Raw genomic sequence first — 144,179 nt, 5'->3', positions numbered from 1 at the left:
ATCTATCTATCTATCTATCTATCTATCTATCTATCTATCTATCTATCTATCTATCTATCTATCTATCTATCTATCTATCTATCTATCTATCTACCTACCTACCTACCTACCTACCTACCTACCTATCTATCTATCTATCTATCTATCTATCTATCTATCTATCTATCTATCTATCTAGTTTATAAACAACTCAGGGCAGTGAACATACTGAATATGTTTTTCTCCTATTTTCCCCACAACAATCCTGTGAGGCCAGTTGGGCTGACAGAGAGAGACTGGTCCAAAAGCACCCAGCTGGCTTTCATGCCCAAGGCAGGACTAGAACTCAGGGCCTTAGCCACTAGACCAGACTAGCTCCAACTGGTTTTCAGAATGTTATGAAATACTCCTTTCTTTTCTTAGTACCTTCTCCGTGCCTCCCAGTCACAAATCCCAGAGTTGAATCACTTTTAAGAGGATGGGGCGGGGGAATTGGGAAGCCATCCTTGGGATGTCTTTCCTACTGTGTATAAAATAAGCAGAATTAATTTTATTTCCCTTATTTTTTAGATTTTTTAATCCCACCTTTATTACTTTAAAAGTAACCCAATGCTTCAAAAACACCTGATATTCCTTCCTCATCCTACTTTCCCCACAACAACAATCCTATGAGGTGGGCTGGGCTGAGAGATAGTGACTACCAGAAGTCACCCAACTGGCTTCCCTATGTATCATTTCTTAAATATTTATGATATGCTTTTTAATTGTAACTTAAAAAGAATCTTTGGATGTTTCATTTCCAGTGATAGTGCTTTTTTTGCGTAAAGAGAGAAGAAGTTCTAACTTTTTTTCTAAAGGTTTGTTTGAATCGTTAGTGATAAGGTTCTTATATGGGGGATTGCAAATCCTTGCAACAGAAGAGAACAGAACATATTAGCAGGTTATTTTTTTCTAAAGGGCCATGCCTTTTTTCTAAGCTGGCATGGCCACTTTGGATACTGTTTTAGTGGGCTTTTTATTCTGAAGGAAAACGTTCCGGGAGTAACAGTTAGAAGCAGCTTCCAAGGTAACTGTGCTAACTCCAAAAAAAGACACAGCTGCTTTAACAATTTGGAAAAAAGATCCTTTGTATACGCTCAGGCGTGTAACTATGTATTTTGCACAGTGCCTTTACACTTAGGAATTCTAAAGTTTTCATTTTCTTTTGGAATCATGTATACGTTAATTTACTTAAGCAGAGATGTGATCTGCCAGGAGCAGAAATCCGACATAGCTTTTTTTTTTTAAAGGATTATTGATTGTTCCATATTGGTTCTGAAGTCTTTCAGCTTTCCCTAAGGTAACTGTTGGTTGCATTAAAAATAATGGTGCTTTTCTTTTTTGAGTACTCATGTGTAAGCTTGTACTGCAGGCTTCTGAAGAAGTCAGGAGGACTTGCAAAGAGTGACTATCGGAAATCTATTATAACATTAATTTAGGGGCTTTTAATAATTAATGCAGAGATTCTGGTATGGTCATAATTTGCTTCAAGAACTCCTGCTTGAAAAAACAACAACAACATGATACCAGCACTTCTTTTCTTCTTCAGACCTGTACTAACTTAAACAAGAGATACGGTACATAGTTATGCAAATTGCAGGGTTGTTGTTGTTGTTGTTGTTGTTTGAAAAATATAAATATGGCCGTAATTTCTATGGGCCTTGCACCCCAGTTGACATCTTTTCATTCCATTCAAGCAGAAATGCTGACTGAAAAGAAGGCTTCGGCTGGGTGGAGCAGTGACCTGCAAGGCAGCGGTTGTTACCACAGCCAGGGTGAGAAGCAAGAGGTCAGTAGCAACAAAAGACGGAATGCAATCTTGCACAAGCCTTCAATCCATACAGATGTAAGCACAAAGGCCTCTGAATGGTAGCACAGATTTCAGGAAGCTCAATAAGGCAGCTTGTCTGACATAGGGATGGGCCTCTTCCTTACCACATCAGTCCCTAATCATGCATTCAGCCTATCTTTCCGCAGTTTGATGATGCCATACTCTTTTAATTTATTTGCTCGGGCGAGGGGGGGAGAACCAGTTTCAAATATTATGCCAAACATATTTAAAGAGCAAAGCTTGAATGTTTCAAAGGATGAGCTTCCAGCCCTCTGCCTAGTGCCAGGAATGGGGGTGGAAATATCCCAATGGTGTCTCATTACTAATCCCATAATCCCTGATTGATGATTACTGGGTCTCTGCACTCCATACCATCTCCTCTGCTTTCCAATTCTACACGTCATCTTCACTGCAGCATACTTTACTCTCAGAAATGGTAAGGGTTCACTTGCAAGAGAAGAGCTACTCTGCACCCCAATTACCTATAAATGCTGCGATGAATAAATTAAAAAAATGAATAAAATATGTAGTATATCTAGATGGTTTTCTCAAGCATCGTAACATATGTTTAAGTGTCTGAGTAAGAGGACTTAAGGCAAAATTGAAATAAATTGATCATGGTGGAAGGGAAAGATTGGTATATAATTTACCTGGCATATCAATTGAGAAAGAGAAGGCTATATCTAGATTCTCAATGCCCTTTTGATATTTATTTTCCCTGAAGAGCGAATACGGTGGTGAATTTTCTATTTATGTTTCTTCAATTTCTGGCACTGTTTTTTTTTTTCTAATAAAAAGAGGATTGTAGCCAACCAAAATAGAAACTTGGTGAGCTCCAGCAATCAAATGAGAACAGCTTACACACGTACAAATAGAGCGGCTGTCTGGTTAATTTTACTCGTAGAGACAAGCTCCTCTACTGTATTGGAGGTTTACACCTTAGCAAGAAAACTCAGAACAATCAAAATGAAAAGAAAGTCTTCACGTTAAAGCTGTGGGCAAACTTTTCAATCTGTATTGCTATTATTTGATTTTGTTATGGTTTATAACTAGACATTTGAAAATACTGTGGATTTACAGTCCGGTGAATACATTCCACTTAATAGCAATAGCACTTAGACTTGTATACAGCTTCATTGTGCTTTTACAGCCCTCTCTAAGCGGTTTGGCAAGGTAAAATACACATTAAAATGCTTCATACAAATACTGTCAGTTTTTGCACCTCCTATGGGCACTGCTGTCTAATTCATATGACGTATCAGCAACACTAGTTAGTCTGGGCAGGTGAAAATGCTTCTGATACTTAATAAAATTGGAACCTGTGGTCTAAGTTGCATCTGTTTCCTTCTCCTTAAGGCAGATTTTTCCCAGCCTCCTTTACCCCAGGCTATCTACAATGTTATGGGGACAGCTTAATGAAAAACTTTCTATTGCTCTATATTTCTTCCCAAATCTGTTCTAGATAGAAAATAAATTTGAAGTACAGACATTAGGGGCAAAGGGACAAATTGAATCACCTGATGATTCTATCAGTAGGTAGCTTCATCTGGATTTGTTTTTACCCAGATAGATGGAATCTAAAACCATTTATATTTCTGCGTGGGGAGACTTTATTCTGAGAGTATAGTCTCAAATGATCACTACAAGTGAATGGCATGGGAGCTTTATAGCACAATCCTATGTGTATCTCTACTCAAGCATAAGTGCACACAATGTCACGAGACTTAACTTCTGACAAAAAAAAAAAAATCTCCAAAATTGCAGCCTCTGGCTTTTTCACATTTGAAATACCTGTACAGCTCATGGAAGATTTCCCCCCTTAAGAAGCAAGAAGCATAACTTGTCTGCTATAATATATTTCAATTCATCATTTGAAGTTGCTCAAGTTGCTTGTTCTTGAGTTTTGTTCAGTACTTTGGAGCCCTCTGCTGTTGCTCTTCTTTTTTGTTTTTTTTGTTTTATTGCTGCAGTTTTTCTGGCATTCTGTTCATGCTAAGGTTGTGATAAGCAAGCATACTACTACAAACAATTAGCTGTGGTATTTATTTTACACAGAGTAAATGGAGATTATGGCTAATACCAGCTGCAAGGTTTTGTTGGAAGAAATATCCATCTGGGTTCAGTTCCAAGTGGGGACAAAGACACTGGAAACATGGAGGCTGCTTGGAAAGATGGTTTAATTGTGGTCAGGATCACATGGCTTGAGTTCCTGAACAGAAAAGGCCTGAGATCCTGTGTGCTCCCTGGCTTTATGCTTTTTCTGAGCTTTGAACTTTCTGGGGCACAGGAAGAGTATCCTGATTGGTTTTCAGACTCCCAGGGGGTGGGGGTCTTAGCTAGCCTTGCTGGCTGATGTAATCTTCCCAGGTGCCATGTGGTGAGTTTCAGTTGCTAGATGGGTTCTATTATGTTGCAGATGATGATGGCCCATTGACAAAGGGGAGGGGGAGGGGGGTGGCAGGAAGTTGCAGGGAGCTGCTTTGTCTTTAAAACATGTTTCTCCATTTCTCATCCAGGGAAATATATTTTGCCTTTTTAAATATTTTCTAAAATATTTCATTCTTCTAGGAGGGGGGTGGGTGCTAAATTCCTACAGTTTGAAGCAGTGAAATACTTCTTAATATTTTCAATTTAGTTTGGAATAGTCAAGAACTTTGACTCGGGATGATTTCTCCTCTAATCTGTCACAATCATTTTCTTACATTGTTTTTCTTCTAAATCTAAACCAACTTCTTTTGAGAAAATGGTTCCACAGTTGTGAACTTTGGTGGGGTCCTTTTTTTTTAAAATTCTTTCTTTTAATTATTTCCTTGCACTTCAGATACAACTTTCCTTTTATGCATCACTTTCATCTTGAATATATTTTACAGAAGTTTAAGTACTGTTCTGAGAATATATAAATGCAGTCCTACGTATTGTAAAACTGAACTGGGGGAAAAGGCCAGGCCAGGAAAATCTGGGGTGGGGGGGGAGAATGGTGTAGCATTATCTCTCCCCTAACTTTATCCAATTCCAGTTGCTGTATTTGTTTACTTTCCCAGATATTTTCCAAGCCGCAAATCTATTTTCCGCCTCTTTGTCAGTTTTGCCTGATAGGCCCTGTCTTCACTTTTTAAATATTAACAGCCTTCTTTTGCGTGGGATCAAGTGACTTGCCCTGTTCTCTTCACCTGTGAAATTTCAAAACTGACATGAAAAGAGCCATTGTTTCTGAGGAATGTCAGGCCTATCTTAGGAAAAGAAAGTTTTCATTTTTAGCAGGAATTTAGAGTCTGTGTGAGAAACTTCTCCTAAGTGAAGCCAATGGCATTTCTGGGCTAAACCTGGGTGTTAACAGACAGCCGTCTTGGGCTGTTGTTGTTGGTTTCTCCCCCCACCCCTCCCCTTCTTTTTTCACTTCCCCTGCTGAGTGGGCTGGAAAGAGATGGAAGGTTAACTGTGGCTTGACTATGATTCAGTCATCAAGACACAAGTTCCTCTGTTCTTCTGTTTTGCACATTGATGGTACTTGTGGGCACTTATGTGAATAAGTTCCTATGTTTAGCAAGCGTTTTGAAATAGGCTCAAGCTTTCAAGGTGGGATACAAAGCAATGATACAATGTGCGAATTGAAGTTTGATAGAAGATGTCTATTTCCAGCAAAAATTTCTGAGGTTAAAAAAATTTGGGAGAGAGGTAGGTAGGCAAAACCTGCTTATGGCATTTTTTTGATGCTTAAGTTGACACGGCAAACACAGCTATACCTTGTAAGACACAGCCACGTCCTGTAAGCCTTTGCTTATATTAACCACAGGGTGGGCTTTAAAAAAAAAAGTTTTGCTGTTTGTTCAGAGGCTTAGTTTTCTTTAGAGCTTTCACTTTAGAACTGAATAATGAGCAACTTTTGCCAGACTCTGTAAGAGGCATTTTTCACCTACCCTACTCTGCCTGTGCTTTAAAAATTAATTTATATTAGATAATCTATGAAAAAAAAAAGTTGCTGTGTATGCTTTAATGAATCACAACCAGGGGCCATCTACAGATGGGATCAAAAAAGTCACAATATCCAACATGACCATGTGATCAAATCTCTGTTCCTTTTAATGTGCATTATATATAAGTGTTGTGACCGAGGCCCAAGTAGTGATTACCAAACATAATTAGTCCTGAATAAACTTATTTTATTAAAACAGCTGAGAATTAATCCATTCTCAGCTTAGTCTAAAGCAAAGTCTTCATAAACAGTCCTTCGGCCTTATCACCAACCTTTATTGTCTTTGGCAACCTGTCAAAGGCTTTTCTTGGCAACCCCCCCTGCAAAGTTCAAGAGACACTGACCAGAAGCAACGAAATCAACATTGCTTTTCTACAAAGAATCCAATGGCTCATTGCTGTTCTTTTAATGATTGAGTGGCCAATCATCTTCTGGCCTTACTTCCGAGTCATCCTTTTTGCTTCAGCTGCTCTTGCCTTCTGGCAGTTTTTCTCATGCGTGCACTGGGAACAGGCTCCTCCTGTTCCTTTGCCTCTCTGCTGTCTGCTTCTGAAGGCTCCGGAATCCACACATCGCTCCCAGATGGCCCTGGCCCCATCTCTGCCTCTGACGCAGAGCCCTCATCTGGGCTTTCCCCTGACTCCAGGACTGGCCCATCATCCACCCCAGCCTCCTCACTGTCTGACTCTGCTGCCAGGTCCGCAGGCTGCTGGTGGACCACAACAATGAGGTGCATGTAAAAATAGGTGACACTGTGCAACCTTATGGTTAAGGTTCTCTGGCCCCTTCTCTGCCTCCAATGCAGAGCCCTTATCTGAGCCTTCCTAAGACTCCAGGACTGGCCCATGTTCCTCCCCAACCTCCTCACTGTCCAATTCTGCTGCCAGCTCTACAGGCTGCCGGCGGACCACAACAAAGAAAAAGAAGCCATCACTGCCCAGGCCTAGGAAAAGACACTTTACATGAACTCCAAATTTCCTTTCCCCTTCCAATTGCTGGATAATTCTACCATTTAGTAAGACTTACATTGAAAACTGTAGTGGAATCACATCTGGAATACTACAGGTAGTCCTTGTCTTATAACAATTCATTTACTGACTGTCCAAAGTCACAACAGCATTGAAAAAAGTGAGTTATTACCATTTTTTACACTTATGGTCATTGCAGCATTGCCACGGTCACCTGATCAAAATTCAGCTGCTTGGCAACCAGTTCATATTTATGACCCCAGTGCCTTGGGTCATGTGATCAGCTTTTTCAGCCTTTTGAAAAGCAAAGTTAATGGGGAAGCCAGATTCACGGAATAATCATGTTATTAACTTAACAAATGCAATGTTTCACTTAACAACGGTGGCAAGAAAAGTCGAAAAACAGGGCAAACTCACTTAACAGATGTTTCACTTAGCAACATAAATTTTGGGCTCAATTGCGGTTGTAACTCAAGGACTACTTCTATACACAGCTCTGGTCACTACATCTGAAAAAAAAAAAATTGTAAAGCTAGAAAAGGTACAATAAAAAAGAGAAAACAGGCGTGTTAGGGGATATTACAGGTTACAGCACATTTTGGTTAGGACCAAAGGTGTAGAAAGGGAGTTATGATCGATATGGGTCATAGGAAATCCATTGGCTTTGCTCATCTCTGTCTCTTAGCCGAGGGAGTCAGTGTTGTCCAAAGATGCTTCCATGGTCATGTGGCCAGCCCGATTATATGCTGAGGGTGCCCAGACTGCTGTTACCTTCCTACTGAAGTGGCACCTATTTATCTACTTGCATTTGTAAATTTTTGAATTGAGTAGTGCGGTGGTTTAGAGGTGGAGCTCTCGCCTCACAATCAGGAGTCTGTGAATTCGATCCTAGTTAGAGGCAGATATTTCTCTCTCTGGGCACACTCAGATTATATCTGCTACTACGCATTGGCGACAGGAAGGCCAGCCAGCCAGTAAATACTCAGCTCCATTCAGTTACCCTGCAAGGGATTATGGGGTCATTAAAAGAAGATGATGATGATTTGCAAGTTTTTGAATTGTTAAGTGAGCTAGGATGAATAATGCAATCACACCCCTTTGTGTCTCGAACCCGGGCTGTCAGTTTTCCAGCTAACAAGCTCAGTGTAACCGCTGAGCCATCACACCCCCAATGACTAAGTTTTTGTGTTAAATGTCCAGTAAACTGAAAGAGAACAAAAGTAGAATGTTGTAGAAGAGAGTATTATGTCAGCCTTCATAAGCTTAGCATTTAGTGTCAGCATATTGCCCCCAACAATCTGGGTCCTCATTTTACTGACCTTGGAAGGATGGAAGACTTAGTCAACCTAGTCAGGATCGAACTCTTGGCAGTGGGCAGTAAGCCTGCAATACTGCATTCTAACCACAGTACCAATATGGAGCATATGCTGACATTGTAAACTGCTCAGAGAGTACTGTAAATCATTATGGGACAGTATATAAGTCTAAATGCTATTGCTATTGCTATTATTTCCCATATGAAATGATGGGAATTGAAGACCTGGAACGTACTAGTTAACAATACTACTTTATGGAACACATAATTCCCACATAATACCTCCATATATGTCAATTACTTAGCAAAAAATAAAAAATATAAATATAAAGAATCTGTCAAGTTCAACTCTGGCCCTGAAAAGCATACTCATGTGCAACTTTTCTATGGAGTCACAGAAATGGATTCCCATTGCCTTCTTTCAGATATATATATTTTTTCAACTGCCTGGGCTGATCTTCAACTTCATAATAGCAAAAATACCTCGTCTTTCATTAAACCAAATATAACCTGAAATAACCTGAAATTAAATCAATTATGAAATAACAACAGCAATGAATGAATGAATAGGATCAGGTTCACAAAATTGGGAAGGCAGAAATTTCCCTCATAAAGATCTTATTCAAGCTACAGGAAGGATGAGATATTAACTGAAGAAAAGGCACAATGAAAAGGCTTACTTCCTCAGGCACAACACATAATGTCTACTTCTGAATATTTCTGTAGCTGAATCAACGTTTGTTTTTTTAATGTGCTGGAGAGCTTTTCAAAGATCTGGGACAGTGTATTTTGTGTTTAAACATCTGAAGCAATATAGCCTCAAAAATGAAGATACTTATCTTGAACTTCTATTACGTCTATTAAAATTGCTTCTTATTCATTAGTCAATTGAGTAAAATGTTATGCTAGCTTTCCCTAGCCTGACATTATCCAGACTGAACAGTGGCATACAGAGGTGGGGGCTGATGAGGGAGGGAGGTAAAACTGCCAAAATGGCAGAAGAAGCATTGTGAATGTATCTGTTGTGTTGAGGCATGGATGAAAAGGCTTGCATTAAAATTGCCTGGTTTTTTTTCACCAGCTTGCCGAATTTGGCACTTCCCTTACAGGTGCCACTGGGACTCCAGAGCTCAGAATTCCTGCCTAGCATGGCTGACTGTATTAGCTGATTGCGTTTTACATTCTTATTGGATGCAATCATCTGTCTCTTCATCTTACATGATATATACATGACTGTAACTTTGTTGCTTGTATCCTTACGATTTATATTGATATTGTTTCCTGATTGCATATTTGTACCCTATGACTATCATTAAGTGTTGTACCTTATGATCCTCGATGAACCCATCTTTTCTTTTATGTACACTGAGAACATATGCACCAAGACAAATTCCTTGTGTGTCCAATCACACTTGGCCAATAAAGAATTCTATTCTATTCTATTCTATTCTATTCTATTCTATTCTATTCTGTTCTGTTCTGTTCTATTCTATTCTATTCTATTCGTGTTAAAAAACCACAGGATTTTTGATTACCTGATCAATAATAATAATGTAAATTTACAGGCCAAATAGGGAAGTCATCCTTCTCCATAGGAAGATTTAAAAAGAGAAAAGATTTAAAAAGAGAAAGCAAATTAAGGAGCCTAAAAATGAGAGCATTCAGCAGAACAGCTGCTCTTTTTAATCAGAAACATTAATTTTATTTGATAGGATTTTGTTCTTGTTTATGTTTGAACTTACTGGTTGAAGATAGCCGGAAGTTGATAAATGGTTCAGCATGGCTTTTGAATCTGTGCATAGTTGCTCACAAAATGAAACAAGTTAATGCAACTTGAGGCATCCAGTCTGTTATGACTAAGTATCATGTGTCATATGATGTGTTGATAACACATCAACAAAAGAAACATAATATACACAGATAAAAGCAAACATCATACAAAATGAAGGTTGCTTTAATCAGATTGGATTAAGCCACAATGACTTGGTTCACATTATACTCTCAATCAAACATAAGCAAATTACATTTGTATTCATGTAATGTTTGAATCCAGCCGTAATGACAGATATGTGTTTATATTTAATGTGTGCAGCTTAAAAAAAAACGGGGAAAAAAGTGCTGAGATTTCAACCACCAAGAGGATGAATTTTAATTTTGTTTTCTTCCTTCTCCACCACAGCCTGATTAAAAGAATGTTCTAGAGAGAAAATCCCTCTCGTCTCATGGAAATGGGTCCTTTAGCCTAGCCCCATTCACCGTGGCAGCGTACCCCATTCATACTTGGCATCAGTGGTGGGTTGCTCCCGGTTCGGTCTGGTTCTTGTGAACCGGTAGTAATGGCGGTGGGAGGCTCCGCCCACTTGCCCCGACAACATTACTGACAATCTGTGCATGTGCAGAAGCGTGCACACTCCCTTGCGAACCGGTAGAAAAGGTAAATGGAAACCACCCCTGCTTGGCATCATATTTTGGTATTCAAAGCACAATACCCTGTCTTAAGCTATAGCTTTTCCTTGGAAGAGCTACATAAAGTATGCATGAAAACAAACTAGAAACATTTGATAGATAATTTATAATTTGTTTTAAATCTTTACAACTGAATAAAAGGAGGTTGCACATTTAAATCTTTTGCCTTTTGTTTAGCTCCCCAGCTGTTTTTTTTTTTTTTTAAAGAAAGGTAGATTAAGACGAAGTGTGCAGAAACGGTTCCCAGCAGGGATGAAATCGACTTACCTTCCTTACCGGCTCGGAAGTCCACACACCGCATGAGCGTGCATGCTTTGTGCTTCATGCGCATCACATGTGCGCACAGACCTTCTGCGCACGCACAAAATGCATGCACAGAAGGTAAAAACACGCTATGATGAGTGATCGCTATGGGATCGCTGAACCACCGGTCACGATCGCTACTGGATCGCGAGATGCTGTCAGAACCGGGAGCCTTTCACCCCTGGTTCCCAGGCGTTGGTTTATGATGCATTCAGATTATGATCACCAGCCACAAAATGTGACAAAATTTTAATCAAGTAACCTCAATGTATTTAAAAATGTATGTAAAAGGTGGTTCAAGGAGGAAAAGAAAGACCAAAGTTGTTCAGGCTAAGATTCAGTCTGACTCATTGGTTTTTAATGTCTAGGAAGAAGCAAGTGACAATGCACTAAATAGTGTAACTTTTGAATAGATTGTTTTCTTTATGTGCATGAAGGATTATTTTCCAGCATTATTTTCCAACAATTTTAAAACACGTATTTATTTATTTAATTTTTTAGACTACAGATCTCCAGCAAATCTTCAGGTGGTTTAAAGCAATTCCATTTTAAATAACAAAGCCAGTACATAAACAATAGCAAATAAAATCCTATTGCTTAATGATCGCAATCCTGGCAGATCCCATTACCATTGTTAACTAAATTCCATTTATCTTTAGACTAGGTTCCACCCTGATCTAAGCCATTCTTGGCTTGATCTCTCTCAGCTCCAAATCAGTGGTGGGTTTCAATTTTTTTTTACTACCGGTTCTGTGAGTGTGGCATGGCTTGGTGGGGTGTGGCATGGCTTGGTGGGCGTGGCAGGGGAAGGATACTATAAAATCTCCATTCCCTCCCCAATCCAGGGGAAGGATACTGTAAAATCCCCATTTCACCCCGATCACCTGGGATTTGGGAGGCAGAGAATAGATGGTGGCGGGGCCAGTCAGAATTTTTACTACCGGTTCTCCGAACTACTCAAAATTTCCGCTACCTGTTCTCCAGAACTGGTCAGAACCCACTGAAACCCACCTTTCTTCCAGATCTCAGTATGGTAAGGGACTGTCTCCTCTTCAGCTCCCCCAATTTGCCTATCTACGCCCACCTTGCCCTTTTGGCTGCTCTCATCCCTTTCACAGACTGTTCAATATAATGTATACAGTTTTCTTTTTCAATTAAGCCCCACATAAGGGTAAATGAAATGGTATATTGCTCACTATTTGAAAAAACACACACCAGTAATTTCACATTCTTCATCTCATTACCATGATTTGTTTAACATATTCAAGACATGGTATGCTTTCAGCTGAGCTTCTAAAGTAACTGCCACACATTAAGAGTTGGCAACAATTTCTGTAATGGTAGTCATAATATGGAATTACAGCTAATTGCCATACCTTGGACACAATACTATCAATTAAAGGAGAACATTTTTAGCTCAGGTTTGAAAGAACGCCAAGGACCCCTCACATTACTATTGACTGTTCATATATGGTGGTAAGTCATGCTTTATTTTTGTTGCACAATAGGCAATAGTGGATTAATTCATATGCTAAGCCAAAGGCTGTAGTTTATATATTATGCCAAGCAAACAGCAGGCATTTTAATTATGACATACTTAAGATCCATTTCCAAAATGGCACCATGCAAGGATGTCAGGAGATGTCACAGGTAGTCTTTGTGACAACTTGTACCTCCAAAAAGGAACTGTGCACATGGCTATTGCAACCTCCACAGATGGTAATACTGACATACATAACCCCCATGGCAATTCACAAAACACTAGTTCACATAACCTGGTGTTGGCATATCCCTATATACCATAACAGTATCAGAATCTCTGAAAAGTTTTTCCATTACTTTATCTTGTCATCAGAACAAGTTGGCAACAATTTCTGGAGAACCAAACTCATCCTCAGCTGAGCCTCCATTCATGCTCAAAGCAACTTAGGAGTTTTTCTGTTCTGCTTCAAAATTGCATACTATGTCTCCTTGAATGATATTGTCTATTTGGGCTGGGACCAGGGGTGAAATCCAGCAGGTTCTGACAGGTTCTGGAGAACCAGTAGCGGAAATTTTGAGTAGTTCGGAGAACTGACAAATACCACCTTGGCTGGTCCCAGAGTGGGGTGGGAATGGAGATTTTTGCAGTATCCTTCCCCTGCCATGCCCACCAAACCATACCCACCAAGCCACACCACGCCCACCAAGCCACACCCACAGAACCGATAGTAAAAAAAAAAATTGGATTTTACCACTGGCTGGAACACTCCAATTAGCTGGAGTGTTCAGCAGTTCATTGGCTACTTGTAAAGGATTTAGATATAGTCCTGAGAAGGAAGAAGGCAAAACTGTTAGTCAGCCCTGGGAAAAATAGAAAACATGTGAAATTCTTAACAGATCCTGCCTTGATCCTTTGGTTCTTAAAAGGAGCAGTGAAACTTCTGAATAGACTTTCAAGATTCTGTTAATATTCTCTGCAACATATAAAGTACGATTCCAACAATCCATGTGGAATCTGTTTCTTGACCTGGCCAGCTCTAGTTTCTATAACAAAATGAACACCTTTCAATTGAGCCAGTGCTTGCGATACATTTGAATGTTTCTATAGGTACCTCATTTAGCTATCAGAATTGGGATTGTCAACTCAGTCATTAAGCAAAGTGACTGCTAAGTAAAACCACTGACTTATTATCCTACTTTGCTTTACAAACCTGCAAAGGCCATAAATGATTTATATTGATATATTGACCATCAATTGTGTTGTAAAAGTTGTACCTTGATGAATGTATCTTTTCTTTTATGTACACTGAGAGCATATGCACCAAGACAAATTCCTTGTGTGTCCAATCACACTTGGCCAATAAAAATTCTATTCTATTCTATAAAAATGCAAAGATTGGTCGCAAACTTACTTTTTTATCACCATCGTAACTGCAAATGTCAGTCAGTCATTAAACAAAGGCTATCTTATTTTATTAGCATTAATGAAATAGCATGGAATTCAAAACGCTTGCTTAGAATAGAGAAGATTACCAGTTCAAACAGGGCAGAAACTTTCTGTTTTGTTTTAAATCTCGATTTTTATTTTCTTGAATAGATTTTCTTGGGGGAAAAAAATGGCACAGGGCTGCAGCTTAGTGATTTGTTTGTCTGCCCACCTACAAAACCCCTACAAAATAAAGCAAAGGTAAAATAGTATGCTAAGACAGGCTGGAGGTTTTAATGGGAGTAGCCTCACCAATTTGCCTTTTGACGCCCCTACCATGGGAGATATTTTGTGAAGGCTCACCCCTAGCACATGTTTAGTATTCCAAATGTGTCCTAAGTGTCCCCCAAAGATGAGGAATAACTATTATATGCCCCCTTACCCCTTACAAGGGGCCTCACGGTTTTTTCATCTAATATTACCATCAGCAATTATATGCAGATCATTAAAATTGCCTCAAGACTAACATAACGCTAAGATCTTTCTTATTTATAAAAATGTACAGTCTTGACAGCTGCATCCCAGGTGGTCATGACAGAGAAAATTACTCACAGAAGTCATGTCAGCATTTCTGGAAAGAAATCTACCATACAGGAAAGCCTTATAAATGATCTCCCTTGCTACAGTAAGTTCTTTATAAATGCTTACAGGGGTGGGGGTGGGGGTGCGGGACCAGAAAGAGTTGAGTATATTTAGAGCTGAAACTTTGTGGTTGAAGTGTTAGGAGCAAGTTGCCTCCCAAAAAGCAATCCAAAATAAAATAATTCATGTGTTAACAGACACCAGAACACTTGTTAAAATAAAGTTTGGCAAAGTGTACATGTTTCAAGAACTTTATGTAGAAAGGTTGCATCTTGAATCAATTCTTAGTCATAATACCAGTCTTTCAGTGGTCCTATCTTTTCTGAAACAAACTACCACATTCTTCCGTTGAAATATGACACGCTGTGGAGGGACCTAATGAAATAGAATTGTGACTAGTTTTTAACATTCAATCACTTTCCAGTTTCTTTGCTAACTCTGTTAGATAATTTCTATTTTTATTTCACAAGGGGACTGGATTGAAGATAGGACCTGAGTTCATAGCTAATGCAAAGTTACAATAAAGGTTACTTCAGTTTGCTTGACGTAATCCATGATTCCAGAAATTATGCACCAAACTGAAGTTTATGGCTTAATACGATATGGAAACCCAGACATTTATGCCATCAAACTTGTTTTACTAATAATGTTGTCCCCAGTTTATGATCACTATAATTTCTTTTACAATTATTAACTATTTCTTCCTTTTGTAGGTCTCATGCCTACAACTGGAAACAGACTAAATGAAGAACAGAGCAGCTTGCCTCAGGATGCATATGAATCAAGTCTTCCAAGTATAATTTGTCTACTTTATAATTTGTTCCCTTTTATGTTCGTGCTACTAGTGGTCTTCCCAGAAATCTTTTTCCTATGATCCAGCTGCAGGGAAAGGCATCTCACCAGATGTACAGGAAGGAGTGGGCAGCTTCACAAAGGAATGATGTGGTGTGCACACTTTCCTTAATGAACATGGAATTGGGGAATAACTCTGCTTCCTAAATAAATTTTTCAACAATGTGATCAGGGATGAAGGGATTAAGAGGAAGTAAAAAGGTCATCTGACCCAACCGTAAATTTTTTAGGCAATAGCGTTATTTCAATTACCAAGTGCCGGGGTGAAGTACAGGTCTAGGAGCTCTCGGTTGCATCATATTCTGTGAATCCACATATATGACTCCCAGTTTAGTTCAACATTTTGCATCAGATGCTGCTGCTATTTTTATGATTAGTTGTACAATCAACCAGATGTTTACACTGTATTTGGCATTTTTATCCACTTATTGGTGGCTCCTTCCCAAAGACCTAGGATACACAGATACGTTTTTCCTTTTAAAAGGTTGTTATAAAAGTTATCATTGTGCACTGAATTTGATCCCTATGTCTTAGCAAATGCAAAGGAAATACCTTGCCAAATTCTGAATTGTACTTCTGAACTTGCAGAAGGTTCAAGGTTCTATCTTTTCTAGATTAGGATAAAAATAAACACTATGTAAAGAAAGGGGCTGCGGTGTTCTGTAATCAGAATCCTGATTGATTTAATGTTTTATTCACCTTGTAACTTATCAACGTTTCTGTTGCAAAAACACCAGCAAAATGTTCTACTGTTTTAAACAGTAAAACCCATGTACATCCATGAGCGAGCATGAAGACAACTATTTCAGATAGCTTGGCTTTCCTTGTCAAATGAGCTCTAGTTCAGGATAAATGTACACAAATAAAGTTTGCAGCAGCTGGCAAGAACTCAATATAACCTACAGGGTCAGTCTTATCGTTAGGCAGACTAAGGCAACCACTGTGTTTTTCAAAAGATAGCAAATTCTCATTCAATTTGTGCTTTTGGGATTCCTGTTTCAAGTGCCTAGTTGGCACTTGGCAAAAAGTTGACTGGAGAGGTGCCATCTGTTGATTTGCCTCAGGCAACAAAATGTCGCAGCCCAACATAGATAATCCATCCACTCTCAAACTCTCTATTTGGGGGTATCATAGTAGATTTACTATCAGGATTTAGCAAGTCCTGAGCTGTATGGGTAAAAAAAAAAGTAGTGTTATATAAAATGGAAACATAATAAAATTGTTTCATTGATGTAGAATAGAAGAAAGATTTCAGTGTATTATTTTCCATCTCTATTCTGATGTGACACGAATGTGTTAAAAAACTGGAATAAACAAAGACTCAGATTTTCCACACTAATTATCTACAATATAATGCCTTGATGATTTTGAATATATTAGGATGGAGAGAGAGAGAGAGAGACAGAGACAGAGAGAGAGAGAGAGACAGAGAGAGAGAGAGAGGCAGGCAGGCAGGCAGGCAGGCAGGCAAGCAGATATTGTAGATAGATACTGAAGATGGATAGATAGATGATATTATATCCTCTGCCTCTTTTATCTCTAGTCTGTTGTTCATGTTTCTCTCTCTTTATCTCTGCTATGAAGGGCTTTTGCCCTACTTTCCTACTTAACTGTTTTTTTTTAATGTTTGTTGATGATTAAACATCAAGAAATATTTGCTACCTGTACTCAGTAGCACGTGCACTTACTCTGATTAAAACAAAATACAACCGACAAATCAAAACCATAAAACTGCAACATAAAATCCTGCAATTCTAGTTGCAATCCTCCCCCCCTCAAAAAAACCCCAAACAAACACAAAAAACAGGCCATTGGTGTAGAAGTACAAGCATCTCATTTAACATCCCCAGTCTTGTTCGAACAGCCAGGTCTGTAGATTTTCTAAATGCCAACTGAGCGAGGGCCATTCAAATGTCTGGGGGAAGCTGTTCTGACAGAGGGGAGCAGCAATAGGAATGGCATGCTCCCATGGTTCCTAGAGAGGGCACTTTCTGAGCAAGTAGCGTTCAGAGAGACTATCCTATTTGTCAGGCAGATGTTATTGAGACAAGATAGTCCTGAAAATCCCTAGAACCTGAATCAAGCAGGACCTTGAAAGTGACAAAACAAACCAACCTTAATCCATACAGCTCCTGAAGTAGTAGCAGCATCTATAGAGAACGTATTTTTTTTAATTAAAAAGTTTTTATTTATTTTAACAGAAAAAAAAACCAATATCAAATCAATCAAAACAATTTACAACGTGCTGCATGGGTGTTAACATATCTTCTTGTGCATTCACATAATAAACATCTCTTTCATCTTATATTATCTTTTCTAACATATCTTTCCATCTAACCAATGGTTAGATCCCATATTTTATAGTATTGCTTGTCTTCTTGCTCTCTAATTTCAAATGTTAATTTACTCATCTCTGCACATTCCATCATTTTTCTAATTATTTCGTCTTGCGAAGGTAACTTCTCATTTTTCCAATTTTTAGTAAACACAATCCTGGCTGCTGTAATAATATTCACAATCAAATATTTAACGTCTCTAGTGTATATCTCAGGAATAATTTCCAACAGAAAGACTTCTGGCTTAAAGTCAATATGTTTTTTAATCATTTTTTCCAACCACGTGTGTATTTTAGTCCAGTTATCTTTTAGCTTCCACACATGTCCACCACTTATGGTAGCATGATCCAGGCATCTGATGACACTTCTAACATTTTTCAGATTTGTCCTTGAACATTCTAGCAATTCTTGTCGGGGGTAAATGCCACCTGTAAAACATCTTATACAAATTCTCTTTAAATGTTGTAGACATTGTCATTTTATAACTATACACCCACAATTTCTGCTAAGCCTCTAAGTCTATCCCATGTCCAGAATTCTTCCCCCAAGCAATCATTGTCTCTTTTACTTCTTCTTCCTCCAATTTCACCTCTAATAAATATCCATACAATTTCTTAATCAAATTGTCATCAGAGCCTGTTAAGATCTCATCAAAACTAGTTATATTATTGTAAAAGCCTTCTGTTTTTACATATTTATTACATCTGGATTGTATTTGCAAATATGAAAACCAATTCATTATTATACCATCTGCCTCTTTATTTAATTTAGATTTAAACTCACCCTTTTCATTCACCAATTCATTATATCTGACAATATGCTCCTTTTTAAATGTTATTGGACATGAGAATGCCTCTATAGGTGATACCCAGGTTGGAATCTTTAAAAAGTGACTTTTCTTTATCTTCTCCCAATTCGACAACGCTTATAGAGAACATATTGACACCCCCTCCACACACGCACACATACATTGTCTTCATAGCAACTGTTTCACCACAATTCTTTCTTGCCACAATTGTTAAGTGAATCACTACAGTTGTTAAATTAATAACACAATTGTTAAGTGAATGTGGCTTCCCCATTGACTATGGTCAGAAGGTCAGAAAATGTGATCATATGACCCCAGGACATTGCAACTGTTCATAAATATGAACCAATTGCCAGGTGTCTGAATTTTGATCACATGACCATTGGGAGGCTGCAACAGTGGTAAGTCTGTAAAATGGCCATGTCACTTTCAGTGCCGTTGTAACTTCAAGCAGTCACTAACTGAACTGTTGTAAGTTGAGGACTACCTGTACTTTTGTGTCTTTCTACTGACATTGCTCTGCCATCTTATTTTTTTTTTTACATTTTTAATCCCACCCTTTCTTTATAAATAACTCAAGGCAACAAGCACACCTAATACTCCTCTCTCCTCCTATTTTCCCCATAACAATCTAGTGAAGTGGTTTGGGCCGACACAGTGACCTGCTCGAGATCACCCAGAATTATTATATCTCAGTAAAGTGTCTGTAAATGTCTCTAACAAATCAACTACAACAAACTATTATTTAGCAATCGGGAGATTTGGCATAAATCTGATTTTAAGACCATTGTGTAAAAGCCACCATTTTTTATTCTAAGTAACAGATCAGATCTTTTAATTAGACTGGAGATTCTACCCCTCCCAATTCCTGCATAGCAGCCATTCAAGCACTTGATTCAGGATATCATGAAAATCCAGAAAACCGAAGCTTTTAGTCAAGTAAGGGCAAGGAGAATGGAAACAAGTTTAATAAAGGCATAGGCCTTCTAGACAAACAGATAGAACAGACCATAGTTAATTGGGTGAATGGAGTTACGTTTCTAAGGGGTCTCAATGCAGTCTATTGAGTTAAACTGTTGTTACTCTATTTTTTTTTTTTTATGGTCAGAGTCCTTTTAGTAGATGGACAGCTATATAAATTGAAGAAAGTAAGAAAGGGAAGGCATGATTTCTCTAACCAATGTCCATGTTTCTACCCTGCCTGCAACTAGTTTCATAAGATCAGTTTTTTCTCCATTGATTGAATGGAAAGCAGCCAACCCAGGATCTCTGCATGCAGTCCGAAATCATTCAGGCTTCTTGTCATCAAGGTATGCAGGTTCGCTTTCAGGTCACAGACGCAACTGGGTGCCTTCATAATCAACAAGACCTGCTGTTTCTTATCGATATTACGCTTTACAAATTGGATCAGATAGCTTTTGGAACAAAACCAAAGTGAAACCATTTCCCATAAATGTCTATGGAGATTCTCAGTCACCCAGGTCATGGTTGTGCTTTTTCAAGAGGCAACTGGACTTCGTTTTTTTTTTCTTCGAAGACTTTTCGCTTCTCATTCAAGAATCTTCTTCAGTTTTGACTGGATGGTGGGGAATGGAAGGATTTATACTCCTTGCAGACAGCTGGTCATTTGCATTCTTTTAGCGAGTCATTAAGGTCACCTGGAAGTTTATCTGTGTCATCAGGGTCACCTGCGTGATGTAAATGTGTGTGGAGCCTTCTTGGAACTGTTGAAATATGAAACAGTTTCCCATGTTTTTGGGAAGATCCTGATGGTCCATAAACTTGTTTTTTTTCCCATTGGGGAAATTTTTTCATGTAGATCTCGAGATAGGAGAATAAAGCAGTAATGAGTTCAATTGTATCCTTACGATTTATACTGATATTGTTTCCTGATTGCTTAATTGTAGCCTATGACTATCATTCAGTGTTGTACCTTGATGAAGGTATCTTTTCTTTTATGTACACTGAGAAAATCTTGAGTCTCCAAAGACCTATGCAAGGGTCCTTTTTGTAGATTTTAGTTCAGCATTCAATACCATCATTCCAGACATTCTTCTAACTAAGCTAAACCAGCTACAGGTACCGGAACAGACCTGTAAATGGATCACAAGCTTCCTAACAAACAGGAAGCAGCAGGTGAAGCTAAGCAAGATCACATCAAATACCTGTACAATTAGCACAGGGGCCCCCCAAGGCTGTGTGCTCTCCCCACTTCTCTTCTCTCTGTATACCAATGACTGCATCTCCAATGATCCATCTGTTAAGCTACTGAAGTTCGCAGATGACACAACAGTGATTGGTCTCATTCGAGACAATGACGAATCCGCATATAGACGAGAGGTCGAACGACTAGCCTTGTGGTGCAACCAAAACAATCTGGAACTGAACACACTCCAAACCGTAGAAATGGTGGTAGACTTTAGGATATTGGAAGAAATATCCATCTGGGTTCAGTTCCAAGTGGGGACAAAGACACTGGAAACATGGAGGCTGCTTGGAAAGATGGTTTAATGGTGGTCAGGATCACATGGCTTGAGATCCTGAACAGAAAAGGGCTGAGATCCTGTGCACTCCCTGGTTTTATGCTTTTTCTGAGCTTTGAACTTTCTGGGGCACAGGAAGAGTACCCTGATTGGCTGTCAGACTCCCAGGGGGTGGGGGTCTTAGCTAGCCTTGTAGGTTGTCCCTCAAGCTTGCCTGAGCCTTGCCATGTGGTGAGTTTCAGTTCTATTGTGTTGCAAATGATGGGGGAATTGAGTGAGCTTGGCTGAAGCCTTAATTGCCCATTGACAAAGGTGGGAGAATGAGTGAGCTTGGCTGAGGCCTTAATGGCCCATTGACAAAGGTGGGGGAGTCAGGAAGTTGCTTTGTCTTTAAAACATGTTTCTCCATTTCTCATCCAGGAAATATATTCTGCCTTTTAAATATTTTCTAAAATATTTCATTCTTCTAGGAGGGGTGGTGCTAAATTCCTACAATCCCTACTTTTTTTTTTTCAAAACGTGAGTTTTGAAACATGCTCTTGGCAAAAATTAAAATTGATCAAATCAGTGGGTGCTTTTAATTTTCCTGATGCAAAGGAAGCCATTGATAGAGACAACAGAAAAAAAGATTCCTTCAGTGGCTCCCAAAAGCTTTCAACCATGAAGGTCTAGCAGCCAGGGGAAAAGTTCTGGTAAGAATTTTACAGTATCCAATTTTCTATGCCAATTAATTTCAGCTGTTAGATATCACTTTCTGAGAGCTTCCAGTCAGGTTTCAAGCAAGCACACATCCCAAAATTTTCACAGCCATGGTTTTCCTTTAAATTACAGGCTGCCCATTTCCAAGGGTTGGTTACTGAACCTGCCCTAGCTCTTACTTTAGTCTATCCAAGATTTTTTCCAGTCCAAATTGAGGTTAATCAGTGTGCAATCCAAGCTTTTTTTTTTTTAATTACACACAATGAGCCCTGGGACTTCTACTCATGAGACCACCACTGCAACATATCTTGCTTTACTGGGCAACTGGGCAGCATCATTTGTGAGTCATGGTCAGGGCTTGGGTTTTGGATATCACTTTTTCTGCTATCTCTTCAAGAGAGGAATTGCCTGAGGGGGATGCCCCTCCCCCATGGAATTAGCAGGAGATCTGACTCCTTGGGCTTTTAGTGCCACAGAGCAAAATCAACCTAAAAGTCTTGTGTGGAGGTAAGTGAAGGAATAGTTTCAGTCTAATTCTGAATGGTGTCTCTCTGTGTGCCTGTGTATGCAGCTACTTTTACAATTCAGGCAATACAAACAATACAAACATGCTGGACAAATTTCCCTACCATTAGACAGAAATCTCAGGTGTTCAGAACTAACTGTGGCAGCCACTCAAATACAATCCTTACATGAGTACTTTAGACTGATTACAATGTAAATGAGACAAGAAAGAAAACCTTACAATGAATTTTCCACCCTCCCGCCATAGTCTTTCCAGTTGTCTTCTGGGAATTGAAAAGAGTCTTTTAGTCTTTACTTGTACAACTCAGGGTCCTTTTTTTCATGTCTGCTGGGTAGCATGCTTGGTAATAAGGCTGGTTAGTCAGGCTTGGAAAGGTCTGCTCCAATCTGGTTGCTGTGATGACTTTCAGTGGGGGCTGGATTCAAACTCAATTCCTGGCTCCAACAAATGGAAGGTCTCCTCTGGGGGCAGCATCTGGAACCATGTGCTCTGCTTCCACAGTTGCAGAGTCATCTTTTCAGGGCTGAAAGACATTAGAACAGGATCTCCTCCCCACTTTTGTGGGTAATCTTCTCAGGAAAGGCATTGTAACAGGATTAGAGATGGGGGTGGGTGGGTAGATATCTTGCAGGCAGAGTTTGAAAAGATACAACACATCAATATTGCAGTTACTAAAAGGTAATGCAGTTTCAACAAAATGGAGACACAACTGATGAAAAAGAAAAACTGGATTCGCATGCTTCAGGAATGAACAGGTAAAATCATTTAAACACACAGTAAATGCAAGACTGAATTTTTTTTCCTCTTGTAAGTGAACTTAAAACGTTTCCTCATAAACTTGAGTTGTTACTTTAAGATAAAGAGAGAGAAGGAGACAAAAGCAGAAATGAAAAGTTCTTTGTACCCAGTTTCCGGTGGCCACATGAAAACAGGGTAAAGGCTCTTTCTTTCTTTTCTCTCTCTCTCTCTTTTCACCATTTTCATTGCTTCAACCTTTTGTTTTTCTTTTTTCCTAACAATTTAAAATTCTTGTCTCTAGAGATCAGATACATTTTACAGTTACAATTACCTCAAGGGCCCACAAAGACAGACATACACACATAAAAAACAAGGAGGACAAAGAGAGGAAAACAAAACTCTGAGATTTACACACACACTGATCATTCCCGCCATAAATCTCAGTTAAATTAGGGAAGGCACAAATCTTAACAGACAGACCACGTGGTTCAATAGAAGACAGAGAAAGAGACAAACAAGCAAACAAAACAAACAAAAACCCAAACATTCCTATTTATATATTTTCCTTTTCTTTTAAGTACCTTTATTTAGCCAAATTTGTTTCCCCTGGTGTTATCTCTTAGCAAAGCCCATTTTTTTTACACAATTTCCTCAATTTCTATTCTCGCATGCCAGTCAACACTGGCACCTGCCTGGCGTCCCAGGCCCCAAGCATGTCTCTCAGGGGATTTCCCTCTACCCTCGAGCTTACGCTTCCCATGATCCTCGGAATGTGAGGCTCACTTTGTCATAGCCGGGTACTCCCGCAGTTTCAGAAAAAAAGGTATCCGCGAAGGACTCCGACTCCCTTCTGTCGAAGTATGGGCCCCTTCCTTAAGGGAACTCTTATTTGAAGATCACCAATAAAAAAAATAGTGATCCCGGAGGACCTTGCTGCCCCTACAGCAGGTACGAGCACCTCCTCTCACTCCACATGCACCACTTTAGGCTTTGCTTTCCTTTTTAGATACACCGATAGTTCCTATATATTTCTTTTTTCCCCCTACACACTTCTTTTCCTTTTGCTCGGCTTCCGTTCCTTGAAAACACAAAGTTCCACATTTGGCTTCCCCCCCTTGCTTTCTCTAGCCTACCGGTCATGGCTTGGTGGAGCTAGCAGTAGGTAGAGGTGCGGCTAGAGGTTGCTCAAAGAGGTGGAATCAGACTGTTTCCTCAAGTGGAATGCCACACACACACTTCCTCCTTCCCTAACAGAAGGTCCTGTGCTCTGGCAAAACCCCCATGCTCTCCAGACTTTTGGTCTTTCTGCGGTTAGGAAATGCACAGAGGAAGCAAGATCCAGCTATGATTGGGAGAAGGGCTCTCTCATTCACACACATGCAGGCATACACATATTTCCCATGCTTTTCCATGCTTTAACATTAACATTTAGAGGTACTCACCTTCTTTCCAAGCAGCCTTTGAGCTCAACACTCAAAACCCCTTTAAAACCTAGTTCCAAATGGCCAAGGTCCAGGAAAACTTACCCACAGACTCAATGGGTCTGCTGCTAGCAAGGGAGGCTTACCTGGGCCAGGTCCATTGGTTAGGTTAGCTTGGAGTCCCATCTGTGGGTGCCAATTGTTGGAAGAAATATCCATCTGGGTTCAGTTCCAAGTGGGGACAAAGACACTGGAAACATGGAGGCTGCTTGGAAAGATGGTTTAATGGTGGTCAGGATCACATGGCTTGAGATCCTGAACAGAAAAGGGCTGAGATCCAGTTTTATGCTTTTTCTGAGCTTTGAACTTTCTGGGGCACAGGAAGAGTACCCTGATTGGCTGTCAGACTCCCAGGGGGTGGGGGTCTTAGCTAGCCTTGTAGGTTGTCCCTCAAGCTTGCCTGAGCCTTGCCATGTGGTGAGTTTCAGTTCTATTGTGTTGCAAATGATGGGGGGATTGAGTGAGCTTGGCTGAAGCCTTAATTGCCCATTGACAAAGGTGGGGGGGGAATGAGTGAGCTTGGCTAAGGCTTTAATGGCCCATTGACAAAGGTGGGGGGTGGCAGGAAGTTGCTTTGACTTTAAAACATGTTTCTCCATTTCTCATCCAGGGAAATATATTCTGCCTTTTAAATATTTTCTAAAATATTTTCATTCTTCTAGGAGGGGGTGGGTGCTAAATTCCTACAAGGAGAAACCCTTCCATACTTCCACCTCTCACAATACTTGACAACACAGTATCAACAGTAGAAACCTTCAAATTTCTAGGTTCTATCATATCGCAAGATCTCAAATGGACAGCTAACATCAAAAACATCATTAAAAAAGGACAACAAAGAATGTTCTTTCTGCGCCAACTCAGTAAGCTCAAACTGCCCAAGGAGCTGCTGATCCAATTCTACAGAGGAATTATTGAGTCTGTCATTTGCACCTCTATAACTGTCTGGTTCGGTTCTGCAACCCAACAAGAAAAACACAGACTTCAGAGGATAATTAGAACTGCAGAAAAAATAATTGCTACCAACCTGCCTTCCATTGAGGACCTGTATACTGCACGAATCAAGAAGAGGGCCGTGAAAATATTTACAGACCCCTCACATCCTGGACATAAACTGTTTCAACTCCTACCCTCAAAACGACGCTATAGAGCACTGCACACCAGAACAACTAGACACAAGAACAGTTTTTTCCCGAAGGCCATCACTCTGCTAAACAAATAATTCCCTCAACACTGTCAGACTATTTACTGAATCTGCACTACTATTAATCGTTTCATAGTTCCCATCGCCAATCTCTTTCCACTTATGACTGTATGACTATAACTTGTTGCTGGCAATCCTTATGATTTATATTGATATATTGACCATCAATTGTGTTGTAAATGTCTTATCTTGATGAACGTATCTTTTCTTTTATGTACACTGAGAGCATATGCACCAAGACAAATTCCTTGTGTATCCAATCACACTTGGCCAATTAAAAAAAAAATCTATTCTATTCTATTTGAGGAAGCTCGCTACAAAAGAGAACAGCATCCCTGTGCGGATATTGCTGTCATATAAAAAGCAACTCACAGCTAGACATTCTCTATTACTCCACTCCATATTCAAACTTTCCTGGCCACTCTTCTTAGTTTTGAGAACAGACTGTGTAACTCTTTGGGCCGAGAGGCTATTTCCCCATAGGGTGTTCCAATTCTCGCGAGACTCCTAGGTCCTCCGCGTTTTGCGTTTCGCTCTACGAGATGACGATCCCAAGCGGGTCCTTGCAAAACGGAGGCGCATGCGCAACGTCAACCTCTCCGCCATTGGGTGGAAAAATATGGCGGTGCCCAGTTCGGAGATGGGTGGTCGGCAGCTGCGACCGGGAAAAAGCAATCGGATCCTGTTGGTGCGGCATTTGCCCGCCGTACTGACGGCCTCGGAGAAGGAAGAGTTGCTGAGGCACTTCGGGGCTTCGTCAGTGCGGATCCTTTCGGACTACGGCAGGCTGGTAGGGAAGAGGCACCTGGGGGCACGCAGGGTTGTTTAATATCTTAAAAAGCGTTGTCTAGTTTTCAGTAGCGTAAGTCACAGGATGGCATCTCCTGGATTGGATGGGTGTCATCTCTCCTCTGCCTGAAGTAAAATATATTTATTTTAACGCCGTTTTTTTTGCATTCCAGCCAGAGTCGCGCCTGTGAGATGGGCGGCAACATAAATTTGATAGGTAAATGCCTCCTATAAGTGCCAGGGATAAAACTGGCCCGAAGCTAACCAGTAGTCAGACAAAAGCAACAAATTTGATTGAAAGAGAGAGAGAGCGCGCAAAAGAACAAGGCTGGGATTCTAAAGCAGGGGTCTCGAACCTTGTCAACTTTAAGACTTGTGGACTTCAACTCCCAGAATTCCTCAGCCAGCTTTGCTGGCTGAGGAACTCTGGGAGTTGAAGTCCACAAGTCTTAAAGTTGACAAGGTTCGAGACCCCTGATCTAGAGGGTCACCGATACAAATATATTCAGAAAAGTATGGTGAATCCGATCACGATTCTATAGATGATTTGAAAAAAGGGAATAAAACAACCTGCATTTTGGTTGTGGCAGGTTGTAGTGCATAGAATAGAATAGAATTTTTTTATTGGCCAAGTGTGACACAAGGAATTTGTCTTGGTGCATATGCTCTCAGTGTACATATGTGAAAAGATACCTTCATCAAGGTACAATACTTACAACACTTAATGATAGCCATAGGGTACAAATTTAACACTTAATGATACAACACTTAATGTTGTAGTGCCTAAAACATGTTTTCTCTTTGTACAAAAGGCAAACTTGGGTCTGGTTTATTTTTCAGAAACATACAGCTTTTGCAACTTTTCCCAATGAAAACGCAGCTACTCAGGTGTGTATTGAGCTTTTAAACTATTTTACCCCGTTGATTTCATACTTGTATAGCACTGTGTGTCCATATAGCAGGTTCAGGTGCCCTGCTGCGTTCCTACAGCGATGCTTATACGTAAAATGTAATGTGAAAAATGATTGCTTGACTTGTGAAGTCATATGTAAATGCAGGCAGATGCTGGATATGCCTTCCAGATGTTACTGAATTTTAGAAGTTAGCTGTCATAGCCAGCTATGGGATATTGGAAGAGCTATTAATTACTTATTGTAATGTAATCATATACAGGTAGTTCTTGGCTTATGTTCATTTAGTCAGTGATCATTCATATTTATAATGGGCTGAAAAGATGGTCTGGGGACCAGTCCTTGAAGTTCCAGTTGTCCCATCCCCACAATCACATGATCTCTATCCAGGCATTCGGTGCCTGGCTTACGATTATAACATCAGAGTAAACTGCATCAGGTGAATGCTATCTGCAACTTTCCCTACCAGTTTCCCAAAGTTAGTAGGAAAACTTTCAGGGAAGACACAAGTTGCTTCAACCACTCCAAGGATCCTGCCTGCAGCAACTCCCTGCCTTCCCTTGGCTTCCAGTGATCCTCCCATGGCCCCTGTTGACCTACCCATGCTTCCTAACATTCAGTCTCAGCACCCTCCCAACTATCAACTATTTGGACTCCCACCTGTTCCCACTTAATGACCTGCACATTGTGGGGTTACTGTGTTCACATGGACTGCCGGGATTGCCTTCACTAAAGTGATAGAGTCATGTGTGGTCACACTTTACAATTCCATCACTTAGCATCAGCAATCCTAGTTCCAGTTGCTGTCATAACCCAAGACTACCTATATTCCATATTTTTCTGATTTAAGAGTGCACAGTAGTACTAATCAGGATATCGTTTTTCTTCTACTCATCCCTGATCCAGCTTTATTCACGTGTGGCCAAAAATATTGGTACCCTTCAACTTTTCCCCAAGTTATCTCAACGAGTTATGAAATAAGATGAAACTGACACAGGCAAATGACATTCACCAATCTTTACTCCATATTGTAGTTATTGCTTCAAAAAGGTGTGCTATGAAATCTTAGGTATAGTAGTACCAATAGTCCATGCTACTTTCATTTGCTCCATTATTTACACAAATATATTAAGTCATATATCAAAAGTAAAGTGTCTGTTCCATGGACTATGGAGCAAAAAATGTGGAAGTCATTTACTTGTGTCAGTTTCAACATATTTCAGAGCAAATTAGAATTAGAAAGTGGAGGAGTACCATTCTTTTCTCTACAGTGTTTTTCGCTACAGTGCTCAGTTCTAGGCAAATTAGAAGAGGGGAAAAAATGAAAAGCTTGAAAAACCATTGATCTTTTTCTTTTAAAATAATATTGGTTCATTTAGCTTATTGTTGTATTCTGTTTATTTAAGGCTTTATCAAAACTACATCAGCTCAATCTTCTAGGCCACACTCTTGTAGTTGAATATGCAAAGGAGCAAGAGAGTGGTCTTGCAATTAGCCAGCCTTCTGAAAAAGACAAAAGGTATGTGAACATTTTAAGCTCAGTAGATGTATAACAGCTTGAAAACTAAATACTGCAGATAGTTAATAACATATCCCTTAACACACACACACACACACACACACACACACACACACGATTCATGTGATTAATATGGAAGGATCCATACTGTTTATCCAAATCGTATTTGCATTACTGCTAATAATAATATAAAGTAAGGAAGTTAAGATTGTCCTTTTTTCAGTTAGTGTTTTTATCGCTGATCTTAGAGTCATGATACCTGTAAACATTCAAAAGCCACTTATATTTACAGGAATATTTTGCATTATTGATGAATTTAAATATTTGCGCATAAATTTAAATACTGATTTGGATATTTGATTAATGTCTGTGAGTCCTCCTCAACTAATAATTTCATAGAAATAGCATAAGTTACTGTTCTATATGTATTTTTCCAGCATTGTTGTTTCTTGGATGCGTTTCTTTGCAGGAAAAAAAAAATCAGGCAGACTGGAATAACATGAATGAGCAATTTAGAAATTTTGCTTGTTGAATGAATATTAGATTAAATTCAGCCTGCCACATAATGTTTTGATGTATTCATTGTTTATTGCTATAATTATTTAGCCTTGAAGAACCTGTCAAAGAAGAGAAGGGGCAAAAAGACCTAACCTGTCTCAGAATTGAAAGTGGAGTTGCTCCTAGCCATGGGTTAGTACCTGGTTGTGATCGTGTGATCAGATTACCACATTGTAACCTCAAATTACTTGCATACATGTAAACAAATTCAAAATCAATGAAGGAACCTTATTAGCTTTGCAGATCAACCACTTTCCCTTATACCCTTAGAACTACAATATTTTCCAGAATAATTCTACCTTAACATTTACATAGGATGAAGAGTTTCCCCCTATTTCTTTGGATAAAACTTGTATTAGATCTAAACCTGGAAAGCAGCAGATCCCGTACTTTCTGAAAACATCACTGCACCCCACCATTACTTGATATGGTATTCTAATTCCCCCAAATTTAATTTCGGCAAAGATGTGTTAGAGTTTGCTGATTCCTGATTTTCCCCCCAATATGTTTCCTTTTTGGTATTGCCATTTTAAATGCTTTGAGGTCTAACTTTCCAGTGTTTGTGTACATCAGCACTAGAACATACCAAATGAAATATTATATATTGAACAACATGGAGCAGCGTTTTAGGTTCTGAAATTATTCTTCATTAGAAAAGTAGTTTCCATGTGGTATTAGAAAGACAAACACAATGTCCCCAAAACTAACAATACAACCTATAATGTTTCTTTTAAGTATGTTAGTAGGCTATTGGCTGTGCATTTTAACAGGATCACATAGAAAATTAGTAAAGTTGCAATAGAGAGAGAACAGCATCAATGAAGCAGATAAATAAATCCAAAACTATATGGGGCTAGACTGATCTTTGAGAATTTCTCAGCATCTGTACAAATGTATAACCTTGAATACTTAATGTGCTTAATCAAGCTAAGACACCAGTCTAGAAAGGAAGAGACTGTGAGTTCAAGTCCTATATTAGTCATGAAACCAACTGGGTGACCTTAGGCCAGTCATTCTCTGTCAACCCAATTCACCTCGCAGGGTTGTTGTGGGGAAAATAAAAGGAGGAAAGTGTTGGATATGTTTTCTACCTTGAGTTATTTGTAAAAATAGTAAGGCTGGATATAAATAAACATCTCATTGTTTTCTACAGGTTAACATTCCCTATAAATTCGTGCCTCAAGTATTTGTATCCCCCACCGTCCAGTACAATCTTAGCCAACATAGCAAATGCTTTGGCAAGTGTTCCTAAATTCTATGTACAGGTAAGTATGTATAGCTTCTTTTATTTGAATATAATATTCAACAGTTCTAACCCTGCTTATTCTTAAGTGTGACAAAAATATTACTTCTGGGTATTAACTGCTTCAGTGTTAGTTATTAATGAATTATTTAAGGGACAAATTCAATTGGTAGAAAAACTTTCGGTGAATGTGTATCTTCAGTATTTGATAGAATTGACACACCTATTTTCTTTTGGAACGAAGTAGAGATCACTGTATTCCTTCTATGCCTTTGTATTCCTGCTGTCTTTGGTCTTTCAAAATGAAGGTTTCACAGTTGGCTGTAATATTATCACTCACACAAATTCCTTTTCAGACCCAAAGGAATCTTTCAAAGCATGTTTCTGATCTACAGTCTTTATCTCTGTTTCTATTTATTAGTTGATGCTTCCTAATTTATTGAGTATAGGTTTGTCCATATTTACTCAAAAGGGAGATGAATCTGAATTTAAAAAGATCCCTTCCAAAAACAAAGAGTAGTCACCCTCTCTCCCAATAATACATATAGAGAAAAAAAGTTCTCTGTTACCCAGCTTCTCTGTTCTGTCAAGCTAAGATTACCCAGGCTAACTGAATCCAATCCTTGCAGTTCCTTACTCCCTAAAAACGTAAGCATGTTTATGAGGCCAGAAGAAGAAATAACTGGTCATAGAATGAAACACCCCTTTTAGGCCTTACAGAGAAGTTTAAAATTCAGTAGGAAGCAACCCCTTTCATACATCATCTGTGAAAGCATTAAAAAGTCATATTGTCTTTTGGTATAGTTGCATTTTAACAGAAGTACTTGTAATTGTTTAAAATTATATAAACTTTCAAGCATCACCATAAGTAGCTGTAATATTGAGCAATAGTATTTTGTTTTTCAAGTTCTTTATTATAAAATATGACTTTTAGGCAATTATTATTATAGTTCTTTAATAATCCTGTTTTGACTATTTTAAAATTGCAAATTTATAATAATTATTTTTAGAAGCTTGGAAGCATCCTAGGCACATTTTCTTTTTTTCTTTTTTTTTTTTTATTCAAAAAGTTTTACAAAAAAAATTTTTTTTCCCCCCAACCCCTCTCCCTTCACAAACCCCCTCCCCCCTCCCTCCCTGGCTTCCCGGAACAAACACAAGGTATAGTTAAAAATAAAACAAACATATGCTAAAAAAATTTTTTTCCCAAAACTATTATACCAATTCTCCCTCTCTAACTCTGACTTCCTCCTTACATAACCAAATCCTTCAAAAAATTAACAATAAACAGTAATAAAATATATAAATCAGTAGAACAAATTAATCCTAAAATATTTAAAACCAGCTAAAGCATAAAAATCCAATCCAGTTCAGAGAATAGCTCCCTTATAGCTTCTATAACCATATAACCATATAATTCCCCCCCCCAAGTCCTTCTTACATAAGATCTTTCAAGAATATTCTATTTAAAATTCAATACAACAGATTATAAAATTTATAAAATTTCAATAGAGAAAATTACAATATTATTTAATTAATTATAATATCTATTCAACTTTAGTCCTTCCTCATCAAAGTCCAATATATCCAAATATCTAGTCTCTTATAATCACAAATTGCCTTTCGGGGACACTAATATTTTTGTCTATTAATATTTTAAAAAAACCTTGTTTCAAAAATAATACTTTTGTCTCTTGCCATTTTTTTTGGTGCATTAATCTCTGTCTTTCCTTCGTTGCTCCTTTTAAAAAGTCAATCACAATATTTCCTAGTAATTCCTTATGTCCAGAAATCCAAAAATTACTGCCGTATATTCCATCAGTCCAAAAAGAGAAATCTTGGGAAACATTAAGCTTGTGAGTCTTTTCCATTTGAGGAACAATCTCCTGTAGCACAAATTCAGGCAGCTCATCCAAACTATTTAAAGAAAACTTCTTTAGATCACCTTGTTTCTTCACGATCAAATCTTCATATTTATCCACTTTTATTTGTATGTCCTCCATTCCATTTTCCGAATAATTGCACTGGTTAATTTGCTCCAAACTCTCATCCAAAACGTCCCCATTTTTTATCAATTCATATTTTTGAATAATTAAATACATACTTTCTGTGTAGTCCTGTATAAAGTCACGAATCCATTCTTCTGAAAGAACCTCCATAACAAAATTCCTGCTGAGAATCCCCTTGTAAAGTACTTAAACAGCGTAATATAATCCAACAGTCCACAGTCAAACACAATAAGATAAAATCTCCATTCAGTTTCGATTCAACAGCAAAGCTCCCTTTGATGTATCGCTCTGCTTTCAGTTTCTCTAAAACGAAACTGAAGGGGGGGCGGAAGTCAGAAAATCAAAAATACTTGCAAACCAATAATTGTTCCTCACACTCGTTCCGCCTGCTTTTCGTATCCACAAAAAGAAATCAATTGTTAGCAGAAGTGGACACCTTCCTCTTTTCCTGCTTTTTCAGGAGCGCAGAGAATACTGGAGGTGGGGGAGGGGTAAATAAGGGGATTCGACCGTTCAGGGCTTTGTATTACAAAAACAAAGCCCCTAGGAGAATCTACCCAAATCCTCCCCCTTGCTCTGTCTCTCTCTTTCAACCAGAGAGAGAAATGAAGCCGGGATCAGTTGTTAAATCCGGCTTTTACCATATTCAATGCGGAGTGCCATAAATTAGCACCCAACGAGAAGGGTGGCGCCACCGAGAAGCCCTCCTAGGCACATTTTCTTGTGTGATCAAACCATTAATTTGCTTCATTTTGCGCCATTGTTTTTGGAATGATAATAATTGGAACTTACTGCCTTCTTCCTGAATTACTGCATTATATTAAGAGATCATTGTGCTTTAAAATATGTCTCTATAAATCTTCCTTTGAAAGATGCTTAAATTAGGTAATTTAATATTCACACGAAGAATCTTCCCCTACCTTTTTCCCCCAAGTCCGGAACTTGCTCCTCAAATGCAAATTTCTACTTAGCTGTGCAGTGTGAAATAGTTGTACAAATCTGTAATATGTGTGTGTATGTATACCTACACACACACACACACACACACACAGTGCTTGAAATAATATGGCAAGCTTTTGTTCCAAAGATCATTGGCATAATTATGTAAAACTCTTGGAATATTTTTAAGAATTACCATTTGAATATTATGCTACTATTCCATTTCAGGTTCTGCATCTTATGAACAAAATGAATCTTCCACCTCCTTTTGGGCCAATTACTGCACGGCCACCCATGGTAAGGAACTTCGCTGTTCACAATAATGGGAATAAAAGCAATTGTGCATATAGAATTTACATTTTCTCCCTAAGGTCAGAAACCAGAGTACCTCTAGCTTTTAACTTTTTCTTAAAGTATTTTTACAGTATTGTGAAAACCTATTTCAGTAGGTAAAAGATTTGGCCCAGACCCTAAAATGGAAAAGGCTGTGTTTCAGCCTAGCTCAAATTTGCAGTATCTTGTTGAGTTTTCTACCACTTTTTTAGTCTTTATTTCTTTTGCTCTTCCCCATGGTGGAGCAATAGATGGAACTACTCAGCCCACTGTGGAGCATCTCTCGAACAACACGAGCAATTTTGATAGTCTTCAAATATTAGGCTATGTATCGTTAATCTGAATAATCCAGAATAAATGAAGAATATGAAATTGCAGTTTGTACTTCCTGTTCCAACTTCTCATTGCAGTCAAATAGTTTTTTAAAAAGTTGCATACACAGAAGAATGTTTTGCTTAGTCCCCTTTTGGGCTTCTCTCTGGTTTAATTGTTGACTTTCCATTTGGGAATGTATTGCAATTGTGATGCAGAAACTTTGGTCTTTGTCTTTATGATTGCATGTGATGTAATTTGTGATAGGGAATATGACTCGATAGATCATAGTGTGATATTGTATAAGTGTGTATGTTTATGTGTGCATAAGAATTCTTGCATTTAAATGATTACTTGAGAGATTAGGTAATGAGAAATTCTATGTTTTACTTTGTTTAGTATGAAGAGTATATCCCCTTGCCACCTCCTATTCCTCCTTTACCTCCTGAGGATCCTCCATTGCCTGAAGACGACGACAGCCAAGACTCAAATAAAGATGAGTCTGAATATGAAAGTGCCGATGAAGAAGAAAAAGAAAGGTTGATAAGACTTCAGCAAAGTACTATCTTTTGGGTGCAAGTTTTAGTTTCTTTTAGCCTATAGATAGTAAAATTTGGAGTTGCGCTCTTTTATTGAAATGTTTGCAGTATATGCCCGGACAACATTCTACAACCTTGAAAGCAGTAAAATCAACTTGTTTCAAATATATGCATAGAACTGCAGTTCAGTATTTGCCTTCGGCTACAATGAACTTAAGTCATATGATTTGTGCTTTCTTTGCACCTCTTCTAGAGCATGGTAACATAGGAACCCAATCCTGCTACTTAAATACCAGCTTTGGTTTATTATACAGACTTCATAACTATTGAGGCATTCTGTTTCTTTTGGGACCCTGCACTGAACTGAATCATGTGATTCAGAAAAGGAATTGCAAATGAAAAAGGATAGGCTCCATACTTAAGAATCCTTTTCGTAGATTTTCTGCTATCTTGGGCTTTCAATCATGGGATAGACAAGCCCATAAATAAACATAAAGCTATAATTAACCATTTTAATTTCTGTGCTATAGCTCTCTATTGCAGTATTGGATCTCTTAGAAAGACATTAACATTTTACACAAGAATCAACCCTCTTACTTCTTCTCCTTCTCCAAAATGTTAATATCTATCTAAGAAGACATTAGAAAAATTCATTTTGCTGTACAGATACAAAAAGTTAACTATATATTCAATTTTTAGATTTACAAAATTGATGGAACTAGCAACCCTTCAGCCAAAACGACCGATGCCAACAAAGCAGCGTCACACAAGAAAAAAACGGAAGATAAAGGACTTATTAAATGTTTCCCTAGTTGCTCCACCCAGGTATGACACAAAAGTTAATGCATAATATTGCCAATTAACAGTAAACCACATTGTACCCTTGTGGATGCCTTGAATGAAAGACTAATTGCTTGTTGACTTTCACACAGCACATTAAGCCAGTTTTGCCTGCTTATATTATAGATCATGTTTGGGGAATATAATGTGCCTTATATTTCTATATAGAAAATAGCAATAGCACTTAGACTTATATACCGCTTTACAGCCCTCTCTGCGGTTTACAGAGTCAGTATATTGCCCCCAACAATATTACCCACTTCGGAAGTATGGAAGGCTGAGTCAACTTTGAGCCTGGTGAGATCTGAACTGCCAAATTGCAGGCAGCCGGCAGGCAGCAGAAGTAACCTGCAGTACTGCACTCTAACCACTGCACCACCATGGCTCATATATTTATCCTAGGATATGTACGTTAAATGATTAAGAAAGCTGCTTTGTTGAATGTCTGTCTAGTCATATTATTCTGTAGCCAATAATTGGCCTGAAAGTCTAAGGCAAGCCGTGTGTATGTGGATCATGAAATCGAAATCCATCATAGTGTATGTGTAGTGGATCATAAGGAATATACATTATTTTCTGTTTCCTGGGTTTTGACTCACTGGGAATTGAAAATATCACCTTAAGCTGGTTTTGAAAAAAATAAATAAATATGGATTTTTTAAAATAATAGCGATAATTATAGCATGCATAAAGTCCATGTTTAATATGAGGTTGTAGCTCACAGTTTTGTAGAAAGGATTTGAAGTTTAATTTAGCAGACAGTGGCTTCCGTTGGGACAGAAATACCTTAACTAGAATTGCTCGTGAAAAACGATGAGTTGAGGTTTGACTTCTTTCCCAGTATTAAACTTCTGCCTGTGTGGCCTGTAGATGCACAGGGGAACTATAACCGAGTTAAATTAGTTCTCTAGTCCAGCGGTCACCAACTGGTGGTCCGTGGACCACTGGTGCTCTGCGAGAAAATTTTGGTGGTCCACAGAAAAATTATTTGCATTTTTTTATATTGCACTAAATCAGGGGTCCTCAAACTATGGCCCCTGGGACAGATACGTGCAATGAATGTTTATGTTACTGCAGAGAGTCTCCCCCTTCGGGATCTTTTTGTGTGGGTCAGAGGGGGGCAGAAATTCCGACTTGGGGTCTGCTTCGGCCTCCTGGTGTGGGGCTTTGGGTAAAGGCTGAAGGGAAGTGCCGCTGAGCGAAGAGCTGAAGGACCTTGTTCCAGTGGGACTGCATCATGGCCTGGAACTGGCTGACCATCTCAGCCCACTGAGCCTCCAGGAGCCTGTACCTGGCTTTGCACTCCTGCAGGTTTTCCCTCTGCTTGGAAAGCCTATGCTCCTAGTCCTCAGTGAGATGTTTCTACTGAGCCTCCTTCTCAGTCAGATCCAATTGGACCTGAGCTGTTTTGCCAACTCTTTCTCTTAGCTCCTGCTTCCTGTTGGGGCCCTAAGAAGCCCAGGTGGGGAGGGGAGAGGTGAATAGAGGCTAACAAGGCACCCCCTCGATGTGAGTGACATTGAGTTGGCCACACCCACCCAGTCACATAACTACCTAGCCACGCCCACCCATTAGGCAGATTGTATTAATTGTCCATGGGATTTAAAATTATGAATTTAGTGGTCCCTGGGGTCCAAAAAGTTGGTGACCCCTGCTCTAGTCCACCTGCTTGTCCCTGGATTATTTTCCAGGTCTACTAGCTCCAAGCACTGTATGTATAGAATATTTATTCAGATTCTTGATTTGCTGAATCAAGCAAATATTTAATCATAAGTTTTTCTACAGGAGTACACAGAGATGGCAATTCCATCTTTTCTGAGGAACAACTTTATTTACAGGTTTTAGGATACCTGAGAGCAGGGGTGAAATCCAGCAGATTCTGACAGGTTCTGGAGAACCAGTAGCGGAAATTTTGAGCAGTTTGGAGAACCGGCAAATACCATCTCTGGCTGACCCCAGAGAGAGGTGGGAATGGAGATTTTGCAATATCCTTCCCACAGGAGTGGGGAGGGAATGGAGATTTTGCAGTATCCTCCCCCTGGCATGCCCACCAAGCCATGCCCACAGAACCGCTAGTAAAAAAATTTGGATTTCACCACTGCCTGAGAGCCTGTCGGACTTTTGTCTCAGGAATTAATAAAATTACTCTAATGTTAGAATAGTTTTTTTCCCCCACAAGCATGTATTTCTGAACTACTCTGAATATTCAGAAGAGTGATCAAAATATGTTTTCTTAATAAAAAGGTGAGTATGGAGATTCTCAGTCATCCAAGTCATGGTTATCCCAAAGGTGCTGTGTTCTGGCTGAACTGATGGAACTTCTTAGATGAGAAGTGAAACATTTTCAAGGAAGAAAACCAAGAAAGTTCAGTTGTCTTCTGAACAGCACTTTTGAGTTAATAAAAAAGTGAAGTTGTTTCAATATTACACCCAATGATTAAAAATTGAAGATGCATTTTGATCTGCACTATTGCTAAAGAGTCATTTTGTGAGTGAGATAGACAGTCTCTAAATATGATTGATAAATAATTACAAGTAAGTCCTTGCTTAATTACCAGTCACTTAAGAATTTACAACCAAAATTAATTTTTCAAATTACATTGTTCCAAATGATCACACAAAGCTAGTTAAGAAAGGAATGTCTGCTGAAAGATACTAGATTGCTTAATTGCCTGCTATTGTATAAAAGGTCAAAGTGCTTTCAAAGAAATGTAAAATGGTTAGGAGATGTGGGGAAATATTGTTTAGCAATTTTTTTTTTTAAATGAACATGTTGTGTTTTGAACAGCAATTTGCACCCAGCACTGACACCTTCAGATGTGTTTGAGCAGCCACAAACCATAGGCATCAAGAAGATTGAATTTAACATTTCTTCAGAGACGCCTACTATTCTTCAGAAAAGCCTGGAAAAGGAGCACAATGATGGTATGAAATGAGTGTTTGCTTACTGACAATTTACAGCTTAGATTTCTTGTATTTGTGCACTAGTGTGTGAGGAATGAGTCAAATTACTAATCTCTGTGATCTTTTCTCTGAGGAACTAGCTAGTTGAGCTTAGGCAAACTACTTTCTTAACTTCTAGTAAACAAATAATACCAATAGTGATTGCTAAAGTTCTGCAAGATACTGCTTTTAAGCATTCTAAAATATGATGTGAGAATTAAACTTACAGTCCTCGCTTACTGACCATTCAGCAATCACTCTAAGTCACATTGGCACCGAATAAGGAGACTTATGATTGCGGCTTAAAGTTGAGCCGTTGCAGCATCCCCGCAGTCATGTGACTGATTGCTATTCGGGTGCTTGGCAACCTGTGTGCATTTACGACAGTTACAATGTCATGTCGTCATGCAGTTGTCATTTGCGACCTTCACAGTTGGCTCCCAACAAGCAAGGTCAGTCACCAACCAGCAGGAGGTCACAAGTTATGGTCACATAACATCACGATTAATTGTGGATGATTTGATTAACCATTTCAGCCAAAACTCAATGAGATGCCATTATAAACTGGGTGTGGTCACACGATTATTCACTTTATGATTGTATTGCTTAGAATTGCCAATCCCAATTGTGGTCAGTAAATTAGGACTACCTGCATTTATGTGGAGGTAGCACAAATGGTCTGAATTGTTTAGGTATTACCATAGCATTTTCAGACATCATGTCTGCTGTGAATTTCTGCTCTAGTAGTTACTATTTATGATGATGATGGCGGCATCAATCCGGAATACTTTTAAGCTTTTTGAATTCACTGAGATTAAGGATGCTGAAATTTACTGATGCTGATGCTGTTAAATTGTTCATTCAACTCTTGTGACTGGATTAAACAACATTTAAACATTTTGCATCTTTTTTGAAAAAAAAAATTAGACTCTTACTCGGAAACTGATGATATAGCTAATGAAGGATTTGGAAAAATTTTCCCGGCTCCCAGTTCTAATCATAAAGAGGACACAGAAGATGAGGAGGATGAAATTCCTTCAGAATTTGTTTCTAAAAGAGAGTTAGAAAAACGCAGAATCTCAAAAAAAGGTGAGTATAATTTTTTTAAACATTTTATAGCATACAGTGGAAATACTGAATTTTATTATATCTCCATGTGATATTAACTTTTTAATTTCGATCTGTCACTTATAATCAGTTTTAAATATTTAATCAAGCAAGTAACCCCAATATCCAAACTGTAAATAATATTCTGAATTTTGTGTATGTTTCAGAAATGGAAACATTTTCTGTGTTCAAAAATTATGACCCCGGAGATCCAAACTGCCGAATTTATGTGAAGAATTTATCGAAACAAGTTCAAGAAAAGGTAACTGGAAGTGGAGCAGAATGTTTTGGCTCTTTGATTATGGTTACTAACTTTTTTTGTTATGCTTTTATTTCAATCCCAGGATTTGAAATTTATTTTTGGAAGATACATTGACTTTTCATCAGAAACTGAACGAATAATGTAAGTGCTTGGATATATCAAACAATAATATTATTATCTTTAGATTTAGATGTGTGTGTGTACACGTATACCTTAACAAGCAATCTGAACTATGTATATTTCCAGGAGAAGACTTTTTATCCCCCCCCTCTAGTAATTTAAGAATATAGATCGGGTAATGGATGGGAAAGAGACTATAGAACTGAGAGAAGGTGGAAAGGTTCGGGGACAAATATTACTAAAAAAACAGTTATGGCAATGGACAAGAAAAAACAAAAGGCAAGCTATTTAGATATGGACATCTTGAGTAAAAGAACACGGCAGATAAAGCATATCTTAATGTTTTAAGAAGGTGCTGTTTTATATACATTGATAGATTGTAAAAAATGGGGTCTATAGAGTAGATAATTTTTAAAAATACTAATGGGAATTAGTTGCAGACATAGATGCTATAAATTGGGGATGCTAGCAAAAAGCAACCTGGCAGATATATTTTAACTACTATATATCAAAATAAGCCAAGGTTAATAGGGGAAATTCAAGGCTTCAGAAAAAACTCCTTACTTTTATTCTAAGCTTTGTAAGAACCTGGTTTAAGTGGCAATTTTTGTATAGAATATCATCTTACCAAAAAAAAAGCTGTGTTGGGCTTTTTGAAGAGATAGTTAAATGAACGGTATATGATCTGAAACAGTTATTAAATTGTAGGAATGGTCCACTCTGTTGGATAGTGAGCAAATCAAAAAATAATAAAATGCTTTCTCTTGGCATTCACTAGGTTTGATATACGCTTAATGAAAGAAGGCCGCATGAAAGGACAAGCTTTTATTGGCCTTCCTAATGAAAAAGCAGCTGCGAAAGCTTTAAAAGAAACAAATGGATATCTCTTATTCGATAAGCCGATGGTGGTTGTATCCTTCATTTTAAAAGTTCTGTTTCATTTTAGTTAACTGGGCAGTCTCAGAATCCTCCATTTAGCAATGTATTATATTTGAACACAAGTAAGCCTTGCTTATTTTCACCTACAACTCAGATAAATTCAAATATTAGTGTTTGGAAGTATAAAGTCATACTAGGCTTTTATCCTGTGGGAGTATCTCTTTGAGGTTCAGGTGTGAGGATCATGGATTACACATTGTGTCTACAGATACTTCTTGATTTAGAATTGGTCCTTTAATTGACTGCTTGAAGTTACAGTTGATTCCTTGACCATTTGAAGTTACAACTGACACTCCCCCGCCCCAAAAAAAATGGTTCTTACAACTTGGATTCAGAATTCTGACTGCTGCGCTCCCCCTCTACGCTCATGGTCACATGATTGCATTTTGGGTGTTCGGCAACTGTCCTGCATTTACAGCTATTTGCAGCGTTCTCATAGTCACATAACTATGATTTATGTTTGTTTTTTCCTGGAAACTGGCATTTACTTCCAATTTCTAGCAAAAAAAAATACCAATTGCTGACAGTGAGCTTGCTTTGTTCACTTAGTGACTGTGGTGTTTGCCTAACGGCTGCTGCCAAAAAAAAAAAAGTTGTAAAAGGATGCATGGTCACATGGTGATCCATTTAAAGAGCAGTCCAACGTACAACTGTAATTCTGGGCTCAATTATGCTCATATGTCAAGGACCACCTGTATTTAAAATGTGGGCTTTTTTTGTGTGGCTTGCTACAATGTGTGAATGCAGCCATTATAGTTTCTAATCAAGATAAATGACTTAGCATTTGAACTTTATTTCTATTTTGAAATAGAAATAGAAATTTCTATATGAATTTCTATTTTGCTAAGTTTTAGATCACTGGTTAAAGTAGTATACCGTATTTTTCGGAGTATAAGACGCACCGTAATATAAGATGCAGCTTAGTTTTTGGTGAGGAAAATTGAGGGGGGGGATCTGCCTACTAGGTATTTATCTGGCTAGCGTCCTTAGTTCAGTCAGCACATCAGTTTGCTGGTTTTGTGCGTGCGTGCTTTTTATCCCCTGCTTGGGGATAAAAAACAGCTAAAGCACAGCTGAGAGGGAGCAGCAATGAGAAAAGCAGGCAAAGCACAGAGATCACTTCACTCACCTTGTTAGTGCTGAAAAAAGCTTCTAAAACACAGTTGAGAGTTGAAGGGAGCAGGCAAAGCCTGCAGAAGACCGCTTCACTTGCTAGAGCCTCCTTAGGGCTGAAAAAAAAGCTTCAAAAAAGCAACATTCAGAGTATAAGACACCCCCAAATTTTCAGCCTCTTTTAGGGGGGAAAAGGTGTGTCTTATACTCTGTAAAATACAGTAATTCTTTGAAGAGTTTAAAGAACATTTATCTCCACTATACCTAGTAGGTATGAAGGGGGGAAAATGTCCATTCTGTGCTTATCTTTTTTATAACTCCCAAATAATCCTGAAACAGACTGAAAGCTTTCTAATTGAATGAGCAGCTGCCTAATTACTGAACTTCATTGGGGCCATTTGTGACTGTTTTGTTAGCTTCATCATCACTTCGCCATGAGATTAAAATTACTTGCAACGGTTACAAATAAAATGTGGCAGAATCAGAATGTATTTGGATTATTTGTTAATAAAACCATTGACGATTATTTTTAATTAATTCTTCATGCCCTGTTGTATTATAACATTTTAGTTTGCTTGTCTTTATTATCTGAACATTTTCTGTGTTAATTGGTTGCTTTTGCTAAGACTCGCAATTAGTTTTTTGTTCCTTAATAAATACCTAGCAATTCGCTCGATCAGCAAGACCAAAGCCAGATTCCAAAGACAAGAGAAAAGATAGAGGGAAAAAAACCTGAAAGTAAGTTACATTCTCACAACCCATTTTGTGTATGAAAACATTTATATAAAATAGTTTATAAGTTTAATTGCTGTTCTATTTTTCTTAAAATTCACAGCTACATTTTAGGAAAAAAGCTGATTGGACTTTTTCTATTGGTAAATTTAATTTTCTATGCACGGGTAGCTTCCCCCCCTTCCAATAAAGGAACATTATGAATGTTACCTGCTGAGCAGTTGTATACAAAACTCCTTGTCCCAGGAACAGGAAGTGAGTTCTCACTGAGAAAATACATGAATGGTGGATTGGTGCACTTTGGAATATTGGAGTATTTTGTCCTAGGAAATGAGTTTTGCATATATCTGCTGTAGAATTTGAAGCGATAGCCCAGACACAGGTTATCCAAAGTGATACTTAAGCTACAATCTTAAATTTTGTTTAAATAATATTGATTTCTGGTGAATCAATACATTTTTCCATTTGTTGGGTATTTATTTGCAAACTTTTACAGTGTTTTTTTTTTAAAGTGACATATTTCACTAACGAAAATCAGCCTTGAATGAATCCATTTGCAATTTGTGATTTTGACTAGTCTTCCTGAACTGTGAAATATCTAGCTCCGTTCTCAATTAAATGGTAGAGGAACTCCTTTAGAATTTTCTCACAGAAAGGTTAATCTGATTTTTCATTACTAGGCAAAGTCCTTTAATACCTTTGTATTTGTTTAAAAACTTAAAATGGTTTGGTGTTTCATTTATATTGTTTATATTTGCAACAATCCTGAAATCCTGGATACCGAATCTATAGTCATCCAATCACATCAAATGGCACATCTAGCTACATTGGGTATGCATTTATTTATCAGATTTTGTAAATCCCACCTTTATTACTTTGTAAATAATTGAAGGCAGCAAATACACACAATACTCCTTCCTCCTATTTTTCCCATAGCTACCTTTGAGGGGTTGGTGGCTAAGAGAGAGTGACTGGCCCAAATGCATCAGACCATCTGGACCATGTTGGCGAACCTTTTCGGCACCGAGCACTGAAACGGGAGAGCGCACGTTGGGGAGCACCAGAAATCAGAACAGCAGCTCCCTGGTGCGCAGGAGCGCCGGAAACCAGAAGAACAGTTCTCCAGCACGGATGCATGCACCAGGAAGCTGAGCTTCATGTTTCCGGTGCGCACATGTACGCTGGTCACCTGGTCTTCTGGTTCCCGGAAGAGCAACAGGTGACAGCTGGCATACCCAGAGAGATAGCTCTGTGTGCCACTTCTGGCATGGGTGCCATAGGTTCGCCATCAAGGATCTAGATGCATATCAGCAAGCAGAAGGCTGTCTTACTAATTTGCTTATTAATTAAGCTTATTAATTGTCTTGGATTAGAACACTAGTCATTTTTTATCGTTAAATTTAAGATTTATTGAATTTGATAGCAAATGTTTCAGCATCAGATACTGTCACATGATATTGTACTACGATGTGGATACCTAAACATAACTAATAAGCATTTAAAAAATCTCATGCAATTTCAACACTCATTTCTTAATGTTCATGTTTTTATTATTCCTGAACTTGCGACCATTTCTCTTTAACGTTTTTAATATCCTTAATGCTAAGATTTCACAGATAATGAGAAATGATGTCAGAGCCCAGAGTTTTTTTTTCCAGTTGGCTTGACTTGACTGTTTTCATCCTTAAAGTAGCTAGTAATATTTTAAATAAATATTTTAAATATGTCTTAGCTAATTAAAATTCTGGTAACATTTTTTTAAAACTTCTGTTCAAAAATTTTAGGATGAATTATTTTTACAGATATCAAAATAATGATTAGAAAAGAGGGCCAGATTTTTCTTTTCATCTCAGACAGGGTGGAACACTTCTTTAAATCCACTGTATCTCAAAATTGCCTGAGGCCAAATTTAAAAGTTTTGTTCCTGATAAACCCTTTTTGTAAGCACACACAATCATTGATGTTCAGGTACTGCTTGCTCTTTAAAGTGGTTAAGATGCTCACCTAGCATCAATGAAACCCAGCTTTCAAGTCCATACTCAGTCATGGAAGTTCATCAGGTGATCAGTCACTTCTATTCTCAGATTGATTATAAGCAATTTGTGGGAAAATTGGAGGAGGGAATGCTTTGTATGCCACTTGGAACATACTTGATAGTGAAATAGAAAACTGACAATAAAATAATAGGCATTTTGCTTGTTGCTACTCAATTGTTTCTCAAATTATGAATAAATGTTCAGAATACAAAGATTAAACCAGCTTTCTCCAGCTTCTCTACTGCCAGATTATTTACGTTAACAGCTGAGCAGTGATAAAGGAAGCTCCTTCAACAACTTGGTCAGCTCTATAAGTCTGCAGAAAAAACAGCATTACCGTATTTTTCAGAGTATAAGACACTCCGGACTGTAAGACGCACCTACCTTTTTTGGTGAGGAAAACAAGAAAAAGAAATCTGCCTCTGCCTCCCAGCATTTTTTCCTTGTTGCAGCAAACAGCAAATAGTCTTTACTTTCATTTTCGTTTTCAGCAAAGCTTGATTAGCACAAGAAAAAAAAATCTGCTCACAGCAATTTACCTCCTTGCAGCAAGCAGCAGAGGCCCGCACAGCAATAGGCAGTGGCAATCCCTGCAGCCTGAAACAGCTGAGAGTCAGGAGGTCTATCCACAGGACAATCAACTTGTGCTAATTAGGCTGTGCTGAAGCTGAAATGGGCTGTTTCTTCTTGCTGCAAGGAGGTAAATTGCTGAGAGGCAGGGCCCAGAGGGTGGGCGGGGCTACATTCAGTATATAAGACGCACTCAAATTTTCACCCCTTTTTTGGGGGGGCAGGAAGGTGCGTCTTATACTCTGAAAAATACGGTATGTCCTTTAGTTCCGTTTCAAAAAGACAGAAACTAACCCAGCCCTGCAGGAAAAAAAGCCAAGCTTGATGACTGAAGCCATTTATAAATTCATAGGTTAGGGCAGTGCTCGAAGGAACCACGTAGCACACAAACCTTCATTAGTTATTCATTGTAAGGTATAAATATGCGTGTGTGCCATTCTCATGAGATCATCTGGTCTCGAGATTCAAGTAATCTTCCATTAATTTCATAAACTTAGAACCATATTTTGTAGCTGTTGAGATTTAGTGCTTATTGCCAGCCTCACCCCTTTGTTTGATAGAAAAGGCTACACCCTTACGGTCTGCTTAGAAGTTCCAAACTTCTAAAGTTCTAAAACTTCCAAGGTCCTCCACCATAACAGAACTCTTAGTTCTGTTTCTTAGCTCCAAACCTCTCCTTTTCCATGGCTGAGAGTTAAATCAAGGAGAATTCTTGTCTCTATTCATACTTCCTATTCTATTCCAGATTTCACTACTAAAATAATCCTTATAGGTAACCTTAATGAACACGTTTCTTCATTGTGCCTGCATGTGGTGCTATCTTATAGTGTCTGGAGCAAATTCAGAAGGTATACCTTGAACTGCAGAGTCAAGGAAAACGTATATTATGAAAATGGCACTTTCACCCCCAATTTTATCTCTGGGTTTATGCTGAAGAAGCACAGAGTAATTTACTAACAATGTTGTGACAAGAGTGGCTTCCTGCTGTGTGATTTTAGTGAATATATTTTAAACAAATATATTTAATGTAGTTGTGTAAGCAGCATTTAGATTGGATGATAGTTATGTGTTCTAGATGTACGTTGCTTAGCTCCTGCCAAAGATTGTCACCTTGGAAAACAGCACAAAAAGTGAGGAAGCTTAACAAAATTGATGTAGTACCTTTTTTCAAAAACAATGTCAGGTAACATAAAATAGTGTAAAATATTTGTTGTAGATTTCAGATGTTGTGCCCATTTCTTTAGGTTATATCTGGTTACAAATTTTTAAATGATGATCACTATTTCAAAATTGGCAGTCTAGATGAAAAAAAAAACCCCAGAGAATAAAAGGATTAAACCACATTCTGCTGTTCTTCTTTAGAAACATTCCTGCGTAAATACTGCAGTAATACTGTGTCATGAAAAGTGTATCCTTTCTTGTTGTATCCTTTTTGTGTATCTTTTTGGAAAAATTTTTTATTTTCTAGCATTGACGTAGACAAAAAAGTAGTAATACAGACTAAAATAGTAAACCGTTCTTCTTTCATTTAATAGGGCACCCATAGAAGTTTCTAGCCCTTAAATGTGCCTTTTAAAATACCAATTACGGCTGCCAGGCCTTCAGTAAGTGTAAGTGCTCTGCTTACGTTGGTAGAGCTTAAACGTTGTATACTAACTGATGGCCTGGACTGAAGTACCAATGCACTAAAATTACAGTAGAGAATAGTGACTTCCAATATCATGGGGTCCAGGGAGAAAAATGAAGTGTTCGTATGTAGCTATGTGCTTGTTCTGATCTACAGCTCGGCTGTTACTACCATGTATTTTTATTATTTATTTATTTATTTATTTATTTATTTATTTATTTAATTAATTTCTACAGCCGCCCATCTCAGCAAGGTCGGCAGAGTACACCATGAAAGATAAAAAAGCTCATCTTGTTTACGATTTTGTTCTTTACGTAACAGAGTAAAGCACAATAGCACTTAAAGACCATTGGATTCAGAACTGGCCTTCAACAAATAAAAGGGCTGCTTCCTTGAGTAAAAGGGACTGTAGATTGTAGACTCTAGAGGACACTTGTAGTGGAGAAAGGAAAGTGACACAGTTCTGGCCCCTAGGCTACTTCTCACCCTTTAGGGCGAGTCTCCCAGTTTTCAGGCGCAGATTTGCAAGAAGGAGAATAAATCAGTTATCTCCTTTCCTCCAGTGGAAGCATCCTGCTCAGTAGAACTTCACCCATCAGAAGTACGGGTTCAAGTCTTAGCTTGGCTTTTTTTTAAAAAAAAAATATTGAAGTCTTTTCTGTTGAATGATATATGGGTGTTTAATGCATTTTTAAATTATTCCAGGTGCGTTTTTGAGTTCCGTGTCTTACAAGTGTGTTCGAGCTCTGGGAAGAAGATGCATGGTAGCAGAACTGTTGAATAGTATGTAAAAGTACACAAAATACCATACAACATTCTGGTAATTATAGGTGCATCTATCTTTTTAAACAAAACTCTTCTAATGGTTCACATAGCATTTGTGGAAGATGCTTCATTTAAAGCTCTAATAAAATATTCCGTTTTGCATTGTTATTAATGGTTTCACCAAAGCACTTTTTTTTGTCTGACATCAAACCATAAAATGGTAATACAAGAACAAAATATCCAAAGGGGCATCTGGTCTTTGTCTTTGAAACTTCTTAGAAAGGGGGTTTATTGACTTCGGGAGTGGAGAAAGAAAAGAGGTAAAATGAGTTGTGCCCTGATGCATAATTTCTTTTGTGGGTGTAGCTGCTGGAAGTACTGTCTTCCCACTTGGCTCCTTTTTCTTGCATTGTCAGAGTGTCTGCCCTTCGTCTGTATGATGCTGCCATAACAGCATAAAGGAAGAGGATCAAAAAGAAGAGGATATTATGAATTGGGACGTGACTCAGCATCAATTCTGTTGGAATGTTTAGCCTGTTAAGTTATTAAACAGGCTTAAAAGCATTCCGGCGATCTCCTTGAGGCTCAAGCCCAGTTTGGATAAACCTGATAGGCCATAGATCCTATACTATGATATGATATGATATGATATGATATGATATGATATGATATGATATGATATGATATGATCTGGTGGGGGAAGGGACTCAAGGAGATTAGCAAAAACCTAGGATGCGGGTGGGTGGGGGAGCTATAGGGTAGATTTACGTGTCCCTAACTGCAGTTCTTCAGAGTTTCTAGCAATGGATGGAGATAAAGAAGAGAGTTACTCCAGCAAAACAAGTTGGAGGATAAATGAAATGTCATGAAGATTCATAACAGCAAGAAAAGCTCAGAAGAAGATAAAAAAGGGAAATGGCTGGCCCTGGCCTAATCCGAAGAGTTGCTAAAGGGCTTACTGTCCTAAACACATTTCTCAGGCTCCTTTTGATTATGAAGAGAGATTTCCGGGAACAATAAAGACTGACAAATGTATGCTTATAGATCTGATAAGGAAAGAAGTGGTATAAGGTGGATCCAACTCTAATTATTATTTTACAAAGATAATTTTTCCTATCCTGCAGTCAGCAGTGCAAATTGGAAATGGGGGGATGTCAGTGCAATCTTAGTTTGGAAAGGTCTTTCCTGGGTCCTTTTAATATATTTATTTCCTGCTGCTACTAGAATAGCTGTGTACAGGGAATCATGGAAGGAACTACTGACGACAGGCATCCTTCTTTTCTTCCAATTGGGACTTTTGTCTCACTTGGCATACCTGCCAATCATCCATTGCTGCAAAAGTTTATTGGCATTGACTGAAAAGATTTGTTCCTTGCAATAGCAATTTTGACTTCTTGGCTTCATTGTAGCATTACATTTGTGTTTTCCTTGAATGAAATTGGGGTATAATGTGGGGGACGGGGTGTCCGAGAGATATCCAGAAAGGGAGATTTGATGGGTTCATCTGCCATTTCTTTGTTGATGTCCACGATGGAACAGACTCTATTCTATAGTGCATTTCCCCGAAGTGAGAATTAGTGGTCCTTTTGTCAGTGGCCTTGATATCAGAGAAATTATGGTGGTTGGTTCTCCCTATCCTCTTAACTGGAGGGCAGCAGGTTGAGAAGAAACTTCAGTATAGTCTTAAATTAGTGGTGAAATCCAAATTGTTTTTAATACCAGTTCTGTGGGTGTGGGCATGGTGTGGCTTGGTGGGTGTGGCAGGGGAAGGATACAGCAAAATCTCCATTCCCACCCCACTCCGGAGTCAGCCAGAGGTGGTATTTGCCAGTTTTCTGAACTACTCAAAATTTCTGCTACCGGTTCTCCGAACTGCTCAAAATTTCCACTATCGGTGCTCCAGAACCTGCTAGATTTCACCCCGGGTCTTAATGCAAGTTAAAAACACATTTAAAGTTATGCTTCATACTCCTGTCATCTCTCAAAAAATAACATCCAGCATGCAAGAGAAAATACAATGGAGATTTAAAATAAGCCAAGCCAGGTTGACTAATCAGTCTCAGGTTCCAGCTTTTGACATTACAGAGTTCAGTTGGAAGATTGGCAAGCAAATAAATACATCTGTAATCCTCAAGAAAAAACCTAAATCTTCCGCCCATCTATTAAATTATCTCAAATGCTGATGTCCAACTATTACTCCAGCAAAATTCCAGTACTTGCAGTTTCTAAGCTGAGTGCCATGTGCTTAGGAGGATTTTCAAAAATTGATTCTAATCACTTGGGTAACTGCTTTCTGCCACATACATCTGGATACAAATTAATTTGACTGAGGAAAACTAAAGGTAGTTCAGTGCAAACAAGTAAAGTGAGGCACGTTAGAATTAAAACACAATTTATATACATCCATCAGTAGGGGTTTAGGTGGTCTCTTGCCAGGAATCAATTTTTGCAATGTGATATTCCGTAGGAATGGGGTTAAAAATCCAAACTCAAGTTTGCATAAATCCATGTCATTGTACAAACCCTTTAAAATATGTCTGCTTGCCCAACCCATCCCTGTTAGCTTTTCACTTTCTACTTTGCTCCTTCAAGCTTGCAAAATCCATGCCTGTAAAAAAAAAAAAGTGCCAATGACGTTTAATTTCAGCATATGCCTCTTTTGTGGACCTGTAACGCCAACCGGAAAATAGGTTTGTGCGATGGAAGTCGGGTTGGGGCGAGTCAACAATTTCGCTTTTGCAATACAAGGAGACTTTAAGTGTGGGTGGCTGAGGGGAGCGTCTGGTCGCCGCGGGAGCAGAAATTAATGGCAATGAGGGGACGGTGCGTGTTTTGGCTATATTGCGGACACGAGAGGGCAGCAGCCAAATGTTTATGCGCTCTGAGGTTTCGGAAAGGATATATAGGAGGAAGAGAGAGCGTTTTTTTAACTAGAAATCCGGCGCAGGAAAGGGACGCCATTCAATCTCAAGGATCGGTGTAAGCGCCCTGCCTAAATTAACGGCAGGCCGGAGAGCAGCAGAAATACAATGGACGGATTAAGCAACTGAGCCGTATGTAGGTGCTTCACGATGCATTCCGCTGCGCTTTCTTTTTTGAGGCGGGCACGTTTTAATACAATGCACCATTTTATTTTGGGAGCAATTAGGCAGAGTGTAAACCGAAGCGGCTGTAATGAGCTGAAGGAACCGTCTGTGAAAGCCCGCAGTAAGCGGCGGTTTATGTGGCTGCAAACAAAGCGAGTAAGGACCGCAGAGCTTCTCCTAAAACTCTCTCCCGAAGTTCAGCAAGCGCGTTTTAGGACGATGTCCAGTTTTCGAAGCGCTGCGAAAAGTCCTGACGACGGCTAGATTGGCAGCAAACTTAGGGGAGGTCCGAAAGTTTGGGGCCGGGAAATGACAGCGAGAAGGTGGGTTGTTGTTTTTTTCCCCGCAGAGTTGACCTCCCTCCGCCCTTGATGGCCCAGGCAGCTCTGCCTTTGCTCCCGTGTCCATGCCCAGGCACGAGAATCCGACGCGCTTACTCATGTTTAAGGCCCAAGATCAAGGTAATGTGAAAAGTGTGTGGAGGTGCATCTCCCAGTGGTTTGAAGGAACATCGGTATGTCAATGTGTTTTCTTCTCTGGGACTGGGAATGGCACATTGGCCCCGGTGTTGTTTTTTTAAAAAGATGACCCTAGGTCTCTGGAGTCTCCCAGGACCTTTTGCAGAGTTCCCAAACGGTTCAAATTTATGATGGACCCAAAAAACGTAATTGTATGATTTACGAGTGCCCCATAGCCACATAATCGCCAATTCTGTTCTTCAGTGCCAGCTGTCTATAGCAGTAAAAGTGGAAGTCATAGAATTGTTGGTGTGGTCAGGATTACCTATAAATAACCACCTTAATTCCTGCATGAGAGGATTACTTATCCTTAATAGTTCTGTCTTGTCAGGATTTAGTTAATGCTTACAAACTATTCATCCAGAACCCACACAGCCTTTGCTGATTCTCATTTATGTAGAAGACTAACGGTACTATCAAGCATACTCATAGTCAGTTTAGCCCACTCTTGTTGGCCACTCTGAATAGCTTCATAGCATATTAAATTGCACAGGTAGTCCTTGATTTACAACCAGTTGCTTAAAACCGTCTCCCAAAAAGTACTTGCAACCCAAATTGCAAGTTCTGATGAGTTGCTGTCCCTCACTGGTCACTTGAGTGCATTTTGGACGCTTGGCACCTGGCCCACATTTATGGTCATTTGCAAATGTCCTATAATTGCGTGGTTTATGATTTTTTCCCCTGGAAATGAGCATTTTTCTCTAGTTTCTGGCAAAATAATACCCATTGCGGACAATGAGTTTGCTTAGCAACTGCAGCATTCGTGTTACAACTGATACATTGAGTTGTATGTACATTAAGAACGCAAGAAATATCAGAAAATTGGGTTAGTTATATGGGTACCTCAATTGAGGACCATCATCATATATGGAAGAAAAAAATCTGAGCTTCATTAGAGTTGTAAGTTGAGGGTTACCTCTACTGAGGACAGAATGGAGTCCTGGAGTCCTCACAGTATAACTACCTGAGGACCAAGAGAAAAGGATAGAAAAGACTTCTACCTGTGGAGCAGTAATGTTCTTGGACTTAATTGCAAAGGCTGCCTTGATGTGATATGTAAATGCTCAGAAATGTTTAAATAAGGTAAAGGATCCCCTCACACATATGTGCCCAACTCTAGGGGGCGGTACTCATCTCTATTTCAAAGCCGAAGAGCCAGCACTTTCCGAAGACGTCTCCGAGATCATGTGGCTGGCATGACTAAACGCCAGAGGCTCATGGAACGCTGTTACCTTCCCACCAAAGGTGGTCCCTATTTTTCTACTTACATTTTTTGCCTGCTTTTTTTATGTTGGCAGAGGCTGGGATAAGTAATGGGAGCTCTACGGCACTAGAGATTCGAACTGCTGAACTGCTGAACTGCTGACCTTTTGATCAACAAGCTCAGCGTCTTAGCCACTGAGCCACCACATCTGGAAATGTTTACTAGTCCCCAAAAATGTTAATTCAACAAGTAGCTTTCAACGTCCGATGGGAAAGTATAAAACACAAACTTGTAGGGAAAACAATTCTGAACTGAGTTGATTCAGATTTACAGAGGACAGAGCTCATTTGAGCTGTTTGTAGACTTCTGTTCTGCCACTGTTTGACTGGATTTACTGCAGTTCCAAAACTTGATTTCCTCACTGAAAATGGTTCTGTGTCACATTTATTCCTTCCAAGTATGTCTGCTTCCAGTTACGATCATAAAATACAGGGATAGCAGATGGTAGCTATCTGACAACTTGGACAATATAAACTAGAGTAGTGTAGTGTAACATATTCTTAAGGAAAAGATCAGTTCAACTTTGCCAATCAAACTCCTTTGCTCTTCTGGGGTTTTCTTTTTTCCTGAAGCAATAGTAATATGGATTTCTTTTAAAATACCAGCAGGAGACTGTTCAGTGCATCATACAACTATGAGGTAAAGAAGTACAGAAAATATTTTTTGCAAGTGTCTGCGGTTGAAATAACCATTTGCAAAAGCAAATTCCTCTGTAAATTCCTCTAAACCAAAACTATATGAATGATTTTTTTAAAAAAAAATGGAAGTGGAATTATGTGGAATTTTTCTTCCTAATATGAGAGATTCTGACTTCTTGCTTGCTGTTTTCATACGTTTTAGAACTTTATACTCTCCTTCCATTCCTTCAGATTGGCTGTTGCTTAGATATGGCTTCAAAGGACTATCTGCCATTCTCAAGGCAATATTTAAAATCATCTGTCTTCTATAAAAACTGAAGATTAATAAATGAGCCCCGGTTTATGGAAAGACTTCACGTGTACAAACTGCCTGTTTCAACTTTTAAACAGATGTGTAAAACTTAGATGCCTACAATGAACGCTCTTGGGCTCCTTAAGGGATATGACTTCGCAGAATTTGGTGAAAAATTATAAGCTACTTCCTTTGGGATGTTTTAAAAAATAAAAATGAGTATAGTAAGCTTTGGTGATTCTGGAGTTTGAAGGATTTAAGAACATTTGCTGGGGGTTAGTACAGGTAGTCCTCAACATATGACCATAATTGAGCACAAAATTTCTGTTGTTAAGTGAGACATTTGTTAGACATTTAGCATTGCCTTCTTACAGAATGTAGCCCTTGACTTTGCCTTTCAGAAGGTAGCAAAATGTGATCACATGACCTTGGGACACAGAAATGGTGCTAAATATGAACCATTTGCCAAGCATCTGAATTTTGATCACATGATGATGGGAATGCTTCAAAGGTCATAACTGAAAAATGGTAATAAGTTCACATTTTTCAGTGCTGTGGTAACTGAATGGTCACTAAACAAAGTGTTATAAGTCAAGGACTACGTGTATTAGGTTCTGTGCTACATAACATAGAAAGGTTTTCTTCCAGTCAGGCTGTGAAGCTATGGGGATAGGTGATGTATTGCATGTGCAGGTTTCTCTCAATGACTTGCCCAAGCAAGAATGTAATTTGAAGTTATACAGGCAGTTCTCAACTTACAACCATTTGTTTAGCAACCATTCAGAGTTAACAATCGCACTGAAAAAAGTGACTTACAAGTAGCTCTTGCGCTCACAACCATCGCAGCATTCCCATGGTCACATGATTGAAATTTGGGCGCTCAGCAACTGGCATGTATTTATGAATGTTGCAGCCACTTGGGGTCATGTGATTACTATTTGCAACCGAGTTGGCTTTCAACAAGAAAAGACAATAGAATCTGGATTTGCTTAATGACTGCATGGTTCACGGCGCAACTGTAGTGATTCAATAGCAAAAAAGCAAAAAAGTGATTCTATAGCAAAAAAAAAAAAATTATAAAATTGGGTACAACTCAACTCAACAACTGCCAGGCTTAGCAATGGAAATTCTAGACCCAATTGTGGTCGTAAATTGAGGACTACCTGTATGACTATTCCCCTAAAATCCCAAGGATGAGGTCTGTTTCCTTTTATACAAATGATACAATCTCCTCAAAGCTTCAGTCTTTTCTGTTTAAACAATTGCTCCAAAAGAAATAAATTTAGAATAAAGGGAGAATAAGTTTCATGTGTGTGTTACACTTGAGCTGGCAAATTCCATTTCATGCTCCAGCCTCCCCAGTCCAACTTCTTGGTGAATAGGTGTTTATTAGGTTATAGAGAATCTGGTTTTACCAAGTCAGCAATCCTTAAATTCTAAGAAAGGTTCCTAGAAATTGTTGCACCATTTCGTAGGCAATCCACCTATCCACATACATTCCAGTTCATAAACAAGCCAAGTCTAATTAATCCCAAATCCTTACCCAGAGTATTTAACTTTTCACACTCAGGCCCATACTACAGTTCTGGAAACACAAGGAACCAGTGTTGATGGAATCCAAAATCATTGCTGTCCCAATTTACATTCTTATAAATCCTGCAGCAGGGCCCAACTGGAAATTATTTATTTATTTATTTGCAGGATCTATATGACCGATATCATATAATGATTCTAAGAGGCTCATAACAATCCCTAAAAAAAAAAAAGAATAAAAACAGAAGTACCCTCCAGGCGCCAGACCAAGCAGCTTCCCAGACCTACAATAGAAAAGTAGCAAATTGGATCTACTAAACAGTGAATTGGCTTTGATAAAAAGATGCAGCCCAGATTATTTTGACCTACTGTTAGTCTATTAGACAACAATGAAATACTAGCTCTGTCTTTATTGCAAGGTTACATTAACATAATCTTTCAAGTCAGAAAATCCCTCCCAACCTTTGCATTCTGTGAGTTAATGATTAATTTTCCTTTCAAATATCATTCTTTTTCTTCTATCTAGAGTGCCTCTTTTGATGCTTAAGCTGAATTTCATGCTTTCCACTGGGACCTCTTAGAAACAACTGAGTGGTCATTCATTTTAACTAAAATTAATTTATACAATGCCTCCCCCCCCCTCCTTTTAGCATTGTCCTCTTAACAGAGTGTGGCCCTTCCTGTAAAAAGGATTACTTACATCCTTGATATCTACAATTTAGGGTGTTGCTTAAGAGAGAATTCACAAATTCAAATTCCAGGAACATGCTCAAACAGATAGCATGGTTCTGGTTGACCATTGATTAGAAGAGCAAAGGACTTGTTTTTAGAACTCGGGGGAAACAGGATTCTAGAATCTTGAAAAGAGAATAGTAGAGTCAATCACTACTGTATATCGAAGTTAATAAAACTGCCAAGGGAGAAGGACTAAATAAGGTTGTGTTCTCTTGGGGACCTTCTGTTGATACCACAGCTTGAGCTAGGCTTCTTAGGTGCATAATTAAATTTAATGAGTTGCCATGGGGAAACCTTGTTGAATCATTTGCTCATAGATATGTTTATCATGGGAGGCCTCTCAGATATAATAAGATCATTACATAGTTTTTACATTACTTGGAGTTGGCAAGTTCCAACTCCCAAGAGTTTTGTAGAGTTCCTCAAAAGTGCAAGTTATCCGTCTTATGGAACTTTGCAGAGGTGATGCTTAGTGAGTTCGAGTACACAGTTCTGTGAAGATTTTGTTTCTATTGAGCTGAAATGAGGTCTCTGGAAAGCTGGATGGCTCTTTTTTGGAATGATAGAAAAATTAGTGCAGTTTCTAGTTGGGTTAGTCACACTTCTTGCAAAGCTTCCTGAGTGATCCCAGCTATTTGCTTTTCAAAAAAAGCCCATCAGCAACGAAATACATACCAAAAAGAAAAGAACAGTATTTTGTGCATGCCCTGTTGAAATGTAAGAAAAAAGGAATATTGAAAAGCTTTGGGTGGGGGGGGATGTGATTGGAAATACTCTGCTACCTTTCTTAGCTTGAAAATGTTCAGCTAGGCTTTTATCGTCAGCAGAGACAACATGAATAATGTTCACGTGAGGTTCAATATAATGATGCTACCGAGTTGGTAATGAAATGTCTGAAAGCAAACAGTCAAGTTCAGAGAGCACCAAGGACTCCACAATTCTAACCCTGAGCTACAAATATTCTCTTCTGCTATCACAGCAGAGAGCAACGTAGAAAGAGAGCAGTTGTTACTCCTATTCTTGAATTACGTCCATCATGAACAAATGTAATGGCTGCTATCTGCCTGTCCAAATAAATCTGACCCCTCTTGTTTTTGCTCTGCTCTGCTATGCAAGTATCCCTTTTCTTTCTTTCACCCATTTCCATTTCTAGCATCTTTCTCTTCTGAACTCTATCTTTCCATCCACTCTGGAGATAATTACAATCTTGGCAGCTCCCTCTCTCCATTAGTCCCTCCTCTTGATGGTTCCTGCAGCCAGCTTGGATTGCAATCTGCAGCAATAAAAAGATGCAGCATATATTTTGTTCCAGGACCTTCCTTCAGCACCTGTTGCAGTGTAATTTTCAGTGTCAGCTCTTCCAGTTTTCTGGGAACAACTACAAAACAAAACAAAAAACCTTCCTTGGCTTCTTCTCTAAATTTTTCTCTGAGTTTTCCAACCATTAACACGGTATCCTTATCAAAAGTTGCATTTCATCATTTCATTACATTCTCTTCCCCATAGCTGAGGCAAGTGACATTTTTGGTTCTTTCAATAAATTAGGAAGGATCCTAAATTTTGTTACTTGTTTCAGAATCATACTTGCTTTCTTGTCTACGATGCTTGCAGTTCTGATGGCTATCTATTAGCAATGTATTTAAATCAGGGCTGTCAAACTCCCGGCCCCCGGGCCGGATGCAACACATGCTGGCCATGCCCACACCCAGTTTAACGAAGGGGGAAAAAGTCCCGATGCGTCACGTGACGCCACTGTGCCAACATGAGTTTGACACCCCTGATTTAAATGTTCTCTACTAAAGATGGTTTTTTTCAAGGGTGTTGAATATCATTGGTGTTTTTAAAATAACAGTAGAATGTATTAAATAAGCTGTTTGAGTGGATCTGATGTCCTCCACTTAGAGTTGCTGTAGAGCAGATTTAGAAGGTTTATGGTATTATTATTTATTATCCATTCATAATTTCAAATAAAACATGAATGGAATGGGGCTTTAGGTTTGTGTGAATGGCTGCTTTGGATTTCAGATATTACTAATTTGGCATCTTGCAAAGGTGGAGAAAAAAAGAGGAGCAACGAATATTATGTTTTTTGCTGCCTTGAGTTATTTATAAAAGTCATAAAAGCAGGCTTAGAATATATACTTACATACAACTCCCATCCCCTCAGTATTTCCAAAGTTGACCATTCAAATCTCACTCTATTAAAAATGGCCATTAGGTCTCTGTAGCCTACAGTTTCCCTCAGTTTCCTCAGCAAATATATCATATTAGCTGGGAATGATGAAAATTATGTCCATTTAATGACAACCAAACAGGTTCCCATTGTACCTGTTTTAAAATTTTCCCTCTCAGACTTATTACTGAACCAAGATTCAGTGGCCCTTATCCTATTGTTGTTTTGAAGAGCCCTAAAGATCTGGCTTTTTATTTAGGCCCTTGTGAAGCATGATTGACATCGTTCTCTCCCCCCCCCCGGCCCCCGGCATCTGAGTAATTTAACTTTGCCATCTCTGTGCCATCTCTGCTGTATCTCTGAGTTACAGTGCAGTCTACTGTTTTCTTCTATATTTTTCAACATTTTGTAATCCCTCCAGTCGTTATGAGCTGGGTGGGGTATACATTTAATAAGTAAATAAATAAATTTCCATTTTGCCAAATGTTTATTTTATTCAAAAATATTAAAATACAAAAGGAAAAAAATAACAAAGACAAAACACAGAACACTAAAAAAAAAGTGAATTGAAAGACAAAAAAGAAAAACAAATTTATTGGGAGAGGGGGAGGCTGAACACTGACAAATATATTGCAGCAATAACAACTTTCCCCCTTGCAAAACAGATCCAAAATTTATAAACTTCTACATCTTTTTGCAATCCAGTTTGACCTGTCGTATATTGTACAGAATATATAAAGGAAAAAAATAGTTAACAGGTTTGATCTGCTCAAAGTTTTAGACAGCAAAATTGCTCTTCTAGAGGACAGGTTCTTCTACCCTAGGTCTCCCAAGGCCATATTTAGAAAAGGGACTGGAACATATGTCACTTGTTGATCAACCCAGATTAAAAATTGTTTTAACTATGGACCGTTTGCCTTCAAAAATGACTTATCTGTTTATGGAATACTTAGACTTTGAAATAATAGAAAATACTTTATACTTGGGTTTTAGATTTTGGTAGTTGGTTTGCTCTCCAAGCTTGTTTCAATTCAGTTTCATTCAGTACCTACCAAACTAGGTAACATCAGCAACAGAATATTCTCCTTGGCTTATAAATGTCTTGTGTGCCAGTGTGGTCGGTTGGTCGTGTGATTGGTTGTTCATTTGGAGTTATATTTAAATTCTGAGCAGCTGATTGGTTCTCTTGTTCATTGGTTGGTTGTATGGTCTGGGTTCTTACATATTCATATGCTGGATCTAGATCAATATGCTTGTTAATTGCTCCTATGATAGAATACCAGGCTTCAATAAATTCATGTATGTGGCAGGTGTTGGCATGGCCAGTGATTCTTCGTCTCAATCGAACTGGTGTTGTTTATTATCAATGTGGCTCAAGATCAGAGATTTTTGGCAGTGCCTTTTTAACTGCTAGGGTTCATGAACCCTTGTTTTCAATTGTCTTCCTTATACTTAGACTTTGTTAAAAGCATATAGCTGGGATCACATTGACTATGACTCCACAGGTATATGCGATTGACGAATTGCACTAATACTTTGCATCAATCAGAATTTGAATAAATGTTAGAAAACTGACTATCTTCTCTTTCCTGGTCAACAGGAGTACAGTACTTCTACCAATTGATGCCTAAACAGAGAACTCTCTCTTTAAATTAATGTTGGCTATGTCTATGCAGCTGAATCTGATAAAATATGTTTATGCTTGCCTGTAGTTGGGACTAGTATGTAAACAGAGACTTACTTTTCTCTGGTCTCTTTTCTTCTTTGGTTGTTGAGCCTGGTGAACAAACAAAAGTGTCTTCTGCCTTGTTAATACTTAGTTCTTATGTGATGGTGATGAAGAAGAATATGTGACTTGACAATAAGCCAGAATTTAAAGTGTATAATTGGTAAAGGCGCTATGTTCTCCAACAGGAAAGCAAAAGGCTACTGAGGAACATAACGCTATGTGCCAAAACGAACATGAGGAATATTGTGCTGCTGTTTCTCTTGGTAGCTTTTGGACTTTACTGGATCCAGTACAAATCTAGTCCCAAACCTGTAAGGACCTCTATTGTCCATCTTTTTGAATGGCGCTGGATTGACATTGCTCTTGAATGTGAAACGTACTTAGCTCAACATGGATTTGCAGGTGTTCAGGTGAGTATGTTTCTCTCTTTAGTCATGGCTAAATACCCACTGATAAAATCTGAGCTCCCATATATCCTTCTGCCTTGAAATTTTGTAAGATGCAGTCCCAGAATATCTGACAGCATCTAATTAGAGAGGTTGGGCCACTCTGAGCAGATGAGCCACAAGTTTCTTGCTCAATATAATAGCTCCAGTGCTCCATGAATGCAGTAGGGGAACAAGCAAATATACCTCTGACATATAGAGAGCTAGTTGTGAAGAGCTCAGCATACATAGAAGGAGTCTTCAATCTACAGCCATTTGTTCAGCGACAATTCTAAGTTACAGTGCTGCCACTGGTCATAATCTCAATTCATTTGTGAACCAGTCCTGTGAACCGGTCCTCAGAACTTTGGCCATCCTAATAATTTCTTGGTCATCTGAATGGAATCCATTTTGCTTGGCAACCAGACCATACTAATGACTCATTGCAGCACCCTGCAATCATGTGCTTGTAATTTGCAAACTTCTCTACTGGCTCCCCAGAAAGTCAATGAGGAAGCAGGTAGGGAAGGTTACAAGTCTCTAAGGTATGCAGAGATGGGATTCACTTACCTTCCCTACCGGTTCGCAAATGTGAGCGCGTGCACAGTAGTCGCGCATTACGTCTGAGCAGGTGGGTGGAGCCTCCCGCACTCGCTGCTACCAGTTTGCGCGATCCGGAGAGAACAGGCTGAATCCCACCACTGAAGGTATGTCTCCCTTACCCTTGTATCTCGCTGCATTTGCACCAACCACTCACACACCCCAACATCCTCACTGACTTGCACTGCACACCCTCTCATACTCTCCCTCACCTGTGCCACATATTGTTCCTAACCTGAACCATTCACCTTCCCAGATTCACATCACAGCCTCCCTGACTTTTTTCAAACAAAACCCATACTGAACCATCATGCACCTTCCCAAACTCACACCACAACTCTCATGCAACCCCTTACACTCATACCCCCTCCCCAACTTGCACTGCATCCTCATGCAACACAATCTTGGGCTTCCTTAGAAACAGGGATCCTGATCACTGGTTGGTTAAAGCAATCTACTTTCCAGTGATCCTTATTGGCATTTTATGTGAGTGAGAGATGCAGGAAACAAACAGGTATAATTGCCTGTGTGTATCATCCTCTGCACTTATGCAAACTGTTTTGTGGTGTCATGTGAATCTTTTCCTCAAAAAAGTTGGGGATTGCTCCTGGGAAGAAGGCAAGAGAATAATTTGCTTTGGTCTCTCTTCTGCTGCTTTTTCTGGGTCCGGATTCATAACGTAATGATAATGATAATTCTTAATATTATTATAAAATTGTTTAGCGAGGAATGCAAAAGTTTTCAAATTTAAACCTTTTCAAGATTAAATCTCTCAATGTTGAATTCAAAACAGATATTATAATCCCATTTTCAATTTTTATAGAAGTAATTTATCCTGAAACAGTTGGTTTCGTATTAGACTCTACATAAAACTCAAACTCAAAGGGTCTTCTTTCAGATTAAAACAGTTTCAGTGAAATTGAACCAGCCAATTTGAATCTCGAGTAGTTCAAACTTGAAATGCTTTGTCTGCCTTTAGTTGACCATTGTTTTTGTCACTTTCATATTCATCCTGATATTCTTCTTTAAGCTATGAATTGGTTGGAACGATAAGATTAATAAAATTGAATAATAAAGATCTATAATATTTGTTCTCTTATCTGCTCATTCTCTTTCTGAATATTTAGGTTTCTCCTCCAAATGAAAACCTTGTAATTATAAACCCCTGGAGACCTTGGTGGGAGAGATACCAGCCAGTTAGTTACAAGTTATGTTCACGCTCTGGAAATGAAAGTGAGTTCAGAGATATGGTGACTAGATGCAACAATGTTGGAGTAAGTGGCCTTCGTATTTTAGGGCTTAGTTGTGGGGAACAGGAGATGTGAGGTCAAAGGCAATCATAAGTGGAAATTGGTATTTTTTTTAATGGTGTCTTATATTTATTTATATTTATTAGGGCCTCTGGTGGCTCAACAGGCTAATGCAGCCTGTTATTAACAGCAACTGCTTGCAATATTGCAGGTTCAAGTCCCACCAGGCCCAAGGTTGACTCAGCCTTCCATCCGTTATAAGGTAGGTAAAATGAGGACCCAGATTGTTGGGGGGCAATAAGTTGACTTTGTATATAAATATACAAATAGGATGAGACTATTGCCTTACACAATGTAAGCCGCCCTGAGTCTTTGGAGAAGGGCAGGATATAAATGCAAATAAAATAAATAAATAAATAAATAAATAAATAAATTATCCAGTTTTCTAGATAAGAAGTTATTAGAATTGATTCTGTTAAATAAAACACTCTAGTTCCACATTTTTGCTATAACATGTTTTTTTATGATTAAAGAAACAATTTCCTATAGTCTGGAACAGTCTGAAAGTTGTCGGAGGACATAGAAGGACCCAATCAGCTGAGTCAATTTCCAAGGTTGCTTGTCACCAAAATGTCTTCATTGGTTGCACTGTTTGTATGTGTGTTTTCATTCCTCATTTTATTAGCATTCCATCTCACATAAGAATGTTCTCAGACTTTGCTGGGTTAGTATTTTTATGTCAAGCATCAGTTTTATTCAAATGTCATTTTGACATGTAATGCAACATCAAAAATCACTGCTAAATTGCTCTAGATTAGTATAGGCGCAACTCTGTATTCTGTTGAGTGAAAACAATTGTGTCATTCTGCATATTGTCCTGAAAGAATTGAAGATTTGAGTCAGATATTGGCATTGGGCTCAATCCCCAGCCATGTGGATGTGTTTTCTTTCAATCCTTGAGATAAAAGGGAAATAATATTCTAAAAATGCTGCCCTAGCTGTGAGGAAGGGAAAAGCTGGCAGATAGAGAAGAATGTGGTGGGTAAGGCATTGGGATCTTAATTGGAATAGTGACTGCAGTCATGCAGTGCCTGTTAAGTTACTTTGTTAAGCTTTTGCTGGCAAAGGTCGTAGGAGGAGAGGCAGCTGTAGAGATCACTTCACTGTTCAGTGAGCAATTGAAGTGAATGTGTCGACATTATTTTTTTAAAAAATAATACATATTCCCCCTTCTGAAATGTGCAACCCATGCAACATTTTATTTAATAAAACCAGAGATTAGGAACAAAACGGTTGGTCACTTCTCCCACAGTCGGTATGCTATGAATGTGGAAAACTTACAATGGGAAATCTAGTAGAAGACTACCCCTGATTTTCCGTTACATTGATGGTCCCCTGACCAAACCACAAAAAAGAAAAGCTGAAAGTGATGAAAGAGAGTACTCCAGCCTCTATGCCAGCCACAAGAGAAATGGCCATGGAGTGGATGGTTCTGCAACAAACCAGTTAAAATCCAGCAAGTTATTGATTGACCTTTGAAGGGGCTTTCTAGGGGGATCAAGAATATATGTGCAAGTCTTTTGCTGTGATTTGTGGGAAAATACCACTTTTCTGTTGGAATACCTTAGCTATAGGCTGACAACAAGATGGAGGCTTTGATGTCAGAATATGACTTCAGCAACTTTTAATTAGGATGTGTTGAAGGTGGGAAAAAGAAGTTGGATGGATGGGCCCAGCAGCTGCATATTTGTAATTTTATAATATGCTGTTCTAGTAATATAGAGGAACTACATTAGCATAAGAAATTATGTTTCCTACTTGAGAATGGGACAGTCTTACGCCTCCTTATTTGTTTCATTTATATATGTATTTTTAGAGTGGCATTGGTTGAAATTGGGAAAAGTATCTTCTATACCAATATGATAACAGTGAGAAGAAGTGGGACAGAGTTTGCAAAATGTGGGGAATTGCATTAAAAACATTCCTCTGAATCTGGCAAGTGCTAATTGTAAATAGTTCTACAGAAAAATATGTAGACCAAAACATGAACCAACTATGGTAATTCCTTATACAGAAACCAAACCAAATGGGGGAAAAAAATCCTTTAATATATTATTAAAATTAGCCCAGGTACCCCCAAAGAATGTTCAAGTTTCTGATATTTTTGGGGGGGATTTTTTTTTAATACAACAACCTGGGGTGACCAAGAAAAATAAATAAGTTTAAGAATGTTAAGATTCTGCAGTCAACCATTTAGATGAAATGTGAAGATGGATATTACAGATTGAACGAATGAGTTATTGAGAGGTGTTGCAAGCATCGAATTATATTTAAACATGATGGGCGAAACTTACAAAGGCCAATACTCATTTTCTCCCATTTCTGTGAACATGAAGATGAAAAGATCTAGATTTGTCTCTTGCCTTTGGCAAAGTTCATGTTCCTAGCTTTAGCAGAAAGCTCATGTTAGCAACATCAAATTATGTGCATTTTTCTGTTTTTATGGGTATGTAACTATGTGCTGATAGTTGATTATCAGCTGAAGATTGTCTTAGATGGAAGAGTGCAACAGGAAGAACAGAAAATAGAGAAGACCATTGTGTTCTAGGTAAAATGTAGCTATTTTTATATTTTGAACAAGTTTTTCCTTATTAAGGCTTGGTCATTTTCAAATGCAAGCTTTGTGTATAAGGAAAGATCTTATGTTAAAGGAATAGAATAGAATTTTTTTTTTGGCCAAGTGTGATTGGACACACAAGGAATTTGTCTTGATGCATACACTCTCAGTGTACATAAAAGAAAAGATACGTTCATCAAGAATCATAAGGTCATGACAGTCATAGGGTACAAATAAGCAATCAGGAAACAATATCAATATAAATTGTAAGGATACAAGCAACAAAGTTACAGTCATACAGTTATAAGTGGAAGGAGATGGGTGATGGAAACAAGGAAAAGATTAATAGTAGTGCAGACTAAATAGTTTGACAGTGTTGAGGGAATTATTTGTTTAGCAGAGTGATGGTGTTCGGGAAAAATTGTTCTTGTGTCTAGATGTTCTAGTGTGCAGTGCTCTATGGCGTCATTTTGAGGGTAGGAGTTGAAACAATTTATATCCAGGATGTGAGGGGTCTGTAAATATTTTCACAGCCCTCTTTGACTCGTGCAGTATACAGGTCCTCAATGGAAGGCCGGTTGGTAGCAATTGTTTTTTCTTCAGTTCTAATTATCCTCTGAAGTCTGTGTCTGTCTTGTTGGGTTGCAGAACCAAACCAGACGGTTATAGAAATGCAGATGACAGACTCAAGAAGAAAAAAGACATGTCTATGATCAGTTATATATATTTCGCTTGTATCTTCAATAGGTCCATATTTATGTGGATGCTGTATTCAACCATATGCTCAACTCCGCAGCTGGGTCTGGCAACCGTGGAATCTGTAATAGCTATTTCAATGCAGAACACCATGAATTTCCTTCTGTCCCATATTCGAGATTCGATTTTAACGATCCAATATGTAAAACGCCCAGTGGGGATATTGAAAACTACAGCGATCCTATTCAGGTAGATTTTCCCCTTTTGATGTGTTCTGTGGTGGTATTATTACAATTGCTGGTTTGCTATAGATAAATGCAGTTTTTCATTTCTGAAGCAAAACCTTAATTGCTCTTGAAGATGAAAATGCCAAACCAAGCACAGGTTTGTGAATATTATTACGTATACTCTATCTTTATTTGCCGGAGGGGAGAAAGAGGACACTTAAGGCAATTGTGCTTGTCGATGGCAAACACTTAGGTAACTGTTAGCTGCTTCATAGAATGCATAAAAGACAATTTTGTGATACGCAGCAGGGACTTTGCAAAACTCCTGTACTTTTTTATACATATGCAGATATCGAATGAGAGATATCAATATGGGGTTGGGTCTGTTAAGAAAAAAAAATCAAAGGAGGATTTTTGATTGTCTGGTATCATCTAATGTAAGCAGTTTTGTGAACGTGTCTGAACTCCTTGTTGTGATCAGAGTGTGTGAATAAAAAGGTCTAGTGGACAGGTGTCAAACTCGCCACTTCACATTGCTGTCATGTGACATATCGCAATGTTTTTTCACGGAGCTGGGGGTGGGCGTGGCCTGTGCGTGACTCATCCAGCCCACGGGCCGCCAGTTTGACGCCCCTGGTCTAGTAGTTAAGGCATCAGGCTGGAAACCAGGAGAGTGTGAGTTCAAATCCCACCTTTTCCATGGATGACCTTGGGCAATTCAGCCGAAACCACTTCAGAGGGTTGCTCTTGTGGGAGAATAAGAGGAAGAAAGAATGATAGTTATGTTCACTGCCTTGAATTGCTTATAAAATAATAAAGGCAGGATAAAAATTAAACAAAACAAACAAAATTGTACTTTAAAAAAGGAGGAAAAGAAAGCCACTTTTATTCTAGTAGAGGGCTATGTTGTAAATAGTTGAAAACAGTATCGACAAGTCCCATTGGACATTTTGAGATTCTCAGCTCTCATTTTGTGGCTTCTCAGAGCATGTTTGAAGGGGTTGAGGTTTGAGTCATATATCCAGTTAATGGAGAGTGGCTTAAGTCAAGTGCCCGATCTTCGGACCTTCCGTCGTGAGCTCAAAACATATTTATTCATTAAAGCGGGACTGGCATAATTAGTGATGTATTTTAATTGGGGTTTTAATATTTTTTAACTTTTTAATTTAAATTTTAATAATCGGCCTTTAAAATTTGCTCTTTTTAATTGTTGTTTTAAACTGTATATATCTTTGTTTTTACTTTGGCTGTACACCGCCCTGAGTCCTTCGGGAGAAGGGCGGTATAAAAATTTAATAAAATAAAATAAATAAAATAAAAAAAATAAGGGGCTTTGGGGGCTTTTTTCTTTCTTTCACCTTTTCAACATTTTCCCAAATCAGATTGATTATTTTTTTTTGTTTTATTTTGAATGGTTGTAGTAATCATTCTTCCCATATGTATAGGTCCGTTACTGTCGACTTTATGGACTTCTTGACCTTTCCCAGTGGAAAGACGATGTGCGTTCAAAAATAATAGACTTCTTGAACCATCTGATTGACCTTGGCGTTGCGGGGTTCCGAATTGATGCTGCTAAGCACGTAAGGCCCGAGGACATAAATGTTATTTTAAGCAAGCTAAATAACCTCAATGCCCGATGGTTCACCAAAGGTTCACGACCTTTCGTCTATCAAGAGGTAAACAATAATATTAATAAAAGGAAAATTCCCAGTATTTGTCCATTGTTCATGTGTTTCAAATGTGCTCTCTTGCTGCATCCTTACAATTTGTGAACTGGGGATCTTAGGAAGAGTAATAGGCCAAACGTCAACAAATCTGATCTATCTATCTATCTATCTATCTATCTATCTATCTATCTATCATCTATCTATCTATCTATCTATCTACCCTGTTTCTCTATTCTCTCTCTCTCTCTCTCTCTCTCTCTCTCTCTCTCTCTGTCTGTCTGTCTGTCTATCTATCTATCTATCTATCTATCTATCTATCTATCTATCTATCTAATCCCTCCTCTTCCTTCCTCTCTCCTCCCTCTCTCCCTACTCTGTCTGTCCGCTTTCTCTCTCTCTCTCTCTCTCTCTCTCTCAAACCAAGCACAGGTTTGTGAATATTATTACGTATACTCTATCTTTATTTGCCGGAGGGGAGAAAGAGGACACTTAAGGCAATTGTGCTTGTCGATGGCAAACACTTAGGTAACTGTTAGCTGCTTCATAGAATGCATAAAAGACAATTTTGTGATACGCAGCAGGGACTTTGCAAAACTCCTGTACTTTTTTATACATATGCAGATATCGAATGAGAGATATCAATATGGGGTTGGGTCTGTTAAGAAAAAAAAATCAAAGGAGGATTTTTGATTGTCTGGTATCATCTAATGTAAGCAGTTTTGTGAACGTGTCTGAACTCCTTGTTGTGATCAGAGTGTGTGAATAAAAAGGTCTAGTGGACAGGTGTCAAACTCGCCACTTCACATTGCTGTCATGTGACATATCGCAATGTTTTTTCACGGAGCTGGGGGTGGGCGTGGCCTGTGCGTGACTCATCCAGCCCACGGGCCGCCAGTTTGACGCCCCTGGTCTAGTAGTTAAGGCATCAGGCTGGAAACCAGGAGAGTGTGAGTTCAAATCCCACCTTTTCCATGGATGACCTTGGGCAATTCAGCCGAAACCACTTCAGAGGGTTGCTCTTGTGGGAGAATAAGAGGAAGAAAGAATGATAGTTATGTTCACTGCCTTGAATTGCTTATAAAATAATAAAGGCAGGATAAAAATTAAACAAAACAAACAAAATTGTACTTTAAAAAAGGAGGAAAAGAAAGCCACTTTTATTCTAGTAGAGGGCTATGTTGTAAATAGTTGAAAACAGTATCGACAAGTCCCATTGGACATTTTGAGATTCTCAGCTCTCATTTTGTGGCTTCTCAGAGCATGTTTGAAGGGGTTGAGGTTTGAGTCATATATCCAGTTAATGGAGAGTGGCTTAAGTCAAGTGCCCGATCTTCGGACCTTCCGTCGTGAGCTCAAAACATATTTATTCATTAAAGCGGACTGGCATAATTAGTGATGTATTTTAATTGGGGTTTTAATATTTTTAACTTTTAATTTAAATTTTAATAATCGGCCTTTAAAATTTGCTCTTTTAATTGTTGTTTTAAACTGTATATATCTTTGTTTTACTTTGGCTGTACACGCCCTGAGTCCTTCGGGAGAAGGCGGTATAAAATTAATAAAATAAATAATAAAATAAAAAAATAAGGGGCTTTGGGGGCTTTTTTCTTTCTTTCACCTTTTCAACATTTTCCCAAATCAGATTGATTATTTTTTTTTGTTTTATTTTGAATGGTTGTAGTAATCATTCTTCCCATATGTATAGGTCCGTTACTGTCGACTTTATGGACTTCTTGACCTTTCCCAGTGGAAAGACGATGTGCGTTCAAAAATAATAGACTTCTTGAACCATCTGATTGACCTTGGCGTTGCGGGGTTCCGAATTGATGCTGCTAAGCACGTAAGGCCCGAGGACATAAATGTTATTTTAAGCAAGCTAAATAACCTCAATGCCCGATGGTTCACCAAAGGTTCACGACCTTTCGTCTATCAAGAGGTAAACAATAATATTAATAAAAGGAAAATTCCCAGTATTTGTCCATTGTTCATGTGTTTCAAATGTGCTCTCTTGCTGCATCCTTACAATTTGTGAACTGGGGATCTTAGGAAGAGTAATAGGCCAAACGTCAACAAATCTGATCTATCTATCTATCTATCTATCTATCTATCTATCTATCTATCTATCTATCATCTATCTATCTATCTATCTATCTACCCTGTTTCTCTATTCTCTCTCTCTCTCTCTCTCTCTCTCTCTCTCTCTCTCTGTCTGTCTGTCTGTCTATCTATCTATCTATCTATCTATCTATCTATCTAATCAATCTCTCTATCTACCTATCTAATCCCTCCCTCTTCCTTCCTCTCTCCCTCCCTCTCTCCCTACTCTGTCTGTCCGCTTTCTCTCTCTTATCTCTCTCTCTCTCTCTTCTCTCTCTCTTCTCTATCTCTACCTTCCTACCTATCTAATCTCTCTTTCTATCTATCTAATCTCCCCCCTCGCCCCCATCTCTCTCTCTCTCTCTCTCTCTCTCTATCTATCTATCTATCTATCTATCTCTCTCTCTCTCTCTCTCTCTCTCTATCTTCTATTGATCTACAATATGTGTCTGCTCAATATAAATTTCATATCAGATTGCAGCTCTAGTGGTTTTAAGATCCGATAGAAGTTTGGTCTGTTTCTGTAAAGACTTGACTAGAAGATCTAATGTGTTTGTTGGCATTTATGTAAATCTAGGATCTGGATGTCTGGATATACAAACCTTTATTTTTTTAAAAAAAATTAATTGATTTGAGGAGAAACTTAGCTAAGACAATGGAAACTTGGAGGTTTGTCGAGTTAAACCTTGAGGTATTTATATTATTTACAAAAAGATAGAATTTCAAAAGGGCAAGAGCTAAAATGTAGGAGAAAGCATTTCTGAATTTATAGCCCTTTTTTCTACCGTTTCCCCCAAATTAAGACATCCCCTGATAATAAGCCCAGTTGGGCTTTTGAGCACATGGCAATAAGGCCAAGTGCTTATTTTAAGGTTCAAAAAATATAAGACAGGGTCTTATTTTTGGGGAAACACAGTAATCATGATGACATGAGATGAAATTAATAGAACAAGATGTGATATTGTGTGTGTGTGTGTGTGTGTTATTACAGAGTGCTGATTCTTCCTTTTAAAAATCTACTACTGATGGCTTTCAAACATCTTGCCTAAAAGTGCAGAGGTTAATCTAGTCTTGTTAGGAAAAGGTCTCCACAGTCAAGATCATGCAGCAGAAACACTGTAATGCTCCCTATCCATATTCCTTGGTTAGTGTTGAAACATTACAGAAGGACCAACAAAGCATGACTGAAACCTATGAAAAGTTTGTATGGGAAGAGATAAAATTGCAGCTACTACATTTGGTGCAAGATTGGTCTAAAATGATCGCCAAAATATTTGCCAAAAATGAATTCAGTGACTAAATGTTTGAAATGTCTAAATCACTTTTAAGAATGAATCAGTACACAGTATAATAGGGAGTGATTACCTTGCCAGATATGCTATCTCTCGGAATCCTTTCTCTTATTCCTTCTGTACCTTTTCTTGGCTTTTTCCAGGTAATTGATTTGGGCGGTGAAGCAGTCCAAAGCTCTGAATACTTCAGAAATGGCCGAGTGACTGAATTTAAATATGGCATGCAGTTAGGGACTGTTCTTCGCAAATGGAATGGACAAAAGATGGCAAATTTGAAGTAATTATTTTTTGACACTAATAAGGACCAAATAGCAATCCAGGTGTAAGAGGAGGGTACAGGTACCTTTTTGCCTCCCAAAAATTTTTTTTGTGATGATGCAGTCAGTGTGAGCTTTTGATGGAAAGCTTAGCAACTGCTTCTCAAATTGGAAGGGCTGGATCATATCCTCCTAAACAGGCCTACTTTGAAATGACTTGTGAATACATTCTTATTTCTTCCTGATTTAGGAGCTGGGGAGAAAGCTGGCATATGATGCCATCTAATAAAGCCTTCGTCTTTGTTGATAATCACGACAACCAAAGGGGACATGGAAGTGGTGGGTCATCCATTCTCACTTTTTGGAACCCTAGGTAACTCTGCCCTTATTTTTAGCATAGTTTATAAAAGCTGTTTTATAGTTGCAAATTAAATTTCAAACCCAAATGGTGCACATCCCATCCCATCCCATCCCATCAGAAGTTTAAAAAGTCTTCCTACTAGTAATTTACAATTTAATACTATTTAGAATTTCAGTTGCAGACATCTAGTTGTAGACAATTCTGCTCCAAAAGCTGATTTAAGTACCGTATATACTCGAATATAAGCCGATCCGAGTATAAGCCGAGGTCCCCAATTTTACCCCAAAAAACTGGGGTAAACTGGGGACTCGAGTATAAGCCGAGGGAGGGAAATGAGGCAGCTACCGGTCAGGGAAAGCCTCCCTCCCTCAGCCGAGAAGGCTGGCGGCTCCCCCGCCCCGCCCTCTCACTGCACCGGCAGGGCTTCCCCGCGCTAATGCAAAAGCCCGCCAAGTTTGCACCATCCGGTATAATGTGAAAAAAAGAAGAAGAAAAAAAACTCGAGTATAAGCCGTATATACTCGAGTATAAGCCGAGGGGACGTTTTTCAGCACAAAAAACATGCTGAAAAACTCGGCTTATACTCGAGTATATACGGTAATTCAGTGAAGAGGAGCTGGTGAAAAAGATGCCTTTTAGATCCCCCGAGAAGCAACTTAACCAAAGTTGGGATACAACAAGAAATATATGTGATTGTCCCTTAGCTTAGAGAGGAGGTAGTGCTCACATAAATGCTTTCTATTAGAGGAGTAACCAAACTTCATTTTAAGTAAATCTGGTTATTATTGCATATGTTTGCACGAAATGCTACAGTCAGGATTTTTTAAAAAAAACTACATAGCTTCAGGAGCAGTGCTGAATTTCTTTTGTGTCCTTTGATTTTGAAATTGATAGTTTTCTCATGTCAAAGTGAAATTTGTGCAGATTTCATTGTCAAATTGAAAACTGCCATTTAAGACTAGATATGAAAGATTTTCTGCACATTGGCAGAGGCAAAACCTAAAATGTATAGTTTCCATAGCTGGATGGCTACTGAATTAGAGGCATTTGCTCTTTGAATTTTGATTCTGTGCTCCAGTTTGTGGCCAAATTATAACACATCCAATTTAATGACATTCAAAATCGTTAATGTATACTTTTACCTCATGTATTCTTTTGTATTAACAGGCTCAGGAATTCATTGATTTGCTGCTGCGGCCCTTAGCAGCTTAAAAACAAACACGGAATATACCCGTTCTCCCATTTTCCTGAACATATTTATATGAAAATAAATCACATTTTATTCAGTTGGGTGTATTCGCAGGAAATTATGGGCAGAATTTCATCCTTGATATAATATAGCACTGGAAAATCTTTGCAGTATGGACATGTTCCTGTTTTTTGAACAGAAGAGTGAGATGGTATTAAAAATGGTGGTGATAATGGCCAAGTGTAGAGTAAATCTCCTCCTCCTCCTCATCTCCATAAATGGAAAGTTCTCATGCTACAAAAGAAAGCTTGGGCTTCCACTATCATCTTTACAGAAATACCTCTGTGATCTGCATAAGCATTTTTGGAGAGTACAAGTAGCCTTCCATTTGAGAATAATTTAATAATTAATAGTTAAATTTAATTTAAATTTAATTTAAATTTAATTTAAATTTAATTTAAATTTAATTTAAATTTAATTTAAATTAATTTAATAATTTAATTTAAATTTAATTTAGGAAATTTAATTTACCATAATTGAGTCAGGAATTATGGTTGTTAAGCCCTGTCAGCCATTAAGCGGGTCAAATTTTACATATATATTTTTTTTGAAGTGGTTGTTGAGCAAATGCAGTGGTTGTTCAGTGAATGTGACAATTGTTAAGTGAACCCATTATTTACAATGAGTGCCTTTTGCAGGAAACTGGAAGTTAATGCTGGTTTCTGACCAAAAAAAGTTGCAAATTGTAGTCACGTGGCCATAAATGTGGGCCAGTTGCCATGGACTTAAAATGCGATCATGTGACCATGAGGGAGGGGCTGGCCATTAGAATTTTGAATCCAGGTCATAAATATGGTGTTGTAGGCTTGTTATAATTTCGTATGCTCATTTAAGTGCAGATCACCTGTAAACATCCTGTGCTATAGCCAGATCTTTTGTTTGGAAATGAGCTCTCTTGCCCAGGAAACCAGATAAAAATAAGCTATAATTGTTGGGAACATCGGGGGCAGAGGGAGATAATAGGGAGCAACCTTATCAGTTTACTTTTTGGTAAGCTGAATGCTCACACCCATGAGCACTTTTGTGAGAGTGTGCCTGTCACCTGCTTTCAAAATTCCATTCAAACAAGTTATCTATTCTATGTTGGTTCATTTCTGTGTCTGAAAACACATTTATACCAGAACTCTTATTTTATCTATGTAATAGACTTTATAAGATGGCGGTAGGGTTTATGCTTGCTCATCCCTATGGATTCACACGAATCATGTCAAGCTACTGGTGGCCTAAAGATATCCAGAATGGAACGGTAACTTTTTCTTGCTTCACAAAACAATATTTAAAATATGTCCCTTTTATTTCTAAGCTACTATTTCTTAAAAAATAGCATTTTAATCATTTAATTTTATATTTTTATCCATTTATTTTTGTTTCTATTCATCTTTAAACAGCTGGGAGGATGTTTTGATGAGCAGCTATTTAGATTTTAGCTTAAACAAAATATGAATTTATAATTTCACTTTAAAAATATTTGCACAGAAACATTCACATATGGTAGGGAGAAGTAACTTTTGCAAGTTTTTTAGCTTAACCGACGTTTGCAGTGTCAGCTTAGATTTTTTTTAAAGTGTCACTGATTCTTAAAATTCTTGTATAAATTATAATAAGAACCTTGTTGGCTTTCCAGAGGCTAGGACTGCTGCTCCTAGAAATGTTTAAAAGCCAGATACTATGAAGGAATGCAGATATTTATTTAGCATGTTCATATCCTGCTTCTTATGTTTTAGTAATCATATGCCATTTTTTTAAAACAAGGACTTGAATGATTGGGTTGGACCACCAAGCCATAGTGATGGTTCCATTAAACCTGTGACAATTTATGCAAATGAAACTTGTGGCAATTGCTGGATCTGTGAGCACCGTTGGGATGAAATTCGGTAAATGCTTTCAATGCTACCTTAAATAGAGCCTTCTTGAGAGTAAATTTGTTCTTCTGTATATCTAGGGTTCAAATAACCCATTTTTTCCCCAAGTAAGTACTGTATATAGATTTTTAAAGATCCCTCTCCCTTTAAAATGCTGTACAGATGCTTTGAGTTATAATTCCCTTAATCTGTGGACTTCAGAGCAAATAGGATTTGTTTCCAAAAGTTACTGTAAACAGCAAGAAAGATAGGCAAGGTCAGTTGTCAGTGTAACAATGGTAAAACATATTTTAAGTCCACAACAGACATAACATTTGGAAGTAGCTCAGACAGATAACTCAATTTACTGAATTATATGTTGCACCTTTTTTTTTTTTTTTACATAAACAGATTTATAAAATTAAACTTAGCCCCACTAGGTTAGGTTAGGTTAGGAAATCAATTCCACGTGAAAGCAAAACATTACTTTCATTAAGAATGGCTATAATTTCAGAATCTTGCAAACCCCGATTGTGCTGTAATTCTTCCTCCTTATATTTTATTGAAGTAGGGAGGTGTCAGTCTGATCTTAATATTATCTATTTATTTATTTTTCCTTATTTATTTATTTTGTCATAACAGTATATATAAGCATTAACATGAAATAACTGTATAATACATAAGCATATATATGAACATAAGTATGTAATAACTATATTAATTGAATATAATGAAGAGGAACAATAGGACAGGGAATGGTAGGCACGTTTGTGCTCTTATGCACGCCCCTTATAGACCTCTTAGGAATGGGGTGAGGTCGATAGTAGATAGTTTTTGGTTAAAGATTTTGGAATTTTGAGAAGAGATCACAGAGTCAGGTAATGTGTTCTAAGCAATAATAACTCTGTTACAGAAGTCATATTTTCTGCAATCAAGACTGAAGCGGTTAACATTAAGTTTAAATCTATTGTTTGCTCTTGTTGTGATTGGAGCTGAAGAAGTTTTCAACAGGAAGAACATTGCAATATATGATTCTATGAGTTAAACACAGGTCTTGTCGGAGTCGGCGGCGTTCTAAATTTTCTAAACCCAGGATTTCAAGTCTGGTGGCATAAGATATTTTGTTGTATTCGGAGGAGTGGAGAACTCTTCTTGTAAAATATTTCTGGACACTTTCAATTGTGTTGATATCAGAAATGTGGTTGGGTTCCAAACAGGCGAGCTGTATTCAAGAATTGGTCTAGCAAATGTTTTATATGCTCTGGTTAGTAGTGTAGTGTTTTTGGAAAAGAAGCTACACAAGATTAGGTTTACAACTCTTAGAGCCTTTTTTGTGATGTAGTTGCAGTGGGCTTTGGCATTTAGATCATTTGATATGAAAACTCCAAGGTCTTTAACAGGGTGGGAGTCATCTGTAAAGTAATGTCCATCAAGCTTGTACTTAGTGTTTAGGTTCTTTTTTCCAATATGAAGCTTTTTTATTGATATGGATAATTTGCTTTTTCTGGTTTTGGTGGTGCTTTGTGGTACGTATAGTTTAATGACTCTATTGACTTCAAGTAGTAAAACTTTATAGTGGTCTTCAGAAGTAATATAGGTTGAGAACCTATATAGGGGCCGGAATAGCTCAGGCTGTTAAGAAGCCTGTTATTAGAACACAGTAGCCTGCAATTACTGCAGGTTCAAGCCCGGCCCAAGGTTGACTCAGCCTTCCATCCTTTATAAGGTAGGTAAAATGAGGACCCAGATTGTTGGGGGGGCAATAAGTTGACTTTGTAAAAAATATACAAATAGAATGAGACTATTGCCTTATACACTGTAAGCCGCCCTGAGTCTTCGGAGAAGGGCGGGATATAAATGTAAAAAAAAAAAAAGAACAGATTTTGCCAGTCAAGAAATGAGAGGTCGTTGTTTATAAGGTCGTAGTTAGCTTTTTTGAAATTGTAGTTAGGAGTACTATTATTATGACGATTTATGTAAGGGCGTATATTAAGAGAAAAGTCTATCATGCAGTGGTCGCTGTTGGAAAAGGGTTGTTTTATTTGTAGTGCATAAATTGAATTTGTGTTGTTGCAGAAGATGAGGTCAAGGCAGTTGTTGAGTCTTATATTGTTAGTTACTAGCTGTTCAAGACCTAGGTTTGTAACAGCGTTGTATATTGTAGTATATTGTACTATTTGCTGTGAATTTAAAATATTTTTACTCCTGGCTGCCCTAGCAACTGATCTTGCATATATCTATCAAGATAATCATCTGGTACTTTCTACAGTTATGTAAGATTGCATAAAGGTGCATACATTCCTTACCTGATCCATTTTTCCCTCCATTTCAGGAACATGGTGATATTCCGAAATGTTGTCTATGGGGAGCCAATTACAAATTGGTGGGACAACAATAACAATCAGGTAGCATTTGGACGTGCTGGCAAAGGATTTGTTGTGTTTAATAATGATGGCAGGTATGCTTATTTAAGAATTGACAGGGGCTTGGATTACTATGTGATGTATATAGTAGGTCAAAATCATTTGGGTTGCATCATTGCATCAAAGCTAATTGTTCAGTAGTTCCAATCTGCTGCTTTTCTACTATATGATTGGTCATACTGAAAAGGAATTTAATGTCTGTCAAAACACTGGATGTCACCAGCAGTCACTCATACTTACCAGCTATCCACAGCATTGGGTTTTCTGATAACCCTTCTTTTGAGATTTTATAGTGGGGTCATTGGGCAAATGCTTTCTAGCTTTTCAGCATACCATGCTAGATTTTTAACGAAGCTTCCATGACCCTCCAATCATTGTATAGCAAGCAGAGAAGAGTAGAATTCATTTGTTGGAACAATTTGGGTGATTAAATAATATGGGTTGTTCTTAAGGGTCAGATATCAATGCAAACTTTGTTGCTGTTATTGAGATGCCATTATAGTTTGTCACAATAAACCATCATTCTAGAGATAGACTGTCTGGTATGCTCCAGAGTATCTTCCAACATAGCAAGGAGAAGAGAATTTGTGTTTGTCCACATGTTGTGTAACTACTACGGTTGGGTAGAGTTTCAATGGGATGATTTGATCAGAAGATTGTTTGAGTCAATTATCCCACCAAAGAAGAATTGTAAAAGAGACACCCCCTTTACTTACCAGGCTGGAGCAACCAGACATTTTTTGGTCCCTTTGCTGGTATTCTACATGTACAGAAACAACTTTACTAATTTGCTTGTTGTCCGATCCAATGGACAATCAACCTGTGCTGAAGCTGAAATGGGCTGTTTCTTCTTGCTGCTTGCTGCAAGGAGGTAAATTGCTGGGAGGCAGGGGCCAGAGGGTGGGTGGGGCTACATTCAGTGTCTAAGACGCACCCAAATTTTCACCCCCTTTTAGGGGGGGAAATGTGCGATTTATACTCTGAAAAGTATGGTAATTTTTTTTTTAATTTACATTTATATCCCGCCCTTCTCCAAAGACTCATGGGATTTTTTGGGATTTTTATTTATTTACTTAGCATATGGCAAGTAATTTGTGCTTGTTATGGATGTGATTGAATCTGAGGCTATCATCATATTCAAAAACCATATAAAATTGAAAGTAAAGAAGCCCTTTTATTTATTTTGTCTAGTAAATGAGGTGCATCCCTACCTCATATAGGAGAAAGGCCTGTCTTTGGAGACCTAGGCATAGGTATCTTCAATTATTGTAATGGAAATTTTTGATGAAAATGGTATGGAAGACAGTCCAAGAAATTTTGCTGGCCCAGAAATTGGCAGTACTGTCGAGTGAACATTGTTTGTGTTGGAACAGCTTCATGAATGGCTGGTTGCCTTCTAAAGTCATTACAACACATGTTTGTTTAGAAAACATAAATGATTTGTACCTGGGTTACTAACAGATTTTCAGAATCCATCAGTATAGTAATTTTATGAAAGGCTGTAATTGTAATAATAAAAACAAATGTAAACCTAAACAAAGACAGAAGAATAGAAAGAAAAATAGAAGGCAGAGAAGAGAAAAAGGAAAGAAAATGAATGAAAAGTAGTAAAGAAAAATAAATCTATAAGTGATTTCTAAACTTCATCACCATAGCTATCAACAACTTTAGTAACTTGTCAACTCCTCTTAAAATAATCTCTTTTTCCCACATCCTATCTTTTTATCTATAAATGAATCCATAAAGCATAATCCCGGTGTCAGCAAAAGTCCATTCAGGCTAACAGAAATTATAAAAAAATCTTTATGACCCTTGATCAAATAAATTTAATTTTTATAAATCTTTCCTTTTATTCCTATCAGTCTTAATCTTTACTTGATTTAACTAAAATTGCAGAAATTGATTTTTTTCCCCCTTCTTTGTCCCTTTTCATGAGATTGTTCACAACTTTTAATAAACCTCTTTTGTAAGTCCAATATAGGAAAATTATCCAGGTCGTTCTCTTAGTTTATTGTTTGTATATCTCTTATAATTATTAAAACAAACGTGGTTTCTTTGATATGTCCAGTATAATATCTTCCTTCCATGTCTTTCTGTACATTCAAGTGTAGCCTGTTATTTGTAAATCCACTTCCAACTCAGTCTTGATCTTGGCAGGTAAAACATGTTCCTCTTCTATAGCGTCTTTTAGACACAGTCTATCAATACACTTTTAGACACACAGAGATAGATATTAATATTAACTTCAGAGTCCATTTTCCAAAAATATCCTTTAATACAGCAGCTCCCAATCTTTTGGGCACCAGGACTGGTTCTGAGGAAAGAGATTTTTCCACAGACTAGAGGAGGCTTGGTTGGAGATGGGGCTTCGCTTGTTTCAATGACCCAGTTTCTGGCATGCCATGGTCCAGTTCTGGTCCATGAATGGGGTGTTGGGGACCACTGCTTTAATATGTCCAGTGTTAGAATATTTTGCTCCATTCTGTAATTGTAAATCATATTTATACGTTCTCTTTTAATTGTAATATTTAGTTCTCTCTGGTGTCCAGTTTTTAAAATATTAACATGCTTTTTTAAAAAAAGAATTTTCCAATTAATAAACAATTAATTTACAATTAATTCTAAAATCTTATTTTAAATTTAACTGGACCCTTAGTCCATTTGCAACTTCCTAAAACCAAGATTTCCAATCACCTTTTTGCTGTTTATTCAAATAATAATATAAATAAAAACTCATCCAATTTTGTCGTTCCAAAGGTTTCTAGTAGCTGAAAAGCAGCTAGGTAGCAATTTCTAAAAGTGATTAGAAGAAGTAGTATGCGAATTTAGTGTCCTTTCAAAGGTACCAAGCAGGATTTGAGCAAGATGAATATTCCCTTGTCTCTCAGAACTCTAAACCCTCTGGAAGCAACAATCTTCCAGTGTCCTTGTGAGGGGCAGCTGTCTGGATTACATCTGGTGATCTCAAATAATCCCATTGTCTAGAGAGGTTTGAAGAGCTGGTCTAGTTGCCAGCTTTTCATTCCTTACCACAATTTTCAATCTGAAATTTCTTCCTCCAGAAGTCAGTTACTTACAGATTTTTATATTTGTGTATCCAGTCTAAAAAGGAATGTATACTTGTTGCTAATTTTGCCATGGATTGATGTGCGTGGTTAATTCTGCTTTTAACTTTTCTCTAAGTTATGAAACCACATAGTCACTGAAGGTGAAAAAAGCCCTTATTTATTCAGGCTGCTTAATGTTTTAGTATTTTAATGTTTTATATTTCTTGATTTAATGTGCTACCATTTTATTATACATTTTATGAGACATTCGTAGCAATGGGGGGCATATCATTTCTGAATATAAATAAAAGAATAAAATTATCTTTTATTGTACAGAAATTTGTCGGTAATCCTTCCAACTGGACTTCCTGCTGGGGTTTATTGTGATGTCATTTCAGGACGAAAGGAAGGCAAGATTTGCACAGGAATTCAAATCCATGTGGCTGCTAATGGCATGGCTCATTTTCAGATTAATTACCAAGCAAAGCATCCCTTCATTGCAATTCATGTTGAAGCCAGACTGTGATATATACTGATGAACATTTCTCCTATTTGATTGGTTTCTGTTCTCTGTGTATTATAAAGCTGCTTTTATACACGATTATTTATTACTTGTACAGGGTGATTTTATCATAACTCAGGATGTTACACAATGTAAGACAATTTACAGCAATGCAGTTCCAAACAATGCCAAAAACATGTGGAATAAAATAATAAAAACTTTTAACAGACCAGTTATCCTGCAAGGAATCCATTTCCATCCGTTTCTAATATAAGACCTGGGAGAAGAGCCATGCTGTTAAGGATTGTTCAAATATAGTCAGTGAAGTCCATGTGAATATCTGGAGGAAGAGTATAATATCAAAGAGCAATAGAAATAGAATAGCACTTATATACAGCTTCACAGTGCTTTACAGACCTCTCTAAGTAGTTTTTACTGAGGCAGCATATTTCCCCCAACAATCTGGGTCCTCATTTTACCAACCTCAGAAGATGGAAGGCTGAGTCAACCTTGAGCCAGTGAGATTTGATCTGCCAAACAAGCAATACAATAGAGACGGTTTGCTACCTGAGTCTTACCAGGTGACATTGTATGGGATAGATTAAAACTATAGAAGATAGATGGCCTCTCAAACAATTAGGCCTTATGTCATGAAGTGTTTTATAAATGATAATACCTTGAAGTGCAGCCTGAAGCTTACTAGTAACTAGTGCAGTTTACAAAACAGATTTGTTCCGTGGACAGATTGTGGCATGCCCATAACTGTCTGTACCATTGTATACTGGACCAGTTTCAGACCTAGTCTTCAAAGATGACCATACGTTGAATGCATTGCAGTTGTCCAAATACAAGGCAAGCAAAGCCTGAGTGATTGTCCTCCCAGTCTAAGTATGGACACAATTGGCCTGTAGAGGAATTATGCAAGGAAGACCTTCAAAGAAAACCCCCAAAATGTGTGCCAAAGTAAAGGAAGAAATACAAATTTTTGCAGTAAAAACTGCATTTCCAGTTCTGGGTAGTCCAAATACCCCAGGGCATTAGTCTTGTTGAAACTGAGATCGTTCCTCCCCATTCAGACCCACACAACCTTCAGTCACTGAGATAAGATCTTGATAGCATCACTTGTTCAGCCTATGGTTGAGATTTATCATGGAGTATCAGTGTACTGATGATATCTGACTCCAAACTAATGGATGATCTCATCCAGCATCTCATACACTAGTAGATACTAAAGGGAGGAGCAAGAGTTTAAGGCTCTGAAGCACCCCACATATCAGGGGTCTCTGGCTTGATTTCTCCTCCCTGCCAATACTGATTAGACAAAGAAGAACAAAAACACCAGGTTTCCCATGTCTAATCCCTCTTGGTTCAGAAAGATATGTTCTATGGTACTGATACTTGCTGAAAGATTGAGGAAAACCAGGATAGTTGCAATAGCCCATTCTGGCTGCCTCACATATTATCTGCAAGCATAATCTGTGTCACTTAACATGCTGTGAAACCTTCCTGGAAGTTTATTCAAAAATAAATGCCATTTATAGCTCAATCCTCTTGTTCATATTGTTAATTAAACTTTGGATGCCTTGTCCATACCGAGACACCCTGCAGAGTCATTCCAATATTGGACCCCGATTCCTGCTAGCTGGGTGTTCTTGGAAAACCCACAAACAAGATATGAAGATGGTTACTCTGTCTGTCTCCCAATAAGCAATTTTTATGAGAATAGCTAAACAGGGTGCTCAAATTTTATCTCTTGTAACTTACAACCTTTGGACTTTAAAATGGACTTGACTGATATTTGTGGAAATTATTTTGAACCTTTGGGGGACTGATGAAAAACTTTAATCTCCTGATAAGAATTTTTGTCACTCCAGGCCATTAAAGCTGCTCCTGCTAATCAGTGGGTATCAATGGAAAAAGAGGTGTTGAGGTAAAGTCAAATGTATCAACTCCCTACCTTTGCTTAGAGGACAGCTGCTTCAGGCCACAGGTTTTAATGCCATAGAAAAATAGCAAGACTTTATGCCTTACTATATTCTGTGTTTATTATTAGGGTAAGAGGAGAGTTATGTGGGTTTTTATTGGTTCAGACGGCATTTCTTAGTCTAGGATGTTATGTACCTTTTGCCATTTAATCTCAAACAGGCAAATATATTGGTTTGTTTCCCTGGCTTAATGCTAGGCTAAATTATGTATCATTTCCTGCTATTTGGGAGAATAAGTGTTATAAAAACAAATTGTTATATGCTGGAGACCTCTGTTTTTTTGTTTTTTTGTTTTGACTTGTAGATGTCCTTGAAGCAGATAGTACATTATCTAATATATTTAGCAGAAGACATGGCTGTGATTAATTCATCTGAATCTTATCTTGGTTTATGCATTCAAAGTTTTCCCCAGGGAATTTAGTTCTTTATCTTCACCTGCTCCTCTTGTTTAAACCATCAAGTGGCGTGACCTTTGATTAAAGGAACTTTGCTAAATGTAGCCAATTGTTGTTGAATGTGTCATGACTGATGTGTACTTTGAGCTGTACCAGAAATATAAATACAGTACTGAAAACTGCAACTGGGAGCAGAGAAAGACTCATTACTCAAGGCAGAATGTGGATTTTAATTCTCCTTGCTGGTCTGGAACTTTGTTGGGCTCAGTATAACCCAAATACTTTGCCTGGAAGGACATCTATTGTTCACCTCTTTGAATGGCGCTGGAATGACATTGCTCTTGAATGCGAACGTTACTTAGCACCTAATGGATTTGGTGGAGTTCAGGTAGGTACATTTTGGTGATAATTTCTGGGAAAGATGTCTATGTCTTTGGCCAATTTTGCTGGTTCTAAGAAAATAAATAATTTAATTGAAATTTAACAATGTTAACAATAGTGAAGGGCTGTGGAAATGTTTTTATAGTGTAAAATCATTAATCATCTTTCAAGCATGCTGACTCAACTTCCAGAATTTCCCAGTCAATGTGCCAGTTGCTTAGAATTCTGGGATTTGAAGTTTACACATCTAAAGAACAAGGTAAATGGAGATTCTCAGTCATTCAGGTCATGATTGTCCCAACACTGCTCTTTTTCGAAAAGGCAACTGGACTTTGTTTTTTTTCCTTGAAGACGTTTCACTTTCATCCAAGAAGCTTCTTCAGCTTGGTTTGGGAAGGACTGGCCAAAATGAATGAACCTTTTGTAAAGACATGGCAGTAAAATTGTCGCATCAGCCTATTTGTGATGTAGAGTAAATTCATTTTTTGTTGTACTGAGTATGTGAAGTTAACACGTAACTCTAAGTGTTCCAACTAATTTATCATATAATTTAATTTGCAATTCAGCTTCTTTTCACGCATCCAACAATCTAATATTGCATATAATTTGCAATTCAGCTTCTTTTCACGCATCCAACTACTTGGTTAAATGAAGGCAAATGAGTAAGTAGTGAGTTGGATACTGATAGAAGAATGGTTGCATCAACAATCAGATTGCTGATTTATTCAACGTTTATTTTCAATATGGCAATCTGAGCACCTCAGCTGCCATTTAATTAAATACTTCATCAATCATAAGGACTGTGGCACAACAGAAAGAAAACACAGAACACAGCAGCCTGCAATTACTGCAGGTTCAAGCCCGGCCCATCCTTTATAAGGTAGGTAAAATGAGGACCCAGATTGTTGGCGGGACGATAAGTTGAATTTGTAAAAATATACAAATAGAATGAGACTATTGCCTTATACACTGTAAGCCGCCCTGAGTCTTCGGAGAAGGGCGGGATATAAATGTAAACAAAAAACAAAAACAAAAAACCCATATTATTATATTTTTAATGGCTACATCATGTATAATGGGGATTAGGGAAATTAAAGCATTGTCAGCTATTAAAGCTGAGGAATTTTTACTGATGACCATTTTGCTTAATGATAATACTCCATCAGATGTTGATTGTTATACTTTTCCATCCGATGGTAAATACGTTCCCATATTATTCCAAAGAAATAGAAGAATAATGGGATTTATTATTATTATTATTACCCATCATGTAATATAACAAGCTGGACCAGGATTTTATTTACACTTTCCAAACCAACATATAGCAAACAAGTTACTTTAACGAGTAACATCTAATTTATCATCCTGTCCAACATATATTCACTAGAGTTCTGGTCTTCTATATACACTGAATGTTCCTCCAGTACTTTAAGAAATTATATAAAATGAAGACATGATAACTTTTCTAGCTGGCTGTAGCTGACATAAAAATATATTTCATGTACATTGCATCATGTTTATTTTATTAACCCAGTAGAAGTTGCTTATTTGCGTTGAAAATAAGGCAGTCCATCTCACTTCATATTCAAAATTTATTGCCACCCAGTAGAAATCAATGTTTTGTCAAATGAGCAAGCAAGTCTACTGCCCAGTTATGATCAAATAATATTCTGAGCAACAAATGGATTATATGTTCTTGTTGTGGAGTAATAGAGGTGAATTCAGAGGTAGTTCACTCCTGTAGTGAATTAGTCTTCTAATTTTCCTAGTTTTCTCCTAATTATTTTATTTTGGAAGGATGGGAAAACTGATTGAGGGACACAGCAGTTCTTTTACTGGGTTTTGGTTAACTGAAGCAGAATTCATAGAATTTCTAATCACTCTTTAAGTTTCTGGTTTCAAGAAAACCCATGAACTTGAAAAGGAAAAAAGTAAGGAAAGGCTGGGCTTTTCCCAAGTGTTTTTTTTTTTTAAGTATTCCTTAAGAAACCCAAATTAAGGTAAGGATTGTAGCATAGAGAATCTCCATAGTTCCATGGACTATGTAAAAAGGATTTTCAGCTTGCCACTGAGCTACTGAAATAATTCTCTGTGTTGTGGGGTGATGTTATTCAATTTACAGATCTCTCCTCCAAATGAAAACCTTGTTATTACAACACCATGGAGACCATGGTGGGAAAGATACCAACCTGTCAGCTACAAGCTCTGTACACGATCTGGAAATGAGACTGAATTTAAAGACATGGTGAACAGATGTAACAATGTTGGAGTAAGTGGTATTTTGTTTTAAGACCTTTGGTTCAAGCTAATTCTGCTCCCATAACCGTGATATGTATTCTTAAATTATAGTTTGCATTCTCTCAAACTAATGGTGGAACCATCTTTTAGTCAATTCAAAATGGAATCATTTTAATTGGTTTAATTTAGAAAACGATCCTGAATATCATCTAATTTATTTATTTATTTATTTATTTATTTTATTTTGTCACAACAGTATATATAAGCATAAGCATGAAAATAACTATATAATATAAAGGTAAAGGTTCCCCTCGCACATACGTGCTAGTTGTTGCCAACTCTAGGGGGCGGTGCTCATCTCCGTTTCAAAGCCGAAGAGCCAGCGCTGTCCGAAGACGTCTCCGTGGTCATGTGACGAGCATGACTCAACGCCAAAGGCGCACGGAACGCTGTTACCTTCCCACCAAAGGTGGTCCCTATTTTTTCTACTTGCATTTTTATGTGCTTTCAAAACTTCTAGGTTGGCAGAAGCTGGGACAAGTAACGGGAGCTCACCCCGTTACATGGCAGCACTAGGGATTCGAACCGCTGAGCTGCCGATCTTTCGATCGACAAGCTCAATGTCCTAGCCCCTGAACCACTGCGTCCCTGTATATAATATATAATATATAAGCATATATATGAGCATAAGTATGTAATAACTATATTAATTGGATATAATGAAAGGAAACAATAGGACAGGAACGGCAGGCACGTTTGTGCTCTTATGCACGCCCCTTATAGACCTCTTAGGAATGGGGTTAGGTCAATAGTAGACAGTTTTAAGTTAAAGCTTTGGGGATTTAGAGAAGAGACCACAGAGTCAGGTAGTGTGTTCCAAGTATTAATAACTGTTACAGAAGTCATATTTTCTGCAATCAAGATTGAAACGGTTAACATTGAGTTTAAATCTATTGTTTGCTCTTGTATTGTTATGATTGAAGCTGAAGTAGTCTTCAACAGGAAGGACATTGCAATAGATGATTCTATGAGTTAAACACAGGTCCTGTCGAAGGCGGCGGAGTTCTAAGTTTTCTAAATTCAAGATTTCAAGTCTGTTGGCATAAGGTATTTTGTTGTATTCAGAGGAGTGGAGAACTCTTCTTGTAAAATATTTCTGGACACGTTCAATTGTATTGATGTCTGAAATTTGGTATGGGTTCCAGACAGGCGAGCTATATTCAAGAATTGGTCTAGCAAATGTTCTATAAGCTCTGGTTAGCAGATTTAATTTAATTTAAGATTGGTCTCTTCAAAATAAGCACATTCCAGAAAATATAATTTTGAGTGCAATAAAATTTAGTCTCCCAAAGGCTGACAGACTGCCTGAAGTCATCTTTTCTTTGAATTAACAAAATGAGGACAAAAGTTACTAGCTGGATTTTAGATATTACTGCTATATGATGTAGTCTTCTACGATTCCATACACACCTACAGAAACATTCAGCCTGCAAAAATGATAAGAAATGTAGTTGATGTGACTCTCAGTGCCTAAAAATGTAAGGAATTACAAAAGTCTGATTTACTAGTGCTGGAAATTGGGAGAACTATGTTTTGCGTCATTCCTAGTCAGCTAGGAGCCTGATCTACAAGCTGGGTCTAAATAATACAGGTGTAGTAATAGGAGCTATTTTGGGAAAACAAATCAGCCACCATCCATCTCTAAATTTGGAAAGGAGAAAGGATCAGCAAGGAGCATTCAAAAAGCACAGCATGGGAAAGCAAACTTCATCTTGACTGTGAAATCATCTACTGGTTTTTGTAAATTGTTTCATTGCTACTCCTTTTATGTCTGCCCTACAAAGGTGAAATGTAAATTAGGACTAGATAGGTTCTGGAGGGACCGACTCATCGCCCTTGCAAGCACAAAGACTTTTATTTGATATCCTTTGGCTGTGATGCTGCCAGCATACAAAGCTCAGAATGGTACTTTGGCAAATCAATGTGGGAAGGAATTTTATCACTGGGAACAGGGCACCTGCCAGGAACGTGGTTTCCATGACTTTAACTGAGCCTGGTGCACAGATGGTATCATTCATAGGGCAATTGGGTAGCTTCCAAAGGTAGTAATAGAAGCCCAAGGGAGAAAGTGTTCCTAAGATAGGTTGAATATAAGCAATTTGCAAATGTTGCAGCATCTTGAATTATGCTAGTAAGAGAGTGGAAAAATGCAATTATGCCTTGCAATTGTGTAGCAACACTTCCAAGCATTTACACGTGCCGTCTTAGTTATCTTTATGATCAATTAGCTATTAATATCCCCCTATTTTGGTATCCAGACTGCCTTGAGAAAATCATTTTCCTATTAAGGCCAAATTGTGAATACAAGTATGGATTTGGAGACTTCCTGATCTATAGTTTATAAGGGAATTTTGGTCTTATTTTTGTAAAGCTACACTTATTTATTTATTTATTTTATTTATTTATTTAAATTTTTATACCGCCCTTCTCCCGAAGGACTCAGGGCGGTGTACAGCCAAAAATAAAAACAGCAAGTATACAAAGTTAAAATATCAATTTAAAATACCTATTCCATAATGGCCGAATTAAAACCGTCAGATTGACCTAACCTAAAATACCCCATATAAAATTACAAAGGATTAAAACTTTAAAATTTAGAATTTAAAAAATCAGTATCATAATTTCAATGAGCTAGAAAGTAATGTGTGTGTTTTTTTCACAAACCAGAGAATATCTTTCTTGCTCATGATTAACGAAAAAGATGAAGGCTGTGTTCATATGGCATTGCCACAGAACAGTGTTACGATGTCACAGGATGATGTCATCATGACATTGTGGGATGGGCATGGATTATATAATATGCATGATGGTCTCAGGATGTGCTTAGTGATGGAGTGGCCTAGAGGTGGAGCTCTCACCTTACAATTGGGAGGCTGTGAGTTCGATCCTAGGTAGAGATAGATATTTCTCTCTCTGGCCATGATGAGGATAATATCTGCTGAATATAGCTCTGCATTGGGTACAGGAAGGGCTTCCGGCCAGTAAGCACTCAGCTCCATTCAGTTGCCCAGACTCCACCCCGCAAGGGATTATGGGGTCATTAAAAGAAGATGATATCTCAGGAAGTGCTTGATGTCACTTCCTTCCCATGCCCATAGAGCAGGGCCTCCTTTCAACTGGCTGTTACCTGATTGACTATTTTCTGTTCAGGTATACATTTATGTGGATGCTGTTGTCAACCATATGTGTGGAGCTGCTGCTGGATCTGGCCACCATTCTACATGTGGAAGCTACTTTGATTCACACAGGCGAGATTTTCCTGCTGTACCGTACTCTGGATGGGATTTCAATGATGGGAAATGCAGAACTGCCAGTGGAGAGATAGAAAATTACAATGATCTCTACCAGGTACTTTTCTGAATTCATTAAAAGGTAGTCCTCCACTTACAGCCACAACTGAGCCCCAAATTTCTGTGAGTGCTAAGTGAGACATTTGTTAAGTGAGTTTTGCCCCCATTTTACGACTTTTCTTGCCGCAGTTGTTAAGCGAATCATTGGAGTTGTTAACTTAGTAACACGTTTGTTAAGGGAATTTGGCTTCCCCATTGACTCTGCTTGTCAGAAGATGGCAAAATATGGCCACATGACCCTGGGACAGTGCAACCGTCATAAATATGAGTGAGTTGCCAAGCGGTTGAATTTTGATCACATGATCACAGGGATGCTGTGGTGGTCATAACTGCAAAACAGTCCCAAGTCACTTTTTTTCAGTGGCATTGTAACTTTGAATGGTCACTAAATGAACTAAGTTGAGGAATACCTGTATATATGTGCATTCTGTTCTTTATTTTTTAGTGGTTGAAACAGTCATGCCAGTGAGATTGCGTATAGATAGTCTCATTCTTAAGCCAGGTTTCTGTCACTTGTAGATAGAACATAAACATGCTGATCTTTCATGAGTTTTATTATTTTAATGGTATTTATTTATTATTTTTAATTTATTTGTATCCTGCCTTTATTATTTTTAAAAATAGCTCAAGGCAGCAAACAGCAAATCTTCCTCTTCCTCTTTTCCTCACAACAACAATCCTGTGAGGTAAGTTGATTGAAGAAAGAGTGACTGGCTGAAAGTCACCCAGCCAGCTTTCATGACTAAGGCAGGACTTGAACTCACAATCTCTTGCTTTCTAGTCTGGTGCCTGAACCACTAGACCAGTTCAGCATTTCACAGGATTAAGCTCTAGTGTAAATATGACATTGAGCACATTAAAGAGGATTCAAGTAAAATTCATGTATGCATGTGTGTGTGTATGTGTGTGAGTGAGTGAGTTAGTAACTTATTAGGAATTATATGTAATCTGAGCAGAAGAATAAAACCTGACAAAAATCAATTAGGATTTCTAAGACAGAATCTTACATGTTGGTTGTGCGCTGTAAATATGTGAGTTGTATGCAGATGCAAGCATTTCTGGGACCCCGTGCCCTCCATCTAAGGCGTGGGGGCACTAAGGTGACCGGTGGGTCAGATCCTCAATGGAATCTGGGCTTGGATGTGTCCTTTTCAGGACGACTGCTGAAATATAACTGATCATTTTGCTTTCACGTTCACTTAGCCATAGCTACTTCTGTCATCCAAACTGACAACATATGGTTAACATGAACGACAGTTTGAGCCACGAAACTGACTTGAAGTAGTAACTACTGACCACAGTTTATGATTTAGAAGCAATCCTAACTTGTGGTAAATGGATAGGTAAGAAAACTTTCTTACGTTTTCTTTGCTATGGTCAAGATGATTAAAGGTGCAGTTAATGCTTAGCTAGACTGGATCTTTCTTTGCCAAAATAGGGGGTCAGCAATCTGTGGATGGCAGGTGGTCCCTGGGCCACATTAGGAGTCTTGACAAAGTGGAAAGGACAGGTATTTGTGCCTGTGTTGGTAATGTTTAGAGGAATTTACAAAATTTATGATTTAAGCCTTGCAAGGGGATTAATCCCAGGTCCCTTTTTTTACACTCCTTAAAAACTCTCTATTCTCACCAATGCCAGGCTATTTGTTACCCACGTTAAGGGAAATTTAAGAGGCAAAATGTGTTATTTAAGTCTCTGCCAGCTTGTTCATTAAACCTCCCAGCACTGCCTCCCAAAAATGACAATACTTTTTTTCTCCTGTTCATTCTGTGACCACATCTTTTTTCAGTTCCGTCTTACATAGAACATTACACACACACACACACTACATATATGTACATACATATGTATGCTCACACAGACACATAATGTGTACTTCTACGCTATGGCTTGGTGTGATCTATAAATGTGGTAGAAAGAGTTGTGGTGGCACAGTGATTAGAATGCAGTATTGCTCACTAATTCGGCCAACTGCCAGGAGTTCGATCCTGACCGGCTCAAGGTTGACCCGGCTTTCCATCCTTCCGAGATCAGTAAAATGACGAGCCAGATTGTTGGGGGCAATATGCTGACTCTGTAAACCGCTTAGAGAGGGCTGTAAAGCACTGTTTAAGTGCTGTTGCTATTGCTACTCAACATAAACGTTGGTTAAGTTAGTTCAATACTTTCTGCTTCAGCAGTTCTGGAGCTGTATGTTGAAATGTAGTAGTATGTACTATTAAATTAAATCATTAAAACATTAAGATTTTGGTGAGTGCATGGTAATTCTACCCATAGAGAAGGCTACCTGCTGAGTCTCAACACGATCCTTTTTTTAATCATGTGCAATTAATGAGAGGACGCTGTGCTATCTCCCTGCATTATATTTTATGCTGGGCACAGAGGAATTACCTGCCCACAGTGAGTGAATTTTCAAAGTCAGTTTTATTTATGGATTGCAATAAGCAAGTTTTTGTACTGCCCAACAATCCATCTGGACTGTTCCCAAAATAAACTTTAAAAAAGCAAAATACATCAAATATAATAATACTTAATACTGATTGCAAAAGAAACGTACCAACCACAGATAATCAGTTCAATAACAGGCAATGAACTGGAAGCACATCACTGAAAACTGAAGACATTAAAAAAAAAAAGATTGGGAGAATAGAAACTGCCTCCCCCCCCATACACAATCTCTCATGGAAGGTGAATCTGTTTTGGGAGAACTATCAAGAACCCAGCTGCAGTGGCTCCTCTGAGACTAAATACTGTTTTAATATGTTATGATTTTTTTTAAAAAAAATGTATAAAGTATGCCTTCTATTTTAAGAAAACAGCATGTATCTTAGGTATCCGAACTTTTGGTAATTTCACCCTGTTCCAATTTCGTGGGCTTGGCGGGAAGCATCCTTATACCTTCTCCATAAGACACTTTGAAATTAAAGGGATGAAGGACGGCTGAAACAGAGCTAGCATAATTAACTTCTGCTCAGACTGACCAAAGTTTGGGGATGGGGCTGATTTGAAGAGTTGCAGGCGGGATGAACTGTCCCTCAGGACTAGTTTCGAGCTCTTCTATGAAGACCTGCTAGCTGGCATCTCCTCATGGGCAGGATGCCAATGTGAATAGCATTTTGTTGTTGCTTGAGGAACATCATAAAGTCTCCATTGACTCATATGATTGTCTGAATAATTGTCACTGCTCTCCTGGAATATTGCTGAGTATGAAGACAGAACAAGGAATCCTGCCTTCATGACTTAATATTACCCAGTTTGATATTCTTTTATTTCAGAAACTTGGTAGGTATTAATCTGTATTCTGAAGACTAGACCTTTGTCACATCTGGCAGTCCCTGAGACAGAATGGCAGAGATTCCATGTAGACTTGAGAATCCATATCTGTCAGTCGTAACACCATTATTTAGGACTGGAACTTCTTATTTTATTTGGGCTTATTTTAGTAACAATGTTATTAATTACTTTTAGACACTGCTTATTGTTTTTCTCTTCTGCACATTTACATATATATTAAAGGATGTAATACTTTTTGTTATGGTGCAGTGCTTAGAGTGCAGTACTGTAGGCTACTTCTGCTGACTTCCAGCTGCCAGCAATTCAACAGTTCGATTCTCACCAGCTCAAGGTTGACTCAGCCTTCCATCCTTCCTAGGTTGGTAAAATGAGGACCCAGATTGTTGGGGGCAATATGCTGACTCTATAAACTATTTAGAGAGGGCTGTAAAGCATTGTGAAGCGGTATATATTGCTATCTTCTTTGTATCTGGCCTCAGGTTTGTAATAAGCAAATTTGAATTTGAATTCAGTCTTAATGCTGAGTTCACTCTTCTAGATCCTTTTAGCAGTCATCCATGAGAATTTCATTCTTGTAAATGTGTACATACCCCCTAACACCCCTCACCTTTAAATTGTAGAAATCTGGTCAAAAACAGAAATCTGCATTAATATTTCTTGGTTCTCACATTGCTATAGCTAGGGATTTTAACATAAGATTATATTTAAATGACAATCTGCTGTAATTCTAAATTTTATCATTGCAACCCATCTGAGAGGTTGACCCCTCAACTTGAGTGAGTATGTAGGTAGGTAGGTAGGTAGGTAGGTAGCACCCATCTTACCTTAAAGTAACTCTTGGGCAGCTCTGAGTTCTATAGACTGGGTGTTCTAGTCCCAACTTAATAATAAAAGCCAGCTAGGTGACCTTTGGCCAGTCCCTCTCTCTCAACCCAACTCACCTCACAGGACTGTTGTTGTGGGGAATGCAACAGGAAGAATGTGTGTTGGATAAGTTTGACGTCTTGAGTGACTTGTAAAGATAATAAAAGTGGGATACAAATAAACAAACTGATTTTTTTCTTTGGTTGCCAGAATCCAAGAATAACTTTGGAGACTTTAGAGTCTGTTTATGTTGGAAAATGTGTGTTGGATATGTTGATTTCTTTAAATGAACTTTCTGAACAGGTTCGGGACTGTCGCCTTGTTAGTCTTCTTGATCTTGCACTAGAGAAGGATTATGTGCGTTCCAAAGTTGCAGAGTATATGAATCACCTAATTGACATTGGTGTAGCAGGATTTCGCATTGATGCTTCCAAGCACATGTGGCCTGGGGATATGAAAGCCTTTTTAGACAAACTAAAAAATCTCAACACGAAATGGTTTGCTGAAGGGACAAGGCCATTCATCTTCCAAGAGGTAAACTGTCTACATATCTATTTTATACTAAGGATCAGTATCAAAAATATAACAAAGATTGGAATGAAGGCATGGTTGAACATTTTCTTAGGCCTCCAGCTCCAGATAAAAGCCAAAGTTGGAAGCAGTAGAGGAACATAACCTTATTTGTTATGATAAGCCATCTAATGAAAAATAATGTAAAAACAGTGATTAAAAGATCATAATTCCAATTCTGGTGTGGAATATATCACAACTTTATGCCACAAACTTGAGATTGCATGCTGATAGCTTAGTGGAGGGACCTTTTATTTTTTAAAAAAGAGATGAGATTCTTAGCTTTTTGTAGGTACCCTTGCGACATCTTTTTTTTTTCACTAAACAAGATTGATGTTAAGCTATTCTGGTCAATATATCCATGAATTTATTAGTAAAATTGGATGGTTCCTAATTGCATATGTGAACTGGCTCCACTGAAAAGGAAGCAATATGAAGTGATTTTGTACTTCTTGAAAGTTAACATCAGTGATTTGTGAACCAGGCAATCCTATTTGATTACCCTGAAGGCAAAGCTGGAGCTGAATTATTATGCCTGTGTTTACATAATTCAGTAAGCCATGGTTTACATCAGGGCTGTCAAACTCATGGGCTGGATGCATCACATGCTGGCCACGCCCACGCCCAGTTTAGCGAAAGAGGAAAAAGATACGTCATGTGATGACGCCATGACACCGTGAGTTTGACACTCCTGGTTTACATAGTTGGCTTCATTGCAGAGGTGGGTTTCAGCAGGTTCTGACCAGTTCTGGTAGCAGAAATTTTGAGTAGTTCGGAGAACTAGTAGCAAAAATTCTGATTGTCCCTGTCCCCATCTGTTCTCTGCCTCCCAAGTCCCAGCTGATCAGGAGAAAATGGGGATTTTACAGTATCCTTCCCCTGGAGAGGGGTGGGAATGGAGATTTTACAGTATCCTTCCCCTGCCACGCCCACCAAGCCATGCCCACCAAGCCACACCCACAGAACTGGTAGTAAAAAATTTTGAAACTCACCACTGGTTCATTGAGTTGGTTAGGTTCATATTAAAACTTAAATCCTGGTTTAGAAACCTCATTGACATCATTCTTACGCTATAACAAGCTAAACTACAGACAAGCAAAATATATTTAGCTTAATGAGAAGGAGGATCTTAGTCAACATAGACTCCATATTAGATTTCTCCATTGTTTTATTTTATCAGGAGATGACTTCTGTTGTCAGGTATATTTATGCAAAATATATAATTGTTTGTTTTTTCATTTAAGGTTTTATGCCACAATATCTTTCCTTCAGGTAATTGATCTAGGTGGGGAGTCCATTTCATCCAGTGAGTACTTTGGAAACGGCCGAGTAACTGAGTTCAAATATGGTGCCAAACTAGGGACAGTCATTCGCAAATGGCATGGAGAAAAGATGACTTATTTGAAGTAATTTAGTTTTCTGCTTTTTTAAAAAGATTCTTAATACATTGATATACTGTATTCACTTAATCTGACTCTTGCTGTCTTTTTTTTTTTTTTTTTTAGGAACTGGGGTGAAGGTTGGGGTTTTATGCCTTCTAATAAAGCTGTTGTCTTTGTGGACAATCATGATAACCAAAGAAGTCATGGAGGTGGTGGAGCTTCTATTTTGACCTTCTGGGATTCCAGGTGAGAAGCACTTCTGAAGGTGCTTTTGCCAGATGTCTTGTAAGCTAACTGGGACAACTGCCTCAAGTAGGAGGATTTGGGATAGTAGCAACAATTCTCAAAACTGTTCTTACTTACTTTTTCAGTTCTTTCTCTGTTTTGGTAGGCAGAACTGTGTGTGCCATGCAAGCTGTTCTGCATCCCTTAAACTAGCCAGCTACTCTCAAGTCCATTAAAATATCTGTGCCGAAGAAAGATTTAACTGTCAATCTAATTGCTTCTGCTCAGGGGTGGGTTCTACTTACCTTTACTACCGGTTTGCAACGAGATTGCGCATGTGCAGATCGCGTATGACGGCATCCGGGTCAGTGGGCGGAGCCTCCTGCCAGTTTTACTACCGGTTCTATAGAACTGGTCCGAACCGGGGGCAACCCACCACTGCTTTTGCATATATGGAATGAAGTTAGGTATCTTTTTCTCTTGATCCCAGACACCAAAACCAGAAGAGTCCAGAAGGCCTGACTGAGTCTCTCTTCCTTGAGAACTACAAATCTGAGTTTCTCTGTTGTTGTTTTTTATTCCCTATTTAGGCTCTATAAAATGGGAGTTGGCTTCATGCTTGCGCATCCTTACGGCTTTACAAGGATCATGTCAAGTTTCAGGTGGCCAAGATATTTTGAAAATGGAGAGGTCAGTATGTTTTGTAAATTTAACAAACAGCTTGGGGAAATGAATGGCATCTATTAATTATGTATCCAGCATCAAGTAGTTGAACCTCGCCTCTCCACAGCAAAGTGGGAACCTTGGATGTCCTGATGGATGCCTTTTATTAGGACAATGATGTGACCAGGCTGATTCCTCTTCATCCTCGGCAGTATTTCATAATACTGTTTAATATCTGTACCAGAGAGAGGCAATCTGTGGGGCACATGCATTCCTATCATATCAAGAACTCATAAAATTGTCAGGTAGAACATTTTGAACCCTTTTTGGGGGACTTTAATATTTTAGATGGATTTGAAGAATGAAACATCCTCTCTTCAAAACTTTAGGGATTTTTTTTTTCTGGTTAACCAACCCATCTCACTTGCTGAGACCCTTAAAGTAATCAAGAGGCAGAACATGGCTGAGAAAGTATGCTTGAAGCCTATAGCCTATAGCAGTGGTGGGTTTCAAATTTTTTTACTAGCAGTTCTGTGGGTGTGGCTTGGTGGGCATGGCATGGCTTGGTGGGCATGGCAGGGAAAGGTTACTGCAAAATCCCCATTTCTTCCCAATCAGCTGGGACTTGGGAGGCAGAGAATAGATGGGGGCAGGGCCAGTCAGAATTTTTACTACTGGTTTTCCGAACTATTCAAAATTTCTGCTACCGGTTCTCCAGAACTGGTCAGAACCTGCTGAAACCACCTCTGGCCTATAGATGCCAAAAATATTTAATAAATAAATGAATAAATGAGATCATGCTTAGTTGGTACCTGGTCTGTAGCTCCAAGATTGTGACCCTGAACTCAGTAATGGGCTGGACGAGAGCCAGTCAACAGAAGATAAGAGAATAACAGGAAAGGAAACCTTGAAGATCTTCTTGTACAACCCTCCTGGTCAAGCAGGTTACCCTATACCATTTCTGACAAATTCTAAAATGGTATACATTTTCCTGCTTGATCAGGGAGTTTGACTAGAAGATAAATTCTGAATTCTGTTACATGTATTAATTGATTTGCCAATATAGGTCTTCCTCTTGGGCCTGAGGGATAAACAGTTGGAAAAATTGGAATTCTGTTTTTGTATATGATAATCACAGTGAAATTATTGTATGCACAAAGATAGAAGGACGTATGGCAAGTAAATTTAGTAAAACAAACAAACCTAGGAATGGTTGGTGAAGGTGATAGAATTTACTGAGGTGGCCAAACTGACATTTGATTAGAGAAAAGACATTTATTGCTGACTGGAAACCCTTTATGGACTTTTTTGCATAAAAAAATGAAATTATGATTGTCAGGTATATTTTAATCTCGCTTGTTTTTTTTTGTTTTTTTTTACATTTTCTTTTCATGTCTAATTTGTATTTAACAACAAGGATATTAATTCCTGGGTTGGTCCCCCAAGTTATGAAGATGGATCAATTAAGTCTGTAACAATTAATCCAGACACAACCTGTGGCAATGGCTGGATCTGTGAACATCGGTGGCGTCAAATAAGGTTAGAAAATTTCACAGTTCCTCGATATGCATGCTTCCCAGATTCTGTCATCTTCTAGACCAATTGGACTTCAGTTCCCATAATTTCCAATCAGAACATGTAACACGTCAAGCTGGGAAAAAGCTAATGCAGGTCAAGATTTTGAATAACAATTTTTCCTTCTCTTCTCCAAGGAATATGGTTATTTTCCGCAATGTTGTGGATGGGCAACCGTTTACCAATTGGTGGGACAACGACAGCAATCAAGTGGCATTCGGTCGTGGTAACCAAGGATTTATTGTCTTCAATAATGATGACTGGTAAGTAAACAGGGATTTTACATATAGGAGGCAGACATCTTGTTGGAACTTGGGACTACACTGCAGCATTTCCCAAACAAATGCCTTTCAGTACTGTGACTGTAGACTCCATAGCCTTCCTCTAATCTTGCCCTTGGTTTTTCTGATTAGAAAATATGGGATCTGTAGTCCAGAATTCTGGAATGTACTGGGCTTGGAAAGGCTACTATCTGTCTCAAACCATCAAGTTAGTCAGATTCAGATAATCTCAGGAAAGTGTTTATTACATTTTTGCTTATTTATTAAAATTATAATTAATTAATTAGTATGCTGCCTGACTTCCAACAACTCTGGCCAGCTTTTAGCTGATCTTTGGGTTTGCACCTTTACCAACTACTATTGAAAGAAGAATATGGTCACACACATCTCACAAAATAATAGCAATAGTAGTGTACAAGCTATTTTGCAAAGCAATTGGGCCCCATAAGCCAATTCTTATGATTTCAACTCAAAACATTCTTAAACAAATGAAGTACAGGAAAAGATGAAGTACAGGAAAAGATGAAGCTCGGGCAGGGAGTTGGACTAGAAAGCCTCCAAGGTCTCTTCCAACTCTGTTGTTGTTGTTGTTGTTATTATTATTATTATTATTATTATATCTATAGGAAGGAGTAGAGATATTATATAAAAAAAACCCTGACGTAATCTTCTTTGGGACTTTAAATGCTAAAAGACAGCATTTTGATTTGGGAAATTGGATACCAATGTTGGCATTGTATTACAAAACAGAGTCTCAAAGCAACAAAATTAAATCTAGGGAATAAAGGTGTATGATATAAAATCAGTACATTTGCCTAATTTGAACACTTTTCTTTTTTAATAGGAATCTGAATGCTACGTTGCAAACTGGCCTTCCTGAAGGAACTTACTGTGATATTATATCTGGACAGAAGGAGAATAATACCTGTACTGGAATTAAAATCCAGGTCCATGGAGATGGCACTGCTAATTTTAACATTAGCAATTTTGCTGAGGATCCGTTTGTTGCCATTCACACCAAAGCTAAATTAGAATCTCAGTAAGAGAAAACATATTTCAGCAATTTTTGTTTTCCAAAGTAATGGACGTCTTCAAAATCATTTTTGTCCTCCAATAGTTTTTTCCATTTGCTTTACTGAGAAAAGGTCTTTGCTCTTTTTTTTGTCTGTGGGTTTTTGTTACATTAGCCTGTTAAATGTATCTCAAATAACTTCAGGTGGCCAATCCTGAGAGAGAGCATAATAATGCATAAAATGGTCACAACATTTACTATCCCATCACATGTTAATCTTCATCCCATCAATAGCTAGCTCTGACCTCTGCCATATGGTCTTTCTCTACATATCAGCGGTCCCCAACTTTTTTGGCTCTGCGGACCGGCAGCAGGATGGGAGAGGAGATGGTTTCCTGCAAGCGCCTGGGACCAAGGATTGGGGATCCTGCTATACATAATAATTCATGACAGAATAACCACTGTTTAGAAGTGGTTTCAGACAACCACCTTTTGGTAACAATAGTGCATGAATTTATCCTAGGTCTAGATTCATTTTTTTTTTCAGTTGAATTGGTCTATGTCTAGTTTAATGAAAAGAAGGACTAGGGGGTGACATGATAGCAGTGTTACAATGTCTCAGTGTTACAATATCTCAGGGGTTGCCACAAGGAAGAGGAAGTCAAGCTATTCTCCTAAGCACCTTTAGGCAAGACAAGAAGCAATGGTTGGAAATTAATCAAGGAGAGAAGCAATCTAGAACTAAGAAGATATCTCCTGACAGTTAAAACAATAACTGTTTTATAAGTTATAAGTGGAAGTTATAAGTTAATAAGTGGAACAAATTGCCTCCAGAAGTTGTGAATGTTCCAACACTGGAAGTTTTTAAGAAGACATTGAACAACAATTTGTCTGAATTGGTATAGGATTTCCTGCCTGAGCAGGGATTTAGACTAGAAGACCTCCAACGTTCATTCTATTCTATTCTATTCTATTCTATTCTATTCTATTCTATTCCATTCCATTCCATTCCATTCCATTCCATTCCATTCTATTCCATTCCATTCCCACTCCACTCTACTCCACTCTACTGTTGTATTCTGCCCTCACAACAATGGAGTTCCATGACAAGAGAAAGCTAGATCTGGAGAGGCTGTCCTCCTAAAATGAGTTTTCGTTAGTTCTTTGAGGTAGTCCAGGCAAGAAGCACAATCAGGAGTATTACCTTTATTGTTACCTTAAGATAATCTTGCAAGAGTGAAAGTATCCCCCCCCCCTTTCTTTTTACTTTATAGAAAACTAGGGAGGGTTGTTCTGAAACATTTCCCATATCCTCCCTCCTTTTGACGGCTGAGTTGTCCTTTACATTCCGGTTGTCCAGTCTACATTTCTCTCTCCTGTCTTGCAAGGTCATTCCTACATGCCATTACAGTTTCCCACCATCTTGCATAGGGGATATCTATAGAGAGAGGTAGCTTAAGCTGTAGGTGACGTTTGCATTGAATTGAATCTGTTCTTCCTATATTTAACTGATGGAGACCACAAAAGGTAGCTACGATAGATGTTGAAGAAGGTAAATCCTAGCAATGTTTTTTAGCAAGACATTTTCCAGGAACAAAGTAGGATTGCATAGTAAAAGAGTATGAACATGCCTTAAGAAACCAAGCTCTTAAGTCTGAAGCTGGCTCAATGCCAAGTGTAACAGGATGTGAAAATTATTTGCCATTCAGAAACATAAGTATTTCTGTAATTATTTTACTTAGAGTAAAACAGTGTTACATACACCATTAACATAAAGTACTGGTGTATATACATACACTCACAGCCACACACATACATATCCTCACCATTGCCAAAGATACATTTAAAATGGTTGTAAATATTAGGAAGTATTACAGAATAACTTAACTTAAAGCTGTGTCTTGTCTTATTTTGAATTTGTAATATCCAGAATCAGATTAAAAAAAAATTATTGGCTTATAAACCTTGACAATAAATCACTCACCAAATGAGAACTTTCTGTCTTTTGTTTAAATCCATATCCTTTGTTACTGTATAATATTGCAATACAAAGAAAATAGAAAAAAAACCAAGGCAATACATAAAAAGATTGCTACATTTGAATTAAACAAGATATAGGGGAAAAAGAAAGTAACTTTTTAATGGTATATCTTACCTTGTCCTTGGTATCCCCAACCACTAGGCGCTAGTATCCCTAACCACTAGCCGCTGTTTACCGGTAAATATTGGACTTTGCATCAAATACTAATTGTTGCCAGTTTCTATTTGAATCCTAAAAACATATTCCAGGGGTCCAAATCTGCCTTATATTTTATACAAGAGAGCCATTTCTGCTTCAACATAACTAAACTTTTTTTGTGGATGTGTACAGTCAATGTTCCTATTATGGCATGTATCCAATTTTAGTCTCCCAGTCTGATATCATAGCAAGGTATCTATTTTCCAATATTGTGCTAGGTATATTCTTGCTTCAATCTTTGTATATTGCTTCTTGCTAAATTTAATATTTTTCATGTATGGTGCCTAGAATTATGACCAATAGAAATACCTGTGGTTTCAATTTATATTTTATTTGTAGGGGGTTTTTTTATTCTTTTTATGTATTTCTTTCCGATACCTCTGCGTTTTTGCATGTTCACTATGTATAGTAAGTAAGGGAAGCGGTGGCTCAGTGGCTAAGATGCTGAGTTTGTCAATTGAAAGGTTGGCAGTTCAGCGGTTTGAATCCCTAGAGCTGTGTAACGGAGTGAGCTCCCGTTACTTGTCCCAGCTTCTGCCAACCTAGCAGTTCGAAAGCATGTAAAAAATGCAAGTAGAAAAATAGGGACCACCTTTGGTGGGAAAGTAACAGCATTCCATATGCCTTTGGTGTTTAGTCATGCCAGCTACGTGACCACGGAGACGACTTCGGACAGTGCTGGCTCTTCGGCTTTGAAACAGAGATGAGCATCGCCCCCTAGAATCGGGAATGACTAGCACATATGTGCGAGGGGAACCTTTACCTTTTTATGTATAGTAAAATGTTTTTTCTTTGTACATTTTTAACATTCGTCTGTTTTTATCTATCTCTGTAGATATCATAATTAATATGTCTTCTGTAGAACATTTCTAGAGAATATAAATCAAATTGTGCCTTAGAATAAGTTTTATTGATTTTTTCCCCCATAGCTCTTCTCTTTGGTCCATTGTAATTACTTTTCTCAAATTTTGCATCCATTTCATCTTCAAATTATTTAATTTGTTCTGTCTCTATGTCATATTTCAGCAACAACATATGCATCCATCTTAAATTCTTAATAATCTTAATGATCTTGGTTTTGTATAAGAATTTCAAATGTTGTCATCTTTCTCAAACACCCTCCTTTTTGAGATTATTTTTATTTTATGGTTATTTATAAATGGATTAACCATGGTAAATTAACTTTATGTCCCAGTTGCTCTGAAACTTGAAATAACATCTTTAATCCTTATATATTTGACCAAACCAGGAGATGAAATGTATTTCAAAGACCTGAAAATTTAGCAGAAAGAGAGCAAAGATTTGCCATCTGAGCAACAGAATATAAGATAATGGACTTTTGTATAAAGAGAGTAGATTTCAATTGAACAGTGGCTGAAATCTCTTGTCCTGTAATACTACGAATCCCAAGAGACTTTGCAAAAATGATTTTGAACAAGGTGTGAGGAGTGTATGTGAGTGAGAGACAAAATGGAGAACGGATAGAGTGTCAAATGTCTATGATTATTACATAATAAAAATCCAGTGTTATATAAGCCTGTGCTATTTTTATTTATTTTATTTTACTTATTAAATTTATTTGCCACCACCTTCTTTCAGGGCGCCTCTGAGCGGCTTACAGCGTAAACATTTAAAACATCAAATATAAGTATAAACTCAATTAAATCACAATACAAACAGAATAAAATTATTGACTGAAGTTGGAGAAGGAGGCAGCCGGATGCATGGGAGGGTGTCCCTCTAAAAAGGAACACAACGCTTCTTGAGCTCAACTATTAATTAATGCCTTAGTTCATTAATAGGCAAATAATTATTTCATGCCAATAGGCCATGTAAAGTTTTGAACCACAATTCCCACCATGCCTTTTTCTTTGCCATGTTTCCTGGGAATTATAGAAGTGGAAATGCACATGGAGAGGCTCCATAGTTATCTGGACACTGAGATGGGCGGCATATAAATTTAAGAAATAAATCTGAGAAATGCTTCCGGTCTGGATCTCTCTGACCTATAAAACACCTCCAAAAGTGTAATTGTGTAATTCTGTCAGTATACTAGACAAAACGTGGATACTTTTGAGCCTTTCTTAGTCTTTACTGTGACAGTAAAATGAGGTGCTGTCATGACAATCTCTTCTAACTTTCTTCATTATCTTAAGTGGTTTGCAGCGGGTGATGTGTTTTGCCCTGTGGAAAATAACTTAGTAACACAATTTACATCACAGCTCAGGAACAAAATTTATTTTATTTATTTATTTGCATTTATATCGCGCCCTTCTCCGAAGACTCAGGGCGGCTTACACTATGTTAGCAATAGTCTTCATCCATTTTTATATTATATACAAAGTCAACTTATTGCCCCCAACAATCTGGGTCCTCATTTTACCTACCTTATAAAGGATGGAAGGCTGAGTCAACCTTGGGCCTGGTGGGGCTTGAACCTGCAGTAATTGCAAGCAGCTGCTGTTAATAACAGACTGTCTTAGCAGTCTGAGCCACTCAAGGACTCAAAATGAGGGATAAAGGGGGCCAGTCTGTTCTGATGACAGCCAATGAAGAAGGGTTCTCTGTGGACCCATTGGAAGGTGAGCGTTTTGCCTTTCATGCTAAAAACATTCCGCAAAGGATTTAAAAAAACAAGCTAAAAAGGCTTGACTCCTTGTCCCTCTTTGCCCCCATACAGCTGTCAAAAGGCAGGCTGGTGTTTGTCAGGCTTAAAATAAAAAGGGGGAGGGAAATGTAATGGGATCTCACAGGCATTTGCACTCTTTCAAAATGAAACATAAAAGAGGACCTTCAAAGATCTTTGATTAGGAAATGAACATATTGGGAAACCATGCAATCTGTCTGTTCTCTCTGTCCTTGAATATAAATTCTGGGGGGTGGGGAAAGGAAGTGTACGTGTGTCTGTATGATTCAGTTTATTTTGGAATGAGATACTTGCTACTGCAAGTATGCACAAGTACAAGGTACACAGAGTAAAAATTGGTGATGTGGTATCTTTTTTTCCCCAAAGCCTTCACTGTGTGACTGATAATTATTTAAAGCCACACATTTTTTTAGGTTACTGGGGTTTTTTTTATTCCCTCCCCCCACCCTCTCCCTCCCCCACCCTCTCCATACAGTTTTATAACCATCATTTTTGAAAAGAACCTTTCTAGGAAGAACATTTCGTGGAACAAAATGGATGCATGCAATGAAGTTTCCCTGTTGGCCATACAGATGCTTTTCCAGGAATGTTTATAATACTTTTTGTGCATAGTTTGGTGGGCATTCCCCATGTTAGTCAATGTTCCAATATAGGAGCGTTTTTTTACAGGAGGAGAAGGAGGAAGAAGAAGAAAGAGGAGGAAGAGACAGAACAGAAAGGGAAATAAAATGCAAGAGTTAACAGATTGCAAGAAACTACATATTTTATGCTTCACACTTTGTTGCGGTTCCAAATGGCCAAGTGCCTTCCTTATCGGAAGTACATTGGACAATTATTGGAAGCTCACCAGATAATTACAAAGAATAGGCCTTTTTCAGTGAAAGACACTGAGATGGAGGAGGTAATTTTTTGGGATAGTGAGATGTGTGGCATATAAATTTAACAAATAAATAATGTACAGCTTAATTTTGCTTATCTAGACAGCCTGTCCTGGTGACAATCCTCAAGTGACAATCTATTCATGTCTGGGTTCCCCATCTCAGAAGACAGAATGATTAATTCACTGTGGGGAATCTCCTTTTCAAGAGATTCAAATCCTGAAAAGGTAAAAAGAAGATTACCTGTTCATCCAGGTAGCTGATGAAAACAACTGAACCACAAGCAACCCAATACACAAAATCATCTATTGCAATATCCTTCCTATAAAAGACTACTTCAGCTTCAATTGCAATATTACAAGAGCAAAAAATAGATTCAAGCTAAATGTCAACCGCTTCAAACTTAATTGCAGAAAATATGACTTCTGTAACAGAGTTGTTAATGCTTGGAACTCATTACCTGGCTCCATAGTCTCTACTCAAAATCCCAAAATCTTCAACCAAAAACTGTCTACTATTGACCTCACCCCATTCCCAAGAGGACTATAAGGGGCGTGCATAAGAGCACAATAGTGCCTACCGTTCCTGTCTTATTGTTCCCTTCATTATATCAAATTAATATAGTTGATGCATATTTTTTACTTATATAGATATATATTTTCTTCAAGATATGTTGTTTTATCTATGACAATTGTTTGTGTATACTGTTGTGACAAAAAGAAATAAAAAAAATATATAGAGCCCATCAGGGGAGTGGGTTTCACTTCTCAGGTGGGTTTTCCTAAAGAAGAGAGCCGCTTCCATTTTGTCTTTTGGTTTTCTTTGGAGAGTGAAGGGCTTATGTTTTCCCCCTTCAAGACTGAATGAAAACAAGGCAAAGCTGAAATTCCTAGGTAGCAGGGGCTGAGTCTAGTGAAACTGGACAGCAAGCTAAGATCAATTGCAATACAACCTCTGTTTTATTTCATCGGCTGAGATCTGGGCTGTGTGAATTTGTTCTGGCGTGTGAGGGAATAAGGAATGCTGGGTCTGAGGTGAATATAGCTGGAAGGTATTTGTATATTTTTTCCCCCCTTCTTCAGTTTTCCTTCAAGTCTCCCACTGTATTCTATACAATAAGATTTAAACTCCTAATGAATCCTGGAAGGACCCTTCACCTTTCTCTCAAGCTAAAGGGACTGCAGGATATCCCTGCACTGTTGATTTTATCCACTGTGAAGTGGAATACGGTATATTGAAGAAAGGATCATAAGCACATGCTGGTCATGTCCCATACATTTTGCTTTACTACATCTTACCAGTGTAATAAAGAGGTGAGAGACCCAGTGGGCTTATTTCCTGCTTTTTATCTCCTACTGGTAAACTATATCTTTGTTTCCATCTGGTGTCGAATTATCCTCCGTTTCTCATGAGGCCATCACCAGAAAAGCAAATAACAAGAAGAAGCTTGTTAATCTGAATTTGTAAATCCTCTTCAGGCTTGAGCTTCTAAACTAAGAAGAAGCAGGAGAAAAACAAAACCTATACCATTTTTAGTTGCAGTGAGAGGAGAGACAGAAGCAAGAAATATTCCGTTTGTATTCCAGGGTTTTAAGAAAGCCGTGATAATCCTTTCTCCTGTTCTTTTTAAGCTGTCCATTCTGCGTCCCGATCTACATTTACTTTTTTTTATTGTGCCCTCTTTCAAAGTATTGTAAGATGAAGTGAATTTGAACAAACTTGCAAATATGAGGAATGATATGAATGTTTCTATTTTTCTCCTGTTCCCTTCATGGATTACTGCCTTGTTGTGATGAAGGGGCTTGCATAGCTCAATGAAACTATGAGCTATGCTGTGCAGAGACACCCAAGATGGACAGGTTATAGCAGAGAGTTCTGACAAAATGTGATCCACTGGAGAAGGAAATGGCAACCCACTCCAGTATCTTTGCCATGAAAACCCCATGGACAGTACCAAAAGGAAAACAGATATGACACTGGAAGATGAGCCCCTCAGGTTGGAAGGTGTCCAATATGCTACTGGGGAAAAGCAGAGGGCTAGTACTAGTAACACCAGAAAGAGTGAAGTGACTGGGCCAAAGCTGAAAGGACGCTCAGCTGTGGATGCATCTGGTGGTGAAAGGAAAGTCCGATGCTGTAAAGATTTTTTTCTCCATAGGAACCTGGAATGTAAGATCCATGAATCAAGGCAAGCTGGATGTGGTCAAACAAGAGATGATAAGACTGAACATCGACATTTTAGGAATCAGCAAACTAAAATGGACAGGAATAGATAGATTTAATTCAGATGACCATCAGGTATACTACTCTGGGCAAGAATCCCTCAGAAAATCCCTGGGCAGGGGGTTGGACTAGAAGACCTCCAAGGTCCCTTCCAACTCTGTTACTAAGTTATGTTATGTTAAAAAATGGACTAGCCTTCATAATTAATAAAAGAGTAGGAAAAGCAATGCTGGGATACAATCGCCAAAATGACAGAATAATCTCAGTTTGAATCCAAGGCAAACCATTCAATATCTCAGTAATCCAAGCCTATGCCTTAATCACTGGTATTGAAGAGGATGAAATTGACTGGTTCTATGAAGCCCTACAGCAACTTATAGAATTAACACCAAAAAATGATGTCCTTATCATCATGGGGGATTGGAATGCTAAAGTAGGAAGTCAAAAGATAACCGGAATAACAGGCAAGTTTGGCCCTGGAGTACAAAATGAAGCAGGGCACAGGCTGATTGAATTCTGTCAAGATAATACAATAGTCATAGCAAACACTCTTTTCTAACAACCCAAGAGACGACTCTACAAATGGACATCACCAGACGGTCAACACAGAAATCAGATTAACTATGTGCTCTGCAGTCAAAGATGGAAAAGCGCTATACAGTCAGTAAAAACAAGACCAGAAGCTGACTGTGGCTCAGATCATGAGCTTCTTGTTGCAAAATTTAGACTTAAATTGAAGAAAGTATGGAAAAGCATTAGGCCACTCAGGTATGAACTAAATCATAAAGCCTCTGGTGGCTCAACAGGCTAATGCAGTCTGTTATTAACAGCAGCTGCTTGCAATTACTGCAGGTTCAAGTCCCATCAGGCCCAAGGTTGACTCAGCCTTCCATCCTTTATAAGGTAGGTAAAATGAGGACCCAGATTGTTGGGGGCAATAAGTTGACTTTGTATATAATATACAAATGGATGAAGACTATTGATTAACACAGTGTAAGCCGCCCTGAGTCTTCGGAGAAGGGCGGGATATAAATGCAAATAAAACAAAAATCAAAAATAAAATATCCCTAATGAATATACAGTAGAGGTGACAAATAGATTTAAGGAATTAGATCTGATAGATAGAGTGCCTGAAGAACTATGGATGGAGCTTGCAACATTGTACAATAGGTAGCAACTAAAACCATCCCAAAGAAAAAGAAAGGCAAGAAAGCAAAATGGTTGTCTGAGGAAGCTTTGCAAATAGCTGAGGAAAAAGGGAAGAGAAAGGCAAGAGAAAGATACACCCAGTTGAATGCAGAATTCCAGAGAATAGAAGAGATAAGAATACCTTCTTAAATGAACAGTGCAAAGAAATAGAAGAAAACAATAGAATAGGGAGGACCAGAGATCTCTTCAAGAAATTTGGAGATATGAGGGAAAATTTCATGCAAAGATGGTCATGATAAAGGATCAAAATGGCAGGGACCTAACAGAGGCAGAAGAGATTAAGAAGAGGTGGCAAAATTACACAGAAGAACTATACAAGAATGAGTTTAGTATCCCTGACAACCACGATGAGGTGGTCACTGACCTCAAGCCAGACATCCTAGAATGTGAAGTCAAATGGGCCTTAGGAAATCTGAGCAACAACAAAGCTAGTGGAGGAGACAATATTCCAGCTGAGCTATTCAAAATCTTAAAAGATGATGCATTAAAAGTGCTACAAACAATTTGTCAGCAAATTTGGAAAACTCAGCAGTGGCCACAGGATTGGAAAAGGTCAGTTTACATTCCAATTCCAAAGAAAGACAATGCTAAAAAATGTTCGAACTATTGCACCATTACATTCATTTCACATGCTAGTAAGGTTATGCTTAAAATCCTACAAGCTAGGCTCCAGCAGTATGTGGATCGAGAACTACCAGAAGTACAGGCAGGATTTCGAAGAGGCAGAGGAACTGGAGATCAAATTGCCAACATACTCTGGATCATGGAGAAGGCTAGGGAGTTCCAGAAAAACATCTACTTCTGCTTCATTGACTATGCTAAAGCCTTTGATTGTGTGGATCACAACAAATTGTGGCAAGTTCTTAAAGAGATGGGAGTATCAGACCATCTTATTTGTCTCTTGAGAAAGGGCCTCTGTGGCTCAGACTGGTAAGACAGTCTGTTATTAACACAGCTGCCTGCAATTACTGCAGGTTCTAGTCCCAAGGTTGACTCAGCCTTCCATCCTTTATAAGGTAGGTAAAATGAGGACCCAGATTGTTGGGGGCAATAAGTTGACTTTGTATATAAATATACGAATAGAATGAAGACTATTGCTAACATAGTGTAAGCCCTGAGTCTTCGGAGAAGGGCGGGATACAAATGCAAATTAAAAAAAACCTATATGCAGGTCAAGAAGCAACAGTGACAATGGACACGGAACCATTGATTGGTTCAAAATCGGGAAAGGAGTCCGGCAAGGCTGTATACTGTTGCCCTGCCTATTTAACTTATATGCAGAACACATCATGAGAAAGGCGGGGCTAGATGAATCAAAAGCTGGAACTAAGATTGCTGGGAGAAATATCAACAACCTCAAATATGCAGATGATACCACTCTAATGGCAGAAGGTGAAGAAGAACTAAAGAGCCTCTTGAGAAGGGTGAAGAAGAAGAGTGCAAAAATTGGCTTGAAACTTAACATTAAGAAAACTAAGATCATGGCATCTGGCTCTCTCAATTCCTGGCAAATAGATGGGGAAGAAATGGAGGTAGTGACAGATTTTATTTTCTGTCACTACCTCCATTTATTTTATTTTATTTTATTTTATTTTTATTTATTTATTATTTTATTTTATTTGGCTCCAAGCTCACCGCAGATGGGGACTGCAGCCAAGAAATTAAAAGACACTCCTGGGGAGGAAAGCTATGGCAAAGCTAGACAGCTTACTAAAAAGCAGAGACATCACCCTGCCAACAAAAGTGCGTATAGTCAAGGCTATGTTTTTTCCAGTTGCAATGTATGGATGTGAAAGTTGGACTATAAGAAAGGCTGAGCGTCAAAGAATTGAGGCCTTTGAACTATTATTATTATTATTATTATTATTATTATTATTATTATTATTATTATTATTATTATTATTATTATTATTATTATTATTATTTATTCAATTTTTATACCGCCCTTCTCCCGAAGGACTCAGGATGGTGTACAGCCAAGATAAAACAAAACGGTACAAAAATATACAATTAAAATACAAATTAAAAAACTTATTATATAGTTGACCTAAAAACTTTAAAAATATATAAGCCTAAAAACCCCATTAAAATTAGTAATAAAGTTAAAACCAATAAAATTTAGGCCAGCCCCGCGCGAATAAATAGATGTGTTTTCAATTCGCGGCGGAAGGTCCGAAGGTCAGGTATTTGGCGTAAACCCGGGGGAAGTTCGTTCCAGAGGGTGGGAGCCCCCACAGAGAAGGATCTTCCCCTGGGGGCCGCCTGACATTGCTTGGCGGACGGCACCCTGAGAAGTCCCTCTCTGTGAGAGCGCATGGGTCGGTGGGAGGCATGAGGTAACAGCAGGCGGTCCCGTAAGTACCCAGGCCCTAAGCCATGGTGCTGGAGAAGACTCCTAAACTATGGTGCTGGAGAAGACTCCTGCGAGTCCCTTGGACTGCAAGGCGATCAAACTGGTCAGTCCTAGGGGAGATCAACCCTGACCGCTCTTTAGAAAGCCAGATCCTGAAGATGAAACTCAAATCTTCTGGCCACCTAAAGAGAAGGAAGGACTCACTGGAGAAGAGCCTAATGCTGGGAAAGATTGAGGGCAAAAGAAGAAAGGGATGACAGAGAATGAGAGTGCTGTATGGAGTCACTGAAGCAGTAGGCGTGAGCTTAAATGGACTCCAGAGGATGGTAGAAGATAGGAAGGTCTGGAGGAACATTGTCCATGGGGTCGCGATGGGTCGGACACAACTTTGCGACTAACAACAATAATTTTTCTCTTGTACAGCAAACAAGCGGGATGAATTGGATTGAGAAATTGTGACTTGCCCAAAGTCAGCCAGTGAATTTCCATGAGTGACGATGGATCTGGATGTGATAAGTCAATCATTTTGTCAACTGCCCTTTCTTGTGGGCTGTTTTGAGTGATAAATAGAAAAAAAAATCAAACTTCAAGAAAAGAAATAAAACCTTGGGGAGGGGGCTGCCAATGTCAAAGACACACTCGGAGCAATCAGCGATCATTGATCAGAATGGAATCGGAATCAGCATGGTATTCAAACTTGGTTAATCCTGGACTGTGAAACTTATGGGGGCATTTGGGAGAGGTGAACTGCAATGGAAGATCAATATAATGACAATTGGGAGAATAAGTATATAAGAATGTCTTATTTTATGTCATCCACATGGTGTATGCACATCCATTATTGGTAATCATACCTACCAGTAGGTTCCCAGAGAACATGAGCATCTTTGATAGTAAGAGCTGTGCTATTCATTACCTGACCATAAACTTTTAAAAAAAAAGAAATAAAAAAGGGTAAACATATCAACTGTTTTTCGGCTACTGGTCCCTTCTCTGTCCACAAGTAACTCTTTGGATTCCTATTTGAGGCCCTCATTATTGTAAGGGCTGCACTGTCTACTTCTAGCTACACCATCGGGTTTAAAAGGTTTAAAAGGAAAGGTGGGGGTGCTGACTCAAGAGGGAACAGCCTGATACTTGCAGCCAAGCTCTGTCTGGCAAAGTCACACAGGTCAGGGAGCTGACTTGTGAGTACCAGCAAACAAAGATGTACTTGCTTGAGTTTATTCTTTCCAAACCCTTCAGCCTTCAACATCAGGGGTTGAAAGCGAAAACAGGCTTTTTAGGGTGTCAGCAAACCAAGAACTTAAAATAATCTCTCTCTCTCTCTCTCTCTCTCTCTCTCTCTCTCTCTCTCTCTCTCTCTCTCTCTCTCATGGAAGAGACGGACACAGCTTTTTCAATAATAACAGTTCTTTATTAGTAGATCAGTACAACCCAACAACGTGCTTGTCTGGCAGCGTCCTCTTTTATTGAGGGCTGCCAGATGGCTTAACCAATGATCTTTAAGTATTTTCCCGCCTTTTTGGAGGACGTGAGTGAAGCCTATAGCTCCCTCCTTATATGGTACATAAGTCTCTCTCTCTTTCTCTCTCTCTCAAAAACGAAGTATCAAATTGAGGGGAAAAAATGGGACAGGCAGCAGCAGCAGTTTCAGCCTTATTATCCTCCTTCATACCAGCAGAGTCAACGGGGGCGAAATCTCTGGCCCCTTCCTTTCTTCTTCTACGTCTTTCCAAAAAGCGCCTGGCAAATGAACCAGGTTGCTGGCATAAATGGGTGGGAGACTCAGTTTATACAGGCCTTGATAAATGTCATTTCCAGCATTTCCTCTACCTGCTCTTGTCCTTTTAGCAGAGCAAGCTTTAAGCTTAGCCAGCCAATAGACCGTTGCAATCGGAGCTGTGGCTATTGTCTTTCCTTCACCACATTCTGATTAAAAGTATCCAAAGCAAGAGCTACACAGCCAGAGGGCCCAAGCTCTTGGCTACCCTGTTAACAGATCTCCCAAAAGTTGCTTTTACAGTTTGATTTTTAATATGAAACATTTCCAGATTGTTAAATGTAGGGGGCCGTCATATTAACTGCAACAAATTATGTCGTATAAACTTAAACTCAGTTTAGTTTTTTGTCTGGGTTACGTTCAGTTTTAGGCAGGGCTGTCCTTGGCACGCCACTCAAAGACAAAATGGGACACATCTCCTTTTAAAGAATTAAATATAAAGGCTAAACACATTGTTATGATCTTTCTATAAAGCTTTAAGACAGTGGTTGGCAGACCCCTGTGGGGTGTGTGAGTGTGTGTGTGTGTGTGTGTGTGTGTGTGTGCAACGTTGTCAGAAAAAATCCATAAAGGTTTGAAGACATGTTATGATTTAAATCTTGAGATAAGTCTTGAGGGTCATGTACCATGGCCACAAAAGGTATTTAAATGGAGTCTTTGGGGAAGAAAAGGTTGAGAACAACTGCTTCTGAGTTTTATAGTCAACTGAAAATTAAAAAAAAAAAAAGCTATAGAATGCAGCTTCCAAGATCTGCAAGTGGGCATCACACACTGCCCATACAAGGGCAGACTGTGCATTGCAAAGGTTGCTTGGAAGGTAATCTACCAAATCCCCTGCACGGATTGTCCCTGTGACTATGTAGGACAGATGGGGTGGAAGCTAACTATCAGATTGCAAGAACACAAGTGAACGCTCAGACAAGGAGACCCGAACTCATTGGTAGCCTCACACTGCAATGAACAATGACATACATCTAACTTTGCAGCTACTAAGATTGTTGGATGAACAGGCACAAAAACAGCCAGGGAAATGATTGAAGCCTGGGAAACCGGCTTCTTGTCAGTCAAGAGGAGTGCAATTTTACCACCAGCCTATCAAGTACTTAGAAGGCAAGGGCTGTGCAGCCCAAGCAAATGACAGCTAACAATTTAAAAGCCAACCATCAAAACACCCCACTCAACATCTAAAAAGCCACTTACAACAGGCACTATAAATACAACACACACAACAGCACACACTCTGCTAGAGAGTTCCCTGAAGATGGGCTCCAGCACAAGTCCGAAAGCTCGGAAGACAAAACCTCTGGTTCCGGTGAGCGACCCAGACCCTGAAAAAAAAAGTGTGTAATGATTTGCCTTTTAGTGCTTTGCCCAATGCTACTTGGAAGAAACTATTAATGTATCTTTCTGGATCATAAGTCCTATAGAATTTAACCAGAAAGAAAAGTGGAAGGAGATTAGAACCAGATTTTCTAATAAGCACTCAGGAAACATGTAGGCTCAGAAAGAAACATAGCTATAATGTTTATTTCTGTGCAATAGTTTGGAATGCTTTGTTTTATTTGGCATTAAAATATATATAAGACCTTTTCATTAAAGACAACATCATCTATATATTATGGTGGAATTGGAATGAAGTCTTACACCCACTTAATAACAGTTTACTGACTAATAAAGTCTATTAGGAATAATTTATTATCACGATAAGGTTTCTTCCTCCACTTTGGTAAATTTACCAGGGTTTAATTGTGTTATAAATAAAACCGTGTGCTTTCCTTTGTAAATAACTAATGCAATAAGGTGCTTTAATTGAGCCAAGGTAGGAAACAGAAATAGAAATATTCTGTGCTGATTGAAAAGGGACCTGGATCTAGATGTTCATTTTAACCAAAGAAAATGAGACTACAATTAACTGGAACAGGATGCCTATTGCAAATATGCTTCTTTTATTGGTACCTGATTATTGTTATATATTTTTTTAAAAAATCTGGAAACACTGCCAATTTATTGAATTGCTAGTTCATGGGGCAGTAGCCACAACTAAAGAAAGCATAACACTTTAGAGTAGGGGTCTCCAACCTTGGCAACTTTAAACCTGGAGGACTTCAACTCCCAGAATGCCCCAGCTATGGGGCTTTAGAGAGGTTATTGTCAGTAGAACACCCCGAATAAGATTACAATTAGTGAATTAAGAACTTGACAAATTTGACTTGATTCAGAAATAGTAAGATCAAAAGCAATGAAATTTTTTTAAAGCACATATTAATGTAAGAGCAAATCAGAAGACAAAAGCAACATACAGTACTACAGTCTAGAAGTCTGCAAAAAACAGGAAAAAATTGTTTCTTTCATACTTAAAACATATTTATTCATCCAAGCGGGACTGGCATAAAAGGATTGATTTTAAATTGGGTTTTAGTAATATTTTAAATTTTAAATTCATTTTAATTCTGAGCCATTTAGAAATTTTATATTTTAAATTCGTTTTAATTGTATATATTTTGTATTTTATTCTGGCTGTACACCGCCCTGAGTCCTTCAGGAGAAGGGCGGTATAAAAATTTAATAAAATAAATAATAAATAATAAATAAATAAATAAACATATCACATTCCTGAAATATTGCTGGAACAAACTCTGGAACATTTTTGTTATTATTATTTTTTTGTTATTTTGTTAGACAACACAGTATCAACAGTATAGACCTTCAAATTTCTAGGTTCTACCATATCGCAAGATCTAAAATGGACAGCTAACATCTAAAACATCATCAAAAAAGCACAACAAAGAATGTTCTTTCTGCGCCAATTCAGAAAGCTCAAACTGCCCAAGGAGCTGCTGATCCAGTTCTACAGAGGAATTATTGAGTCTGTCACCTGCACCTCTATAACTGTCTGGTTTGGTTCTGCAACCCAACGAGACAGACACAGACTTCAGAGGATAATTAGAACTGCAGAAAAAACAATTGCTACCAACCTGCCTTCCATTGAGGACCTGTACACTGCATGAATCAAAAAGAGGGCTGTAAAAATATTTACAGATCCCTCACATCCTGGACACAAACTGTTTCAACTCCTACCCTCAAAATGACGCTATAGAGCACTGCACACCAGAACAACTAGACACAAGAACAGTTTTCCCCCGAAAACCATCACTCTGCTAAACAAATAATTTCCTCAACACTGTCAAACTATTTACTAAATCTGCACTACTATTAATCTTCTCATTGTTCCCATCACCAATCTCTTTCCACTTATGACTGTATGACTGTAACTTTGTTGCTTGTATCCTTATGATTTATATTGATATTGATTGGTTCCTGATTGCTTATTTGTACCCTATGACTATTATTAAGTGTTGTACCTTAGAATTCTTGATGATCTTTTCTTTTATGTACACTGAGAGCATATACACCAAAGACAAATCCCTTTTGTGTCCAATCACACTTGGCCAATAAAGAATTCTATTCTATTCTATTCTATTTTATATACGCCCACCACTCATGCAAATGGAGCACGCATGCACACGCTTGAACGCTGCCCCTGTGGCCCGGTTCCCAAAGGCTCACACCTGGTAGTGTGTTAGATTGTCACTCTTCTGAAGGTCTGTGTGTTACATGCTACACAATTATTTTTAAAAAAGCACAGGAAGCTTAAATGCACTTACTTAAAACTGTTTAAACAAATTTAAAACTCTCCCAAATGGCTTGCAGTAAAAACAATCAGTTCATTTTCAAAAGAAAAAAACCCCACACATATAAAATCAATTTAGGTAGCAGTTTGCTAGAGTCAGCAGAATGGTTTAAAATCAATTTAAAACAGATTTTGGTTAGATTAAAAAGTAAAGCTCACCCATTAAAAGTTTTGGACAACAAAATAATATTTAAAAAAATCTGTTACATAAAAGTTGATAAAGTCAATACCTTAAGTACAGGAAGTATAATCCACAACGTATCTAAGAAGCCAATGCTGGTTAAAAATCCAGTTTCGCCTGAACAAGTGCAGCTGGAGCAGTTATTTTAGTATCAGATTGAAATGAGAGAAAGTATTTGCTACATGATAAAAATATGATGCTTTTTGTGGTGTTGGAAGAAATATCCTTCTGGGTTCAGTTCCAAGTGGGGAGAAAGACACTGGAAACATGGTGGCTGATTGGAAAGATAGTTTTAATGGTGGACAGGACCACATGGTTTGAGGTCCTGAGCAAAAAGCACATAGAATAGAATAGAATAGAATTTTTTATTGGCCAAGTTGATTGGACACACAAGGAATTTGTCTTGGTGCATATGCTCTCAGTGTACATAAAAGAAAAGATACGTTCATCAAGGTACAACATTTACAACACAAATGATGGTCAATATATCAATATAAATCATAAGGATTGCCAGCAACAAAGTTACAGTCATACAGTCATAAGTGGAAAGAGATTGGTGATGGGAACGATGAGAAGATTAATAGTAGTGCAGATTTAGTAAATAGTTTGTCAGTGTTGAGGGAATTATTTGTTTAGCAGAGTGATGGCGTTCGTTGATGGTGATGGTTGAGAGAGACATTTATACCTTCTGTTCGGCTTTGTATTTGAGCTTGTATTCTGATTGTTTGTCAGACTCCCAGGGGGCGTGGTTCTTGGCTAACTTTGTAGGCTGTCCGTGTCCCAGGCTTGGTTGAGCCTTGCTGGGTGATGTAATCTTCCCAGGTGCCATGTGGTGAGATGGGTAGAGAATAGAATAGAATAGAATATTTTTATTTATAGGACTAATCCTATCATGTCCTGAGGGCCATATCTTAATCACATCACCCTGGAGCTGAAGGGGGATTCAGGGAGCTGCAGGGAGTTGCTTTGTCTTTAAAAAACATTTCTCCTTTTCTCATCCAGGGAAATATAATATTCTGCCTTTTTAATATTTCCCAGAATATTTCATTCTTCTAGGAGGGGGGTGGGCTCTAACTTCCTACAGTGGTAAGCATGTTGGCCTAAAATTGAATAGTTCTCCGGGCAAAATATTAGTTGGCCATGAAGTTCCTCAAGTAACTCTGATCTTCTTTCATAGGGCTATTATAAGGATAAAATGGAATGAAGCTGAAGAGTAGAGACTCCTGTACATTCTCTTGAACTTCTGAAGAAAAGTAGGAATATTTACCCATGTCCAAATCCATAGCCACATCTAATGTAATAGGATCAGTGGTGGGATTCAAGTAATTTAACAACCAGTTCTCTGCACTAATGATTTCTTCCAACAACCAGTTTGCCAAACTGCTCGGAAAGTTAACAACCGGTTCCCCCAAAGTGGCGTGAACTGGCTGAATCCCACCACTGAATAGGATTGTTCCCTTGGAACTGGGTGTCATTTTTCCTTCCAGTGTTGGAGGATTTCAGTCTCCCTCTTTACTAAGTCAGCTCAAGCAGAATACAGGAATTCATGGCCTCCATGGTGATCATGGGCTTACACTAAAACCAAGATTCTACACATATAGGCAAACCAGTGGTGGGATTCAGCCAGTTCGCACCACTTCGGGAGTGGTGTTTGCTGTCTGGTTTGTTCTGCAGCCCAACGAAAGGACAGAGACTTCAGAGGATAATTGGAACTGCAGAGAAAATGGTTGCTGCCGGCCTGCCTTCCATTGAGGACCTGTATACTGCACGAACCAAGAAGAGGGCCGTGAAAATATTTACAGATCCCTCACATCAAGGACATAAACTGTTTTAACTCCTACCCTCAAAATGACGCTATAGAGCACTGCACAACAGAAAAACTAAACACAACAGTTTTTTCCCAAAGGCCATCACTCTGCTAAACAAATAATTTCCTCAACACTGTCAAACTATTTACTAAATCTGCACTACTATTAATCTTCTCATTGTTCCCATCACCCATCTCCTTCCACTTATGACTGTATGACTGTAACTTTGTTGCTTGTATCCTTATGATTTATATTGATATTGATTGGTTCCTGATTGCTTATTTGTACCCTATGACTATTATTAAGTGTTGTACCTTAGAATTCTTGATGATCTTTTCTTTTATGTACACTGAGAGCGTATGCACCGAAAACAAATTCCTTGTGTGTCCTATCACACTTGGCCAATAAAGAATTCTATTCTATTCTATTCTATTTTATATACGCCCACCACTCATGCAAATGGAGCACGCATGCACACGCTTGTACGCTGCCCCTGTGGCCCAGTTCCCAAAGGCTCACACCTGGTAGTGTGCTAGATTGTCACTCTTCTGAAGGTCTGTGTGTTACATGCTACACAATTATTTTTAAAAAAGCACAGGAAGCTTAAATGCACTTACTTAAAACTGTTTAAACAAATTTAAAACTCTCCCAAATGGCTTGCAGTAAAAACAATCAGTTCATTTTCAAAAGAAAAAACCCCACACATATAAAATCAATTTAGGTAGCAGCTTGCTAGAGTCAGCAGAATGGTTTAAAATCAATTTAAAACAGATTTTGGTTAGATTAAAAAGTAAAGCTCACCCATTAAAAGTTTTGGACAACAAAATAATATTAAAAAAAATCTGTTACATAAAAGTTGATAAAGTCAATACCTTAAGTACAGGAAGTATAATCCACAACGTATCTAAGAAGCCAATGCTGGTTAAAAACCCAGTTTCGCCTGAACAAGTGCAGCTGGAGCAGTTATTTTAGTATCAGATTGAAATGAGAGAAAGTATTTGCTACATGATAAAAATATGATGCTTTTTGTGGTGTTGGAAGAAATATCCTTCTGGGTTCAGTTCCAAGTGGAGAGAAAGACACTGGAAACATGGTGGCTGATTGGAAAGATGGTTTTAATGGTGGACAGGACCATATGGTTTGAGGTCCTGAGCAAAAAGCACATAGAATAGAATAGAATAGAATTTTTTATTGGCCAAGTGTGATTGGACACACAAGGAATTTGTCTTGGTGCATATGCTCTCAGTGTACATAAAAGAAAAGATACGTTCATCAAGGTACAACATTTACAACACAAATGATGGTCAATATATCAATATAAATCATAAGGATTGCCAGCAACAAAGTTACAGTCATACAGTCATAAGTGGAAAGAGATTGGTGATGGGAACGATGAGAAGATTAATAGTAGTGCAGATTTAGTAAATAGTTTGTCAGTGTTGAGGGAATTATTTGTTTAGCAGAGTGATGGCGTTCGTTGATGGTGATGGTTGAGAGAGACATTTATACCTTCTGTTCGGCTTTGTATTTGAGCTTGTATTCTGATTGTTTGTCAGACTCCCAGGGGGCGTGGTTCTTGGCTAACTTTGTAGGCTGTCCGTGTCCCAGGCTTGGTTGAGCCTTGCTGGGTGATGTAATCTTCCCAGGTGCCATGTGGTGAGATGGGTAGAGAATAGAATAGAATAGAATATTTTTATTTATAGGACTAATCCTATCATGTCCTGAGGGCCATATCTTAATCACATCACCCTGGAGCTGAAGGGGGATTCAGGGAGCTGCAGGGAGTTGCTTTGTCTTTAAAAAACATTTCTCCTTTTCTCATCCAGGGAAATATAATATTCTGCCTTTTTAATATTTCCCAGAATATTTCATTCTTCTAGGAGGGGGGTGGGCTCTAACTTCCTACAGTGGTAAGCATGTTGGCCTAAAATTGAATAGTTCTCCGGGCAAAATATTAGTTGGCCATGAAGTTCCTCAAGTAACTCTGATCTTCTTTCATAGGGCTATTATAAGGATAAAATGGAATGAAGCTGAAGAGTAGAGACTCCTGTACATTCTCTTGAACTTCTGAAGAAAAGTAGGAATATTTACCCATGTCCAAATCCATAGCCACATCTAATGTAATAGGATCAGTGGTGGGATTCAAGTAATTTAACAACCAGTTCTCTGCACTAATGATTTCTTCCAACAACCAGTTTGCCAAACTGCTCGGAAAGTTAACAACCGGTTCCCCCAAAGTGGCGTGAACTGGCTGAATCCCACCACTGAATAGGATTGTTCCCTTGGAACTGGGTGTCATTTTTCCTTCCAGTGTTGGAGGATTTCAGTCTCCCTCTTTACTAAGTCAGCTCAAGCAGAATACAGGAATTCATGGCCTCCATGGTGATCATGGGCTTACACTAAAACCAAGATTCTACACATATAGGCAAACCAGTGGTGGGATTCAGCCAGTTCGCACCACTTCGGGAGTGGTGTTTGCTGTCTGGTTTGTTCTGCAGCCCAACGAAAGGACAGAGACTTCAGAGGATAATTGGAACTGCAGAGAAAATGGTTGCTGCCGGCCTGCCTTCCATTGAAGACCTGTATACTGTGCGAATCAAGAAGAGGACCGTGAAAATATTTACAGATCCCTCACATCTTGGACATAAACTGTTTCAACTCGTGTCATCAAAGTGATGCTATGGAGCGCTGCACACCAGAACAACTAGACACAAGAACAGTTTTTTCCCAAAGGCCATCACTCTGCTGGACAGGTAGTTCCCTCAACAATGTCAAACTGTTTACTAAATCTACACTACTATTGGTCTTCTCGTTGTTTTCATCGCCGGTCTCTTTCCACTTATGACTGTGTGACTGTAACTTTTTGTTGCTATCACTAGGGGTTGAATTGCGGCCTATGACCATCATTTGTGTTGTGGGTGTTGCGGCCTATGACCATCATTTGTGTTGTGGGTGTTGTACCTTTGATGAAGGTATTTTTTTCTTTCTTTTTCTTTTTCTTTTCTTTTATGTACACTGAGAGCATATGCACCAAAACAAATTCCTTGTGTGTCCAATCACACTTGGCCAATAAATTCTATTCTATTCTATTCTATTCTATTCTATTCTATTCTATTCTATTCTATTCTATTCTATTCTATTCTATTCTATTCTATTCTGCTGTTTGCTGTGCCTGGGTCCAATAGAAACTGGTTGCCACTAGAACCTCTGTAGGGCAAATGGACTGATTCAGGCTCTTCATAGCTTTGGATGCTTTCTGGCAAAGATATGTGAGGTTTTCCCAATCATCTTGCAGGCAGTTCTATGCAACAGAAAGTGATCTAGTACTTGAGACAATTTTTCAACAACTCTCTGATTTACCAGGATCTGCAGAATTTTTAAAATATGCACACTTTCTCCTGGCTGTACCTTTATTTCAGTGTGTTGTGGTCTGCCAGCAGCCCGTGGAGCTAGCAGTGGAGTCAGACAATGAGGAGGCTGGGGAGGACAATAGGCCAGTCCTGGAGTCAGGGGAAGGCCCAGATGAGGGTTCTGCATCAGAGGCAGACAGCAGAGAGGCAGAAGAACAGGAGGAGCCTGTTCCTAGTGCATGCATTCAAAGAGCTGCCAGAAGGCAAGAGCAGCTAAAGCAAAAAGGATAACTCAGGAGTAAGGTCAGGAGATGATTGGCCCCTCACATAAGGCTTAAAAGAGCAGCAACAGCTCTTGGATTCTTTGTAGGAAAGCAACGTTGCTACAATTGTTTCTAGTTGACATCTCTTGTTTCTGAACTTCGTAGGGCTTTGCCAAGAAAAGCCTTTGGGAGGGTGCCAAAGAAGACAAAGGTTTGTGATAAAGCCAAAGGACTTTTTCTGAAGGATTTGTTTTGGAATTAATTTGGATTAAGCTGAGAATGAAGTAATTCTCAGCTGTTCTAATAAAATATGTTTGTTTAGGACTGATTGTGTCTGGTAATAACTACTTGGGCCTAGGTCACAACACATGATAAAATGGATATTCTAATCTGTTGGATGATAATATAAGTTGGGGGCAAAAAATCAATCCATCAATCCATCAATTAATTAATTAATTAGCTACTTGTCTATGAAGGAATCAGCACACACCCAAAGATTCCAGATAATATTTACAGCAACCTGCAAATGCAAAATGATTTCTTGTGACAATATTCCATTAATTTAGGTACTAGTCAACATGTGCCAAAATTGGGAGCTGTTCTTATGGCATTTAAACAGTTCAGGTTTTTTTTTTTACCTTGTCCTTATGAAAATTAACTTTTGCCAGAGAGGGGGAAACACAAACACTAATTAATCTCATCAATATACATATTGATGGAACAGCATGAAATCAGAGAGTGTTAATGCTTCCAACACTCTGATTTCATGCTGTTCCATCAATATGTACTTTCCTACTATGGATTAAAATAAGTGGAGCTTTACTTATTCATTAGAAATGTATTTAAAAGCGAGGGCTTAGATTAAATGCAGGGCTAGTACATCAGAATTTGCACTCGCTGTTTGTCAGATGCGATCTGAAAATAATTCACCATCATCTTCAAATCTTCCAACTTCAGCAGCCTGAGCCCTTAGCAGCAAATGCTATTGCCTTGCTCACAAAATAAAATACCACTACAAAACCCAGCATTTCTATGTAGGAAGTTAGCACCCATCCCCCTCCTAGAAGAATGAAATATTTTAGAAAATATTTAAAAGGCAGAATATTGTATTTCCCTGGATAAGAAATGGAGAAACATGTTTTAAAGACAAAGCAGCTTCCTGACTCCCCTCACCTTTGTCAATGGGTCAGAGACAGAAACTCACTCCCCCCACCTTTGTCAATGGGTCAGAGGTAGAAACTCATTCTCCCCACCTTTGTCAATGGGACCATCATCTGCAACACAATAGGACCCACTTAGCAACAGAAACTCACCACATGACACCTGGGAAGATTACATCAACCAGCAAGGCTAGCTAAAAACCCCACCCCCTGGGAGTCTGACAACCAATCAGGATACTCTTCCTGTGCCCCAGAAAGTTCAAAGCTCAGAAAAAGCATAAAGCCAGGGAGCGCACAGGATCCCTCCCCTTTTCTGTTCGGGAACTCAAGCCATGTGATCCTGACCACCATTAAACCATCTTTCCAAGCAGCCTCCATGTTTCCAGTGTCTTTGTCCCCACTTGGAACTGAACCCAGATGGATATTTCTTCCAACATCTATGAGAAAAAACAAACAAACAAACAAACAAAAATTAGGACTTGATTTATGGCCATCACTGAGCCCAAAATTTAATTTATAGGCAAAACAATTGTTAAATGAGCTTTGTCCCATTTTACAATCTTTCTTGTCCCAGTTGTTAAGTGAATCATTGCAGTTGTTAACTAAATAACACGATTGTTAAGTGAATGTGACTTCTTCATTGACTTTCCTTGTCAACAGTTTTCAGATGGTGATTATGAGCTGTGGTGGTGCAATGGTTAGAGTGCAGAACTGCAGGCTACTTCTGCTGACTGCCAGCTGACTACAATTTGGCCGTTCGAATCTCAGCAGGCTCAAGATTGACTCAGCCTTCCAGCCTTCCAAGATCGGTAAAATGAGAACTCAAATTGTTGGGGGCAATATGCTGACTTTGTAAACCACTTAGAGAGGGCTGTAAAGCACTGTGAAGTGGTATCTAAATCTAAGTACTATTGCTATTGCTATTACATGACTCTGGGACACTGCAATCTTCATGAATACCAGCTGCCAAGCATCTGAATTTTGAACACGTGGCCCCAGGAATCCTGCAATGGTTGCTTGAAAAAACAGTCATAAGCCACTTTTTTTCAGTGCTGTTGTAACTTAAAACAGTCACTAAATGAAAGGTTGAAAGGACAATCTGTATGGTTTCTGAGGTTTATTTATTTATTTATTTATTTATTTATTTATTTATTTATTTATTTATTTATTTATTTATTTATCAAACTTATATACCGCACCATCTCCCGTAGGACTCAGGGCGGTTCACAGGCATATTAAAACAATATAAAACAATATAATAAATAAACATTTAAAACCCAGATTAAAACTAAATATTATCATAGCCTGATCACTAAAACAGTAAGAACCAATAAAACCCCCATTAAAATTTAGTTAAAACATTTTGTTCTTAGGCTAGTCCCGCACGCTGAAATAATAGAGTCTTCAGTTCACGTCTGAAAGTCCGGAGGTCAGGGAGTTGTCGTAATCCTGGAGGAAGCTCATTCCACAGGGCTGGTGCCGCCACAGAGGTCCACGAAGCCACAGCATATCATTAAAAAAAAAAAAAGGACAGGTTTTTGAAATTCTGTGTTGAAATAAGTTGCAGCTAAGGCAGAAATATATCAATTTAACTTTTCAGCACAGCTGATGCCGTGGGTTCACAGAGCTCCAATGCTGCTTTTGTGTTAGCATATCAAAGTGCCCTCAGTAGGGTATCTATAAAAGTGAAACTGTCATATATGTATGCATGTAAAGTGTGCACTCGATATTTGCCAGTCTACATCAAATCTTTTTGTAAATCTCCATCCTCTCTCAAAATGCCAAAGAAGCAGAGCAGGAGCACCTGATGAAAATTCAAGTCCAGTTGTTGGGACACAAAGCCACTGGCCATCTGGCAACTGTCTGAAATGTGGAATGACTTTGCTAAAACAACAAAGAGACTTATTTGAACTTTGGAATCTTTGTTCTTTGCTTAGCCAAAGATCGGCTGTTAAATTGCAGCCCCTGTTTTGCAGCCCTCCTCCTCCCCCAGTCTCCTTAGATCACATCTCTTCTCATTTAGTAGCAAATCTAGATTTTTGGCAGTTGCTCTTTTTGTCACTTATTTTGTAAGCATGATAAGCGTACATAATAGGTGAGCTAAACCTCTGGCAATCTTAATGGACGTAAAGATATACCAAAATCGAAAAGGACCACCCTAAAAATGCACATTTATTGGGGTGGGTGGAGCCGAAAGTCTTTTGTGGTAATAATATCAACTCATGCGCCCTGCATCCCTCGAAGGCTGAATTTTAAAACAAGTAAGGTTCCCCCATTTGTGGCAAAGTTACTTATCTCTTTTATTAAACAGATTGCTAATTACTAATCTCAGGTACCACTTGAGTAACCTCTAGTGTCCATCTTCTTTCAGCTATTGGTACTATTGTTCCTTGGCCTGAACACTCCTCTAGGAATCTGGAAAACAATGAAAGATTGTTGTGAATTCACTTCTCCTTCGGCTCTTATCCCTCCTCTTCCTTCCCCTCCTTCTTCCCTCTGTTCCTCCCCCCTCCTCCTCTTCCTTCCCCTCCTTCTTCCCTCTGTTCCTCCCCCATCCTCCTCTTCCTCCATCTCCTCCTCCCTTCCTCCATGCTCCTAATCCTTCCCATGCTCCTCCCCATTGTTGGGATTCAAGTAATTTAACAACCAGTTCTCTGCTCTAATGATTTCTTCCAACAACCAATTTGCCAAACTGCTCAGAAAGTTAACAACCGGTTCTCCCGAAGTGGTGCGAACTGGCTGAATCCCACCACTGCTCCTCCCCCTCCTCTCCTCCTCTTTCTCCCCTCCTCCTTTTCCTCCTGCTCTTTTCACTGATGAGTCAGACTTTTGTTTGGTCCCTTTTTTATTCCCCAAACTCTTCAGAAATGAGAGTTGAGATTTTTTTAAAAAAAATCAAATGTGGGAGAAAACCAAACTGACAAATGCCTAATTTGAAGCTCTGGACTTTGAATGCTTAGCATCCCTGTATGTCCAGCCATCTGGTAAAGCTGTTTTCAATTTTTTCTCCACAAGTACTTCCTCTTCATCAGCTACATGGCACTCAGATCCTATATAGACACTTTCAAGGAACAGGAATAGCACTTAGACTTATCTACTGCTTTACAGCCTTCTCTCTAAGCGGTCTACAGAGTCAGCATATTGCCCCCAACATCCTGGGTCCTCATTTTACTGACCTCAGAAGGATGGAAGGCTGAGTCAACCTTGAGCTGGGGAGGATTGAATTGCTGGTAGTTTGCAGAATTGGCCTGCAATACTGCATTCTAACCATTGCGCCACCACAGAGGAAGTATTTGTGTGTGTGTGTGTGTGTGTGTGTGTGTGTGTGTGTGTGTGTACCTGAATGTCAGAAACATAAAGATGGCAGCCTCAGCTATATGATCAAATGTATTTCACAAGTGTGAAGCATGCAAAAACTTGGTGGTGCTTCAATCATGTAACGTTACCTGCTATCTTGATTGTTTTTTACACACCCTGCAAATGGCTCCCAATCCCTCCATGTAGCGAATTTTACACTATTATGTTTGGCTATGCAAGCAGATTGAAATTTTATTTCTTCTTTATTCCTCCACCTCTTTCATTTATTTGTCATTAAAGTGACTTGGGCGGGGGAAGGTTATATAATTCATATCCCCTTGATAACTATCTGCATTGCAGTACTTTCCCTTAGAATAGTAACCATAGCAGACTTTCTATATAGGAAGCTGGAGTGGTTGTAATGGTTCCCTGCAAAAGCTTTGAATGTTTGGGATTAGGGATTCCAACTGCAAATTAATCCTGAGACCCTGATAAAATCAAACCGAATGTGAGATTAAGAGATTCTTGACAGCCAATTAATGGTTGGATTAAAAAACAAACCAATGCTGCTTGCTGCTTCTGCCTGTGATAAATCCATTGATTAGGTTTCTGCTATTTAGCTCACACTCTAACTTACACATTAAATTTCAGGAGCAAAAATTCATTACTACCCATGCAAGACAGAAGAATCATTAAACGGACCAGATTAATAATAGCATGTCCAGGGTTAAAAATGAAGATAATTATGCTGCTCCCCCTACCTGCCAACTCACATTGTAACCAAATATTGTTTGTCGGAATGGCTTGCTTTTATTCATGTATTACAAATAGCGAATATAGTGATGGTGAACCTTTTAGCTCAAACTGTGTGCACACGCATGCCCAAAGGTGTGCGTGCATCAGTGGTGGGTTGCTACCGGTTTGCCCTGGATTGGATGAACAGGTAGCGGCGGGTGGCGGGAGGCTCCGCCCACTTGCCCAGATGTCTCTGCACATGTGCAGAAGTGGTGCGTGCGTGCGAGAGAGAGCACGCCCCCCATAAGCAAACCGGTAGCGACGGGATTTGAATCCCACTACTGCCATGCATGAATGTGCGCATGCGCCAACATGCGCATGCACATGCACGTGCACTGACATGCGCATGCACATGCGCAGCAGAGACCTGAAGACCAGCTGGCCAGTAGGAGGCGGGGCATCCCAACACCGGCAGCATGGCAAGATCTTTTTCTTTTGTGAGCTTTTGTTTCATCATTTGCAGGGAAACAGAAGCTCACAAAAGAAATGCCACGTAGATCTGACCTGGGGCAATGGTGCGCGTGCCAGCAGAGAGGGCTCTGCATGCTATGTGCCATAGGTTTGCCATCACAGGAATATAGCATAAGCTAGTCTATGGTAAGAATCATCTTCTGCTGGGGCAGAAATATTGTTTTGCGCCCTCACCAGCATAAGTTCAGAGAATTTTTTAATTTCCTTTCAAAATAGCAGACCCTCCTGAGAAATTTCATTCAGCTCACTCAAATTCATAGTTCACCCCTTAATGATCTCAGAGCTTTCCTTTCTCGGTAGAAGCATCTACCCTCTGTAACGAGATTCCTCCGAGATTTAAATCTGCTGATGTTTTGAAGAGCTGTGAAGAGCTTTGGTGAGGGACAGTGAGATGCTTTCCTTCATTTCATCTGACCTCTTGTTCTTTTATCTTTTTCCCTTTTACGGGTTTTATTGGAATTTCTTCGATTTGATTGTTATGAGAGTTGTGGGGTGGTGGTGTCAGACACATACAAGTTTAATCTATTATTATTTACGGGACCGCCTGCTGCCGACAGTTACCTCCCATTGTCCGATACGTCCAGTGCGCGCTCACAGGGAAGGCCTTCTTAGGGTGCCGTCGGCTAGTCAATGTCGACTGGCGGCCCCCAGGGGAAGGGCGTTCTCTGTGGGGGCCCCGGCTTTATGGAATGAGCTGCCGGTGGGACTCCGTCTCCTCCCTGATCTCTGGACCTTTAAGCGCGAGCTCAAGACTTTCTTTTTTCACCAAGCGGGGCTGGCCTGATCGATTTTAGTATGGGGATTTTAGTGGGTTTTTTATAGGGTTTTACCTAGGTTTTAGTTTTGATAAATTTTAGCTAATATTTTAATGTTACAGCGATTGAATCAGTTTTTTAAATTTGATAGTGTATTTTAAATTTTTGGGGATTCTTGTCGTTTTATTGGCTGTCCACCGCCCTGAGTCTTCGGAGAAGGGCGGTATAAAAATATGAATAAATAAATAAATAAATAAATTATAATTGATTGCATAGTCAACCAGATGTTTAGATGGATTTGGGTGTTTCTATCCAGCTATAGCAGTGATGGCTAACCTTTTCTGGACCGAGTGCCCAAAGTGCACGAACCCCTAAAATGCAATGCACGAGTGGCCTCCTCCATGCACCCTGCCCTCGTGCGTGCGTACGCGGCCTCTCCTGCAGACGCCTTACCCCCATGCATTCGCGGCAGAGACCCAAAGACCAGCTGGCCGGCGGGAGGTGCGCACACATGTGCAGCAGAGCTGAACTGGGGCGACGGCTCGCGTGCCATTGGAAAGGGCGCTGTGTGCCACCTCTGGCATGCATACCATAGGTTCGCCATCATGGACCTATAGAGACCTTCCCAAGGATCCGGGATGGCAGATGTTGTTTGATGGTGGTAAAAGTATCATTGCAGGATGTAAACTGTTCCAAGTAAAGATGCCCTTTGCAATTTTGTCAACGTCAATGGCTTTCAAGGGGTCCTTCAGATATTTTGGGATTGCACCCAAAACACCAATTACTATTGGTAGTATCTTTGCTTATTTTTTTAGAAGGGGGGTCTATAAGGTTTAGAATAACAGAGTTGGAAGGGACCTTGGGATCTTCTAGTCTAACCCCCTGCTTAGACAGGAAACCTTATACCATTCCAGACAAATGGTTATCCAATCTCTTCTTAAAAACTTCCATTGTTGGAGCATTCACAACTTCTGAAGGCAAGTTGTTCCACTGGTTAATTGTTCTAACTGTCAGGAAATTTCTCCTTAGTTCTAAGTTGCTTCTCTCCTTGATTAGTTTCCACCCATTGCTTTTTGTCCTGCCCTCAGGTGCTTTGGAGAATAACACTTCATTTTCTATTATGTTGTCTATTTTGTGGTCCCACCAGTTATAGCTTACAGGCAAGGGGTATTTTTTTGCAGATATTCTAATGCACCATTGTTGCTACTTAGTCATGCTGTTGTTTGCAGTCTGAATGATCTTGTAATTGGGTGATCCACTGTTTCTTCCTACACTATTTGCTGTCTTCTTAATTCTGGCTTTTTATGCATTTGTTCTGACTTGTGAAACCACAATTAGCACTCACTCCTTTCTTCAACTTTCCTGTTTTTAATAATTGACAGGCCTTGTTGCTATCTGCTTTGCCTGCTAGTTTTTTATATATTGGCCATGTAGTACTTTCTCTAGCCATGTCTTTTTTCTATTCTTTATTTGGTCTTACTTGTAGGGCAGTTTGGTCTTTTCAATATTCATGGAATACTAGTTTCGAGGCACCTTCTTTACTAACCTTCAGATATTTTTCAGATGTTCTTTTTATTTCCTCAACTCTCTGATGCCTGCAACATTCCACACTCACCCATGTTTCTTAGTAAGTAGAATCTGTCAACATTGCTGTATGGATGTAGAACATGATTCATTGTCATTTTTGTCTGGTTCTCCTATCAAGTGTTTTAAATTCAGCTGGAGTCCAGTCCACTATTCCAGCTGTTCATCTAATAACTGGAATTGCCAAGCTGTTAATTGTCTTGATACTGTTGTATTTCCTCTACTGAATTTTGGCTTTAAGATCTTTTTATATGATATATTTACTTCTAATGTTTGTCTTGACTTCAGCGTGCTTGATGCTGTCAGCTTGAAACACACAGAAATTTGTAGTTATCTTCTTCATTTAGACTCTCTCTTAATGCCATTTCGATAGGATGTCTTGATTCCTTCAGTCTTCAGTACTTTCTTCTTGTTTATAATAAGACTTGCACATTTGCCATTATCATCACCATCATCATCAAAAATGGTTGGTTGATAGAAAACAAATCCTCTGAGGATATAGTTTTTAAAATTGTATTTGCATATAGCAGGATAATTTTGACACGGAAGAGGAAATTTCTTGCTTTGTTCCAGTCAAGAGAATAGTTTTTAATGGGATGGGATTAATTTAAAAGCAGGTCGATTTTTAGTCCTGTAATACTTTAAAAAGTGATTTGGAATTGGAAGAAATATTTGCAAACTGCAAGCAAAGTAAATACCTGCTAGCTCTTTGAGGAGGTCCAGATCAGGGACAGACTCCATAAATTTGAATGGATGTACTGAAGTAAGTTCTAGTAATAACATCTTGAAAGCTTGACTGTGTTTTCCCTTCCCTGCCTCCTATACCCATGAATGAGAGTGAAGTCACTCTGATCATCTTCTCATACTTTCTCTATTTTCAAGCCTAAAGCATACTTTCGTTTTTCTGTAACCATTTCTGCATAGTTTTGCCACGGTCTTTTCTGTGGTTTTCTATACCATTGCTTTGCTATTCTGGTGGCGCAACGGTTAGAACGCAGTATTGCAGGCAAATTCTGCTAACTGCCAGGAGTTCGATCCTCACCGGCTCAAGGTTGACTTAACTTTCCATCCTTCCGGGATTGATAAAATGAGGACCCAGATTGTTGGGGGCAATGTGCTGACTCTGTAGACTGCTTAGAGAGGGCTGTAGCGTAAAGCACTGTGAAACAGTATATAAGTCTAAGTGCTATTGCTATTCTCTGACTATTTTTAGGACTTTTTTCAGATCATTAATGAATGGAGCCTCTTCCCCAGGCTCATGTAGAAGAAGAGTATTGTAATGAATAAGAGAGGTGTGCTATTCTTATGTGAACTCTGAAGCACTTCTCCTGAATCATTTCTGAAGCATGCCTAACCATAATAGATATCATTTGAACATCATGAGAAATGTTGTCTTGACAACTATAGCACATCCATGGGGGACGGTGACCTTCTCTTGAGGAAGGCCTTCAAATGCAGCCTAATTAACTAGAAATGCTAAAAATACCAATTTGTGCTCAGAAATCCAAATGAATGAATTTACAATGCTGAAGAGGACATCGGTGTTAAAAAGGGGGTGGTAGGTGTGTGTGTGTGTGTGTGTGTGTGTGAGGGAGGGAGAAGAACAAAAGCAGGGCTGTTGTTGGTGTCCTCTCACTTAAGGGGAAGATGTGCATGATGGTTTTTGAAAGCAGATTGAAGCTGTTTCAAAAATATGAAGTGTCACAACAATGACAATGACTTCTATTGGGAGACATTCCAGGAAATTCCTGGCTTAGCTTGTTGAAAAATGTCTCTTTCAGAGGTCAGAAGAAGGCGCAAAAAAGGTCAAGGATTAAGGATTAAGGATTAAGTTTAAATGCTTATGGAGATTCTCAGTCATCCAGGTCATGATTGTCCCGAAGGTACTTTTTTTCCAAAAGGCAACTGGACTTTGTTTTTCCTTGAAGGCGTCCTCAAGGAAAACCAAAGTCCAGTTGCCTTTTGAAAAAAATCACCTTTGGGCCGATTAAGTTCAAGGAGAACTTTGTTCTCTTTGAACCAAGAAGAAATTTCTCGACAGTGAGAATAATTAACCGGTGGAATGGTTTTCCTTCAGATGTTGTGAGTGCTCCAACACTTGAGATTTTAAAGAAGAGATCCGACAGCCATTTGTCTGAAATGGTATAAGGTCTTCCTGCCTGAACAGAGTATATGAATAGAGTATATTGAACAGAGAGAATAAAAGACTTGGGAGGGACTTGGGAGTTTTTCTTATTCCGATTAATACCATAATAGGGAAAACTTAGTTAAAGAAGCTGAAATAGCAGAATCATAGGGAACATGCAGTGATGTCATGCTGGAGTTCTGGATTTAAAAGGAAAATAAAACTGGAGCCACGTACATTGCCTTGGATTCTAAAGGAGCTGATTATAAAGAAATGAGAAGCAACATTCCATGGCAGGAGAAGGTAATTGAAAAGGAGCTCTCAAGATTGGTGGAAGTTTCTAAAGAAGAAAAACTTTAAAGCACAATTGGAAGTGGAGGAGAGCAAAAGAAGCCAATGAAGCTTTACAGTACAAAAAAAACCCCCAGAAAACAACTGAAGATCTGAACCAGAAAAAAGGACACATGCAGGAAAAGGAAAGAAGACCGGCTTACAATGAAAAAGGATAGACAGAGAGAGTTGTAGAGCTGGTTTCAAGAAAGTAAAAGGTCAAAATGAATAGAGGCTAGCAAAGGATGATAAGAATAACAAAAAAAAACAGCTTCTCTGGATATGCTCAAAATAAAAGGAAAAGGAAAAATAATGCTCCATCTGCTCCATGAAGAAGGCCAAATGTGACAAAGGACAGATTTGGAGAAAAGTAATGAAGGTGATCAGAAGATTAAAAACTAAGCTCCACAAAGAGAGATTGAAAGCCTTGAGACAAGATAGCCAAGGAGTTACGATAGCCCTCTTCAAATGCTCATTCCAGATATGGAGTGTGGAAAATTACAGGGTTACAAAATTACAAAAATATAAAGTGCAGAAAGGAAAGTTACATTATAAAAATATCCTAACAATAAAGATGGTTCAACAATGGAACCAATAATCTGAAAAGCGGTAGGCTGTTCTTGCGTATATTCAGTCAAGGGTTAGATTTCTATTTGTCTGGAGTTTTTTTTTTAATTTGGATCCCTGCAGGAGGGGATTGGAGGTGATAGCCTAAATGGACTTGCGGTTTATCAGAATGCATGGTGTTAGATTAAATGGCCAAAGGACCCTTCCTGCTCTACGTTTTTCCAAGTATACCTTGATTTATTTATTTTTTGATAGGGCCAATGCTATCCAGATGTTTCCCTAAACATTCAGTTCCACAGCATTGCATTTTATGGCCAGCTGTGGCCCAAACTGTCATTTTCTTTAATACTGAAATCAGGGGGATGGAGAAGGAGAAAGCACTGAACATTGCGGTACCCAACAATGTAGGAACCAAAGGCAGGACCTCTCCCCCCAATCATCACAAACTGGAATTGATTCCAAAGGAAGGAGACAAACTAGCACAACACCATCCCACCAATGCCAATCCTTTGAGCCGTTCCAGAAAGAAATCATGGTTGAGGGTATAAAAAACCATCAGGAGGTCAAGTAGGATAAGGATGAATGCATTACCCCATACTACCCACTTCAGAAATCATCCAAAAACAATGCCATTACCAAAATCTGAATCCTGACTGAAAAGGCTCCAGGTAATCTGCTTCCTCCAAGGCCTTCTGAAACTGTTGTGTGTCCATCTTCTCTATCAACTTTCCCTGGAAAAGCAGATGGGATACTGGATGAAAATTACTCAGTATGGTGGATAATTCACATGCTAAACTTGGAACATGTGTAACATTTTCCATATAATGCCTGACCATAACACTTTCCATAGGTGCAATGGTATGTGGAGATGACCTTGCAAGACAGGGAAAAGAGCTACAGGCAAGGCAATGCTTGGATAAGAGCAGGGGTGGTTGTCAGCCGGTTAGGGCTGGTTCGGACGAATTGGTAGCAGAGACTGCGGGTGGTCCATCCGTCTACCTGCCCCACCCATCCGCCTACCTGCCCCAGCGTAATGCCATCTTATTTATCCACATTTTTGAGGTTGGGCACGTGTGCAAAAGGCACATGTAGAAGCAAAGCGCATGTGCAGAAGGCCGGGTGCATGCACAGAAGGCACACACGTGTGTGAAATGAGCATGCGCGCATGGAGCAAACAGGTGGTAAGAATATGTGAAACCCACCACTGGCTAAGAGGCAGCCTAGCCCTCAGCAGGAATATGGATAAAGCAAATTTCTCAGAAAGAACATTCCTTAGTTTCTTAGGCTGTAAAAAAAAATGGTTCAGACTTGGAAGATACTGATAATTTACAATAAAGTAGAATTAGTTCATTTGTGTTTGCTTCCTGTCTGAACTACCTTGCAAGGCTGACTTAACAGCATATGTCAATTTGATCAAACTTTATTTTTTTATTTTTTTTATTTTTTTTATTTTTTTTTATTTATTTATTTGTCATAACAGCATACATAAGCATAAGCATGAACTATCTATACAACAGATAATAATATAATATAATATAATATAATATAATATAATATAATATAATATAATATAATATAATATAATATAATATAATATAATATAATATAATATAATATAATATAATATAATATAATATAATATAATATAATATAATATAATATAATATAACAACAGAGTTGGAAGGGACCTTGGAGGCCTTCTAGTCCAACCCCCTGCCCAGACAGGAAACCCTACTCCACTTAAGACAAATAGTTATCCAACATCTTCTTAAAAATTTCCAGTGTTGGGGCATTCACAACTTCTGCAGGCAAGTCGTTCTACTGATTAATTGTTCTAACTGTCAGGAAATTTCTCCTTAATTCTAAGTTGCTTCTTTCCTTGATCAGTTTCCACCCATTGCTTCTTGTTCTACCCTCAGGTGCTTTGGAGAACAGCCCGACTCCCTCTTCTTTGTGGCAACCCCTGAGATATTGGAACACTGCTATCATGTCTCCCCTAGTCCTTCTTTTTATTAAACTAGACATATATAAGTATATATATATGAGTATAAGCATGTAATAACTATATAAATTGTATATAAGCATGTAATAACTATATAAATTGTATATAATGAAAGGAAACAGTAGGACAGGAACGGTAGCCCCTTATAGACCTCTTAGGAATGGGGTGAGGTCAATAGTAGACAGTTTTTGGTTAAAGCTTTGGGGACTTTAACTTCCTATTAAACATGGTTTAGAATGCCCTCTATAAGAAATGCTAATCTAATGTGCTCCACAGAAGGTCTATCTAAAGCCAGAAAGAGAATATTACACCTTTCCATCTGCTTCTGACAGTAAGAAATTTCAAATGGCAATAATGCTTGTCATTTTTATTACTTGAGGTCATGGTGCCCTTTTGCCTGCTTCATTCTTGCTTTAGTGGCACTAGGTATTCTGGCTGATGATTGCTGTTCTCATGAGCTGGGCAATCAGAATGATATGTTCTCAGTGAGACCTTCCAATACTGCAGCCATGAGATTAGACCTTAATCACTAGTTGCCATTTGGCTATTCCCTTGCAGCGCTAGACAAGGACAGAGGTCACCTGTTAGTATTTCCTGATACCTGTTCAGGCTATTTTTGAACTTACCTTTAGCAAAGTATGCAGCAATAAGCCAATAGACATGGCACAAGTATTGAGAAGAGCTATCTAAGCAAGAGTTGTACCAGCTTCTCCTGGTTCAAGCCACACTCCCCTCCAGGGGTGAAATCCAGCAGGTTCTGACAGGTTCTGAAGAACTGGTAGCAGATATTTTGAGCAGTCTGGAGAACTGGCAGCGGAAATTTTGAGTAGTTCGGAGAACCGGCTAATACCTCTGGCTGCCTCCAGAGTAGGGTGGGAATGGAGATTTTGCAATATTCTTCCCCTGGAGTGGGGTGGGAATGGAGGTTTTGCAGTATCTTTCCCCTGCCATGCCCACCAAGTCACGCCCACCAAGCCACGCCCACAGAACCAATAGTAAAAATTTTGGATTTCACCACTGCACCCCTCCATTTCTGTAACCTGTTTTCTGGGCAATTCAGTAGGTGACAAAACCTATCATTACTCACTTAGTCCCTCCCTTCCCCAGTTGGTAAGAATGATTAGTGTTTGTTTTCCTACCAGTAGGTGAGCAGTAGGTGAGTTAGGAAAAAGCCAGGAGAGCCCACCAATTCCTTCCCAAAATTTGGCTTGCAATAAGTATATATGAAAGGCACCTGTTATTTGCCTTGTTACTTTTGCAGATCAGGAATCAGCTTAGACAGCGGCACAATTCATTTCTGCCAGCTCAAGAATTGGCAGATAGGAGTTTAACACAACTGTCTGGAAGACATATAGCATGGCAAACCTTTCAGTAAAATGCTAAACTACGTGAACAGGGTAAATGCTAAATCGGTCCCGCCTGATGATTTGAACACCAAAATTATTCAGCATCCTCAGTGGCGCCACTTATAATTTTTAAAAATTTGCATTAAATCTAAAAAAAATCTACTTCTCATATGAGGACCAAGTAAGGTCCAGGTAAAAAGAGATCATGACTGAATGAGCTACCATTCCTCCCTTAAACTCTACCTCTAGCTAGTGGGTTGGACTAGATGACCTACAAGGTCCCTTCCAACGCTGTTATTCTATTACCTCCACATACACCTCTTGATTTTGGACAGAATTCATATTGCGGGGAAAGGTACTCTAAACCTTTCTGCCTTGCATGGTAGACCTGATCACTTCCCAGCCTGCAGAAGCTGTTGCTTGGGGAGATAAAAGGACGCCTCAACATCAGGAATGGGGAAACGGTGTCATTTCTGATGTTGCTGAAATGCAACTCCATATCCTGTTCATTCTGAGATTCTAGGCTATTGTGCAGAAGCATCTGGAAAGCCACAATTTCCCACTGCTATTACGTATTTCTAATTATTTAGGTGGGGGAGGGGGGGAGAGAAGAGAAAACACTTGAATGAGGAACACAGCAATAGTTGAAGGAAAGAAGGTGACGTCAAGCGGTCCAGCCAGCAATAAATTCCACTGTCAACTCTTGTTTCGACCTTGCTGGAATTAAGTTTAAAAAGCTGTCTCAAAGTCCTGTCCAAGCACTTGTGCTTTGTGGACACGGATCAATGTGGACAGTGCCCTCCAAAGGTATCTGGCGTAAGTGTTACGTTTCGGTGAGAAACTCCTGAGCAAGTGCAGAATTCAAGAACTGACCTCCCCACTGAAGTGATCTCACTTTTCTTTTCTGTTTTTATTCTCCAGAAGACGGACTTTCCTGCTCTGTGCATTTATCAAAACCATTGTAATTGCTTCAATGCGGCGGTGAGAGGAGGATTGTATTTCTATGCTCCGGCAATAATATTAGTTGCGGGAGGATTATATAAGCCATAAGTCTTTGTCAAAACCAATTACTCGAATGTTCAAGAAGCAAGCTAACTAGAGAAACCTTTGAAGTAAGTGGAGGTCCTGAGCCCGTGCTCTTTGAAATTATCCTGTTGAACATGAGCCAAGATGCAGGAATGATGCCAACAATGACACCACATGTGGATGAACGCTCAGCTTCTCTTCCTGGTGTTTCTCAACACCCTGAAGAAATAGAACCATTAATTTTCCTAATTTTCGCAGGCGTCATCCGTATCCAGGTTTCTCAGAACGGTGTTCATTTGTATTCCTACCAGGGTGCAAGAACAAAAGTCTGGATAGGGATGGCAACTTTGCCAAAGGAGGCGTCAGATGGTTTTGCCAAGAATGGAAGAACAGCCTTTCCCAAGTGCCTGTTGTGGTAATAATGCAATCCATCAGCAGGGGAGTGATTCTGAAGGGTGAGTGTCTCCTGTTCATTTTGTCAAAGGGGAAATTTTGCTTTGAGTCGATTAGGAAATTTCCTGTTTGATAAATGGGGAAAATGGGGACTTGAGAACTGATAGTAAAGTGTTGTCACAGATCTAATCTCTGTTTGCTGAGAAAGATTCTTTCTGCAAGGTTTTTGGAGAACTCTGTGCACAGGATTGTCCTTAAAACACAGCAGACAACAATATTTACGCTCTTGGTCTACCTATCCTAGATATGGTCAAACACTAACATGCTATAGCAGTGGAAATGTGGATAAGCAAGTGAACCTGTTCACGGTGGCAATATTTATTTATTTATTTATTTATTTATTTATTTATATAAGGCTGGGAAGTGGCTCAACAAGCTAATGTAGCCTGTTATTAAACACAGCTGCCTGCAATTACTGCAGGTTCTAATCCCACCAGGCCCAAGGTTGACTCAGCCTTCCATCCTTTATAAGGTAGGTAAAATGAGGACCCAGATTGTTGTGGGGGCAATAAGTTGACTTTGTATATAAATATACAAATAGAATGAGACTATTGCCTTATACAATGTAAGCCGCCCTGAGTCTTCGGAGAAGGGTGGGATATAAATTCAAATAAAAAAAAATATATTTTTCCAATTTGCTGCTGTGATCTGCAGGTCCAGATGTTTTTTTCCCCCCTGCTTTTTTGGTGGCTTTAAATTCTGATCTAATGGAGAAGAATGCAGCTGAGTAATCATTGCAACTGCTGCTGTCCCTGCATAATGGCAAAGTAAGAGAAATATGGGTAACATCCTTCTTCTTTTTTTAAAATTTATTTGACATAGAGAACATTGCCACTAACTGCATATACAGTGCAAGATATTCATTTACTTTATTTACAGAGGGCGGGTGGTGGTGTGTGGTGGTGATTCTAGTAATCAGGCTATTTGCTCACCAAGTTGCAATCCTGGATCACAGTTGGAAATTAGAGCGCGGGGGGGGGACATCAGCTCCATGCAGCTGACTTTGAGAACCTGTTCTGTCCCCCCCAACCACAATCAAGAAGACACGCGAGCTGACTATATCTGCCAGCAATTTACTCCTACGACAGATATCAGTTCTGGCAACAAACCTACGATTGCCTGCCAAGTTCTCTTATCTCCTCAGACCAGCGTAACTGCCGTTCAGAAATTAACAGAAAATCCAGAAGCCAAAGTCTTAGTCTCAAAATATTGCAGCCAAAGTTTCCAAGAGTCAGTTTTTGTCGGTCACAAGAAGCTATAGAGCAGCTCCTCCTGCTTTTATACCCTGTTGGGTGTGGCTTCATGACTCAACACTCTCTAGGCCTGCTCCACCCCTTCTTTTGTTGTTCCCACCTCTCCTTTCTGCGATGCCTGGGATTTAACTAGGACTGATTGTCAGCAGTTGAGTCTTGAGGCATTTCCTGGGAGGGGGAAGGTGTGGGAGAAAGAGGCCTTGTCATCTCCTCCACCTGGCCTGCCACTGGAGCCTGGAGCGGAGCCAGAGAGGAAGGTCCTGCAGAGGGAAGCTCTGTCGGCTCTTCCCCCTCACTCTCTGAGTCACTCTCTGCCAAGAAGCCAGGCTCGGGAGCCGAAGACACAACAGAACCTCTTAACTAGGCAACTCAGTTCTAGGTTCCAGACTTCACCACTAGCAAGTGGCGAAAGAGATGAAAAATGGTCTGCTGGATGAGGTGAGCAGGAAGAGACACCAGGCCCAGTTTCAGTATTTGCCTTATGGAGATATTGAACGTATACTTCCACAAGCTATGGGCCTGGTGGCCATTTGAACAGCAATACCCTTGAAAATACAGAACATTAAATTACGGGGATTACAAGTACGTTTGATGGTGGCGTCTCAGTTTCTAAGTTAGCCAAGGATTCTAAAAACAGCAGGAGGTTTGGCCTGGAAATTCAATCACCAACCTCAGGGAATCAAGCAGAGGTTAGGATATTCTGATCTTCTGTCGTGTCCCACTCCTCCGCTGACGGCCGGGTCAGGGAAATCTGAATCAGGCTTGCCTCTGCAGCTCTGCCCAAAGTCCTAGCAAAGTCCTCAGAGCAGGCAGGAGACCAGAAAGTGACTTCAGCAAGATAAGTTCAACTTTGCCTGACTCAGAGACTGCCAGAAAGCAGATCCTTTATATAGGCCATGGGGTGTGGCTCCATGACTCAGCACTCATTAAGGCCTGCCCCTCCCTTCCTTCTGTTGCCTCCGCCTATCCAGTCTTCTGATGCGAGGGTCACTCCAATCAGCAGCTGTTGGAAATAAACCTTCCTCAGGCTCACATGCTGTGGAGGAGGGGGAGGGGTCTAGCTGCTCCATTTGCCTGGGCATGGAGCCAGGGCTGGGGCCGGGGGGTGCTCCCTCCTCTGCAGCCTGCTTGGGCATGGAGCCAGGGCTGGGACCGGGAGGTGCCCCCTCCTCTTCAGCTTGTCTGGGCATGGAGCCAGGACTGGGGCCGGGAGGCATACATTCCTCTGTGTTTGGGAGCAGATAAGAAGGCCCCGGCTGCTGTGAGAGCGGGCAAGACACAACATCTTCAATCAATCGTACTGAAAACAAAGATTCTACTGGAAAAGGAAGGAGAGATAAACATGGTAATACACAAGTGTCCACAGGAGCCTAGAATAGTCAGCTCATTGACGCTATTCCATCTTCACTTTGGGTGGTCTCGAAAAGGTCCTATTTTTCTTTTCTTTCTTCCCTTTTGTAGTTGCCTGAAAGTTCCTCCAGCTGTCCACACATCAATCCCGACTCTCCTCAAAAGTTTTCTGCCACTCTCGCTCACGCTTGGCTTTCTCCTGGGCCTCTATTTCCTCTTCTCTCTGTCTTTTTCTTTCATGCATTTCCTTTGCTTCCCTTTCTTTCCTTTTAATTTCAAGCTCTGCGAAGAGTTTCATTGTCTGTTTGTACACTGCCTGCTTGAATACTTGTGGATCATCTTCTACATTGGTTGCCCTGCCATCTTTCTTTAACTGTTTCTTTTTCTCTTTTACAACGTGCTCCACGTATTCCTTTCCAGCCTGGTCTAGCAATAGCTTGTATGCTTTGTCAACAGCTTCAAAGGCCTTTTGCGCTCTGTCAGGATCATCTTGGTTTTTGTCAGGATGGACCAATATGGATAACTGACGGAATCTTTTCTTTATTTCTTCATCAGTAATTTCAGGATCCAATTGCAGTACCTCAAAGGGATTTAAATTAAAATAGGAGGACCCAGGCCTAGTGAGCCTTTCAATCTGATTTTTTTGAAGTTAAAACAGAATCTCAACTTTCAATTTGCTTTACCTCGGTGTAGAAGGTGAGAAACGCCTCCTCAGCCGAGCCCTCCGCTTCTCGCTCGCCCAGAGCCACCATTTTTTCGGTAACATCCTTCTTGAGAGGAAGAAGGAAAATGGGGAAATTCCTTCCAGTAGGTAGGAAGGGATTTTGGCAAAGTTATACAATGTGTTTGACCACTTTCGACAAGCCACTCCTTCCAGTGACTGAAACAACTGGCACACTCAACAATACTCTTTTCACATATCAAGCTTACTCATTTTGTTTTTTCAAGAAGAAGCATTTTCTCAAGGTACATTTGAACTAGGATACCATTACACTGAACACGTATTGGTTTATTAACAGAGTTGGTATTGAATGTGAAATAGAGAAGCCTAAAATAGGATGGAATTATAAGCCTTCTTTAGAGACATATGCAAATCTGTCATTTGATTGGTTGCAAAAATAATTATATATAACTAGGGATCATGTTATAGTGAATCATATAATGAATATGATTAACAAGTTAAACTTGCTGCTTGGATTAGTTGATAGGTATAACCTTTTCCGGACTGAGCGCCCGAACGCCCAAAATGCAATGCGTGTATGGCCCCCATGCATGTGGCCCCCCACACACGCCCTGCCTCCTGTGCATGTGCATCAGAGACCAAAGACCAGCTGGCCAGTGGGAGGCACGTGTGCATGTGCAGCAGAGCTGAACTGGGGCAACGGCTCGTGTGCTGTCAGAGAGGGTGCTGCGTGCCAACCCTGGCACATGTGCCATAGGTTCACCATTACGGGTATGTTGGAATGCACAATAAGGAATGGGGACAATAAGGTAATATACCTCCTATACAGTGGATGCTTTGGATTAAATGAAAGGATCTAAGAATTGAGACTAAAGTTGATATTTTGGGCCTTTGTATGTGTGCACATGCCTTCAAGTCATTGTTGAATCCTGGCAATTGCCTGGACTAGCCCTTGAACTTTTCTTGCAGGATTTTCAGAAGTGGCTTGCCATTGCCTTCTTCCTTCTGCCATTGCCAGAGAGGGACTGGCTTAAAGGCACTCAGCTGGTTTGTGCCTAAGATGGCACTAGAAATCACAGTCTCCTGGTTTCTAGCCCAATACCTTAACCAGTTCACCAAACTGGGTCTCTAGTTAGTTCTATCATAGCTACTATCTAATACATACCCCCACTTCTATTTATTCCATGCAGCTGGGAATCTGTCCTCCATTTTTCCCCCTGCTACAATAATATTGTGAGTTGGAGAGAGAGGGGGGGGAGGGAGAGAGAGAGAGAGAGAGAGAAGAGAGAGAGAGAGAGAAATTGACTCACCTAAAGTAAGCTACTGAACTTCTATGGTTAAGGGTAGACTTGAACTGGTATTCAAAGTCATGTAGAGGAGCTAATCTTTGAACATTCTCTGTTTTACCAATCTCTGAAGAATCCTAGAAAAGAAATTAAGCTTAGTTACCTAAAATGTTGATTAACTACCATGTTTTCCCAAAAATAAGACCCTGTCTTATATTTTTTTTTGAACCCTGAAATAAGCGCTTGGCCTTATTGCCATGAGCTCAAAAGCCCGATATCAGGGGATGTCTTATTTTGGGGGAAACAGGGTATATGTTAATCCTTTGTCTTTATAATTACCTGTTTGGTAAATCCACTTATGTCCTGCTTTTTCTCAATAAAACCAACAGGGACTAACAACAGTAAAATCACCCTAACTAAAATGATTAACTAGGCACAGGAGAGAAATCGAAAAATAGAAGCAACTATACCATGGGTGGGAACATTTATAGTTATATGGGAATCTCTTCCTCCTCGTGCCCCTTGAAATGGTAAATTTCAGGATAGCTACACCATGGATTTCTGAAAGTATAAATCAGCTTTAAATATGGACTTTGACTCTATTATGTTACAGTTCTTTTCCCCCTAGCAGACCAGCTGCATTTGATAAAAGGCCTAACTACAAATTCAAAAGAACCCCAATGATTATGCTCCCCTGTATTTTTTGTCTGTATTTTCTTCTGCAGCAAAACTCTGCTAACTTGAGCATCTTGTAAAATGAGCCTTAAGGTAAAATAATTATTGGTACAATATTCACTGTATATGTGAGAATAGGTCTTCTGAAATGCCACAGATGGAGATATATAATATATTATAGTTAGGCTGAATGGACTCTATATCTCTGCAAGTTACCTGAGTATTCACTGACAGGCATATTTCTCAAGATCATCTTAATTATTATTTTTCCTTTGTTCAATCATGTCCCTCCAACTTTCTTGGCAAGGTTTTTCAGAAGTGGTTTGCCATTGCCAAATGTTGTACCTTGATGAAGGTATCTTTTCTTTTATGTACACTGAGAGCATATGCAGCAAGACAAATTCCTTGTGTGTCCAATCACACTTGGCCAATAAAATTCTATTCTATTCTATTCTATTCTATTCTATTCTATTCTATTCTATTCTATTCTATTCTATTCTATTCTTCCTAGGGCTGAGAGAAAGTGATGTGTCCAAGGTCACCCAGCTGGCTTTATGCCCAAGTCAGAACTAGAATTCACAGCCTCCTGGTATCTAGCCTGATGTCTTAACCACTACCCTAAATTGGCTCTCTGTGTTAACTATAATAGAGTGCAATCAAAATATAGCCACATCCTTCTGCAATCATTACATAATCTGATGCCAGTCTTTTCCCCAGCATCAATTCCATAAGATTCAGAGAACTCAGCCTGTTTTTCTTTCTTTTAGTTCCAATCAGGATAGTCATGCACACTATCAGAATTTATGCTGTCAAACAAGAACTGGACCTGGTACTTAAAAATTAACCATAATTCCCAGTTGTCCGCATAAACATGTAATTTTGCTCCAGCTATTTTATTAAAGTTGGTCTTTCTCTATTCCCCTCTTCCATTCTATTCTATCCGGTTTTTATTACTGTGAAGTTTAGTCTTGTTGGTCTGTAGAAATTCTCAGTCATCCAGGTCATGGTTGTCCCAAAGGTGCTTTTTCAGGAGGCAACTGGACTTTCTTGTTTTTTTCTTTTGAAGACGTTTCGCTTCTCATCCAAGAAGCTTCTTCAGCTCTGACAGGATAGTGGGGAATGGAAGGATTTATATTCCTTGCAGACAGCTGGCCATTTGCCACCTTTTCAAGGGTCATTTAGTCCTGATGGTTTTGGAACTTGCCTATGTCTTTACTTTTGAGAGAATTGACATCACCCTAACAATTTATTGCTGAAAGTCATTTATTCTGGACTGTATGACTAAGAATGTTAGCTGAGAATAAGAGGATCCTGATGATCGCAAGAGCTTCCTGCCTTTATTGCAATTACATCTTTGCTTTCCATAGAAACTGAATTCAGAAAAGTGGCTCTTTTTGTAATATACATAGTAAAATATGAGAACCTTACATGAGTGAAGAATTGAAAGCAATATTGTGGGTGAGAGTCAACCACACAGCTTGTACTATTTATCACATAGCACACCCTTCCTGGAATTCATACAGAAAGAGACATGTATCACAATAAAAGTATTAAAACATGAAAGGGTTACTTTTGTTCAAACCTCTAGAAGCTAATCTTCCAGTCCTGCAAAGTTTAGATTCTATTAACTTGCTGAAAACATTTCCTCCAGAAATCAGCTACCAAGTCACTGGTGCAATATATGAGTAGTCCTCAACTTACAACCACAACTAAGTGCAAAATTTATGTTGTTAAGTGAGACATTTATTAAGTGAGTTTTGTTCCATTTTATGACTTTTCTTGCCTTAAGTGAATCACTGCAGTTGATAGGTTATGTTGTGACTCGTCCTCCCTCCTCTCCTCAGCCAGG

The 144,179-nt window shown here is 38.8% G+C and overlaps 3 protein-coding genes and 1 pseudogene across 6 annotated transcripts; 3 read left to right on the top strand and 1 right to left on the bottom strand.

Moving 5' to 3' along the window:
- The first annotated feature begins 26,131 nt into the window (after nt 1–26,131).
- On the top strand, nt 26,132–59,935 carry RNPC3 (RNA binding region (RNP1, RRM) containing 3). Of its 4 annotated transcripts, XR_009154086.1 has the most exons (17): nt 26,132–26,338; nt 27,178–27,225; nt 28,655–28,767; nt 29,374–29,457; nt 30,479–30,590; nt 33,745–33,813; nt 34,561–34,700; nt 35,400–35,525; nt 38,329–38,465; nt 39,411–39,572; nt 39,758–39,852; nt 39,935–39,993; nt 40,751–40,883; nt 42,689–42,762; nt 46,725–47,590; nt 47,695–47,772; nt 59,908–59,935. XR_009154086.1 is itself a non-coding variant. In XM_058174513.1 (15 exons), the coding sequence occupies exons 1-14, from the start codon at nt 26,168–26,170 to the stop codon at nt 42,758–42,760; spliced, it is 1,521 nt and encodes a 506-aa protein (XP_058030496.1). In that variant the 5' UTR covers nt 26,132–26,167; the 3' UTR covers nt 42,761–42,762; nt 47,695–47,922. The 4 variants fall into 4 exon arrangements, 2 of the variants coding, with proteins under 2 accessions (XP_058030496.1, XP_058030495.1); XR_009154085.1 differs by lacking the exon at nt 59,908–59,935 and having other exon boundaries at nt 47,695–47,922; XM_058174513.1 differs by lacking the exons at nt 46,725–47,590; nt 59,908–59,935 and having other exon boundaries at nt 47,695–47,922.
- Nucleotides 51,190–82,525, top strand: LOC131193995 (pancreatic alpha-amylase-like). The gene is made up of 11 exons (XM_058174514.1): nt 51,190–51,301; nt 59,908–60,132; nt 61,875–62,021; nt 65,362–65,559; nt 66,983–67,213; nt 70,737–70,870; nt 71,101–71,223; nt 73,607–73,706; nt 74,213–74,334; nt 76,634–76,759; nt 80,108–82,525. The coding sequence occupies exons 1-11, from the start codon at nt 51,212–51,214 to the stop codon at nt 80,295–80,297; spliced, it is 1,686 nt and encodes a 561-aa protein (XP_058030497.1). The 5' UTR covers nt 51,190–51,211; the 3' UTR covers nt 80,298–82,525.
- Nucleotides 82,526–82,786: 261 nt separating this feature from the next.
- Nucleotides 82,787–102,279, top strand: LOC131193993 (pancreatic alpha-amylase-like). The gene is made up of 10 exons (XM_058174511.1): nt 82,787–83,041; nt 85,157–85,303; nt 88,483–88,680; nt 93,144–93,374; nt 94,683–94,816; nt 94,916–95,038; nt 95,608–95,707; nt 97,098–97,219; nt 97,393–97,518; nt 98,381–102,279. The coding sequence occupies exons 1-10, from the start codon at nt 82,787–82,789 to the stop codon at nt 98,577–98,579; spliced, it is 1,635 nt and encodes a 544-aa protein (XP_058030494.1). The 3' UTR covers nt 98,580–102,279.
- Nucleotides 102,280–139,721: 37,442 nt separating this feature from the next.
- Nucleotides 139,722–140,439, bottom strand: LOC131195568 (dnaJ homolog subfamily C member 8-like; annotated as a pseudogene).
- Nucleotides 140,440–144,179: the final 3,740 nt, after the last annotated feature.

The sequence above is a fragment of the Ahaetulla prasina genome, chromosome 3 (genome assembly GCF_028640845.1).
Source record: "Ahaetulla prasina isolate Xishuangbanna chromosome 3, ASM2864084v1, whole genome shotgun sequence".
In the NCBI taxonomy this organism is placed as follows: Eukaryota; Metazoa; Chordata; class Lepidosauria; order Squamata; family Colubridae; genus Ahaetulla; species Ahaetulla prasina.
Note: the sequence above shows the minus strand (reverse complement) of the source record. Positions and strands in the feature narration are given on the sequence as shown.

Excerpts from the sequence above, each read along its gene's own strand:
- RNPC3 (XM_058174513.1), top strand. The coding sequence starts at position 26,168 with ATGGCGGTGCCCAGTTCGGAGATGGGTGGTCGGCAGCTGCGACCGGGA. Across the intron at positions 26,339-27,177 it reads TTTCGGACTACGGCAGGCTG|AAACATACAGCTTTTGCAAC; the intron begins GTAGGGAAGAGG and ends TTTATTTTTCAG. Across the intron at positions 30,591-33,744 it reads TTCCTAAATTCTATGTACAG|GTTCTGCATCTTATGAACAA; the intron begins GTAAGTATGTAT and ends ATTCCATTTCAG.
- LOC131193993 (XM_058174511.1), top strand. The coding sequence starts at position 82,787 with ATGTGTACTTTGAGCTGTACCAGAAATATAAATACAGTACTGAAAACT. Across the intron at positions 95,708-97,097 it reads GATATTTTGAAAATGGAGAG|GATATTAATTCCTGGGTTGG; the intron begins GTCAGTATGTTT and ends TTTAACAACAAG. Across the intron at positions 97,220-97,392 it reads CATCGGTGGCGTCAAATAAG|GAATATGGTTATTTTCCGCA; the intron begins GTTAGAAAATTT and ends CTCTTCTCCAAG.
- LOC131193995 (XM_058174514.1), top strand. The coding sequence starts at position 51,212 with ATGGCCCAGGCAGCTCTGCCTTTGCTCCCGTGTCCATGCCCAGGCACG. Across the intron at positions 62,022-65,361 it reads CTAGATGCAACAATGTTGGA|GTCCATATTTATGTGGATGC; the intron begins GTAAGTGGCCTT and ends TATCTTCAATAG. Across the intron at positions 73,707-74,212 it reads AAGATATCCAGAATGGAACG|GACTTGAATGATTGGGTTGG; the intron begins GTAACTTTTTCT and ends TTTTAAAACAAG.